Source organism: Musa acuminata, chromosome BXJ2-2 (genome assembly GCF_036884655.1).
Source record: "Musa acuminata AAA Group cultivar baxijiao chromosome BXJ2-2, Cavendish_Baxijiao_AAA, whole genome shotgun sequence".
Classification (NCBI taxonomy): Eukaryota; Viridiplantae; Streptophyta; class Magnoliopsida; order Zingiberales; family Musaceae; genus Musa; species Musa acuminata.
The window spans coordinates 30,868,418-30,974,801 of NC_088339.1; the positions used below are offsets into that span (position 1 = coordinate 30,868,418).

Below are 106,384 nucleotides of genomic sequence, written 5' to 3' on the forward strand. Positions count from 1 at the left end.
GAGCATCAACCAACACTGCCATATCAAGAAAAATCTGCACAACAATACAAATGCAAAATATATCCATGTCAGTGTTAAAAACTTCATGTAGTTTGCTTTTCAGGAAAAAGCTAAAGATATCAAAGCCAAATTCTCTATTCATAATCTTCTTCTGCTCTAATCACAGATCAATGATGCAATCATACTGCTTCTGTATGCAAATCAAATATATCTTGGTATAATCTATTTTATTTGAGGCAAGTCTTAGTATAATCTTATGAGGCTCAATAATGCACCTGAATGTACAAAGCAAAGTCAAATGACAATACTCGCCTAACATTTACTTTACAGAAATTGCAGACCTGATATTCACACTGGACCAATAAGAGCTGAACAAGAACAAGCCATATTTCTCAACAATTAAGTTTAGAGAAGATGGGTTAGAATAAGCACATTTAATATGCTTAGAGTTAAAAAGATAGCCATAAAGGTACAAAATAGAAAGACTTAACTGTGTTAGAATGTCAAGGACAGTTGAACAGGTACTTTAACAAACATAAAGAAAGTTCAGGAAGGATTAAATATAGTTTTAAACTTTCATACAACAAACTGCAAAGAATATATGACCCAAATTGGTGCTTCATTTATGTTATGCCTTTGGCATGCTCTCTCTATCTGCATCTGTGCATCATATAATTCACTCTATAAAATCAGACATAAACAAGATAACAAAATAGACCTTCCAGACAGTCTAGGATTTGCAAGGTGGTCTTATAATCTGCTGATCAGACAAAAATCGATTAAAGACTTCAAAATCATCAAAGCAGCTATACAAAAGTCATCTGAACAAGAGAGTAGCCTAGTTAAAATGAATTAGAATGACATCACAAAGATTCAACATCTCATAAATATTATGCTTGCTCAATATTTCAGAATAAATAAAAACTATATGTTCAAGCCACAAATAGTTATGAATAAACATACTTGCTTTGATAAAATTCAAAAGGTAAACCTACCTGTTGCAGTTCAAGCAGCTTCCTCTCCAGATCCTTTACAGTATTATGCCGCTCCTGGATTTCAGCAAGTGTGTCCATCACCTGCAATAGGCAGTGAAGGAATTTGTTCAGCATAGAATTAGATACATAGAATAATAACCAATGGAAACAGTGAAGTCATTGGTTCATTAAGCACATACGTAATTACAAAAAAAAAAAAACTCGCTGCTGGTTAAGGACCATAGACATCAACTCCAAAAAATGGAATAAGGAGAAACCTGGCCTCGTCCTTGCTCTTGAATTGCTTTCTGGAATATTTGCTCACTATTTCCTGTCTCTATTAAACGATCAATTGTCTGCCAAACAAAACAGTGAAAAGAGTCTTTATTCAAAAATTATGCGGTGCAAAAACAAATGGGTAATTACTAAATATGATCCTTACCTCTTCATCAGCTCGATTACCAGTAACTGAAGAACCAATAATAACAAGGTAAGCAAAATTATTACTGCATCATGAAGGGAAAAAGAAGACAATTCCAAACACTTCATGACATGTTTTTTTTTAAGATGACTATAATTGACCTGTAAAAATCCTTCTTTCCACAACCTCCCGGTACTCTTGATGGATTGTTTCCCTTAAAGTCTGCATGGGAAAAGCAAGTGAGATGCAAGAATTTGATAAAAGAGTATATGATGATAAAAATGACAAATTAAAAAATATTTCTTCAGTTTTATATAATATATAAACATGACGAATTAAAAGATAAATCACTTCAGCTAAGCAACCAAAAGGGACAGACCTGATGATGAGAAGATCACACACTGAGGTTTTAGTGGGATGAAATTTCCTATGCTTCTTTTAATTTGATGACATGGATTTTGAATATGGCACAGTGAGTTCAGATATGGACCGACATCAATGGCACTAAGCCTAAAATATGTCTCACCAACATGGCTTAGTTTGTGACACATGGAAAGATAATACTCAAGATTTACATGTATTCAGTACACGGCTAAACAGTAATTGATTCAGTGTCTACCCATACAGGTTCAGGATCAAATGTAATATCATAATATTTGGCTTGTAATGGTACTGAACTACCAACGTCCCTGACAAAAAATCATGCTTAACGGGATCACAAAAAAATCCTACTTTTCGACAATCATAAAATCCTTCCACTATATCAGCTTATATGCAATCCAAACTCCAGAAATGATTACATAACCAGTTCCAACAAAAACTGGACAAATCAACTATATAATGAAATTTGATTGCTTGTGCTCTTTATTTTTGGATTTCTACTTCCATTTTTATATAGTACCACGAAAATCTCAAGTTCCGAGAGAGGAAAATAGGTAGATCTCATTATACTATTTTGCAATTTAGAACTTAAAAAACTCAGAAAAAGTCTTAATAAACAAGAAATATAAAAACACTCAGAAAAAGTCTTAACATATAAGAATGATGTAGGAAGAATATTGATATATAAACATTCTTCCTATATAAATCATCAATCTTTTTGCTTCAGTTATATATTGATCATAAGAGTGTACAAAACTTGCATTAAACAAGCAGAATATTATATGACGAAGATGGAATTAAAAACTAACCTGAAATTCAGACATGCGTTCTTTCAACTTCTTTTTCAGTGCTCTGCAGTCACATTGTTTGAAGCACATGAGACACTCTCTCTTAAAAGTATCCCTCATAAAAGATTAAAAATTCAGGATGTGAGTTACACTGTGGTTGCAGTCCTGGAACGATCTACACTTGAACCCTTCCCACATCCTGGCTTCTGTCTACTCGCAAGGTTCTATGCAATATGTAACAAGATACAGTCAGTCCTTTTGTTACGGAAGGGAAGATTTAAAAAAATCCCAAAATTTTATGCAAAAAAATTGATACTTTCAGAAAAGAAGGGGGGATTCAAAATTTTTTATTCTACTGCTTCGCTGCAAAATATATAATTTAACTTAAAATACTTACTTTTCTAACAGAAAATTGTACATAAGAGCATAAACCAAAGACAGTTTAATGACTTATCAGAAGAGAAGAATTTTTGTCTTAGAAAAAATACATTTCCAAATATCCAAATCTTCACCAGTACAATTGAATCATAAAAGAAATTGCAAAGAATAACACATTGGACTAGCAAAAGAACCATAATTGTTGCCTAACAATTGTGATCAGAATATATGAAAGTAAATGAAGGAAAAAAGTGATATAAAGCCAATAAAAAAGAATAAAAGAAAGAAAATAACTTTAAAATAGAAAGATGTGCTTGGTAGGCTTTCCAGGATTTTTGAACGATAGAAGCATCTATTACTGAGCTGGAAAATAGATGCTCAACATCATCAGTATCCTTCAATGCTATAAGAAAGTTGTCTGTAACTGATTTATTAATTAATCAATTTGAGCATCAGGAATACAAAGTAGCAGTACATCTCGGTCCAGTTCTTCAAGATTTGACTTTGCTAAACGTGCAATTTTTCCCACTTCATCAATCTCTTTTTGCATGTGCTGCTTGATTGCTGCAACCAATGATATGCTTAGATGCAATGATTGTTAAATATATCAAAAGATTTAATAACAGAGGCATTCATATTCCAGATATAGGTCTCCAACAGTCAATGAATGAAAAATTAATTACCTTTCATATCAGATGCCTTCGTAACAGATTTGGATTTCTCATTTGCAGCCTGCAAGGGCAGATGACAAGCTAATGAAAGGAGATACAAGTAGTGATTGATTTAAGCAGATATGTCACTAGGCCTTAAATCCATAACTTGTACTGCAAAATTTAAAATGGAAAAGGAATCCATAGCAGCTCAGGTTTTATGAAGACAACCACCAATTAAGTTATCAAGGTGCAACAATTAAGTAAATAAGACTGCACCTTTCCCTCCTGGAAACATTTTACAGAATTGATAATGAAAATTACTAGAGTGCAGACTGGAGCCTCTGAAATATGGAACATTCATATTTTACAAAACATTTGCAACAAGTTTTGTTAAAGACAATTAAGTACTTGATCATTTAGATAGTTATGCAACCTACTAAAATTTTAAAAAAAGGATTGATGAAATTGGATGAACAAAATCTAATGTGGTTCCTTTTAACATCATATACATGATAGTCCTTCAATTCCCAGGAATATTGAGTCTTCAAGGGGTTTAAATGAAGATTATTATAATCGCAATACTTAAAGTCAATAAAAAGTATCAACATCTTTCCCTCTTCCACTCACTCTATATACATGAGAGTCCTTCAATTCCCAGGAATATTGAGTCTTCAAGGGGTTTAAATGAAGATTATTATGATCGCAATACTTAAAGTCAATAAAAAGTATCAACATCTTTCCCTCTTCCACTCACTCTGCTGATCCTCAATTACACACTTATTCTTCCCCTTAGCTATAATAGTATCACTATGTTTCCTAGTGCACACTCCATCCTTCATCCATTAGCGAGTTCAGAAAAATATAGCAATGAACTTCATCAAAGGAGACAAGCCACAAGAAAACCACAGAAAGTTTTGTTTTTATGGATAAATTTAAACTAAGTCAAAAATAGTAATCTTGAATTGGTTATTACATCTTTGATAGGTTGAAATTTAAAATGACACCAACAATCAGAAGCTTGATGAAACATAATTAAGTTGATAGTGATAATCAAGTATAAAATGATACTAATAGAACTAAGGATGGGCGGTAGGAATATCACCACCAAAAAACAACCAGGAACCATCAAATACAGCTTATGGTCAAAAAAGAAGAAAAGAAGCCAATGCTCTGTGCCAGTTTCTTATTAATATTTAAGCATACTTGTTGACTGAATATGGATATATATGTATATGAATTTATATTTGTCGCTGAGGTGGCTCCAGAATGCGGCAATTCTGAGTGATTTCTCTAAGAAAAGTGTATTATGAAACAATCTAAACACCTAGTTTTCTTTTTGAAATGCTAAACATGCATACATATACCTACATAGTCCCTCAAATATTTTTTGTTGTATATAAGTTTAGTTCTTTCCTTTTCTGTTTGTTTATATGTTAGCCCTCCCAACATATATATCAACATGACATGGAAAACCGAGTGATTGCTGTTGTGGTTTTATATTATGCTAGAAATCTAGAAGTAGATGGAAGTGATGACCACATATATAAATATATACACACCATACTAAGCCAGCAACTGCAGTACTAGCCATATAATGCTACAATGATGAATTTGATGGCTATATGCACTAAAGTGAATCTTGGTATCAATTCGTAGGCTCTATATGTAGTCAACACTAGATGAAAACAGAATGTTTCCTACATACCTATCTTATGAAACTAGGATAGCAAGTGGTGACAGCAGTAGATTCACAAACATAGAGGGACTTACCACAGGCAACAGATATTCCAATATTTGCATGCCAGAAACCAAAAGTTTTACTTAGGACTTAATAATAAAGAACCAAATATAATGCTCCGGTTTCTTCGATAATAAATGTGCCACAGGATATTTGCGATGTTGTGAAGAGTTTGATGGTGGTCTTCATCGATTTAGAAGGTTGCTAGAGGCCTGCCACTACTTCAAAGGGGAGGGTTGCCAAAAACTTTCTTTTCTCTTCCTATTCCCTTATTTCTTAATTTGCATTTATTTTGCCTTCTATTCCCTTTCTGTGAAAAGCCTATGTTAGCATGACTATTTATCATACCATGCCTGCCACAACCAACAAGAAGCTAGGAGCTTTCAGGTGTAAATTCATGCACTCAACAGAGTCAAGTATTTTTTTTTCTAATTTGATCATGTAGAATCTCTAGATCAGATTTTATATTTTGTATGGATCTTCAAAGTATTATTATTAACTTTTAGATATTGGGTTTGTGTGGGTTATCACTATAACATTATGTTATGGTGTGTATGGGTTAGTTTGATTGTCCTGTGGTGTATGGGTTATCACCATAACAGTTAAAACAAACGAGAGCTTATGTTACAATAAACAAAAGATTATATTACAACATATAGGTAGGTAAGTCCTCTTTCTACATGTTCCTTAAAAAGGAATAAACTATTTAAGTGGCTAATATCACTATGGATCAGCCAGATAGAGCTTTAAGGTTACTACAGGCTGAGGATTCTTGAGCAAGATGGAGATATATAGTCGAGAAAAATCAACTGTGTTGAGATGCATACCTGAAGATTTGCTGATAGCTTTGAGAGCTTCTCAATTAGTTTCTCGATTTCTTCGACCTAGCACAAAACACAACTGTCAATTTGAGGAATAGACCAACCATGATATTATGAACATCATAAGACTTAATGGATATAACAATTTGTACCTGCTTAAAAAATTTTTCCAATCCTTGTTCAGCGACATTCATTGTTTGCTGTAGTCCTAATTCGATGTCTCTGTCTCTCGAAGGCTCACCTCGGGAGAGCTCAAAGGATTCCTATCAAAATCATTTTAACAGAGAACATAGGTTCATATCTATATGCATCACTTAGGAAAAGAAAGAGGGGGGAAAGATTGCAGGAGACAAATAACTTCATATCTGCAGGAAAAGCTAACTTTCCAATGCAATAATTAAAGATGATATGACAAAGCACAACTGTAGATGTTTATTAACATGGTAATCTCTGAGCAAAACTTGTTGCATTCAAAATTGTGGGCTGCTGTCATCAAACTTGTTGCACATAAACATTTATGAAGTCAGAATATCTATGTTTGAAGAGGACTAGATGCATGACATTTTTATTAACAAATATTTAGACCATTAACAGAAATAAACTTAAAAACATTTGTTCATGTTCCACATTATAGACCAAATCTAAATATTTGGTAAAAAGTATTTTATGACACCAGTTGTTTCGAAGAGAAACACTATCTGTGATTCCTAGGATGACAGCTAACTATTAGCTATAGTCTTATGCAAATATGTGAAAGAGAAGAGTAATATGAATTTTTATAATGCTTCATGTGAGGTAATTATAATCAAGAAAACAAACAAAAGCCATTGATCAATCTGCAGCTGGTATGATTAATTAGTATCTGAGTAACAATGGCCGAATCAAGTCCTCCTAAATGGAAGGCGACAAAGGAACTTTCCTGCCATTTAAGTACTAGTAGTTTTATTTGAGTTGCAATCTTTTGCAATCCACTGACCTAATCCATGACAAACAAAGTATCTAAGACAGAAGATTCCCTACATTTGATTGCTACCCATGAAAAACCAGTCCAAATCCTCAGGAGATCATATCATAGGATTTGAATCAGCTATTCTCTAAAACACAGAACTACTGACATATTCTGTCCATTTCATTATCGTAAAATATTTTAATGAGAAATAGGTCCTTCAGACATGTTAATGACATTTACGGTTTTAGCAAAGTAGAAAAGGACTTACGGGTAAACGAATCAAGCAAAATAAAAGATAGATCAGATGCAAGAGCTGCACATATATTTACATTAATAATGTATTTTGCTCAACATGAGACCTTTTACCTTCCTTTTTCCCTTTTCCTTTTAAATTTGGACAGAACTTTTTACATGGGTATAAACTTCCATACACCTAGAATATAGGCACAAATTTAGACTAAACTTGTTGACATGCTCTTGCTACGCCTAGCAGAAAATCTTATTTTCTCTCTAAAGAAGCACCTCGATCCTACATACATCTATAGATCTCGATCTCATCCTACAACGACTCGGCCCTTCAACTCCCTTGTCGCCGTCATAGTTCGATCCTAACCCCATACCTACGTTAAACCCTGCTCCATGATCAAAACAGCACCAGGACAAAACCCAACTTTCCTCGGAGATCAATCAATACCACATTGTAAGATCTGAAAAGGCTGAAAAGACGGACAAAAAGAGAATAAAATTACTGAGAGGAGGTTATTCATGCTGGCAGAACCGAGGAACCGGTGTGCGGAGACAAGCTCGATCGGCGGCGAGGGGCCAAGATCTGGAGGAGGAGAGGAGATTGTTCGGTGGGATCTGCTAGAGGAGCCGAAGAGGCGGACGCGGGTTTGGCGAGCGAGGTGAAAGCCTTTCCCTTTCGGAGTCGACTTGGGGCGCGGCGCTGGATGGGACCCCTCCCCCGTAGTAAGACCACCGAGCCCAACGGGATTGAGCCGGAGCCAACGGCTCGCTCAACGCCGGTTCAAATGGCTTGGGAGCGTCAGGATTAACGGAGTTCAAACATGCGTGGCCCAATTGGGTCCGGTGGGGCCCGGTGAACATGGCCTCCAAGCTGGAGCCCAGCTCACGATGCTCTGTGGGATAATGCCATCACCAACTCCAGCTTGCATATTATTATTATTGTTATTATTATCCTACCGCTTATATATTATTGTTGGTTCATCCCATATAATAAAAATATCTGATAAACACACCGAATGGTAGGCATATATATATATATACATACATATATATATATAATGTGAAACCTCCAACAAAAAATCAACATGTGGACTCTAAATACTAAATTAAATTTAAAAATCAAAATAAATATTATTTTTCTTAAATTAAAAAAATAAGCTTATTTTTTTTAGTACTATCATGTTAGAAGAGGAAGGTCATTAAGTGTTCGAAACTTGGATGAGGAAAAAAATAATTAGAATGATAAGCATTCGTATCTTATGTTCTTTGTTTCACTTGGACCCAGATCCATGTATGAAGTATCTTGCTTCTCGTAAAATATTATATTGAATGTTTACAAGATAAAATACTTTCGATGATCAAGTTAGTATATGCACGTAGACATCTTATACTTGCAAGTATTTAATCAATAAGTTTCAAATAAAAATTAATTGAGAAGATCATTTTACACAACATCATTCTTGTAATTGTTAATATAATAAGGAATATTTTTTTATATAATATGTTAATGTGACATATTTAATAAGCTATTTATCATCTTTGATAATCGACATGACTATGTTCGAATAGCACTTATATGTCGAATCTCGATTGGTTGAAAATAATGATCATATTATTTACCTCTTTATACTTCATCGTAAAAGTCTTTTTTTATTTGGGCATTTACGTCATGTATAAATGGGATATGTTGGTCATATCAAATACCATGTCGAATATATTCTTTATCAAATTGCTTGCGTCTAATCTTGATTAATAAAAAATAATGAATATATCATCTTCCCTAAGTTTTTTTTTTATTTCTTTTGAATATGTTCTAAATTGAATATCGAAAGACGGATTGGTCCCTTAAGAATGTGTTTAAACCCTTTAATGTCGAAAGAAAACCATCTAAAAGAATACCAACATATTCACAAGATAGAAATGCCTCGATTAAATGAGGTAAGCTGATTAAAGATTAGCGAGATCAAGAAAGAAAAGACAAAAACTTTATTGAAAAGATCAACGATATTATTATTTCTTGGCCGCTACTCCAAGAAAATTTGACGGTAGTGACAAGTTCCCGTATGCTATCTAAAATGGAGCAGAGACGGCATCATCTCTTGGATCGAGATGGAGTGTTCTTCCTGGTGTTTTCACTGATGGAATTCTCCGGACACTCTCATCCCAAGAAATCTAATTCAACTTCAAAGAACATTTCTGATCTCAGGACTCTCTGTACTTCATCTGTTCTATAAATACAATCAATCAAATTTAATACTTCCAAATAATCCTTGTTCTACCTTTGAAGGTTTTATGCAATTTCAGATTAGTTCCAGCGAGTCTTCTACCGAATCTCTAAGCTTATAGCTTGTATTAGAGCATCAAAACACTTCACAGTTCCTCCTCAAACGCTTCCCAGAACAAATACAACTTCATTCATGTTCGTCTCACCAGTATGAAATCCGAGGAGCATTAGTGGTTGACTAGGAGTACTTTACTGGTTCGATGATCATGCCATAATCTTGAATATAAATCCATTAACCAAAGACAGATATACTCAAGACATATAATAAACAAGTTTCCTCAAGTCAGATCAAAGATGATGCCGGTGATGATTTGAACATGCTTATATAACTTGAGCATGGCAAGCATAAGATCTTAACATGACATTTTTCTTCAGCCTCTACCTCTACCACTGAGAGATACACTACCAATTGTGCTATAAAAGTTCGAAGGAGACACTCAAGAACAGTAATTAGCATGACAATGACACTAATTCTGCATCTTTAACTGGCAGTTTGATCATGAACAGAAGTAGTACACTGTCTAACTTCATCAATATTGCTGGGTGAAACATATTTCTTCATGTAAATATTGGGATCATCTGTTAGGTTCAGAGAAGAGTATGCTAAAAGGCATATCGAGAACTCAAAATAATATAGTAATGCACCTAATCATTGTTGACTTTTGAAATATATACATGTTTACATTACACACTTCTCCTTCTTCTTCATATGTAAAAGACATGCTGCCATTAATATATAAGCTGATCGGCTCCACCTTTATCAGCGTCGTCGTATAAAGAACTCAATGAAGTAGAGAAAGCCACTGCAAAGATCTAAATTTATTCGTCGCAGTCGGTGTATATATATCCTGGAATGTGTGATTCAAGAGAGCAAAACAAACCAGAAAAGGGAAGCATTTCTTCATGAGCATGTGTGTGCGTGTGTATATATATATATATATATATGCATACATACATAGAGAGAGAGAGAGAGAGAGAGAGAGAGAGAGAGAGAGAGAGCATCACCATTACCACTCACCTGTAGGTTTCTTCATATGATTTCCTTGGTGCTGGAAATTAAGGTGTGTGGAATGAAGCCTGGTCCGAGATCACATCCAAACCAAACAAGAAACCCCATAACATATGAAGAGGGAAAGCTTGTGGAAGGATCTTGGATCAAACTTCATTCCAAACACCCACTTCCTTCTTCTTCCTCTCGTAACATCTCTCATGATTTCTCGATCAAAACCACCAAGGGCCACTAGGGTTACTACATGTGCTCCCACTCTCTTCCCAAGACCAAAAACATGTGAAGATGAGCTAGTTTAAGTAGGAGTGGAAGAAGCAAAGGCACATGATGGACAAGTCATTTGAGGCTTAAAATAATAGGAAAAGAGAAGAGATCATGGCAAAATCTTGTCTTCTTCTGTTTGGTTTGCTCTTTATGGGAGTGAGGGAGCTAAGCTTTTCCAGGCTATCTCTGAGGAAAGAACACCTAAACTCTCCTGGGAATTGAGGAAGAGGGAGCATGGCAAGGTGGGGGGGATAAGAGAAGGCCTACCTTTTATGGATTTTAATACGGAAAAGTCTTTAGGTGAAGAAGCCACCGACGAGGAGTCAGGTGGTGGTCGGTCCATCATCTGTCTTGGAAGGAAAAAAGCAAGTGGGAAAGGAAAAGATTCACCGACCAGAATTAGCATGATCAAACACTACATGTGTGTTCCCAAAGCACTACATGACTCACAGTTCCACGACTCCCCCTTCATTTATTTGTGTGTCTCCTGATGTCTTACTTTGGGTCGTCAACGTACGAAGATGAACATCTTTTACATCAGAATCTGCTTTGCAGCCCAGCCGGGCATGTAAACCGTTGTTGAGAAAACCACTGCCACTCACATAAGAGCCGGGAACAAGCGTAGCAGCAGCTGCTGCTGGTGGAGATGATGAGGACCATGATGATGTTGGTGAAAAAGGCTGCATGGCTTCTTCCACCACTGTAACGATGCATGATAGATTAAGCTTCGCAGTTGATGCCGCATGTCATATATGCCACATCCTATGAGAATTTCCAGTACTCATCTTCTTCTATGGAATGCCTTTTAGCTTAGTCTTTTGGCCTTCATGATTCCGACGTCTAATCATGTAGCTGCTCGTTCCAGCAATGTGTCCTCAAGATGTCCACTCATGCTTCCCCTAATACAGATCGTAATAATCGAACCTACTACAACTCAACATCCTGCGCATCCGTCACGGTGGTCTTAAGCTCAGTAAAAACTGTGGTAGAGGCCTTTTCCCTTTGGCTAAAGTTGCTGCTTAGATCTTGGTGGCATCTCTTGGGTTATGTACTACTGACCTATGTACTTACTTCCCACGACATACCTTAGAGGATTGAAGACCCTTTACGCGCATCAAATCTAAACGCAAACTCAAAAACTTGCGATTGTGTGTAGCTTTAGATTATTGAGGCATCAACCGCGAATGATTGTTCCCAAACATCGTTCTCTCTCTACATGGGGTTGTCCCATCGTCCTCCGAGAGAGATCTCTCCGACTTTTGCCTACTTTGCTTTGTCCACCTCCCCACGTTGGAACGAGGGCCCTTCGCCATTTGAATTTTCCATTACTTTCTATTATTTTATCCGTGCAATGCTTCCTCGCGATTCAATTTACGGCACTGACAGTGATATGATTGGTGTTCTCTAATCTTTTTGACCAATCATTTTCCCTCTCCACTCTGCTAACGATGATATCTGTGCATTCATCCGAAGCATTCAAGCCATGCATGGCAATCTGTGCGCCACTCTGCTAACCTTCAAGCTCTTTCTAATGTAAGCAAACAAATCTCCAAAAGAAATATAGTTGAATTCTAATGTAAGTATGCATGGCTGCAAATGCTTTGTTGAAGTATCTTGTTCTTGATTTCTTATCTTTTCTTCTCATCAGTCGCATCAAACTAAGATGCCAGAATTAAGTAGTTCTGGTGGAATAAGACAACGCTAATCTCGATAAGGAGCACTTCGAATCAAGAAGATTAAGCTAAATATAATTCGGTAGCAGTCAATCATCATAATAGTCCAAGACTTCTGGAAACCCTAAAACTACAGGTATAGAAGTAGAACAAGTAAAGCGCCCACACATGATTTGGGAGAAGTGATGCAATATTAGAGCAGGCGCAGTCCGTAGTCATCGGTTGCACTGGTTCGGCGTGCCGCCACGGAGGAGGAGGAGGAGGTGGAGGGTAGGGCGAGCGTCTTGCCATCCTCGAGCTGTTTCACCCCGTAGACGAGTCTGAAATGGTCGGGGTGGCTAACATGATCCTTGTGGTGGATCTTGGCCTTCGAATCGGCAACTCTGTCGGAATTCTCCACCTCAATCGTCATGGTTCTCCCCGTCAGCATCTTCACAAAGATCTACATGCCGCCGCGGAGTCGAAGGACCAGAAAGAGCGTGGACTCCTTCTGGATCCTGTAGTCGGCGAGAGTGCGGCCGTCCTCGAGCTGCTTGCCGGAGAAGATGAGTCGCTGTTGGTCGGTAGGGATGCCTTCCACGTTTTGGATCTCGGCCTTGAGGTTATCGATGGTGTCAGAGCTTTCGACGTCAAGCGTGACGGTGTTGCCGGTGAGAGAGTCTTTGCAAAGATCTATGTATGTATGTATGTATATATGTATGTATGTATACATATATAAGGAGACATGATAAGATGTTATCAATTCAATACCTATTCAGACGCCTATCGACAGAAAACAATAGATCTAAAATAAAAACAAAGATGTAAACCTAGGAATGAAACAAAGAGATGAGGAGGAAAGAACAAAGAGATGATGATTGTAGTGAGAGACTCGACATAGGATGGATGCCTCGTCGGTGCACAAGACAAGTCGGAGTCCGACCATGAATAGACAAGTCGGTGCACAAGACTGGTCGGTGGGTGTTGGTTCTTCCACTTGAACTTCGTACCAAGAAAACTTGGGTTGCATCGAGTCTTTCAAGGCACTATCTATTTTAGGGTGTGAAGCATATTTCCATATCATATTAATAAATAAAATGATTTTACTATATATTTTTTTATAAAAGATGATGGGTGAAAGTTGATCTTGATCACACGATCTTATGATGAATAAATGAGTTTTTACTAGCCAAACTAGTTAACACATTCTATAATATATTTGATTAGATTACAAACCCTTAGTCTATTACTATAAACACCTTTATCTTGATATTTTAATATAAAATATATCAAATAAAATTTTAAACTATCAATATTTGGTAATAAGTCTTAGTGCATCATCACTATAAAATTTTCAAATGTTCAAATGTTATAGTTATCACATGATGACGTATGTTGACATAGGTGATTTTTATTTGATGTCCCGAGAGATGAAGGTCGAAAATGGTATCGACATTGACATGGTAGAATCATTCATCTAACATACCAAGTTGACAAGTCATTTGATAAGTGTTGATATATCATTTACATGTTAAGGGCTAATTATAAATTACCTCATATAGTTAGTTACCTTTAACATCTCGATCCCTATATTTTAAAAAATTACATTATTATCCCTATAGTTACAAAAGTAAAATATTTAACCTTGTTTCTCCTTACGTCGTCGACTCTATTGACAGAAGATATCGCACATGTTGTCATGTGTAGAAATGATGTTTAAAATATGTAACTTCACTACTTCACTACCTCACTTCTCCCTCTGACTTTGTCCCCCCCTTCAATTTCATTATCTTCTCTAACGACCTACCCAACAACGACATCAATGGTAATCCTTATCTCTTACACCGTCATATTTCTCTTGTTTTACCATCTTACTTATCACCCTTATCCAGGAGCTTCACAAAGGTTGAATTCAACACCTGGATCTCGAGACAATGTAGAAGATAAGAATTACCACCGTTGTTGTCGTTAGGTAGATCATCCAAGAGGATAACGTAATAAGAGAAATGAGACAATGCATGAGATGAGAATTACGACTGATGTTGTCATGGGTAGACCAAACAAAGACAAAAAAAGAAATGATACAATAAAATTATCTATTTTTAATGTCATTTCTACATATGACAACATGCACCTTCCATCAACAGAATCAATAACATGAAAAAAAATAAAAATTAAATATATTATTTTTATAACTATAAAGATCCAATATAACTTTTTAAAATATATGACAATATAAATTTTTTAAAATATAAATATCAAAATATAAAAGATAACTATCATAAGATCCTTTTAACCTATATATATATATATATATATATAGAGAGAGAGAGAGAGAGAGAGAGAGAGAGAGAGAGAGAGAGAGAGAAAGAGATAGGCTAAATTAACAGCAAAATGACAAACATTATATTTGAACTTTCTTTTAGAGAATTTGATGAAAGGCGAATGAGACAGAAATGAATTGCTCATCTTCTTTCTCAAACCATATCGAGAATTGAAGGAATCAGCCACACATCGCTTCTACAAGAAGAATGGAAAAAAATTTTGTATGATCTTTTACAAAATAATACAGGAAGCAACCTGAAAACAACTCAACCAAGGACATGAGGTTTTGGCTTCCTATATTTGCGCTGATAAGAACATCAATTCTCGTTATTTGATACTGCTGATGATCTTATGTAATATTGACACAAAGAATGACAAGAATACTATCCAGTCTCTTATGTACAATACACTTGAGAGCATTCTGTCGCGACATGGGAATGAAGAGTCAGCATCAAGGTAGGGACAAACATGTTTCTCCGTCTGCTCAAGTACGATGAAAATTCTGCTCAAGTACGATGAAAATTCATTTTACACGCTTTGTTCGCCTTGTTCGCCGGATAAAGCATCCTGTAAAAGAACATTCAGTCATCCGTTGAACGAGCACCAATAAGCATATCATTTACAGAATATGTTCTATAAATTATGGGATGCTGATTGATATTGATTCAAAGAATATTGGGAAAATAAACGGAATTTTCACACGAAAAATGCATCGAATTACTTGGTTTATCAAAGTATGTGTTGGTTTTTAATTTCCCAAACGGAGGGCATCCTAGAAATGACTATGGGTAAAACACCAGAAACTTCTGCCCTTCCCTGGTTCCTTCCACCAAGACTCACCAGACCCCCCCCTTTTGCCACTAAAATATGGAAGGAATTTTTCTATCAGCAACCTGTAGCGATCAGTTTCAGCATTCAACCTGAACCAGACAACCTGAACCAGAACACAATCTGACATTGTTGCTGACATGTTCTTTTGAACCTCATGTACATTTAATTAACTTTTTTTTTTTGTTCTCAACCTTGAGATTTACTAATAAATACCAATTGCCAAAGGAAAAGGGTGTCAAAAAGCCCATCCTGATTTAGGCCCTGTTTAGTGCTAGCTTGGCCTTGGGCAGAATTCTTGAAATGCAAAAATTATTTAATAACCATGTGGGTGGAAAAAATATGTTTGGAAACGATGGACCACATTGTAGCCCCAATTTACAACATGCAGCCTTGAAGAATGCCCATTGAATTTGAGTCTAATTACAAGTTCTATAAGTCCTCAAAATTTAGTACTTAAAGGAATACTTACATCTCCAGATAATTCCACAGGAAGCAAATTAATGGCATGAGGACTGAAATTGAAACTGTTTCACAGAGAACAAAAGAGAACTGATAAGTCATCAAATCATTTGAGATCATATAGAAAATCAACATAAAACCAGCCCTAAGAAGCAAGAAAAGGCAAACATATGCGTACTTCCAAATAGATAAATGATGTTGAAATGAATCTTTTTAACATAAAGTAATTATATGAAGAAAGAAAAGAAAATAAAGGTTTGGACAGAAGGGCATCCCATCGTAACTTACAAACTCATTGCAAATTTGACCACTAAATTATAAAAAAATATAACAAATTGATAATTGTTACATTAATGATTTATAATGATACAGTTAATTAGCAAATGTCCAAGTAAACAGCAAAGAATGTCAGATTATGGGCATATTAGAAGACAGTTGTAGGAAAGTTTCACCAAGTCACTAAAACTTGTTTTAAAGAACCATTCAAATAAAAAAAATAAATGTCATATCCGTTGAAGTCCATAAGTGAGAGAACAGCATGACATCACACTGTTTTATGTATCGAGAAAACATCAAATAACAAAAAGGCAAACAAGGACAGAAAAGCGGCAAAGTCAAAAGCTTGATTTACTTCATAGTCTACCTGATGCCAAGTATCATTACTAATCCATCTTTGACTGTACATATTGAAAAGGTTAGTTGTTTATTAAATGGTCCTGGTGAACCGCGTTAAATCTAACAAGAAAAATAGCCTCTTTGAAATGGTGAAAAATAAAAAAGTAACCACTCCAGAACAAGGATGGCGAGATCTTGATATGAAAGAATGAAGACACCTTTTTGGAATACATGATTGATTGGTATTGTTATGTTTTCACCATCTACAAGACCATATTCAGTTATAAGACTAGTCATACAAGGAAGATTAATGAGCCCCGACAAACTTGTCAGAAGAGATAATTACAGACATGTTGTAGGATACTATAAGCAAATTTAATTTTCTTTTATCTTGCCATCTCTTACTCCCAACAGAAAATAAAGGATAGGAATGATGTCTATTTATTCTGCAAGGTACAATTTAAGACATGATGCATTACATACTAAAGGCAAAATAAACATGACAACCAGGTTGTAGCATCACAATACTTCACTATTTTGCTTTAGAGCCATTACTAACACTTTTTTTACTGCCATTCCGTGTTGCTAAAATTAGGCAGCTTCATCTTTCATAAACTTATTCCAGTATTTGCAGATATCATGTATAACATTATAACTCACAGGTCTAAAACCCATACTCATCAGAAAAATGTCAAGCCTATTGAAGCACTGCTGTGGAAACTAATTCACTAAATATTCAGTTAAGAAAGGAACTGTGACGGACTGATGGTACCTTTAGTGTTCCTCTGAGTTTCATAAATTAACGAGACAAACAATAATGAAGGCTAATGTCCAACCTAGCATTGAGACCAAAAAGCAATAAAAAAAGAAAAAGCAAAAGACACAAAATGCAGATACCCTTGAGCTAGAACTAGCCGCCACACATATGGAATAAAGAATTCTTCAGGATGACTCTCCTGTTCATAAGTGAACTTCAACTGTGTAAACATCTGCCAAACCATGTTACTCAGTAAGCATAATAATCAAATTAATTTAAGAGTACTTATTCAAAGATTTTTCATTTAAAAATCTGAAAATATATATATTCTTTGCAAAATCATATTTGAACTTCACCTTCATCCCATCACCATGCCATGAACGAGAATTTATGATAATTACTTGAAGAACTTTGTCCACAGACCATTCACCATCCATATGCTGCATATCCATACGGCTGTTGAAAAAATCCAATACCTGCATGAAAAGGATGACTGCTAATTTTCTTCACATTCCACATTATCAATAACAACTGCAAGAAAAGAAATTCATAAACAAGACTGACAAAAATACATTTCATACTGTATATATATTTTCAAGGAGCTCATTAAACCGTGGATGATTCTTGAATGGTTGAAAAAGCTCTTGCCGATGCAAAATTGCATATACAACCTATTTTAAAAGCAGAAGAGTTAGTAATTTATCACATAGAATTCTAATTAATTTATCCAGAAGTTTAAAAAAGAGAGGAAAAGAGAGAAAAAGAGTTAGTTCACTTGGTACCTCAGGATTCCTAGGCAAGGCATATGTAAGAATAGCATTAAGGATTTCCAGTACTATTCTGAGGAAATCAGTATATATGTGAATCTCTGGTGACTGCAAGAAACATCAATGTTAAGCTGATAGGTGAAGAAGGTTGTGCCGATAGGTGTAAAAGATCGAAAACTACCATATCCTCTGTTAAGCTGACTCCTTCCATTTGGTCAGCAGATACTTTTATAACTTTGTCAGTTTTCAACTCGGCTAATTTAGTGTACCTGGAAACAGAATGATGAAGTACATAAGCTATGAAGAAATGGCGCTTTAAAATGCTTGATGCGTCCATGCCAGCACATGTTAAACGCTGACACTTGTTGTATTCTCCTCAACATGTGTTGGGTACTCATATGACATTGAAGAAGCACATAATATATGAAGGAACAGACTTTTCAAATGCTTGCGACTTGGTCATGTACGTGTTGGACCAACACTCCCTATATACTGGGTGCTTCAGTATCCTTGTAACTTCATATGCATTGAATACTTACATCTTTCTAAGGCTTCAAACTATGTCAAATATTATACCAAATGTATGTTGATTTGATTATTGACTTAATGAATTGTATACATTTTGAAGTTGTTCTTTTGAATCTTGCTTAGTACATAATACATATATAGTTGTAATGTATTTAATCGATTTCACATGATGATCATAAATAGATTAAATAACATATAGGAAATATACATGCATTAGTTATCGTGCCTATCTATCGTATCCTACATTTGTAATATTTATCTTGTCAATATGTCTGCATTGTGTTGTGTCCATGTCTCATGTCAGATTTCATGCTAAATGCTTTCCTTTGTAATAGGAACTATTGTTCTTAAAAAAAAGAGCCATACGAGATAATTATTAACTTCGGGTACTTTAACATTTTAAAAAAGATATAATGAAGTGGCATACTTGCGAGAGAGCATATCAAAAAGGCTAACCAGCCGCTGTGAAGCATAGGCACTTAGCCTGTGAACATGTGGAGCCATATTTGCTAGAATTGCCAGACAATTAGTATGAAGATAGATATCCTGTCAAAATTTCAAGGTTGCTTGTGTCAGAATCTTCACTTCAGGTATTTCCAACACAGACACTAGTTAGTTTATGGTGGCTATAATTGCAAGTTTGCAACTGTTAAAATTAAAATAAAATCAATACAGACATTTGGAATGAATTTTTATTGCTTAGAGATAAGATCATAAAGGCAGGTGTCTACTAGCATTCTCAACATGTATTTTATGATATGCCTAAGTACAAACAACCAAAGAGACTACCATGATAATCTATGTGAACTTGTACTGCCAAGCCAATTGTGATTGGACATGTGTACAAAAGAGCTTACTGAATTTTTTTTAAAAAAAACATAGATTAGATACATATAATTTACTAGAATTCGTACCAGACTACCTCAAAACACATGCATAAGCCTAAGAGAAATATGCTGCTGAAACAGCGGGAATTATTGTTCATAACCTAACCAAGAATGTTAGTTGATGATTGTTATAGTTCTGCATAACTTAGATTTATCTCTCATTATAAGTAGAAGGATTTAGCATGATTCCTGACCGAACTCCATAGAGATTTCAAATAATAGTGGTTGCAGCTGAGAGAATGTCAAGCAGTTACAGAACCTTATTAAGATTCATAAAAATCCATCACAGCAAGCACATCACTCAGATGAACTTAGAAGATTCATGTTTGGAATAACAAGAGATGACATTAATAAGGCATGTGTGTGGTTGTTTGTTTTGGTTTGTTTCATTTTTACTTGAAAAGATGGGAGCCTCACCAATCATGGTTCATGTTGAACCTTTAAATAGAGACAGCAGTATATGAAGTATGAAAACAAACTAGCTGCTAAAGCTAACAAAAAAAAAAGCACAAGTTGTTGATCTATCATGGTAAATCTAACCACCAAGAATACTGTAAATAAGAATGAAGTTGTGCTATTACTTTTCATGAAGATACAACTAGAAAACCAAGAACCTTGGAAGGGCACTTCAAGTAATGATCTTTGATTTGTTTGGCAAGAATAACCAAGAAACAATTCTACACATGAATACCATTCGAGAACATTTTCCTTACCCGAAGCTTGGAGAGGTTGTACTTCACAGTCCTAATTAGCACAATTACCATCAAAGAACCAAGAGAAGTGTGATGGAGAAGACGTTCTTCATACCATGGAACACTTGGAAGCATCTGCAGATGAAAATTGTGTAAGTAGCTATTTATGCAGGGAAAAGTGATGGGGAAAAGAGTAAACAGTTCTTACCAACTTATGTATGCTGGCATTGAAAGATGAATCCTGACTGAGAATGAGAAGGATGATAAGAAGCATATATATTTGATTTGATGTCCTCCTTGAAGCATTATAAAGTGTCTCAAGAATTGGCATCAACTGTCCAGCAAAAAGCGTGATTAAACGTCTTGCCATCAGCACATACTTACATAAAGTTCATGTGCTCATGCATATTCAGTAACGTGCTTAGCATTCATGTGACTGTAAGATGAATTACCATGCATTGCCTCACTCTAGTGCATTTATGTTTGTCCACAAACCAAACTAATAAGCATCAAGAAAACTAGGTAAAATTTTCCTTCAGAAGCAACTGAAAAAGGATGCAAAGTAACTTCTTTTTTTAGATTAATATTGTTACTAAGAGATCATAGCACAACTTGCACAACAAACTTAAAAGAGTAGTGATTTTATCAGTAAGTTGAGATCATACCAAAGTATCCAGATCAGTTCGCACCAAAACATACTCAAGAAAATCAGAGTTTCCAAGGACCAAGGAATAAAGTAACAGTACAGATGTCTCATCAGACAAGCACCTGTGACATGAAATGAAGGAGATTGATTGAAAAAGAAAGAGAATATTAAAGCAACATTATGTAGGGAAAAAAAGGAAGTTACAAAAGCAGAATGGTTTAAAGCTCAGTGAAGAAAAGAAAAAGGTGGCCTGATGCACAAGGCTCACACCAATGCAAGGTATCTGCAGGAATTTAATGTGTGCATTCTTGCAAAGCACGAGAGAATTGCTTTCTACAATCACAATATATAACCACTCAAAGATTTAAAGACTTCAAAAGAATACAAATAATGCAATGAATCTTACTAAGTAGGAAATTTTGCAAGGAAAGAACTTATAATAGTAAAGATGTGAAACAATTTTACAGATCTACATGCATATATCCGCACAAAAAAGTCCAAAAAGAACAGAGGGGTTATCAGAAGTTCAAAGTTTCAGAAGCAATTCACAAAACTTGTGATCCTTACAGTCTGCCAAGTTACCACAAAGTCGACAACAATCTTCGAAAATTTAAGATTGCAAAGTCAAAAAAATCACAGGTAAGTTAAACAAATATACATCAATTTTAGTTACATTCCAGCTAAAATAACAACAACAAACATTAAACTTGAATAATTACAGTTGATCAATGAGTCTTTTTCTGACTCCCAATATTCAAAGCCTACGAGCAGTTAAACAATCTTACATAATTCAAAAATCAGGTGAATTACCAAAAAAACATATGCAGGTAAGTTATTGACTAAGAAAACACAACAGTTGTCCTCTAAACATTCACAAGCCCACAAACCATAGAGTAAATGAGATGATATTCTCAAACTGAAAGCAGTATTCAAAGACCAATAACATTCAAATATAAATAAATTGAAAATTTGAAGTGATACATACAGTCCAAGGGAATCAAACAAGGATGCAAAAGGTAATCTAACAAGTGGTCCATTATGTGCGTTTCCCTCAATATCAACACGATCAACTGAAAGCACAAACAATTTTTTAGAATTTATTTAACGGTTGACAGTCAGGAAGTATGCAAGTGAAAATATGTCTCACATTGGATGTCTCTAGCATTTTCTAGTGCCTTGCAGTAAGGATTCTCATAGAAAGATGAACTCTCTCTCAAATAGGTAGTAGAATCAACATCCCCCATATTGTTGTCGGTCAAAGACTTCACCACAAGACACTTTCGATAATGAACAAGTACAAGTAAAACAAGTAGGCTTTTTTCTGCCAACGGACTTCTTGCACCTGCACTGCTTGAACTGAGCAGGTAGTTGAATGTGTAATATGGCAGTAGCACGAAATTAGCTGCAGACATTTAGATGCATATGATTAGACTGCTCTGTGAGAAGATTGTTGAAAAAGCAGCTAAAGCTCTAATAAGGAGGACATGTGATGCAAATCAAGCGTCAAACACTTTTTATAACGGGAGCCACAATCTCAAACAAATAAAATTCAGAATAGAACTCTCAGTCAATTGAACGGAGTTCTGAAATTATGGATACAAGTACGTATATCAGGTGTAATGTGTCCTCTGAAGGCAAAATGCAAATTCCATAAAGATTGCAGCCAGTAATATAGAAACCAATAAAACAAGAAAGAAAGTAGAATTTCAATATGACCAACAAACGATAAAGTTATAAACATCATACTTAAGTAGCAGAACTTCTAAATGTGATGAAACTTTTTGCTTTCCCTAAATAAATCCATGACAAATAAAGAAGAATAATACATTTATAGCCTTCCATTGGACATCTTTAGGCTTTCACTTTCATTCTGTAACATGCCAACTGAAACCAATTTAAAATTACAAGACTAGACACATTTTTTCCTCCTGCTTTGAGATCATTCTCACTTACTTTGGCCCATTTTGAGCTTTCAAGGTTGCTAATTGTACCCCAAGAGAGCATATCAAAACAATACTCTTGTGGTGGAGGGAGTATTGGCTTTAAAAATCCAGCTCTTATGGATTACAATTGATCAATTTGCATGTCTCAATCCTTTCACTCTTTGGAGGATCATTTGAAAGATCAAAGTGATTCTTTCCACCTAAAAGCAACCCAACATAGTCTGTGATTATCATATGCTGTATGAAATGCCTACTAACCCACTGAATGATTAGTCCAACTTCATGGTACCGTATCAACAACGAAAAACTTGACATCGAAGCCATCATAACCAAATCTACGAGGCAGTTCATCTTCAAGCTAATATTTCACCACCTCAAATCTTTGAAGAAGTCCAAGATAATAAGGATTTCAATGTTGGACATGTCAAACAGGTGTCACCACCATGTATTAAGCAGGAAAGATGGAAGCAAAGCACACTAGTATACTCTGTTACACGAACAAAGCCACTTGACGTCTACAAGATTTGATTAACTAGAAGCAATGTGATTAACTAACAGCACAGTGTTCATTTCATATCTAAAACTAGCTATAATCATTCCTTTGGGTAATTCAAGCAAATTCATATCGAAAACTAGCCATAATCATTCCTTAGTCTTGAATTGAATGCTCTGAAACTGAACTTAAATATAATCTGAACTTCCAATGGGAAAGAAAAATAGAAAATTTCTTCCTTAAAGATACAAACATAACTATGGAAAAGAATGACTATAAGATATCCATCAATAACTTGAAGTATTATTCTCAATTGTCGAATCTCCATATAAACCCGAAACCTTAATTTTGTATATAGAACAGAACCATGAACCAAGTCTATATTCACCTTTTAAAATAAAGGATAAAAGTATTAATTGGTACTGTTAGTAGTGTCTGTTCTGCAACAAAACTGGCCACAACATCTAGCAAACAGTATAAATAGACAAATTGAGAGCAAATATGTGGTGGTGCTCATGTATTTGATGAATATTAGAGAAGCCCTTTAGAATGATGCAAAGAAATGGAAAGAACAATATTACCAGCCACAGAACCAACTCTTTGCAGAACGCCTGACTGGTTCCCTTCAGGAGAGAAAGGATATGTTGAGCCATCAAAAGGAAAGCGCGGACGAGTTATAAAATTCAACAATAGCTTCCGAACTGTGGAAGCTACCACGGCACTTTCCTGATCAGAAAAGAAATCATTGGAGATATTCATAGATAGGTTTTTTCTTTGATTTGGAAAAACAAAAGGTGTCTATTTCCTGTTCGTACCTGAAGCATTGCTGCATCAATAAATGGATGAACATCTTTCGGCCCTGGTGATGGTCCAGAGCAGAGTTGAGTCGACATTGCCACCAACATCAAATTCAGCAGTTCATGATGGAGGAGGCATGATCGAGGACTTGCAATGGAGATATAAATTTATTTAGAACAAGCGGAGCAAATTATTTCTGACCAGGACTTTCATTTCGAGCAGTGTAACAAATATACCTTACATCTGAGGAACCAACAAAACTGAGCATGCCTCGTATGATGAAAACTTCAATGCTTTGATCTACAAGAGGCAAGACAAAATTCACATTCAAAGGCACAATTGCCCACAAAAATTGGTCAGCCATTTCTAGCAAATGACCCACTCATGCTAATATAAAATATAACAGTAGTAAAACCTCATATTAGCTTCAAGAGAAATGGAATTACCAATAGGAAAATATGATGATCTAAGATATATAACACAAACAGCAATTTAATTGTCATTGAAATCTTTTTGCATAAAAGTGGAGTCTCCAAATTTGTTAATAGTTACTAATAATTACTTGGCCACAAATAACTAAATGATAGCAGTTAATTCGTATAAATACTGACAGTATAATTGTAAATAGTTCCTGAAAAGTAAACCAATACCAGTAGGCAAATTACACTGCCTCTTCTCATCTTTATCAAGGTTGAGATGTAGCTCTTCAAAATTTGCACCTTTTACATTCTCAATTATGAACTTAAGAAATACAGATGATATGTATGCTGCATTGACAGACTTTCGATAAGCTGTAGCCGATCCTGAAGAAGTTGAGATCAAGTCTTGCAAACACCACGCCAAGTGAATCAAAATTTTTGCAAGATGGTTTGTGTGGTAGTTGTGTTGTGCTGCACATTCATCGAGAGCAAATAAAATAAGCATCTGAAAAGAAATTCATATGAGAAGGCATACTCTAATCAATTGTGACCAATCACAACATGCAAATATTCAATGCAACCCATATTCCACAACCAAGTGTTTCATCTTTTATAGCCTAATTAATCTTTGATGAATGCAACCTGAGAGTCCCCGGAACCAATAGGTGAATATGTATATGTATATATATATATATATATATATATATATATATATATATATATATATATATATATATATATATATATATATATATATATATATATATATATATATGTATGAAAGAAAATATAACCAAATGTATCATCAGTATAATTTGAAATGCTTTTCTAACCAGCTTAAAACTCTATCCTTCCCAATGGTGCCTGTTTGACAAGCCAAGACAGCTGTAGTTGAGAGATAGGCATTACTGAACTTAAAAAACCAATTAATAAATAGGAAACTGACATTCATAAGTAACAAAAATAAATAACAACAGAAATGCTCAAATAAGAACCACCCACAATTTTCTTGTCCATGGAGAAGAGCGTATATGAATAAGAAAACAGAAGTGTCTCTTATTATTTACCTGCAAGCCAACTATTTGCAAATCAATTTGCAGTGATAAGATTATATGCAAAATTGAACCCCTGCAATTAAATTTCTTTTCCAGTGACAGTACTTGCAAAATCATCCTTTTTCATGAAAAAACTCTTTCGGCCATGCTCCATGGAACCAAGACAAGATTTGTTGCCAGCAAAGAAAACAGGCTGTATTGCTACGTGGAACTTGAATCCATGAATCATCTTATAGATGATCATCTATATCATTTTTTTACTTTAAATGCTACATTGAGCATAATTTCCCCCTAACTGTTCCTCCTCTTGTTTGCTTGTTGATGTATTACTCAGTCAAACACCACGAATGATGGTGCAAAACAAATGGAAGGTGTCATGCAAGAAACACAGGCAGGAAAAGCAAAAGCATCATCAACTTGAAGATTTTGAATTCTTTCAAGCATTTATATGAACCGACGTTCGTAATTTTGTACCGTACTGGAGTATCGAGTTCAGCTCGATACGAGCGGTACGCTATGGCATACTGCTCGATATATATATATATATATATAGTTAAAAAAATAAAAAAAGAGGCGACGTAATGTCGTTTCTTCTCCCCGCGCAAGTTAAGAGAAGTCACCAACGACACCAAGGTCTCCCGACGAAGCCTCGGTGATGTCACCGAGGTTTCTTCTCGCCATGTCGAGGCTTCTTGTCCCCGCGCGGATTAGGATAAGTTGTCGATGACGCTGAGGCCTCGTTGCCTCAAACGAGGAGGCGACATCTCATATGCGACATTCGATGAGGGAGGGCGGCAACGAATCGGGACCGTCGAGGGAGAGCGACGTCGGATCTCCAGATTCTCCCTTTTCTTCCTCCTCTTCTTCTCCCTCTTCTTCCTTCTCCCTCGACTAATACCGTCCGGTAGCGGGCGACGACGGTCAAAATCGACCGTCACCGACCGATTTTGGATGGTAACGGGGCGGAAACAACCCCGGTCGATGGTATTACCCGGTAGCAGGCGATCCATGTGTCGATCTGCTGGCGGACCGGTATCATATCGAAATTAAAAACCCTGATCTGAACTACCCAAATAACCCAATGTATTCTTTATTGTTTTAAGAGACCCTTTTCAGTTTTTTGAGACACTTTTTTAATAAGAAACACAGTTGATGACCATTCCTTCAGTTCTTTGGATTGGAACCCCTAATCAACATTCTAGCCTTATCTTAGGAAATAGAGAAATATCGTACAGCAACTTATTGCTTTCAGTTCTATTGGTTGCAATTATCATCAACTAACAAAAAGCATGCCTTTTTATTTTCTAACAACACCTACTCAACCCATGATCTGACATCACACATCTCTCCTTCTTCGGCGCCGTTGATCCACTGTATACCAACAATAACAACAAAGCCTTAAGTCCCAACTATTTTGGATTGGTTGTATCATGTATGGATCTTGTACCACCATTGAGATCCGTAAAAACTCATATACTTATTTAAGTTCAAAGCAATTAAATCTTTATTTATAGTTTCTATTAAAGTTTTTTTAGGTCTTCCTCGACCTTTCATCGTACCACTAACATTAATCATTTTACCTCTTTCAACTACCGCATCCGAATGTTTCCTAGGTACATGCCCATATCATCTTAAACGATTTTCTCTCATTTTATCCTCTATTGAAATAATACCTAGTTGTTCACGAATAAAAGTATTTATTTTTCTATCTTTCCGAATAATTTCATACATCCATCTCATCATTCTTATCTCGGTAAAACAAACTTTTTGTATATGTTGCTTCTTAATTATTCAACACTCAGATTCATAAAACATTATTGGTCTCAAAACTATTTTATTTTTTTTTTTTAATCTCAAAAGTATCCGATGACCACACAAAACTCCTAACACCTCTCATCATTTTAACCATCCTGTTTTTATTCTATGAATAGTATATTCATCGATCTCTCCATCTTGCTGAATAATTGATCTAAGATACCTAAGGCTTTTACTTAAAAAGACTTCCTGTCCATCCAACTTAACTATATTCTCATATTTATTCCTAAAATCACTAAAACTATATTTTATATATTCAGTTTTAATCCTACTTAATCTAAACCTTTAGTTTCTAAGGCTTGCCTTCATAACTTAAATTTATAATTAATTTTACTCAGGGTCTCATTAATTAAAACAATATTATCTACAAATAACATACATCAGAGAGGTCTATCATGTAAGTGACTAGTAAATTCATCCATTATCAATGTGAAATAGTATGAACTTAATGCGGAACCTAGATATAATCCTATACTAATAAAAAAACTCACTAGACAGGCTCCCTATGGTTCTAGCACTAGTAGCTACATTATCATACATATCTCTAATAACATTAATATAATTAGTGGATATATCTTTCTTTCTAAAACCTACCATAATAAATCTCTAGGAACTCTATCATAAGCCTTCTCTAAGTTAATAAAAACCATATACAAATCTTTGTTTTTCTACCTATACTTTTCTATTAATTTTCTTAATAAATAAATAGCTTCTATGGTTGATCTTTCAGGCATAAAACCAAATTGATTTTTAAATATATTTGTTTCAAGTCTTATCCTACTTTCGATAACTCTTTCTCAAAATTTCATAATATATACCATAGTTTCCAATTTAACTAATCAAATCCCACATGACAAGCATGAGACTTATGATCTTATCTTTTGAAAATGCATGTTCAAACCATGTCTATTCAAAAGCTAATCAACTTCTATTGCATTGGTAAACTCCGAAATCAACAAGAAATTCATGCGATGAACTGTAGCGCCATGGTTTTTACAAAAGAAAGGTGACATAAAGGTTCAAGTGTCGCTTCTAAACTTATCAGTTGCTCTCTTGGCCATGAGCATCTAAATCTCACTTGACATACTGTCTTGTATATGAGTCCTCTTTAATTCTTCATAATATGAGTTAGTGTCAAACATCAAATTTGGCAATACTCATGCCAACACATACAGATCCTAGTTAAATACACTAGAATGAAAGTTGAAAGACTATATCTTAGTTTTAGATACCTCAGAACTTTTGGCCTCCTGAGCAAACAATTCTCAAACTACTAACCAAAAGGTCCATAGCAGACGATATATTTATTCTCCTGAGACTTGCATCATAATTATAATGCATTCAGAAGTAACATTTATGATATAGAACTCCAAAACTAATTAATTTAAAGCAACTGGATATCTCAGAAACAACAAAAAAAAGAGAGACTATAGAGGATTTTGAATGCATTGGCATATTCACATTCTTGACATGTCTCAAAACAAAGTAACTATAATTTGCACAGCCTTAGTTTCAAAAATAAAATTGCATGGTGTCTTGCATTTCTTAGTCCCAACAAGAGACATAATAAGTCATGCATAACTAACAATGCCCTTGTTCTTTAACCTCGAGCACCAACAGCAACAGAGGGCACCATTACGTGGCAGGTAATGTGATCTACCAACAAGATTATCACGCTAACCACATCTAGTGAAAGAAACTAATCATCATAATTATGCATGAGTTCATTCAGAAACAATTTTGCCACACTAGGACTTAAGGTGGACATCCACATTCCTGGCTTTCCAATTTTTCAACCATATACATAATTAGAGAATACATCTAGGCCCCAACAAAAGAAAATGAAATTACGCATAACTAACTTTGCCCATATGCTTGAACCTTGAGCACCAACCAGAAACAGAGGGCACCATTACATGGCAGGTGTCAGCATCTATCGACAAGATTATTATGCTAACCACATTTAGTGAACAAAATTATTCATCATTAACCGTCGTTGGGACTTCTATCAAATAATAGTATCAGTGATCGAAAATTATTCATCAAAGATTATTATGATAGCCTATCAACAAGATTATGAAACATGAGTTCATCTAGAAAACACAATTGTACCACAGAAGGACTTCTATCGAATAATAGTAATGTAGGTAGACGTCTTAATTCCCACCCTTCCAGATCTTCGACCTTATACATAATAAGAGATTAGTTCCAGTGGATCATTCAGCATCAAACCTCTCCATAAACCAAGAAAAGGAATTATTTCTATAAACAGAGAATGAAAATGGAAGGCGAGCCACTGACCAAACAACTGGCAAGCCTGCAAGACGCGATCTTGCGGCCACTGTAGCGTGAGGGGGAGCTCCAGCAGCTGGTTCCAGAAGTCGGAAGATAGCGGGTAGGGCTTCTCCCCGACGAACGCGGCCATCAGGTTCTCCGCCGCGTCCTGCGGCCTCGCGCCGCCCCTCGGCGTCGACGGCGCGGCGCCCATTTCGAAGGGAACCCGAAACGCTAGAACCCTAAAACTCCACCTCGCCCTCAGATCAAAAGGGAGAAGCGCAGATCCAACGATGGAATCCCACCTCGACGTCCCCGGGAGACGAGATCGCGTCGAAGCCGACCAAATGAGGCAAGAACTTGGGATTGAAGCAAAGGGGAAGAAGAGGCGAGTTATTAATCTCTCCCTTCCTTTTTCTTCCTTTCTACTCGTTTCGATTTTATGCCATTATTTTTCCCCTTTTCTTGAGCTAATTATTTGTGGGTGGTCGGTGAAGACTAATATAATGACTAAAATACCCTTTCCTACACGAACGATGCTTTCGAAATAACGGCAATCTAACTGTAACAGCGTTTTATTGTGATACGTATAACGGGAAATTTAGAAATCTTCTAAACCGTTACAATGTTTGTATATCTTTGGACAAATGTGTAAGCTTATTTTGTTGGTCTATATTTTATGTGCAATCCTTGATTTTAGGATTTCAAAACCTTTTTATCTTTTATTATCGTCCATTGCAAATCATAATAATACATAGCAATTGTGATAACGGTTTGGAAGTAACGCGTACATTTATTTGTGTAACTGGTATTTACGTTAAGGGCGAATTCGTCCTTTTACCGGGATAGCTGTTTCGCTGTTCCAGAGTGGAACCGGATCCGGTGCTAACGGTGAAGGAGAGGCGATCTCGGCCGTTCAGTTGAAGAAGTCAATAAGTGAACGGTCGAGATGGTTGAATTGACGTGGCTAACTCGTATGGTTGGTGGGTTGGCACTCCCGAGGTTACGAGTCGATCCGGTTGACTTATCAGCACGCAGTGCGTTGAATAAACTGCTCTCGCTTGAATTATGCTCTTCGGCCTAACCTTATATCCCATTAATTTCTATTTGGATTGTCGATGTGTAATCGAAGTGTATACATGAAATCTTGGTGGACTCGATTGATGGGTGGTGGTGGAGCGATCGGCATGAGATGCAAGGGGTCAACGGTGCAACGTTATCAAATTTCTTTTGACTTTTCTGGGACGTAAGTTGGTCGCATTAACGTTGGTTCCTTGGAAAGGAGAACATCCCGTTGACTTTCAATGTGAGACCTCATCCATCCTGCATCTGCTGCTCCCAACTCCAACCTTGTAATGATGGAGGACAACCTTTATGTCTCCAACAAGGAAAATGGCCTTCATGATTTTTCGTCCTTCTCTAGCATTTAGATATCCTTTTTATCTTTATGTTTGATGTGAATGTCATATGATTAAAAGTAAAAAAAATTTATAGAAATCAAAACTTAGAAGAAATTAGAGTGCAAAAATAAAATATTTAAAGGATAAATAAAGAATTAATTATAAATTTTCTCCTGTAATTAGTTATTTTTAGTATTTCGATTCTAATTTTTAAAAATTATATTGACATATTTATACTTATAAAAGTAAAATATTTAATCTTATTTCTTTTCACATTATTGATTCTACTTACGAAAATACTATACGTGTTTAGTGATAAATCAAAGTACGATATAGTCAACACATGCTCAGTGATAAACTTTGTGATATTTTTATCAATAAAATCGACGGTTTAAGGAAAAACGAAACTAAATATTTCACTTTAATCAGTATAGGAATCTCAATATTAAGATACTAAAGATAACTAATTTGTAAAGAATAATCTATAATTACCTCACATCTTTTTCTTTCTCTATCTTATGTTGAGTAGATTAATCGTTGTAGTCTTCATTTTCTCCTCCTCTCTTAATTTTTATTTGTATAAAACTTTTTGAGACGTTTAAGAAGGATCTATAATTTCTTTCCTTTCCGGTGGGGTTTAATTATAATCATCATTAAATAAATTATAAGAATATATTTAGAAATGCAAATATAATTATACCTTGTTTATGTCTTAAGCTTTCAGATTTAATGATATTAATCAAGAATATGGCTTATGCTTCAAACCCATTCCAAAGACTAGCCTACTAAAATAAGATAATAATATAATCCAATATAATTTAAAGGTCGTAACACATAATTAATATTTAGGAAGAAGATAAACATATTTGGATACCTAGAAGGAGAAAAATGTTCGTCTTTTGATGCATTAAGTCTAAAGTTAAATCACTATATATTGACAGCGATCATATTTAATTCTCATTGGTTGCTTAATCCAATTAATTAAAGCTTATCTTGTTGTCACCAATCTCATCCAAATGTTCATGTTTATCTAATGGAAAGAGATTTGAGGATAGAGTAGTCCCTATTAATTTCTATCATGACATCCAATGATGTGAACTCCATAGACTCCTAACTTGGATTACATAATAATTAAGGTTAGATTAAGGATATTTGGATCATTATCTCCTGAAATAAAGGTCTCATGGGACCAAATTATTCTTTGCTCTTGAAGTGACTAATATACCCCTCCATGATTAATACAGTCATATTTGATCAAACCTGATGAACTGCAAGCATTAGTATGTCATTTTACTCTTCATGACTAAAATACCTTTTATGACGATTAATTCTTCTTATGAATATAACATCTAAAATGAGATTAGAGTGATTTAAACACAATCTAATTGAATTCGAAGTCACCTCATTATACTAATAGTAAAATAAGAATGAAGATAAATGATGATGTAATAAATGACGCTTATCATGCGGCGCCTAAGAGACTTTGAATCCGTTATCGAAGACATATAATATTATCCTATCGATCGAGGAATAAATGAATTAATCTCTCATCTTTAAAAATATTTTTTAGATTCATCCTAAGAGGATAAAATCAAACACATATCAATTGGCATAAAAATATACTCATTTGGTAGACACCAAAGACAGGAACTCTATTCTGTGTGAAGAGAGCTCCAAGAGGAGAGGATGCCAATGGGAAGAAGCCAAGCCGGCCGGAGAAACATGAACAAGGCCACAGTTTAGTTAAAACCGTTAAAAGAACAAAGGCTAAATGGGATTCTTTGACTCAAAGGACAGACTAAAATTGTTGTTTGACTGTTACCACTGCTACCTCTTCCTCTCACGCACTCATCATCTCGATGCATGTTGGATGTGTGTCTCTCCAACAATCACACTGAAATATCCACACTTGTGTGATTGTGATGTGGCTTTGGGCCTTTTACAGCATATATTATATGGTGTCAGTGTCATATAATAGTCAACTAAACAACAAGAAACCATTTTGAAATTCTCGGCCACTGTGATCCACCAATCAATACTTCCAATATAGACTTCAAAGTTATTCTATCTCTTGTCCATCAATATCTAGTAAGATATCATTCGATAAATTTATTAATATTGATATGATAATTAAAGATATAAATTTTGGAATATTATTTGATAATTTTTTATTTCTAAGATTGTGCACTGAAAATGATTTGGTTTGAAGTGTAACCTAATTGGAATCATTGAACTAATTCAATGATTCATCAAATTAAAAAGTGATTTAATTTCGAAACACGAAATACTGACAATTCTGAGTAAGTTCAAAATCAATGGAGAAAACTAAATAAGTTATATAACGAAGTGATTAGGATTTATATTTCTTTTGTTTAGGAACCAAAAACCAATGATTCCGATTTCGTGATCAGATCCATGTAAGAATTCAAAACAATCTCATTCCATAATTTTTTTTAAAATTTAAAATATTAATATGATTATTGTGCACTATACTTGTTTATTAAGGATCGAGAAGCTTTATTTGATAATTTTTACTATGATTACGGAGTAACAGATAAAAAGGGATCATTTGGTCGGCCGACCATTAGTGTGGCCTGTAGGTTCACGAGAAATTATCCACTTTGGGCGGTGAGCATATTCGCACGGTTTTCTCATTTCAAAGCTCGTGAACTCTAAAAGGCACCTATGAGGATAAAAGAGACGTGGACTTATGAGCTCTTGGTTTCCATACTCTTCAACCAATATACAACTAAATGGCTTTATCAGTGCTCCCTCCCGTAGGGGAGCCAAGGACTCATAACCGAGGTGCATGTCTTGGGAGCGAGTTTGTTCGGCCGAGGTGTAGGCCTTAGACTCTCCTTTTAGCGACAATCTAATAAATGACCATTTGATCAACCGGTCATTGGTGCAGCCCATAGGCTCATAAGGAATTGTCCATTTTGGCCGATGGGTGTATCCACACGATTTTGCCATTTCAAAACTTGTGAGATCTAAAAGACGCCTTCAGAGGTAAGGGAGATACGGACTTATGAGCTCTTGGTTCTCATACTCCTCAATCAATATATGACTAAATGATTTTATTCATAACCGAGATGCACGACTCGGGAGCAAGTTTGCTCGACCGAGGTGTAGGCCTTAAGCCAATATAATATGGGACTATTTGGTGAGTCGACCATTGGTGCGGGCCATAGGCTCGTAAGGAATTATCCACTTTGGCCGGTGGATGTACTCGCACGGTTTTATCATTTCAAAGCCTGTGAGATCTAAAAGGCGAGACTAAGTCCTAAAACTTATGAGCCCTTAGATCTCATACTCATCGACCAATGTTCGACTAAATGATCTTATCATTGTACACACTTACTAAGATACATAGAGTACGCTCGATTTAGCTCGAATTAGAATCTAATTGAAATCGAATCAAGATGGAACTAACTCAATGATTCGATAAATTTCAAATTAAATTGGAATGTGGACTTTGACGATTCGATTTCAGTTCTTGAATTGAATCGATGGAGAAAAAAAATAAAGAACTAAAATACAAGTTATATGACGAAGTGATTATGATTTTTATTTTTACTTTTAATCAACCAAAACTGTACGATGAATCATGAAACTTTTGAAGACATCAATTAGGTGATAGTTTTGGATCGATGGGACGATCGAGAATGCAAGAAAATACGGTGACCCACTGCAGATCATGCGGGACAAAAGTCCCGAGTTAGGTTCTTTGGTGATGAAGTCTTGAGAACACATAATGCCTCCGTTGAAGCCCCCCATGGGTGGTGGTGAATCATCCACCGGAGCTCAGGGAGGCGAGGAAAGCGACCCCATACATGGCTGCCTCACTCTCACACCCGTCTCACAAGTGCAGGTACGAAATGAACCCCACGCCCCTCGCTCTCTCTCCTACTCATCTTCCCTACCACCTCCTCAACCTATGCTGCCCCGTCACCTTCGTCGCCAATTTCCTCAGAGGATTCTGATGACCCACGCAGCTGCATTATTAGGGCTAATGACACCTCGTCCTTCTAATGGCGATGGGGAGACGACCCCACCACGACTGCTGGTTTTTATGGTGCGACGGGACCAGTGCTCACTGACGAAACGGTCGCCATTCGTGAACAGGTACACGATTATTAGGTTGGTGAGGATGAGGATGCCGGTGGGGACTGCTCTCGAGCAGTCAGTGATGGAAGGACATGTGCTCTTCTTGCTCCAATGCGAATGCTTCGCCGTCGGCGCCATGTCGGCGAAGCCGTGCGCGCCGACGGGCGAACGTGGTGCGCGCACCAGCTGCTCGATGAATGGTCAAAGAAAGGCTTCCACGTGAGAGCTTAGCTGGTCACGCTGTCGATCGTTGATGGTGAGATGTTTACATTGATTCCCATCTTTTTCATTGCTTACGCTTATGAACAACTCTACAGAGATTAATGATAATAGTTACTGAAAGATGTTTTCTTTATGCCTTTCAAGATGAGCCCATTAAGGATCCCAAACCATTGGAAATCATGCATTTAGAATTATGCAGACTTAAAAGCACCCATAAAATTTCTCACCGTTCTACATTACACATCAGACTGGTAAAGATCTACAGCAACCGCAACACAGCCCAAGAGTTATAGGAATCAGTGATCCACCTGGTGTTCTTGAAGGGCCAGCCAAAAGCCGAATGAATCCTAAAGCCCTGTGTGAGGATTCCCTCACCTGATTCACTCAAACAAACCCAGGCACACCTTCTTAGGACAGTAATCTCACCCTAGTGGAGGAAATAAAGCACAAACCAGCAACACAAGGAAAGGAGACAGACATGGTTCCCATGTAGCCCCTAACCCACACTGATGCAAATACAGTTACCTATACACATCGAGACTTCAGAAACCAAAGCAACGAAAGAGATGTCTCTCTCGCACGTACCCGCACACACATCGACATCTTTATCTTTTTGTTCCTTTATTAACTTTTTTTTTTCTTTTTTGCCTTCCACTGCACCCATGGTGATGCTGCATAGAGAAGTATACGTCAAATTGACCGCGGGCAGGGCCGTGGGGTGGAGATACTGTAGGCTGCCTGGGTTTGGGCAGCTCTGAATATCTTATTTTTATGCATATTTTGGTTTTCTGGATTGGCATTGGATTGTGGGTTCATAGGCCTCAAAGAAAAGAGGAGAGGAGGAAGGCTCAATGCTTGCACTTTACTCTCCAATGGATGCTTAGTGTGCTGCACTCTGAGCTGGTGGTTTAGAAAACCGGAGACAGTGTCTGCATCCTTCTTTTATTCTCTGCTGGTCTCTTTCTTTGATTGTTAAACGCCCACATTGCTTTGTTTTCTCTTCAAAATCAGACTTTTCACTCCTCTGCCTTGGGTGTTCGTATCACAGTCATGCTATCTGGATTCCTGGGCTTCTTTGCTTTCCCAAGGTTTTAGATTCAGAACTCTTCTGAGGAAGGGCAAAAAAATGAATCTCTTTTCCCCCCCTCCTCTCCTTTCAGATTCCAGTAGCCGGTTGTGTTCTTGATCCGTTTTAAATGGTCGGAAGATCACGCCACTTCTTTCTGTTCTAAGCTTGACCTTTGGTTTCTGATTTTTCTTTCTGAAATAGATCAGAATACTTTTTTTCTGGGCCTCTTTTTCTTAGCCTTCTCCACTAGTATCAGAAGAGAGAATAAGAAACTAATTTCTTTTGGGCGTTTGTTTTCCTCATTTTTCTCTCGCAAGACCCAGATTCCTGCAGACCCTTGGTAGACTTTTGGGACCTTCCTCTTTGTGGCTGTATGAAGAAGTGCTGAAACAATGAGAGATGAGAATCCAAAGAAAAGCAAGGTTTTCCGGCGGAAAAAGATAATTTTTGGTTTCCATGCCTTCAGTCTTTAAGATCGCTGACTTACTCATGCTTTCTTTTCTTGTTTTTGTGGGAGAAGCTGTCATGGCCCAAGACGCTTGTTAAAAGATGGTTCAACATCAAGAGCAAAGGTCGGGAGCGTCATGCAGATGATGTTGCTGATAGAGGTTTGCCTGATTTCTTCTGCTCTCATCACAATTTGTTTAAAGAGGTCATTGTGGGCTAAGAAAATTCTAGTCTGTGGATCTTGGATCACTGCTTTTCTGTGATAAAGATCTCAACTTCCCCTTGATTGCTTCCCGAATGTGTTGCTACTTGATCGTCTTCTAATTGCTTCCTAGTCTAAGAATATAATACATATAACAATAATCGAATCCCAGCTTTCTTTCTTCTTGTTCTTGGTTACCGAACCTGGGTTATCTTCACAGGAGATAATAGGCAGTGGACGGCCAACTTTTCTGAGAGGGAGACATGTACTGTCAAGAGAAGCAGCACAGGTTACAGTCCGGAACCCCATCTGCTTCTCAGATTTGGACCACATCTAATGACAGTTGTCGTTCATTTTTATCTTTTCCAAAGTTCCTCCTTTCTCATTTAGTTTCGGGTGGCTCCTCAGATAGATTGTCCAGGAAGCACATAGATCAAATTCAGCAAAGAACGTTTGATCCTCATTCAGCTCAAGTTGCAGATGTTCAGGACTACAAGTAATTCAGATCTACTCACCCCTCTCTGAGTCTCTGCAACATGGTAGTTGATCTTTATTATGTTGTTCTCTTGGTCTCTAGGATATTTGTTGCAACTTGGAATGTAGGTGGGAAGTCCCCACCAAGAAATTTGATTCTCTTGGACTGGCTTCATTCTTCTTCTCCTTCAGATATATATGTTTTGGGGTTAGTTTTGGAACTCTGTTTTACTACTAATTAGTTTCGATCTTTTATCCATCTTTGGATGACTATAAATTTCTAACTGTCCGTGTTATTTTCAGCTTCCAAGAGATTGTTCCACTAAATGCTGGGAATGTTCTCGTCACAGAAGATAATGGTCCAGCAAAGAAATGGCTGTGGCTTATTAGGAAGACTTTGAACAGTCCTGACACCTGCGGGTCTGATAGCTATCACACGCCATCACCCGTTCCATATCCTATCTTGGAGTTGAATGCTGATTTTGAGAGGTTCTCAGTGAGGCAGAAAAATTCGTCATTTCTCCATCGACGTTCCTTTCAATATCCAAGTCATAGTTTAAAATTTGAAGGGGATACTATATTACCCCAACAAATGATCGAGCACCGATTCAGTGTCTGTGATAGGGTTAGCTTTGAGAGCAGACCAAGTGATTTTGATTCCAATTTTAGGTGTGAAGGTTCATCTGATGATGAGAACATTGGTGAGGAGTCACCTACTGACATGTTTAGTTCACCAAATTCGTATGGCTATGGTGCTCCTCCACATGTTGAAGAAAGGGATAGGCTATCTGTAAACTCTAGGTAATCTTTCCTTTGTTAAATTCTTATACACCTTTCCATTCTCTTCCTTAGATATCTCTAAATTGATGTCTGCCATTGCTTGATTAGCATATAAGTTAACCCTGTGATATTCTTAGGTATTGTATGGTTGCGAGCAAACAAATGGTTGGAATATTTCTTACAATTTGGGTGCGCAGTGACATTAGAGAAGATATTAAGAACTTGAAGATTTCTTGTGTAGGCAGGGGATTAATGGGTTATCTTGGAAACAAGGTAATCCCACATATGATTCTCCAATACGCGTACTATATCCTCTTTCTGTATTGATTCAAACATGAACAAGGATGTTTCTACTACGGCTCTTTGTTTTTCTCTATTGAAAACATGAGAATCATGCTAAATATCCCGGGTTTTGATTCTTCTTGTTTTTGTTAGAACACCATGACAAAAGAGAAGGTTTTGTTCTTGTCTACAGGGTTCCATATCGATCAGCATGTCCTTTCACAAAACAAGTTTCTGCTTCATCTGTAGTCATTTGACCTCAGGGCAGAAAGATGGGGATGAACTGCGTAGAAATTCAGATGTCATGGAGATTCTAAAAAAGACTAGATTCCCACATGTGCAGAGAAGTGATCATGACAAGTCTCCTGAAACAATTCTTGATCATGAGTAAGTCCATTTCCTATTAAGGAAATACATGGCAACACTTTCATCGAACTTATGCTCATTTTTCTCTCTTATTTCAGTCGCATAATATGGCTTGGGGATTTGAATTACCGCATTGCTCTTTCATATCGGTCAGTGAAGACTCTAGTTGAAATGCGCAACTGGAGAGCTTTGTTGGAAAAAGATCAGGTGGCTTACCGACAACTCTTTAAGTCCTATGTTAGTTATAATGTATGAACTCCTTATTGTTCTTTCCAATTCATTGATTTTTTGAGAATGTGTCATGTTGTGTTGATTATTTTATGGAAGATGCATGTGGATTCTTGTGGCTTACATAAAGTTTGATTCTTTTAAGTCCATTCCTATCTGTTATAAAAGTTTGGGCCACAAATTCATTTACTTGTTAAACAGCTCCAAATAGAACAACGATGTGGCCGTGTATTTGAAGGATGGAAAGAAGGAAGGATATATTTTCCTCCCACCTATAAATATTCGAATAATTCGGATCGATATGCGGGGGATGACAGAAACCCTAAGGAGAAGCGACGAACACCTGCATGGTAAAATAATTTTATGTTTAGGCATGCATTAGTCTGAATTTGAACCTCACAGGACTATATGCTGATTGAAGGTGTGACCGTATATTATGGCATGGAAGAGGCCTTAATCAATTGTCTTATGTTCGAGGAGAGTCGAGATTCTCTGACCATCGACCTGTATATAGCATTTTCACAGCAGAGGTTGAAATGATGAATCATAGCTACCTCAGGAAGAACATGGGTTATTTTGGCTCTCGTGTGGAGGCGGAAGAACTGTTACCACACTCTCATGGTTTTACAGAGTTAAACTACTGCTAGGTGTCCTGCCAAATCAAGGTACATTATCATTTTTTTATTATACAATAAGCAGAATAATTAATTTCTTAAGTGGTATCCAATAGGGAAAAGCATATATAACCAAATAGTTGAATATACTTGTGCGAGAGACAAATTTACGTACCTATTAAGAGGCTTAAGATTCTATATTATTTATTCTTCTTTTTAATTTTTTTCCTCTTTCACAATTGGTTAACTAGAATTTTTGTGATGTCTTACTATCTCACTCTTTCCTCTGGTTAATGTAGACATTCTGCTTCACTTCAAACTACAAAGACTATTCTCAACCTCTTTGGAAATCAGCATGTAGTTCTTCAAATCAAGCAAATAGGTATTGACTTAATCAAACTCGATCTGTACATTGTACAACATTTTCTTTATCTTCTCATCAGTTCTTTTTCTCCTATGCAATCAAGTTGAAATTTCCATGATGAACTTGGACTAATTTCATTCGTGACTTTCAGAGGCCAAAAAGAGAGCATTCATTTATTGGAAACTAGAGATGAAGGTAACTCCTCGTACCTGTGTCTTTCTCTGCATTATGTGCACCATCAAATGATTTACCCTTTGCATTTTGTGCTTGTATATTTGGTTCTAGCAGGAAAAGCAGATGGTCGTTTTGCTGCTGTCCAAAATCTAGTCAAGAAAGATGTTTGAGAGAACTAAACCAGAATAGGTCAGTTACAACATCTACAGAAAGCTTGCTTCACTCACTAAAACCTAAGCAATCCTACTAGCAGCCAGATGATAGTTCCCAGTTGAACAAGAATACTCTCAAAATAAAGATACATTGAACCAATAAGAAGATGAGACACTCCTATTGCACCATCCAACCAGTCTGAAGTAGCCAAGTGAGCATATAACTTTTTTTCTTCTTGAATTTAATTTTTATTTGTGACATCATTCTTCTCAAAATGAGTGCAGAAAATTTTGTAGAGCAAGAAGGGTGAAGTACAGTCAATAATAATGTGCATAATTCTTTTCTTTTTTGTATTGAGAAGAAGGATGAGTTCCTGGTTCATACTCATTGCAATTGCGCTGGTGATAGAAATATGTATCAGTCATAAATTGTTCGGAGAGCATGGTATACGTTTTATGAATCAAACACTTGACGCCATTCATTGTCTACTAATTCTTTTTGTATAAGGGAGGAACATTAAAATGAAGAAGCGAGACAGATTTGATCAGATTGAAGAAAACTAAGTATTTCCCATCATAAATCTTTTTAAAACATTTAGTTTATAAGGATATGAGCCATAAATCCTGTGCATGATCTTCCTGAGGTGGACAGGAGGCAGTAGAACAATCCAAATGTCTTATTATTGTATCCAATAATAATTCAGATCGCCTTAGGGAGGCATATCTGGATCACACAAATCATACATATCTGTGGTTTTAACGAACATGAAGAGAAGTCTTCCTGTCGACGAGCTCAGAATGTCATAGACGACACCCAAAGAGACGCCACCGCGAAGAGCAGAGAGTAGACGATCGATGATGGCACTTCGGTACGCGACCCACCCGATGTGTCCTGCGTGGGAAGAGTCTTCGATCCACCATCTGCGTTCATGTTGCAGTCGACGAACATGCTCAGAAAAGTCGCTGAATTCACATGAATGAGAGAAGAACAGAGTTGTACCTGCGCTGGGCACTGATGGCGTGGTCGGAGATCCGCTGGGCGCTCCGGCCGCTGCCAAGAGACAAAAGTTGCAGCTAAAACTCGCGAGACATTTCGACAAACAGTAGCAGTAGTTACTGAGTTCTGTATGATATGCTTACAGTTGCACTCGCTAACTGGTGGCGTCTTGACGTTGCAGGCGGTGGGGAGAGCCAGGGCCTGAGTCTGGTTGATGGTGATGCCGAGCGAGGAATCTCCGCCGTTGAGGACCATGCAGAGGCACTGCGGCTCCGAGCCGACGACGCTGGCCAGCTGCGAGCAGCAGGAGCTGGAGGGGGTCGTCTCGTTGCCAGTGATGTAGTCGAGGCAAGGGGACAGGCTCACCAGCGCGGACGTGCAACTGCTGGACTGAGCTGAAGCCCCGGCGCACAGCACGACCACGAGGACCAGCACAAGACCAATGCGGGAAGCTCTCCGAGCCATGATTCTCTTGTTGCTCTTGCTGTTGTTGTTGGTCGAGGTGAAGGGAGAAGAGCAGAGGGCATGGCGATCTTGTAGGGGAGGGAGAAGAGAGAACGCATGGGCTTGTGGGTGACCTGCTTCTCCTACTTCCTAACGAACCGAGGAAGAATGGGCTGGTCAATAGAGACTCGAGTATTGTTTAGGGCATCTGCTACCCAACTTATGTCGACGACTGTGTCGGCCATGCTACAAGTTGTCATCTCTTCTGCTTGGCCAGCCTATCGCTAAAGCCTCTACGTTGCAATGTGCATCCATATATTATTATGGATGCATATATTATTATATAAACATGTATCCATCAAACACCCATTTTTAATTAGAATGGCTACAAATAATGACTTTTTTTTTCCTTATTTTCTGTTAAAATAATAATTCAAATTATCTGAGAGGTGGTGGCAGAATCTTACAGGAATTAGGTCACCCAACAAATGATGGCTTATGCTACTTACATTACCCACTTCCATCTAATCCCACAACTAATTATACCTACTACCAAACACCTTAAGCTACATTTCAGCATGCCATCTTCCCTGTCACAGGACAAGCCAATTGTCCAGTCTTCTGTCTGCAGCATCCGTCAGTAGGAAGGTTTGGCCACCAACACGAGCCCAAGTCACCTATTTAAAGCCCTTCTTCACACACCTTCCTCCCAATCCACAAGCTCAACCTGCACTCAGCAACCTCCTCACATTCCGAGGCATCTCCGGCGATCGGCGAAGACGAGAGAGATGGCCAAGAAAGCGTTCCAGGTCGGCCTGGCGTTGGCCGTCGTGACCATCGTGCTCTCGGGCCTCGCTTCGGCGCAGTCCGGCTGCACCACCACGATCATCAGCCTCGCGCCGTGCCTGAACTACATTACCGGCAACTCGTCCACTCCCTCCTCCTCGTGCTGCTCCCAGCTGGCCAGCGTCGTCCAGTCCCAGCCGGCGTGCCTCTGCTCGGTGCTCAACGGCGGCGCCTCCTCGTTCGGGATCACCATAAACCAGACCCGAGCCTTGGCCATGCCCGCCGCCTGCAATGTCCAGACGCCGCCAGTTAGCAAGTGCAACTGTATGCGCGCCACTCTGATCCCATCCCATTCCATTCACGTAGTGAGTCTCGAGCCTTGTCACATGAGCTGATGATTTATTGATGGTTGTGGCAGCTGTGGCCGGTGGACCGGAAAAATCCCCGACAGCTTCACCGGCGTCTCCAGCAACACCGGTCCCGTCCACACCATCATCTCCGAAATCAGGTACAACAATACTGACTTCCTTAAGTGTCAAATCGATCCAGAGCAATTGAAATAGAGAAGATTAGTTGCAGAAGACAATTAGAATATTTATGGTTGCTTGTTCTTAACGGTGCAGAAGGTGGATCGAAGGCAACCCCGGCGACTACCTCAGATGGCAATTCTTACCAATCATCTCGTTCTCTGATGCTTTCAATCCTCTTCCTCGCCGGTTGCGTCTCCTTCACCGGCCTCTGAGTCCACCGCAACAAGAACTGGATCATCACTTCACTTCACTGCCGTTCATTTATTTATGAGCATCTGTCTGTGTCAACTCGAATTCGTTATCTTCTCATGTTTGCACTGTATTGAAGTGATTTGGAGTTTGTTGTACTTAAACTTAGCTGAGCTGATTAAAAGATTATTGGTTTGCTTATAATAATAATTGATCTCGAGTACTGTAACCTAATGATTTTTTTAAATAAATTTAATCGAGGTAGAATATTCTACGATATAAATGGAATACAAAAAAATATATATTATTTTGATTTTTTTTTTTTTTTTTTGAATTGATATCGATACGACTTAGTTATCGATCGAAATTACGCTACTACGTGTCGAGTCATGATTGAAATGAATATTTTTTCTATTAGTATCTATATATTCATAATCAAAATTTAGTATTCTACAATAATAAAAGAATAATTAAGATCGGTTACATTAATATTTTATCTTTGAGTTAAATCTGAGCTGGATTATGGCACCAAAGTTACCTACTTCCATCTAATGCCTTTACTAATTATATCAAACATCATAACGACCCAAGTATATAAATAATACTTAATACATAGCATCCTCCATTTCATAGAATAAGCCAATCACCAGTCTTTTCTTAGTAGGAAGGTTTGATTACCAACCATAGGCTCCACTCTGGGTCTCCCTATCACCACCGTCACCACCACCACCACCGACTATTGAAGTCCCTCACGCGTCCCTCCCAAAGCCCAATCCCAAGTTGCACTTCAGAACCACCTCCCGTTCCAAGGCATCTCCGGCTAACAGCTACGAGGCGCGAGATGGCCCAGAAAGCGTTCGAGGCGGGCGTCGCGTTGGCCGTCATGGCCATCATGCTCTCGGCCCTCGCTTCGGCGCAGTCCGGCTGCACCACCGCCATCATCAGCCTCGCGCCGTGCCTGAGCTACATCACCGGCAACACCTCCACGCTCTCATCCTCGTGCTGCTCACAGCTGGACAGGGTCGTCCAGTCCGAACCGGCGTGCCTCTGCTCGGTGCACAACGTCTGGGCCTCCTCGTTGGGGGTCACCATAAACCAGACCCGACCCTTGGCCATGCCGGCGGCTTGCAACGTCCGGACCCCACCGATTAGCGAGTGCAACTGTAAGCACTCTGATCCCTTCTCCTTCAAGTAGCAAGTCTCGATTCACGTTTCACGGACTGATGAGTTATTGATGATTGCTGCAGCTGTGGCCGGTGGGCCAGCAAAATCCCCGACGGCTTCACCGACGGCTCTAGCAACACCGGCCAATCTCGCAAGAGGGACCCCATCCACACCATCATCGCTTAGGGCAGGTCCAATCACACACAACTCCTGAGAAGATTAGTCGCAGCAAAAACAACCAAAATATGCATCATTGACTTCATCTTGTCTCTTAATGGTGCATGCAGAAGGTGGATCGATGGCAACCCGGGCCACGACCTCAGATGGCACTTCCTACAAATCACCTCCCTCTCTGATGCTCTCAATTCTCTGTCTCGCCGCCTGCGTCTCCTTCGCCAACCTCTGACTCGACTGGGAGAACTCGATGATGACTTCCTGCTGCCGTCGATCATTTGTTCGCATGCATCTGTTTGTGTCAACTCGGATTCTTTCTTTTCAGCTTCCTCGTTGCTGCTCTGCATTGAATGATTTGGAATTTGATGTACTTAATTATCCTCTGAGACGATTAAAAGATTGATTGATTTGCTCATAGCTTCCTTGAATCATTAGAAGTCAATTCCAATTAATGAATGGCAGGACTCTTTCTTTCGACCATAAGTATTCTTTGAATGATATCATCCAAGTTTTTCTAAGATTTTTTTTATTTGATCATCCAATCCAACTTGAAGGATATAAGCATGAATAATATTCAAAACATATTATCTTTCATAAATTGTAGAGCTATAATTACATATTATCTTGTAATTTCGAACACTGAAATGGTAAAATATATCAGATCTCACGAATAAAAAAATAATATAATATATTTTATTTTATAATATTTTTAATATTAAAAATTATACATTCAATTAGATAAATATTTAATATAATAAAATTAAATTAACATGACCTCACACGATCTTAGATCCAACGAAATCAGGTTCCGATATATGACCCGATTAAAATCACGTATAATAGCCTAATAACTTAATAGTTGTTGGGTAGATGTAATCATTGTTTGCTACACCAATTTCGTTATCGCTGTCTCCCTTTTCTTTCAATGATATGGCGAGCTCATAAGCTACATAGAGTCCACAAGCAAATAATATAGATATGTCCATCATAATCAACTCCTAACACCCGAGACTGCAACCTAACAACATCTCGATGCAGAATCTAAGAAGAGCAAGTTGGATTTATGCTACTTAGATTACCTACCTTCATCTAATGCCCTAACTAACTTGATCAAACACGTAACGACCCATCTATAATGATACTTCAACATGGCGTCTTTTATTGCATAGATTAAGCCAATTAGGTTCCAATCGACACCGGTCTTTTTCTTAGTAGGAAGGTTTGGCCAACGACACGAACCCAAATCACCTATTTGAAGCCCTTCACACCTTCCTCTCATTCCACAAGCTCAACCTGCACTCAGCAACCTCCTCACATTCCGAGGCATCTCCGGCGATCGGCGAAGACGAGCGAGATGGCCAAGAAAGCGTCCGAGGTCTGCCTGGCTTTGGCCGTCATGACCATCATGCTCCCCGGCCTCGCTTGGGCGCAGTCCGGCTGCACCACCGCTATCATCAGCCTCGTGCCGTGCCTGAGCTACATCACCGGCAACTCCTCCACGCCCTCCTCCTCGTGCTGCTCCCAGCTGGCCAGCGTCGTCAAGTCCCAGCCGGCGTGCCTCTGCTCGGTGCTCAACGGCGGCGCCTCCTCGTTCGGGATCACCGTAAACCAGACCCGAGCCTTGGCCATGCCCGCCGCCTGCAAGGTCCAGACGCCGCCGGTCAGCGAGTGCAACTGTAGGCGCCACTCTGATCCCATTCCCTTTCCCGTTCTCTATACTATCTTGTTGACTGGACTGATGAGCAATTAATGGTTGTGGCAGCCGTAGCCGGTGGACCGGCAAAGTCCCCGACATCTTCACCAGCAGCACCGGATACTCCGGCCAATCCCGCACCAGCGACGCCATCATCTCCGAGGGCAGGTACGTTTATTCTACGTTATATGAAGACATCACCGCTTGCAGAACAAGACAGAGAAATATGGTGACGTTGTCCTAATGGTGCAGAAGGTGGATCGAAGGCAACCCCAGCGACGGCTTCATATGGCACTTCTTACACACCAACTCGCTCTCTGATGCTCTCGATCCTCTTCCTCGCCGCCTCCGTCTTCTCTACCAGCCTCTGAGTCTACTGCCATTAATTTCTTGCACCTGTCTGCATCCTTCCTCATGTGTGCTCTGCTTTGTAGCTGTGATGTGGTGATTCGTTGTACCATTCTTAGATTATCCGAATAAAAGATTACCAGTTTGCATTATAAACCTGCTAAGATCACGAGAAGAATCTGACGTCGGAGTGACTAATGACAAGTTTTATTTTTATTTCACGCACACAAATGATAGTGAGCAGAAATCCAATCTTACCACAACAGTACTACAAATTGCATAATCTCCATCATTTTCCTTTGTGTTTCTTTAATATATTATACACAAAGCTCAGACTCCCAACTTAAACCTCAACCTACTCAATGCATTGTTTGGAAGCAAGCTTGACGAAGCCTTGGCATGAGAGCCAAGTCATTTGCAGCCCAATACCAACTTCATTGCCACTTCCCTCCGTATAAATACCCACGTATGGCCTCCTCTTTCTCCATCCTTCGTGTATTCGTCTTCAACACTCTGTAAACCTAATGGCTTTCCTCCCTTCTCCCCGAAACTACGGCTTCCCTTTCTTCTTTTCTCCACCACCTCCCAAGGTGTCTCCATTCAGGGCACCGCCACCATCTCCAAAGGTGTCTCCTTTTACGCCTCCGCCACCATCACCTTCGAAGCAAGCACCACCGCCACCACCTCGTCGTAGCCCTCCACCTCCGTCACCTTCAAAGCAAGCACCGCCGCCGCCACCACGCCGCAGCCCCCCGCCACCTTCACCCTCAAAGCAAGCACCCCCACCGCCACCCTCCCCTTCAAAGAAAGCTCCCCCACCGCCACCAAAGAAGATGGCCCCGCCTCCACCAAAACTGTCGCCGCCACCACCACCTCGAACCCCTGTCCACCCTCCACCAGCCCCAGTGGCACCACTGCCACCAGCACCACCCCACATCCCCCCACCGTCGCCTCCACCACCAAGCCCGCACCACACCGTAATCATCGTCGTGTTCGTTTCCCTTGGCGGCCTCTTCTTCCTCGCATTCCTCGCGGCGGCCCTCTGTTGCTGCCTCAAGAAGAAGAAAAAGAAGATGGCCGCCAAGGCGGAGGTCGTGGACGTCGAGGACCACGTGCACATCCATGAGACTGTCGTTCCAGGACCCCATGGCGAACAACTGGTGGCCCTGTCGATCGACGAAGACATCAAAGTCCACGAGGTGATCAAGAAGGGTGAATTGATCGGCGAGACCTCAATCAGGGAACCTGCACTGGAACGACCTCATTCAAACGACGAAGCCACTGCAGGTTCTTCCGGAACCATTCACCACAACCTCGTTGAACACAGAAATCAGTAGGCGACTGACGGTGAGAAGTGCGACTGATTCGCCAATAAGGATGCTCGTGTGGAGTGAAGCTGTTCGATGTGGTTACTGTTGTGTTCATTGTCATATGTTGTGTTTATTGTGATTCCTTTATGTCCATATCATCTGGCAAAGTATTCTAATATCATTTATTAGATCTGAGTTCATTTAGTAAGTGATGAACACAACCTTCGATAAACTATCAAGATTAATACAATACTATTTCAAGTTAGAAGATTAGTTTTTGAAGATTAATCGGAGGCTTTTTCCTTGTCAATATAACAACACAACACAACAAGCATAATGGACTTCTTCTTCGTCGGATGCACTGAGTCCAGCTTATGCAAACGACTGCTCTTCTGGCCTCCATGAAGTTACTCTTCTTCTACTGAGAAGCCACTACTTACTGCAACCTACTCTTACTGCAAATGGCAGGTGGATCAGTATAACATGTTTCCATCACAAAAAAGAGAAGAACAAATCCGATACACAAGACTCCGACCATATCGCAAAGTGGCAAACTTATTATTAGTCTACCTAAACTCTTCAAGTTTTACTAGACAGCAGTTGCAGAAGAGAAACACATCTTTCATAGAAAGAGAAGTAGATTGCACCTTTCATCCAGTTTTTGGCAATCTATTACCCCAAAAATTACCAACTATAGCATAAATAAAAGCATAAAACATAAGAATCCTGGATTGCCAATCCATACCATGGTTTACATAAGAACAACAATAAACAAGCAGCTCAAAGGGATTTCAGCACAGCAATACAAGCACCACTGTCCTGAAGAGTCGAACGCTTTTTCACATGCTAGCTAGCTACATAATAGATTCCCTGGTACGACCTTATTCTCGCACAAGAACAAAGAGTTCTCGCGGTTAGTCAGCCGTCCAGCTCTGCTCCACGATCTCACGAACTCTCCGGTTATATTCACGCTTGTTTTCGCTGAACAGCCGAGCTGCCTCAGAGTTTGCAGGCGAGTTTGGATTTGGATCACAGAGCAGTGACTGCACAGGAAGATTGTGAAAACGCTGGGAAAAAGGTGGTAGATCTAATTCTAAATGAAAAAAAGCAAATGTGATCATAAACCGCATAAAATTTCTCCCCTCTTCTTGGTCCGTCTTCCATTTATGACCAGAATCGAAATGCTAAGACTTTCTGCAGGATCTTTTAGTTTATAACACAACGTAATCTACTCCGAGGCACATTTTATAATAACCCAATTAATTATACTAAATGATTGTACACACTTATCCAAGTTCACAATCAACTAGAAAAACATGCTACAAAACTTTCCAAGGGCTCCCAGCAACAGTTTGATCGTTGATAAAGCTCTTATGCTGATCAATTTGATTGAGATGTACTACTTTCCAATCGTATCCGATTTGGATTTTATTGGTCAAAAGATGAAGAGGCTATGTATTTACCTTATATTCTATAGTTGCTTGAATCATAAGTTTATATTCCATTCTAACCCTTCAAGGACATAATTTTTTTCTAAGAGAATATGGTTCTACGGAGATATGAGACAGGCTAACTATGAGACAAAAACTGCAAAGAAGTTTCTCTTACTATTGTAAATCTTTTAGTATAAACTAAACAGAGTTTGTTGGTACCATTTGCAGGTAACAAAAACAAATTCTTAAACATGCCTAATAGGTCAGACAAAGACTCGAGTAATGAAAGTCACTGCTTTATCAGATACTAACAAGGAAAGATCAAGATCATATTTGCACGCTTGTGATCGATCATAAAATGTCAAACATCAAAGAGTATTACGGCAGATCATATAATGAAGCACAAGCTTCTCAAAGAACTAAAGAAGGCTACAAGAAAAACAGAGGGAACTAATAGTCAATCTGTACGGTTCATTTTGTAGGGTGTCATCACTGTCAACCAAAATCTGAATCAAATCATGGCCTAAAGTTATAGGCTTAGCTTTCTAATAAAACAATTAACGTGGTTGTAACTCTCCAGAAGAATTTCAGAAAATACAGTTGTGAGGTGACAGGTAACCTAGAGCAGTAATAGATGGCATATTAAATGAAGTTAAATCCCATATGGTACTAAAAGATATATATATATATATATATATATATATATATTATATGTATATATATATATATATTATATGTCGAGAAGGCTCCACAAAAGGCAAAACATTCTTTAATGAATAAAAGACTTTGGCATGATGTCTACAGATTTCTATGGTAAGGTTTCTTGTTAAAAAACAGAGTTACTTTGTGATCAAGATATGTACCAAATATACCACTCTTTCTGAACAGGCAAAGAGAATAAAACACTTGCCTGTATAGAAGTGAGTATTGCAGCAACATCATATATAGGACTCCACTGATTCTGTAAAATATCCAAGCAAATGCTTCCATCTGCATAGACTGACGGAAGCCACAGAGACAAGGTTTCGTGAGACATTTTCTCATATATTTTATGTCAAAGTGCTAACAGGTGAAGGAAAATCCACTTACAAAAGGATTTAAGAATTGATATGATCTGTAGTTGGAGCAAGCCAGAGATGTACATAGTAATAACAAATGATCAGTAGTTCATGATGGAAATGATACTTACTGTTTGGATGGAACATACGTGAGACAAATCGAACAGTAGGTGGCTTGTTAGGGTAGTCCTCAGTAAATTGCAAAGTTAGCTTGAACGTCCCTATAGTGTAACAGTAAGTAAATAATATTACAAGGAAGTAGAACAAAAGAGTATAGTCATAATCACACAGTCAGCACATCATCTTTCAACTAGTTTCTGGAAAAAAAGAGTTATTATAATAGAATTTAGACAAATGCAGACCTATGAACTGGATTTCACAAATAAAAAAGACCAGAGGTTCTTATTGATGGTTTGGAATAAAGTGTTATTATTCCAGATTCATTACCATAAGAAATTATACTTCACAGGATAGACTTTTATCATAATGGCACCACTATTTAAATTGCAAGTAGCGGAACAGATCATGGTAAAAAAGAAATTGATTAAAGCAAGGTTCGTAATTTCATACCGTACCGACGTATCGAGCTTTGCTCGGTACGGTATGGTACGAGCATACTGAGCGGTATACTAGGGTGTACCACTCAATACGTATATATATATATATATATAATATAAAAATTAATATATAAAAATATAAAAAATAAAAAAGGAGGCTTCCGCTGCCTCGGCGACATCGTTTCCTTTTCTTCTCCTCGTTGGTGTCAGACGAGGAGAAGAACACGGTCTTCTCATTTGCGGTGTTCGACGAATACATCGAAGGCCGCAGACGTCTCCGGCCTTCGGCGAAGAAGAAGCCGAGCCGCCGCCTCTTCGTTACCTCCTAGATCGGGATCGTTGAGGGGGGCGGCGTTGGATCGGGAAGCGCCGAGGTTCTCTCGATTCTCCCTCTTCTTCGAGTGCCTTCTCCCTTTTCTCCCTCGATGCTGCTTCTTCCCTCGTCGCAACCAGGTTGATACCACCCGGTACCGGGCGGCGACGGTTGAAATCAACCATTACCGCCCAATACAATCTCGTATCGTCCGATACGGGGCTAGATCAATGCTATTTCCCGGTAGCGAGTGATTCGCGTACCAGTCTGCTGGCGAACCGGTACGGGCGGTATCATTCAGTATTGTAATCCTTGGATTAAAGTTATCTGCAACGTGAAGCCCAATGGAGGCAGTTTCACAGGAAAATAACGTGGAAAAAGGATTTTCAATATATCTAGGATAAACAGAGGTAAAAGTTCCGTTTAATGATTACTGTTCACAGTTCAAATGAGTAGGTAACAAAACAGTAAAATAACTTATACACATTTCTACATTCATATAAAACATCACAATCTTGTAGCCTTTACTTAAGAAAATGCTATTTAGTCTCCATCAACTATATGAAAGACTACATTTTTCTATGTTCAGTAGCTGACTAACAAATATTTTTTTAATAAGTGAACTAAGAAATGTGATAAATCTTGTTCTTGCCACAGAATGTATGTCTGGCCCTATTGACAAGAAATTGGATTTTCATTGATGTCGAAACTAAAGTAGGTAGGCAATAATTCATGGTCCTAAATTCCTTAACTTTTCCTTAAATGTCTCAGACAATCTTCAGCCGTTTGGAACCTATCAACATTCATGAATGACTCTACACTGGAAATAAAGGCCAGTGGGTGGCATGCCATCCTACCAAATCATAGTAAGCAAACACCAAATGTATTTACTCTTAGTATGCTAATAACAAGGTCAAACCTTGAAATATAATTATTTTCACAGAAACAAAATTGTCATTTGAGGTCATGCATAAGGTCAAAGAAACTTGTAAACCACCATTAACAAATCTGCTCATTTAATTCATTCAGAAAATGAAAGCCTTTTCCTTCTCTAGATAACCTTGATCCTTAAGCATACCATAAATGGATTATGGAAGGATATATAGGTGTCACATGCCTACCTTCCGTTTTGTTCAAAGTTAAAAAGTTCTTTAAACCATGTATTGCATGAAATATTTAATTACAAAGCAAATTCCACATCCTGGTCTATTAGACTAGATTATATGATATGATAGTCGATAAGCTAGATGAACAGGGGATTATAATCATTAAGGATTGTGATGGAAAAGCAACTGAAAAGCACATGCACAAAAAAGACACAGAGATGTTGAATGTCTTTAAAGGGAGAATGAAAGGAAACAAGAAGACGAGAGAAAAAGCCCACAAAATGATTAAACTAGCAAGTAACATTATAATACCTTCCATAAATGAATACATATAAATCATTTTTCAGGAGTCAGAAGAGGATAATATAAGAGAAAATCATTTAAAATGATATGAGCATGTGCTTATGAGACCTTTGGATATGATAATCAGAAGAGACAAAATGATTAATGTTACTGGTACGAGGAGAGATAGAGAAAAACCTAAAAAGACTTTAATAGAAACTATAAATAAAAATTGAAGTACTCAAAGTTTAACTAAACATATGACTTTTTATAGATCTCAATGACAACAAAAGACTCATATAGTTGACCCCAAATAGCTGGTACTTGCGGTTTTGTTGTTGTTGTAGTATTTTTTTAGGGGTCAAGAGATAGCTCTTATTCTCTTTTACCTTTTTCTCTATTTCATATTTCCTCTTCCTGTTCTTAATACCTTTAAAATATTAAGCACACTGTAGTCAACAGGAATTCCAACTTTTGAGTTTTTCGTGTGTGCATTTTTTTTTTGACTCGGTTCCTTAGTAAAATGATTATAAGGATAAAGTTTGCTGGGTTTATCATAGGCATCTTGTCATCCATTGAAACCTTGCCATAAACATTCACAAAAAAATAATCTTTCATAGAACAAATTATTTTGAAGAACAAGATTTTGAAAGATATAAAGATCTTCCCCACAAATCAGCACTCTAAATCACAATCAGAAAAACATATAATGACATGTTTAAGACTGTTGTAGAGACCATGCTGAATGATGATAAAAAAATTCCACCAATCCCTTGTCAGCTCATTTTATTCAAATGATCATATCGATGATCAATGCCCAAAATATCCGTTTGCATTTTCCACTAGAATAATCATGCAAAACCTTCCATCTACTGCAAGACGTACTACTACCTACTGCCAGTTACACAGGATAAATAAAAAACAAAACATCCAATTTGTCAAGATATAAAACAAACAATTTCAAGCATTCCCAAATTACAAGACTAAATTAAATGCCCAAAGAATAAACATATAGAATGTGTATCTACCACAAAAAATAACAGCTACTAAAAACCACATTTTAAATGGGAAATCTCATTCCAGATCCAGAAGTCAGTTACAGTCAATGGATTTTCACGGAACTGAAGGTTAGATACTAAAACCAAATTCAGGCACCATCCATCAGAATAAAAGTTGTTTCTCTGAGGCTCTCCTTCAGATAGTTGAAGGAGATAAGACACAAGAAATGAGCAACAACGAAAAGATGAGAAGAGAAACCGATTTTTCCCCCTCGTTGTTTGGATATATGAGGGAAAAAAATATGAAGCAATCAAATGTTCTCTTCTTTACACTGGGCAGAAGAAAAGGTGAGATTTCTTTCTTTTTGCCATCAGCTTCTTTGCTAATTATACAGTGGAAAAGGAGAACTAATTTTCTCTTCTGCAGATTCTTTATGGTGCACATAGAACTAACTCCTCCTTGACTTTCCTTTCCATTCTCCTTCTTTTTTGTGGTTCGAGATCAAGGACCGCAGGATTTAAAAGATCCTTCACAACTATTGAACAATGAGAGAAAAATGAAGCAACTGGAATGTAAAGCTAAAAGTGAAAAGGGCAAGATAGGAGAAAGAGACTGAGTTGTGGACAGCAATATCAACAATTTCTAGTCTATGAAACTCGGTATCATATCCAAGTTAAACAGGAAAGAACCACATCAATTTCTTATAGCATTGTAACACATACAGAAATTAGTAATACGAGATGTCCATACAAACCCACTCTCTAAAACATCCAAAAACCACACCTCATGCAAAGCAAAACCCACATACTGAATCAAGCGCTACCGATAACAAGATCAACGATCTTTATGAGAAACCAAATATGATCTAGGTTCAGAGGAAATTATGCTGCGATGAAAAAAAACTGACCTCCATCCCACGGTGTGTCATCGGGGCTGCAACAAAATCCAGACCAAGAAAAAAGAAAACCCATTATCGAAAGATCTAATTTTTAACATAAAGATCCGATCTTTAACCAAAAGCAACACGAAATCGAACGGTTAAGAACGGTGCCTCACCCAAAGATCACGGCGTTCCACAGCATGATGTTGTTCTCGTGCGGCGCCCCGCTGATCCCCGCCGGCGGATCCTGCTGCAGCCTCTTGAAATCCCGCATCAACCGCTTCCTCGCCGGCGTCGACATCGATCTTCTCTACCCGAAAAGATGCAATCTTTCCTCGATTTCCTCCACTTATTTATGCTCTCTCCTCTTCCCTCTCTCTCTCTCTCTCTCCAAGTCGCTTCTTTCTTCCCAGTGGAAAAAAAGAAGGGAAGATTGCGGAATCGAAAGCTGGGCACCACTTGGAACGGAGAATATGAAGCCTCTTATATTCCAATAATGAAGAATATGTCATCGGCTGCCGTCTCTTTATCTCTTCTTTTTCCGGTGCTACAAAAAAAGTGCCCAAAATTACAACTGCTGATTGATGAGTTGCATTAAGCTTCTCATCGCCCACCGACTCATTGGATCTTCGTCAATTCATGGTCAAATTTGGACGGTTCTGAGTGGCGGACAAGAGCTGGACAGCGGCTCGGTGTATGCCATAACGCATAGGATCAGATTCCTCCTCTCTTTTGTTTGTATTACCATAAAGTGTTACAACTCAAAAAACAAAAAATTGTCCTTTTTGTTTGCAGGGATAAGACTGAACATAATAATTTGCAATGAACTCAGAAAAGATAATAATAGAGGCAAAATTGTTCTTTTTTTATTTCGATTTTTTAAAATCAATCGATTTTTTAGATTTGAAGTCAAATCTATCGATTTCGATTTTTTAAAATCAAAAGTTGGAACCATCGATCATCGGGCTAGTTCGATTCTGATTCTAGTACGATCGAATAATCATAAACAAGAAACTAAAAGAATAAACTTAGCTCGGACTGCTATCAGTAGTTGTTACCAAAAGAATAAACTTGGAATTTTGCTATTGCTGTGAGAGATTATTGACAGCCAGAAATCCATATGATACTTACTGCAACTACTCCAATTGCATCATCACCATGTTCGATGGGAATGTATTCTGGAGGGGAGCGGGAACTCCTCCAATTGTGTCAGCCTATCACTCAATTCTTTTCTGTTCACGCATGAATGAGACATCAGACTTGTCATTTAAATGCATCTTTCAACTTCAGATTGACAGGGTTGGAAGAAAAGATAATCCTGCTGCCGTAGATCTTCCTTCCCACAGTGACTAAGATAAAAAAGAGCCATTTATCACGGCTTCAATTTTCCTTTATATGATTGAATTCAGTGTGTAGATCTGTTCGACTAAATATATAGTTTGAGGAGCTCTACGGGAAGAAGAGTTTGCTGGATGAATTATCCACCTCAAATCGACACCATTTTGAGGCTAAAACAATTTAATCCAAGCAATGCATTTGTTCAGCAATACGGGCACTTTGGAATGCATCAATTTCCAGTACAGAGCATTGCAGTGCAGTAGAACAGTAAATAAGTACATCAATGCGCCCTCAATCTTGCCCAACAAAAGAAATCTCTGCCTTTAAGTTGCAGCCTCCCATTCTTCCTTCTAGTATGAAGTGGAGAGCATATGCATCTCTTCAATGCTGTTAAAAGCTAGCCTTACACCATGAACTATTTAGGAATAAAGGAGAAGGGTTGCTGCAACCAGCAATGGTGCATGTCATTCTGGTATCTTATTGTAGACAACCTACACTTCTCTTTCCCTCAAAAGAGACGAGGACAAAAGAAACATGATGCTGAGAGTTCAATGCCTTCTTGCATGCCATGGTTTGTATTCATTCCTACAAGAGAGATAGAGAGAGCAGTTCATTTCCTACATTGCATGGCATGTGCTCACTCCTACAGTCCTATTTGGTATGGCAACACTCAAGAATGTGACATGGTACCTAATTTTGAGGATATCCGAGTGGCACCAACCCAGAAAATGGCACTAGGATTCTGGCAACAGGACAAGATAAACTCAAACAAGATGCAGATGTCAACATACCTAGTAATGTTTTCTTTCACATCATCATCATTAGGGTATGTTGTCTGCTAGATAAAGCAGATCAGGGGAGTTATAATTATAAATCTTTGGAAAAACAACAAATGCTCAGTATACTCAGAAATTGAGTAGAAGAACACTGCTACCTATGATCATGGTTGTTTCATAGGGATGACATCAATGTTGGAAGAGGGTACAGACAAACAAAAAATAAAGAGTGTCTTAAGTTGCATTTGATGAATGGCTCTGATCCATTGAGGACAACAAAGCTGGTAATTACTCACAGGATGATTTAGGTAGTGTGTGAAGCTAAAGGAGTGAGACCAATATATTATCTTTTGGCAATTTACAGTGCTACTTTTTGTCTCAACCAATGCCATTAATATGCAATTGCTTGATGAGGAAGATGACACAGATGGCCATTTAATCATATCTGCACTCTCTTCTTTGTCCTTTTCTTTATGCTAACCCTTCTGCCAATTTCCTATCTTCACAGAGGAATTATATTGTCTGCACTCCAAACAGAGAAGTTCTGGTTGGGGTGTGCAAAAGTTGGTGCTGAATGGTTCTGAACATTGAGGAGGATTTGCAAGGAGGCATTTAGTAGTGAGATGCATACTTCATCGTTTTATCCTTTCAACAAGAAAAGATTAAGATATATTATACAATAGTTAGAAGAATGATTAGAAACGAAGGTAATTACTGGATAGCAAAAGCATCAATTCCATTCAGGTTTTTAGCATTTCTATTTACAAAGTCAATTTAAATGGATCGAACGGTCTGATTTGATTTCGATAACTATAAATAATTAAACTAATTTAGGTACTAATTCTTCATGTTTTTAATATATATATTTTTTTATTATATATTCTTCGCTTTTCATAACTATAAATAGTTAAACTAATTTAGGTACTAATTTACTTTTACAAATAAGAAAAGTAAAAAGAGGTTAGCTATAGTTTTATAATAAAATAATATCATGTATAATTTTATTATGAAAATTCACTCCGTTTTATTGCCCTTTTAATTGATGTCCATGTTTATGACATTAATTATGTGATATATTCTTTAACTAATTTTGCTAGATTAAGACTCATTTCACAGTTCTAGAGAGCTGAATTTTAAGATAGTTTTTATATAAATTTTAATCTTTTTTTTAAAACTTGTTCATGCCTCATAAATGAGACAGAAAATAAAAAGTATTTTTTTTTCTATATTTTGTTAAAAATTTATGGAATTGAAAACGAGATAATTTTTGAAATCTCATTAATTTTGATCATTACATGGTAACAAATCTTGATGACAAAATATTTACTCATTAATTATTAGAGATTTTGCTTATCGATATCCAAATAAAGGAATCGGCTTCTGCTCCGCTGGAGGACGGCCGCACTCTCGCCGACTACAGCATCCAGAAGGAGTGAGTCCACGCTCTTTCTGGCCCTCCCGACTCCGCGGCGGCATGCAGATCTTTGTGAAGATGCTGACGGGGAGAACCGTGACGATTGAGGTGGAGAGCTCCGACACGGTTGCCGATGCGAAGGCCAAGATCATCCACCACAAGGATCATGTTAGCCACCCCGACCATTTCAGACTCGTCTACGGGGTGAAACAGCTCGAGGATGGCAAGACGCTCGCGGACTATAGCGTTTTTCAAGGAGTCTACCCTCCACCTCCTCCTCCGACTTGGTGGCGGCACGCCGAACCAGTGCAACCGATGACTGCTCCTTGTGCTCGTTCGACATTAGTAGTTGCAGGGTTTCCAGCTTGATTATTGATAACTACTGAGTTGAATTAGCTTAGTTTCGTTGTAATCTTAGGAGATCGGAATTCTTGGCTCAAAGTTCTTTCGATCGAGATTATTATTGTGTTATTCCGCTGGAATTTAGTTTGGTCTTAAATTGTAACGATTAAAAAGCATGAATAAACCAATGTAAATTTAGTATGATAGAAGAATCGGATCCTACAATTCACAATTGAGTGTTTTGTGAGTCCATTAGGCACTGTTTTACCATATGCTACTAATTATAGATTAATTATGGTAGTTAGATCTCTTTCGTATTTCGATATTTAAACTTAAAAGTGAAATATCTAGTTCTATTTAACCTGATGTTGTCATTTTTATCGATCGAAACACAAAAATGATGAATAAAAAGATAATTTTGATAGCTCAATTATGTTTTCAATAGTGGTGAACGACACCGTTGTTGGGATCATAGATGACTATTGTGGGTGAGGAGGGAGAGCGATGACAATAAGTGAGACAAAGAGAAGGGAAAAAGAGGACGACGTAGATACCGACACTTTGCGACAATTACGTCGACATCGATGTAGATGTCGAGTGGTGCCACCCTTCCCCATATTATTGGCGATACCGATGCCGATGCAGAGGGATGCCGCTCTGCATCTATATTTGCATCAACGTCGATGCAGATATCAAGCGACGCTTTACATATGTGTCAGTGTCGATGTAGATGTCGAGCGACTCTTTCGTCATTCTGTATCTGTGTTAGTATCGATGTAGTTGTTAAGCAACGCAGACGCAAAGCGTTGACATTTACGTCGTTCTCTCCTTTTATCTCACATCTTGTTGTCTTTCTCCCTCTTTATCCACAATAGTCACCTGCAACCCCCCAACGATGTCGTCATTCGTCACCATCGAAAATATAATTGAGATATCGAAATTACCCTTTTTTTTCATCGTTTTCATACTTTAATTAGTAAAATCGATGATATTAAGATAAATGAAGTTATAATATGTAATTAACCCTATTAGTATTCTAAAATCGATGGGAATACACTAAGGACATGTTGATTAGTGTTAGTATTATAAAATTATAATCATTAATCATTTAAGGGTGAGATTAAGTTAAAATATTTGGCTAGTTGTTTAATAATAATTAATTGTGATGCTTAATTAAGTGTTTATTATGCCTATGATTATTAAAATACTTGCATTTTAATTAGATTACCTGACGGTGTAGATCATTTAAACAAAACTATATGAACCTAAAACTGATAGCAGGTTGAACAATAGCAATTAAAATGATCTTATGTAGGAATCCCGAAAAATTCCAAGTTACATCTTATATTTGCTAAACTAGAGATCGATAATAATGAGATTCTAAAGAGAGCCTAATAGAACAAAAGCTTTTAAGATTAAAAACTAGAAATGACCCCACATCCCCTTCATGTAAAATGACAATAGAAACTACCCCTTCATGTAAAATGACAATAGAGACACCAAGAAAGACATACTTTTCACCCATCAATTTTCTTCTTCCAAATAGAGATGCACATCTTCGATTCACAGCACGGTGATAATCAAGTGAAGAGTCTGCATAAGAGTTAGTCTAAGGACAAGTGCATGTACAAAAGTTCAGCCTGCTTTCCCAACACTAATATTATCTGTTGTCATTTATCATGATGATGACGATGATAAAAATAATGAAAAACGGATCAACACAATTGTCACTTTCCACCGCAACATTCGTCATGGATTCTTATCGTAGTTTACCGAAGATTATAGTGAATGACAGGCATAAAACAAGACAAATGGCTCCAGAAACTCCTGCAAACTCTTAACACTTGACGCTTGGTAAAGAGCAATTGCATGGAAAGCAGACCAATTTGAAAAAGAAAAAGGAAACATAATGATTGACAAATAAATAAATAAAGCTGTTGAACCGAAGAAATCTCGGGATAAACAACACTTGAAATAGGTTTCAGGTATATTAATAAGAAAGAAGCAACAAATAGTAACACCTAGCGAGGAGATGCTTTGTTGTGGATAATTCAATTGTGACAGCATAAATGATAAAACAAACAAATAATGTTCACTAAAGCATACTGCTAACTCTTCCAATCATACAATGGCTTATTAGATTTCATAAGATCAATCCTGCAGTAAAAAAATCTACCTCATGGGACATGCATCACCTGAATTGACTGCAACATGTCAGACAGGGCAATGACCAGGTCACCAGACTGGATCATTCCTCTTGCCTTGAGCAGAGAAAAAGTCCGGTTGAGGTTGCTCTCCATGTCATCAGAGAAACTCAGACGGAAGGGTATAAGACCCCATTGAAGGTTCAAGCGTCTCCTCACAGATGTCGAGGATGTAAATGCAAAGATCGGACAATCAGGGCGGCACCGTGAAAGGAGAGAAGCCATGTGACCTGTCTTTGTGTAGACAAAGACTGCATCTACTCCCAAGATGTTAGCTGCAAAGCATGAATAGTATCATGAGAAACAAGAAGGAAGCTCAAAGCACAGTTAGCAGGATCAGGAACAACAAACAAGTCTTAAATTTATTGGCACAGCATCAATAAGGATTTGAAGACTTAAATTTCCCAAACCAGAAGCTTAAACTTCAGCAAAATGTTCTTGAAACATTTAATTAACATAATATCAAAATACTAAAACTCCTAAAAATTCTGATATATAAATAGATAATTCAATATTTTTTTTTTAAGTTCAAGAACTGATGAATGGTTAACAACACCATTTCATGGTTAGAAGAGTTTGAGCTAAGGGATAACTCCGCAAGGACAAAATAATTTGTATTAGAAGTAATGTTTCAAGAATTTTGCCAAGGAATAACTGCAAGGACAAAGATTTCATTAGTAGTAATTATGTTTAAATTTGAACGAATGACTCCACAAGGACAAGCTTTTCATCAGTAACAATAGTTCAATCTCTTCTGCTTCAGCAAAAGATCAAGTAGAGATTCATACAAGCATGCATAGACAATTAAAAACCAAAAAGTTTTAAGAACCCACCCACTTTTTACTATGCTTTTATTCCATGAACATATCCCTGAGTTACACAGAGACAATGCCTATCATTTCAATAAGTGTCTTAGGTGATTCGTTCTAGGCGATTCTCAGAACGAAGCACCTTCAGAATGACCAACAAAATTCTAATAAAATTCAAATAGCTAAAATTCAACATGATGAGGCTTACCCATTTTGGCAGCAGAATTACAAATTTCCTCTGAGATTTTTTCAGAAAAAGACGATGTGATATCTGGAAGTTCCATTCCTTCATGGCGTTTCTCCTCTCTCCACCACCTTTCAATCCGTAGACTTACACTTCTAAGCACAATCAGAGCCTTTTCTGGGTATTGGCCCATAGCTGACTCACCGGAGAGCATTAAAGCATCTGCCCGTTGCCTAACTGCTTCAGAAACATCAGCAACTTCAGCTCTAGTCGGTGTAGGGTACTCAATCATAGAGTCAAGAAGCTGAGAAGCCACAATTACTGGCTTGTTTAGCTGTCTGCAAAGTTTAACAATCTTTTGTTGAGCTGACGGCACTTGCTCAAGTGGAATTTGTGCACCCAAGTCTCCCCTGGCAACCATTGCTCCATCTGATGCACGAATAATCTCTTCCAGATTTTTCAATGAATCTATACTCTCAATCTTTGCAACGACTGCAATTTCTCTGTAGAACATAATGTAGATCATTCATACAAGGTTCAATTTTGTTTTTCATTCGAAAATAAAAACAACAAACAGGGTCATGCAACTTTCTGCAGGTTTGCTTTATCATATGAGAACAGACAAACATAGAGTGCACGAAATCTGCAGGAAAAAGATCCTTCCAGAAACCATAGAAACTTTGGTGACAATGAATATCCAGAAAGAAAATTTAAATAAATAGGTGTATTCCATAGTTACTTCTTTTGGTCATGGTTTAATATCAAAAGCTACAAAAGCTAGAAAATGATGAAGACAAATAAAGAGCAATTTATGTTTTAATCACCAAGAATCAGGAAATGCAGGGGAAGATTTTATATTTTTCTAAACCATGGATTGAGGTACCAACCCCTACTGCTCCAGCCAAATTCAAACCATAGCAAACAGTCTTAATCCAAACCAAAGCAGACCATGGGTAAATTGAACAATATAGGTCGGTACTGGTCCATTATATCTCAACAAAAGTCCAAACTGTACTCCAGCCAACCAATTCCAAACCTAGCCCATAGCTCACAAGGGACTTCAGACTTCATCTAAACAAACGATCTAATAGAGATAGATACCTAGGACTTGATCTAGTGTGTTAATCCTAACCACTAACATGATGAGATTCTACCAACATATCTAATGTGTTAGTCATAACCAGTAATACGATGAGATTCTACCAACATCACGGCATAGGACCCCTCTTAGGAACACATTAATTTGTGACTTCTTGTTGATGCTCAAAGATCTTAAAAGGTAGGCTTTTGAGATGATGTATTGTACTTGAATCATTCGGCGGCCATGTCTTGCTTTAATTGGTTATGATATATTGCAATTGTCTGTTTGACTCATTAAGTTATCACTTATTATTTTTTCATTGAGATATCTAATGCTCATAATATATCTTATACTCCCAGATTATATGGATGGTCACAAGATATCTCAGGTGATAAACCATTATTCAGAACAATCCAAAACTAAAAATTTATATGCATGTTTATATGTTTTTCATTGTTCAACACACTTTGCCAACCAACATTATCGACCTAGAACATTGCACTCAGTATGGTACATCACACTCAATCCATGATCTGAACGATGCACTTAAATGATCAGATAAGATGTGATGGAGCTTTCCAAAATGTTTGAAGTCCCACAGTTAGATATAACTTGGATTGTCTTCTTACTGCATAAGGAGGGACTAGTCATAACTGCATAAGTTGGATTGTCTTCTTACTGGATAGTCATAACTTATCGCATAGTACATACATTTGCTAATCGGGCATTGTTGGAGGGCAGACTGGGTGCAAGTGGAGAGACTAGTAAACACTCAGATGCCACTCCATATCAAAAAAAATGAAGGGAGCAGGAATGAAAAAGCAACGATGGTAGCACAGGAAACGGTAACAAGGAATGGTAGCAGCAATTAAAGGAAAATAAAGAATCAGAAAGCTAAAGCAACTATAGAAGGGGAAGAGCATAAGAGTAACGCAGAGAAAGAGCGTGTGCATGCTGCCATGGGCAGCAAGAGAAAGAAGATGGAAGTGAGAGAGAGAGAGAGAGAAGAATAGAAAGAAGAGTATATCAAGATAGGCAAGGAACCAAAGAGACAAGAAAAAAAAAGAGAAAAATGAAGGGAACTGTATGGAGAAACCATGAATCTGAAACTGAATTAACACATTCGAGCAGGTAGTAAACGTTACTGGTGATAATGTTCCAATTATTTTCCAAGAATTCTAGTGCAAAAACATCTTGGGAAACCAATGATACCATGTAAAGTTCTTTTTCTTTTCTGTTTCTCTATACTTTGTGCTGGATAACAATCCACGAACTCAATGCAGGGAACACAATAGCTAACCAAATGGAAGTAGTTTATCCGAAGTACTTCCTGAATGATGTAGTACATGGAAATTTTTGCAAAGCATGACAAAGTCAATTAACAACATTAATAGCTTGTAAGCTGAAATTATGGAATGCAGAATTTAAAATATAACAAAATTTCATAACAAAGAGACACACATATGTACAGTTGGGAAGCTTTGACAACTGGGATAGAAATATTTCAAGTTATTCCAAAGCAAATTTGGAATTATGAGCAAATTGGAGATAGCAGACAGACAACATCAGATTAGAATTAATGATTGTACAGTTGCAAAACAGAGAACACTACTAAGTAACTTATAAATGGAAGTGCAAGTCTAAAATTAGATATGAAGGGCTGGCTAAATTAGCAGTGCTAATCATGAAATTAGAAGCTCTATTATTCTCCAATTCAGTGACTATGTTTATGTCATTCTCTCGGTAATTCCATTAAACAAAATGAACAGGAAAGAAAAACAGGAGGTCTTTTCTATTTACCTGTCACTACATCGTGCAGCTATGTAGCTTTTGAGATGATTAATGACTTCAGCAGATTTAACAAATGACACAGCAATAAAATCTACACCCTCAGCAATACCAAAGTCTATGTCAAGCCAATCCTGTAAAAACGAAAATCATAAGGTCATAAGATGATGAATACAAACATTCAATTAATCTTTTGCTTAAGCAACCAGATTGTTCAGAGAGAAGCTCATATATCTGCTTGCATAAACCTATACCAGAAGATGAATCTCTTCCATCATTAAACATTCCAGTGCAAGCCTGACAGGCAAATCTCAGCTAAATATCCTTTGTGCCTAAGCTAACATTATTGAATTAGAGATTGAACTGTTTATAGCTACCTTACAAGATCATATCCTATATTCTGTCCATGTTGACCAAGCACATAGCAAAAACTGAGGCATAAAAGAATAGCATTTAATTCAATATCAACAAGCAAAAACAAATAATACAGAGAACAAAACACATGATAAATAGACTCCGGTCTCCTTGATAATTGAGAGTCAAGAAATTGAAAAGAAATAAAGATTGATGCATGTAATCAGACTATTAGAGATAAAGATCCATGACATGAGCAATTTTCATTTCATACCCTCTTCTTTTTGTCCAAATTACAATTCCAACATTTCTTAATTAGAAATTCAATTTGTAGTTTTGTTTTTCTAAATACATCTTTGCCCCTCATGAAACACACCCCTTTTCAAAAAATGTCATAAAACAGGTGGTAGAACTTGCAAGTCTCCCACTAATATAGGGTCTAGGGAGGGTTATTGTACATAGTTTTACCCTTGCAAGCAAAAGAAGCTAATTCTGAGACTCAAATCCTGGTCACCTAGATCACAAAGGAGTAACCTACCATGAGAGCCCTTTCACTTTTGAAAATACCCTGTTTTCATAAGTATAATTATATCATGTGCCAATACGGATTTGAAATCAAATTTAGAAAGCAATGTGTATTTATTTACATGGTTTTCATAACAATGTACAACAAAATCGAAGTTCATTATGGTGCCAACATGAATTTCAATCATTGTGAGAAGCTTTAGAACCAGGCTTGATCATCCAATACTGAATATAGAACCAAGATTATGTGACTGCTAGCAAGCAAATGTGTATTTATGTATCCTGAGGCGTGTTAAAGAAGACCAATTAGCCTAGGTTGAGTTTTTTATTAGAAAAAATTGAGTCCTTTTTATCATCAGAGCCCTACTATGATATATTTTAGCCTAATTAAAGCCTTGTATATTGTGACATAACAGTGCAACTAAGGTTCAACTAAAACTACAGTTTAGTCATTATTATTCGGGTTAAGGTCTAATTTATGTGTCAATGAGTGCACGATCTTAGTCAGAAAGAATTTTAAAGTCTAGTGGCCACAAAACCTACACCAATTTTAGGCATGCAAAGTATCACAGCATTCTCCTAGAGTCAATAATTAAGTGAATTGCAGGTGGCAAACAGGCAATCATGCTGCTGATAAGATATTGCATACTAAGTCTAGGCTAGGCCATCAACCACCCATCTTAAAGATAGTCTAAAAAGTTTTCTGATCTCAAATGAATAAAAATAACAGAAAACGATATCTGCATCAAATATAAACAACAAACCAAATCAATCAGTACTCAAACATGATAGTGAAAAGAAACTTATAATGTAACAAAGATCTCCAAATTCAGTAACTGACAGAAGACACTTAACTACATGACTACAAGTACTTTTATTGGTTTGTTAAAGTTTTTGAAGGAACTATATGATAATAATAAAGATCACCAACCTTTGAAGAAATTGTAGGAAGCATAGCATTACGCTCACGCACTAGGCTACCATCACGCCAAAAAGTGAGATTAGCACGTGGCAACAGCAGCCCAGGATCAGTGCAGCGACACTTTACATCTGGGCCAATCTTCTCAATTACCTCAAACCTGACCATTCCTCCATCCACAAGAAGTTCATCACCTACTTTGACATCTGTAATATGTCCAACGAATATGAAATCATATTGAAAGTTAGACTAGTTTCTTCACTAGGGAAGAGAATTATTAATTCATTCTTCAACATAAAAATGGGATTTCCAGCCTTTAACCTTCAGCAAAGCCATCATAATTCACATGGATGGTACGTTCTGGAAGAGGTGAGTTAAAAGATCTTACACTAAATGTCCAAATTTCACCATCCTACAAAAAAGTAGTTTATTAGATAGTACATAGTAGACAGTCAAAAGTTTTAGGTGTTTAATAAATGAATCTGATAGAGCTGAGCATGCCTTAATTTAACAGTAGTAGCGACCTTTTTAAGCCTATAATGTAGAAATCAGTGGATTTAAGAACACATTTACAATTATCAGCAGTAAATGTAAGATGGTGCAATATGCCAATATCCATTAAGAAAGTTTCAAGAAAAAAGTAATCTCATAATAGCATATAGCTTCCAAAATTAGAAGTTAAAAATTTGTGGAAAACAAATTTCCAGCCAATATTTTCTGAAAAGTCAAAAAAAAAAAAAACTGAATGATCAAAGCGCAAGGGTTTGCTTCAAAAATTGATATTTAATTTTAGACAAGCATAAATCCATCTTTTACTTCACTTGAGATCATCACTAAATTTTCATTGACATTTATCATAATAGAAGAAGACAACATGGTCAATCAAATAATTTTATAACTATAAAAACAAGCTGTGATGGCATAACTATTTGGTTTGGCAAATTCACAAGCAGCTGCTGTCTTCCACAACTCCTCTCATCTTCTTCTCCAGCATCAGTGGGCAACCACTGTCACCAATGAGAGAGAACAGTTTCTCTTCCTATCTTTTTTCTCTCTTTCCCTTCTCCGCCTCCTCACCTTCCTCTTCTCTCTCATTTCACCCTCTTAATTTTTTATTATCCAGACAGACGAAGATCAAGAATCGATCAGCCAGGTAATTCAAACTGGAATTGACTGGATCTGGAAATAAAGACGCATTTAAAACAACCCAAATTCAGTTGTGATTTAATCAAGCTCGACTGGACTCAAGTCCAGAAAAAAGTTTGACCAAATTTCCAACTGGGATATGGCAGGTTTCTGGCTGACTTCAATCATTCTCAAACAAATCCTAATAGGCTACATCAGTTTTCTTCTGATAAAAAAGCAGTCTCATATGATTTTAAGCTTTGTCCAACTGATCCAAGATTGTTAAAAAAAAAAGAAGAAGAAGGTAATGTCCCAGTCTGATCTACCCAATAAACCCTGCCCTAACTTACTAAACCAATTGCTATTCTATAAATCATTTTACAAGGAGATGATACCAAAATTGATTAAAGGCTGTTGAACACACGAATTGGACAAATTAATTGCTTATAACTATTATCAGAAAAAAGAAAAAAGTGCAGGAAAGATGAGAAAAGCATAAAAAAAGGGGAAAAAAAGCTGCATCTTTGAATGATTATTGTGCTCTTTTATCAAAGATCAACAATGAGTTTGTCAATATAACAAATTTAATTTTTTTTAAGCATGCCATGTAACACTGCTCACACCTGTGGGCACCTATAATTTCCTTTTAGAATATAATATACATCCTTTGCTACCTCATATCTTTCAGTCGAATCTCCAAATAATTGCAAGGGACTTTACCAAAATATAGAGCAAGAAAAATATCATAAATCGTACTATCAGGGTATCAATTTATTTGCACCCCTTATCAAAGAAAAAGAAACTAGGTCTGTCGCATTACAATGAACGAAGCAGCTTTATTGTTGAGGGATCAGATAACCTCACCTCGGCCTTGGCTGAGGCAGCGCCACCAAGGTCACCCATGTGGATCTCACTACCCTCGGTATCCATCATCACCGCGACCGCAAACCCCTTCTCCTCGTTAAGCCGCCTGACCTGGCGGATAACCTGTCGATGCCACTCGTGCGTACCATGGCACATGTTCATCCTCGCGACGTTCATCCCAGCAACGGCGAGCGCCTCCAGCTGCTCGGCCCCGCACGTGGCCGGCCCAATCGTGCAGACCAGCTTCGTCCGCCTGGTGCTCCGGAAACCATTCTCCTTCAACTCCGCCTCAGTCACAGCGTCGACATCGATGGCCGCCGCCGCCGCCGCAGCGACGTTGCCGGAGCCGTTATCGGAGACAAGGAGGCCGAGATCCGGCGACGGAGGAGGGGCGGCGGAGGCGCCGCAAGCGTGGAAGCGGAGACGGTGGCGAAGGCGGGGTGAGGAATGGGGGAGGAGGCTGCGGGGCGGGATGCGAGCGATAGAAAGCGAAGGGGAGGATGCAGGGAGCTTGGAGACCGGACGGAGAGGCGTCGGGGGAGAGAGGAGGTAGACGGTTTGAACCATTTCTACGCCGATTGGAGAAGCCCTGAGGGTGGGGGAGAGGGGGCGGAGCGCTAAAGAAGAATCGTCCTTGAAAAGGCACAGGCGCTGTGGGGGGGACGGAGATTACAAAGCTCGCGAGGCTCTCACTTGGGATATATCGCCCGCTTATGTGAAGAAAATTTTATTTTATTTATTTATTCACAAAAAAAGGGTTTTTTGCCGGATGCATGAACGCTACATCCCGTTGACATAAACAAGCATAGCTATCAACGCTTAACAGCTTAATGGAAAACAATGGTCTTAGCATATGATAGATCTCATACATCCGATGATTATAATTATTATGTCTTAGCTAAGAAAAATATTCGATATAAATCATGTCAAATTATCAAACGTTAACATGAAACAGGTTGACTTTATTCTCATGCATAACATTCAAATGTATCTCTCTTTCCTCAACAGAAATTGAATGCTCAGAAAGAAATCTATTTTGTATGACATGGAACATGCAATGACTAATAAAACAACAGATCAATGCCCAGCTCTGCCCGCTTCACTCCTTTCCATCTGCTGCACGAAGAGATCCCAGCTGAACCGGTGCTTGAGTTCCCACCACTTTGGATGATCCATAAACAGATATATCTTGGCCCTGAGACTTCTCCTTCTCGATCTGTTCCTTGATCCAAAAGTATGTGATCCTCAGCCCGTCCTGTGCGAGTGGAAGAAGGAAAAGAGCATGAATCCTTTTGTCATAATTGTGTGGAAGAACAGATCAAATCACTCTTGTGGATACCTTAAGTTTCATTGTCGGAGCCCATCCGAGCTTCTCCTTGATCAAAGTGTTGTCGGAGTTCCGCCCGCGCACACCTTCCGGGCCAGGAATGTGGTGGATGGGAAGCTTCTTCTCCTCGAAGCTCAGCACTATCTCAGCCATCTCATTCATGCTCACCATTTCATCACTTCCGATGTTCACTGGCTCTCGGAAGTCCGACTTGGTCAGTCTAAAGCACCGAGTAACAGACATCACTCAGGAAGAACAGCCAAGCATGTTTGTTACGAGTGACTGACAGTATAGCTGTGTAGATCTACCTCAGAACACCTTCCACGCATTCATCGATGAAGGTGAAGGATCGGGTTTGCAGTCCATCACCCCACATCTCAAATCTATCTGCAGAGGTGAGAGTCTTCCTGCAGAATGCTGCAGGTGCCTTCTCCCTTCCACCTACAACTCAGAGAAGTACAAGGTGTCACCACAAACACTCGTCTTCGATGAGTAGAGACCACAGCCAGTGTATTACTACTACCTTTCCATGTCCCAAAGGGGCCATAGATGTTATGGAACCTTCCGATGCGGCACTCGATGCCGAAATCTTTGTTGTAGTGCTTGCACAACTCTTCGGTTGCCAGCTTCTCCAAGCCATAAGCATCTTGAGGCTGCAGGCAATGAAAGAGTTCAGATTCCAAGGTCGTAAGATCCAAGGTGTTTGATGTTTTGACAACTAACCTCAGCAGGCCATGCATCGGACTCCTTCAAGCTAACATTTGTCTCCAGTTGTTTGAATTCGGGGTAGATGCAGGCACTGGAAGCATAAAAGAACCTGCAAGGCATCATTCGCAGATCCATGTTAGAGAAGGCGGATGACACAAGACAAACTCGCGTGGGATGAAAGATGAGATGCAGAAGATTAACCACAAAACCTTTTGACGCCATTGATTCTTGCAGCTTCAAGCATGTTGAAGCTGATCATGGTGTTGTTGTACATGATCACGGAGTGGTTGGACTGGATGAAACCCATGCCTCCCATATCGGCAGCAAGATTGAAGACGTGATCTGCACCACTGGTGACCTTGAGGCAGTTGTCCATGACCCTGAGGTCGACGAGATGGAACTCGTGGCAGAACATGTCCTCGCTCATGTGCTCGTTCTTCTTCCAGTCGGAGGCGACGATGTAGTGGCCCTCGCTCTTGAGACGCCGGGCGATGTGGGAGGCGATGAAGCCTCCGGCGCCGGTGATGCAGATCCGGAGCGTCCCGGAAGGCCAGTAGGGCTCCCTCTCCAAGTCCTCGTACGTATGTGCTCCATAACCGGTTCCGTCATGCCCGGTGCTACCCATTCTGCAACAATTGGAAGCGTTAGCAGTAATCCGAGATGTTTCTTCCCAGGAATCTTCATGTAACATTTACTGGAACATTTATAACCCGAACTCAATCAAAGCAGAGTGTATTGCTTCAAAAAGATTTCCCCGTAAGGAGAGAAAGAAAACCAAGAACCAAAACGCAGCTGCATGAGAAGCTTCCTAAATCAACGCATGATTCATTTCTACAGCAAAAGAACGATTGCAGGAGTAAAGGAAAATTATGTAAAGCAGATTAACAAGGGAAAAAATTCAGATGATCCTGTAATTTGCACGTAACACAGAGAGATCAGATGAACACGAAGATAAAAGATGGACCTCGAAGAGGAAGAGGAAGAGGAAGTTCTTGACGGAGCAGCAGCAGTGGAAAGGTTGGGAGGAGATCTACGAAGCCTTTGGGATCATCCTTTATAACGTCAAAAAAAAAAAAAGGAAGATCGAAAATTAAGTAAAATATGTGGATGACGTCATACATTCTGGCTGGCACAGCCGACGAGGTTGAATATTTTCCTTCTGTCATATCCTTATTATATTATTACGAATTCGTTTAATAATTGGACGGATTTAATGCTTATAACAATGATACTCTCTTTTCCTACGCTAAATAGGAGTATTCTACTCCTAAAGCTACTTATATACGGCTCAGCCTCTGCCATCCGAGCGAGTAATAATAGCGCGTGTGCAATCGGCGTCGACCTGGTAGAAATTTCCTTCAGTCAACACCGCACGACGCATCTTCCCGTTGCGACATACCTAAAGTTCGACTGGGAAAGAAGAACGGGGACCACGTGGGACCCACCATAAAAAAAAAAGTTGGCGGACTCGAGGAAATTTTTTAGTTGATTGGGCACGATTTAATGCTGCGTACGACCGACACGCTACGTTCTTACGCGCGAGGGCGGCGTATTGTTTCTCCCGCCGCCCACTTGAACGGACAAGCGAGTGCCATCTGGACGAGTAATATTTGCGCGTGAACGATCGAGGTGCGACGGCTGGGGGTTTCCCTTAAATGAACCCCGGGACCCGCTTAATCTACCCTTCTCGCAACCCACCCTTTGCAGCGCAGATAGAACAGGTAGATAATCGGGTATCCGACAACATGGTAAGAGAAGCATTTTATTATTTAACAATTTCTTGCAATTAGAGACACACTTACCACGTGAAAGAACTGTCGCTTTGGTGAGCTGTACAGAAGAGTTGGTAAGAATTATTAGGGTTTAATAATACGAAAAAACAAAATTCATGGAAACTTATTGTGATTCTGATAGCCACACTGTTGAGAGTCACAAACTCATCGACTCCTTGGATTCTCCGTCGCATCATGGTTTAGTAGACACAGAAATGTTCTTACTAATTTACACTTGTGTGATCTTGATTAGTGTTTTGACAAAGCTAAGATGTAGAAGAAATTAGATGGTCATATTGGATCTTGTGAGAAGCATCTTTAATAGGAAGAAAATTATGATGATTTAGTATTCTACTTCTCGAGATCCAATCGAAGCAAAAGTTATAGAGTGAGAGACATGCACTTTCAACTCTCACTTTCCGAAGATTTGACTTGCATTCCCGAGATCCAATGAGAATAAGTCAAACGATGTGGAAAGACTGTAGAACTTGCACTTGAATCCTAAGATTTCAAGTCAGTCATTTGTCTAAGAAAAGTATTATGTCGATCTTTCACCACAAGTATGACAACATTGATTATGTCGATCTAAATAGACACAACTTACATAACATCACAATCGAATGATATAAATATTTCATGTGGAGTCCATAGACACCAAACATTGTCCTTTTAAATTACACAGCATCATGTTGTATCACATGATTTATATTCTGGAAATTTACCTGGGTGTCAGAATCATACGAGGCAGGCAGGCCTCATGATTGATCTGAGTGATGCTACAAATAATTGTACAAAGAGATCATTAAACTTTGTTAGTTGTTAAAGATAGATATATTATAAAAAGGAAATAATTCATTTGTCATTAAAACTTTGGTATAATATATGCATCCCTCCAAACACTAATATTGCTCTTCAAATAATATTAATTCAAAATAATTAGTTTAATCACATCTAGCTATTGTTTAAATGTGATCATTCAATTAAATATTATATTATCAAAACTAATCTAAATATTGACTTAAAGGTTGTTATTATTTAATTTTTGCATATTTTGCAAGGCGATAAAAGTATTTTGTTCATCGTTCACAACTAATTTATTTTTTTATATAGATATTTATTGAGCTATATGAGATCATAATTAGATTGATCCTTTGCAAACTAAATTATTTCTCGACTTAAATAATTCTAACTTTTATAACTCCATCTCTCAAGCTGTCAATCATATGCACTTATTCTCAAAGTTGTTCACGAGTCACTTTCTTTTTAATTAATCATGTGATAGTAAAAGACGATAAATAATTTATTATTATTTATTATTATTATTATTATTATTGAGACATGTGAGTAGATTTTGCTGTGGACTTTGGCACAATGTACTAGAAAAAATGATTCCACGAGTGTACCCAAACAGCAGTGTTGACCTTTTCCTTTTGTTTATGCATTGCTACTCCTAAAATTCAAATTTACTTTGAGCAATCACTCAAACTTATAGTTAAATGTATCGATCTCCTTATTTAATATTGAGCTCAGTCAAAGTTGCACATGGAGGAGGCATGCACTGTAAGATTAGTGTGCATCATCACCGTCAAGTTTTGGTCACTGTGAATTGACTTACGAGGTTGAGTTGTCTAATCTTATATAGCTTAATTTGATTATTGCTAGGCTTATAAGTAGATCAAATAGCATGTCTCCCAATTGCCCAATCATTATTGTTGTTGATAAACTATTGTGACAATAAATCAATTTAATAGAAACATATGTAAATATAAGTTATAGATAATTATAATAGATATGTTACATCATATGTAAAAATTAATAGTATTATACTCATTTGGTGAGATGTATGTCTCACCAAATGAGTATAATATATATATATATATATATATATATATAGGCTGGGCTTGAACCCGGCTCGTGCCAATGTGCGGCTGGCATCCGAGCTGGGCCGAAATGAACCCGCCGTGGTTCACTGAGCCCGCAATCGGTCGGGCTCGACCGCGCAGGGCCTTGTCATGAACCCGTCTACCCGAACCGTCGGACACAAATAGAATCTCAATGCTTCTCATAATTTCTCAGATCATCAACATTTATTGAAATAAAAAAAAGCAACAAGAAAAAGTAAAAGAAACCCTTCCACCCCACTGGCAGAAATATGAGGAATATGAACAAAGCTTAAGACACTAAAGTATAAAGGTGCTGTAAGCATAAAATCTATAATAAATATGAAAATAATCTTTTATATCATGATTGAAATCAAATAACATTAGATCTGATTTTACGATACATACCTTTTGATGTGATCTAAAAAAGAAATTTTAGTATGATCTACAAAAATACCGTTTTTACATCCAAGATTGCTGTCAATCTGTAAAGAGAACTAGATCTTTCTCTTTTCTTCCTATCTTTTCACAAGACCACTTAGGTCGAGAGAGATACGTAACATTGATCTTTTAGTCCCTAAGGAACCTATCTATTTATAGACGAGAGTAGAGGGTCTAATATAAATTATCATGAGAGTTCCTCGTATCAAGCGCATCCCCTAAGAAATCATACTTTAAATGAATTTTTTTTATTGATCAATATCTATTATTAAAATATAATTAATTTAATTATATATCTTATTTGATTATAAATGGTCACAAAATCTAACCGTTGCAAGAGCTATTAATAATTACTCGAGTTCATTAGCTTTTTGTTGAGTACACTCTTAGGTTGGATATCATGCAATTGATAGCTGATGACTGCATGCCGGTGGGGTTGAGAAGTACAATTGTTAGCTTTTGGTGAGCAGTAGTGGTAAGAGTCTTCGTTGGTTGAGATGTTTGTGCTTCATGCATTATCAGAGGTTTATTTTCAGCCTGTTACGTGCAGCCTAATAAATGCAGAACTGTTGTCTTCATCGTCGATCATAGATCAACTTCCCAAGAAGATTCTTCAGTCATTAATCAATTTAAAGTCCTATAAATCAATTTAATTGTCCCTATCATGACACTGCAAGAAAATGTGTGCAGGACTGGTGCCTGTGGATCGCGTTGCATGGGAGACAGCAAGTCAAACGATGCATGCAGGTGGGGTTTCCCTGTGTGATCACTGAGTCTCCGCAACGAAGCAAGAAGAACATCGCCCCTCTTTATCGAGACTTGATTGCAGAATTGGGATTGCTTTCATATATACGTTCAAAGAGATCTTTATTGGTCACACAATAATTGTCTGCCGCTTTATTCCAAATTCTCCATCAACCCATGGAACACTTGTTTGCTTACCAGCACTGTCTCTAATCTTAGATGATAGAGAAACCTCCTCCTCTCATCGAGAATTTGATGCTCCAACTATGACAATGGGCTTATTATTATCTCGTAATACATTAGCTTAAGTTAAAAAAAGAAGAAGGAAGAAAGCATTGGACTACTGCGAGAGACAGAGTTATTCTTCACTTCAAATAATTAAGAGGTTTACGAGTTCAATCTCCTATAAACAGATGGTTTTCTAGCTTTTTCTCTTTAATTCATCATACTTACGCAGGATGTGAGACGTAAGAAGCATGAGATCCAAGAGGAAGCTATACAAAATCCATGGAACTGATGAATTCTCACAACAGTAATAGCAGCAATGATGAAAAGTTAGGGTTGGAAATTCCAACTTTCCAAAAATTCACATTTTATTTTTGATAGTGAACATATTTCTCTAGTTTTCAATTTTCAGAGAGTTACTATAGGAAACATATTCCTCACTTGTTATATAGACATGTCCATGTTGCTATTAGAAGAATCTTGGCTGAAATCTTTTGTATGATGTGATAGATGTTTTGATCCTTGGGTGGAGGAAGGGCCAAAGTTCTCAATCTGGAGTCATACGCAACAGTAGAAATATCTACCGGTCCAATCATGTCTGTCTCGATCATGACGAGGGCCACATACCGAATGAAAGGAAGCTGCACCGGCCAGCGTTGGCCCCAATTTTTTGGTAGTGTGAGATTGCATGCAGATAAAACAAGATAGTATAGTTAAAAACAATTATTATTGTGCTGCAAGAAATTGTATTGCATGCAGACAAAACAATTATTGTGCTGCAAGAAATGAGATAGATTCAAGCTGAAGGGACAAACACAGGAAAATGGCTCAGTCACTGTCGAGGATTGCTCTTGCAATATGATGGATTTTAGTTTGATTGGACTTGGATTATTTCAAGAGACATTCTTGGATATGTCTCATTTGAAAGCTGTCCTTCCACTGTTGGCAGTGGCTAGGTGAGAGGGAGGAGGAGAGAGAACAGTCAGAGGAGGGGAAGAAGAAAAGATATGCTCGGGTTGCCTTGGATCAGAGATTTGGAGGAGGAGAAGAGAGAGGATTAAAAGGGAGAGGGCGAGGAGATGGAAGGAAGGTTGGGGTCTGAGAGGAAGAGGAAATAATGGATTATAGGATTGGGAGTGGGAGAGAGATTTACTCATGATTATGATGATTGTTAAGCTATGCTTCAGAACTTGTCATTTCAGTTTGATGAGCTTATTGATGCCTCCAAATAAGTATAGACACATCATCTCCGTTTTAGCAGCTTGCAGATATATGAATATGAAAGGAGAATCCAATACTCGATTGTCTTTTATATATCCAAATCATGAAACGCATATATGCTATCATATAAATAAGAATTAATAGAGAATCCTGTCCTTGAAGTAGTAGTACACAGCTTAGAACAGCTTGGACAATGCAACTACATATGGAGTCATGCATTACAATTACAAGCATGCGTTATATGGTAATCACAACTTATCATGTCATTGTCTTTCTTAGAGGAATGAAATCACCATGTCCTTTTCATTGTCTTCCACCCAAGTGATCTGATCATTTGTAGAAGATGGGCCAGTCTTGGATAGATATTTTACTTCCACCAGTTTCAGTTTCAGTTTCAGTTTCAGGTAGACTTCTTATTTCCTATTGCAGGCCAAATATAATGCTCTGTCTTTTTGTTTTCCTGGATATGTGATCGAGGATCATGATAAAGATAAATATAGAATGACAATCTTATATTGTCATTACGTTTTTGTCTTTATCATGATCGTTTATCAATCTGAAAGGGACAAATATACACTTTGAAAATATATCCTGCACTTATTTTTGGTAGCATTCAGTACTTCTGTTCACAAAATTCTGATATTTCTGATGAAGCCTTACAAAGCTAAGCTTGAAGATAGTTTTTGCCCCCAAAGAGCATCCATCCTCTTGTCCTAAGAGTTCTATAGGGGAATCATATTTAAATTTGATAAGATTATAATGGAAGTGAAATCCTTCATGTAATTCTTCGATTTAGTTGAGTCTACTATTATTAACCTGAGCTTAAGCATCAATTATTTAGATTGTCACACCTCACAAGAAGAATTTATTTGAGTTTCTGTTTAAAAGAGTTATAGTAGCTAAAAAGCAGCTATGTCAAATTCTTGGTAGTTGATCATCATCATCACCATCACCTCCACCAAGATTTGGACTACCACAAAAGGCCAAGAATCTAGTGGTGGTTGGCAAGATGACTTTCATACTTAGTTGAGTCTTCCAGATTTGCACAGTATTCAATCATAATGCTTCACTGTCCAGTACAGTAAACTATGATTACAAGCAACCTCAATCTCAGATGTGGAGAATATAGTAATGAATCATTGAAAATAATACTACTAATTATGATTTGTTTAGATCTATGAAAGTTGACCAGATTATAGATTTGGAAGGAAATCTAATCCTCTCCTGCTAGTGGCTCTATTAAGATCTAAATTCACTGTTTCATATCTTTCATGTGGTCCACCAATATGCATCACTAGTAACTCTTCCTTAGCAAGTGGACAACCACAGCAATTGTAGGAGGGGTCTACCTGTGTGACCTCAACCTCCACCGTTTGCATAAACTACATATATGAATGGGTCCGTAAGCATTATTGTACATACATTTAGATGTTATGAATCCACCACTTTGTCTTCTTGCAGAAATAAGATGGAACCTTCTCTTCAGCTTTGGCCAGAGTTCACAGGGGCTCTTTGAAGCTGATTCATGCACTTGCTTCTATGACATATGAATTCAGAAACAATTTCCATTTATCTTCAGCTTATAAGCATTTGTCAGTTGTGGGAAGAGTATCTTTTCACTGGGTGGAACTCCACCTGGTGTTCTTCCTACCTATCAATCTATGCAACATGCAAATATCTTAATTGGAAGTGCACATATACAACAATCTCTGATGAGAAAACAGCTGGAGTTCACTGGTTCATTTGCTGAAACTGGTCTACCATGTTTCATAACATAAGATGCATCATATGATTCTCCATAGCTTGTCAAAATTGGAAAAAGGCACCAGTGCATGGTTGGTGATTGGTGGAACCACCATCATTACAAGTCCTATTTGTTGGAGAGTGAGTGTAGTTTTGTGCTGCTATAAACATCTTTGCATCATAAAACATTTCTATGCAGCACCATATGATACAAAGAATCTCTTGGCATTTTGTTGAGCATTGGCCATTCAAAAGGACAAAGAACAGAGAAGACACAAATGAGACATCCTACTAACTCAACTGAATAAACTGTCTTAATGTATTAGATACCATCTTCAACTACTCAATGTTGACTCCAAAAAATACAACTCCTACATATGGGGGGAGAGAGAGAGAGAGTTGCTGGAGGAAAAAATCAAGTTGATTGTGTCATAGACAGAATACAATTAACTCAGTGTGAGAGTTGAAGTGTTTTAGGTAACAATCATATGCTTAGTATTCTCATGCAAATTCTGATATCTTGTAGCTAAGTGGAAGTATGACCATAGCAACCAAAGCCACAAAGAGCAGCTTCTTTCCACACCCACTTTGTTGTCATATAGGCAGTCAGCTGCTTCCATATTTAACAAAAAAATAGATGAATAATGTCATATATTTGTGGAGATTACAGATGGGATAATGTTGAAAACATGATTTGTCTACATTTAAACATATTTGACAATGTGAGCCTAAGAGATATTTCCATACCACAAAAAGGCAAGAACATGGTCAATGTTCAGACTAATGAGATCTTTATGCTTTTAATGCTAGTCAAATCATGTTTTCTCTATCATGTATTCATTTAGTGATTAAATAGGTTTTTCTCTCACACAATTAGTTCATGAACCATGGAATTGCAACTTTGCATGAGTATGTAGAACATGTGACCAGTAGCTACACAAGCATCTACTAAGAGACACAAAGAAACCACACAGCAACTCACTATCACCAGTACATGTCCCAGAGGACCAACATGCCATCATGTTCCCTAGACTAAGTTGGGACCTTGTCCTTTCCTCACTATCAGTCAATTCAATTTAAGTTGGCCATTATTAATATCAATCAGACAGAGTGAGAGATTCTTCAAGGCATGTGTGTGGATGGCTGATACACTGATATGCCACTCCCACCACACCTTACAAGGAGTTGGACAGTCAATTCCATCCTTTTATGATGTAAGATGATGGAATTGGTCCAATTCTCCTTCTTGTGATCATTACCCACTTAACAAGAATCAACCACACCCCAATGGAAAGGACATGCTAACAAATCAAAACCATGTAGCTTCCTCATAAGTGTCATAATCTTGGGAGTCAGCTGGAGAGCATCCATCAAGCAAAGTGCATCTCCTGCAGAAACATTATATATGATTGTTTGAATCTATAATGCAAATACAGATGAATCTTTCAAAGATTATAACTCATTCAGATCAAAATTGATCAAACCTGACTCCATAATAATCTTTACAAGAAAGCATAAGTACATGAAATAATTGATGTCTTTTGCTACTGATATCTGTCAGGACTCAAAAGCTCAAAAAATTATTTATGTGGTTGTTGTCAATGCAAAATCTAAAAGAAATAAATATAAATAGTCTTATCTTTATATAAGAACTTATTTTTTAGACTTAAACTTTGATCTTCCAAATCTAATTTTAATATCTCTCTCTCTCTCTCTTTTTTTTTTTTTTTTGTATAAGGTAAGTGACGAAGGTGATCGAATTCAAGATTTTACGAGTTAAGTTAGCTAACGAATTAGGTTTCCTCGTCAGTGATGTGCCGTCAAGCTGTGCTTACCATTAATAAGCTCTAAAAAACCCATGGGAAGGTGGAAGACTCCATAACCTGCAAGATTGCATCATCTCCAAGAATCTTCCCTCTCGTTTCATGCCCAGGTTTTGTTGCAGGTTTGTGTCAAATACCTACAGGGAGAGCGTCACGGATTCAATAATCACTTGCCCGGAAGCTTCGCATGAGACAGTTTTCTCATGCCATCTTTGTTCTCGTCTTCCTCCTTCCTACTCTACCGTAGCTTTCCTTCTTCTCCTCGTCTCCGTTCCTTTTCTTCTCATACTTCCTCTACTCCCTCTTCCATATCGGGTGAAGACTTCCATATTATTACGTAATATCAACCTAAAATTCCATACTTTTTATGTCAATCCTTTTATATTTTCCATCAAAGCTGGTCAAGAAACGTCTAATATGATTAATTAGCGCAGAGAGAGAGAGAGAGATGTTGGAATTATGTATATGATATCGCGTAAACCATCTTTCTTTTTCCGCGCGTGTGATTCGAGGCCATATCAGATCGTCGGGGCGGCTGAGATGAATCTAAAATATACTACAAAGCTAAACGGCAATGGAGGAAAAGGGTGCGACGGTGCCTTGGTTGGTACATATATACAACCTGTACTTAATTCTTCCCACCCCCCAACGGGGGCAGACAGGAGAGGAAACAGAGCGCGAGACTGCCGCTCTCTGAGCTGTGGTGTCTCTTGTTCTCTTTCTCCTTCCATGGACCACCACCGCCCAGCACCCAATCCCAATCCCAACTCCGCCAAGCGCCACTCCGAGGTCCTCCTCGGAAGGTACGAGCTGGGCCGCCTCCTCGGCCGCGGCACCTTCGCTAAGGTCTACCTGGCGCGCTCCCTCTCAGACGGTGGCGCCGTGGCCGTCAAGGTCCTCGACAAGCCCGAGCTGGTCGACTCCGGGTTGTCCCGCAGCTTCCTCACCGAGGTGGCCGCCATGCGCCGCCTCTCCCACCCCAACATCCTCAAGCTCTACGAGGTCATGGCCACCCGGTCCAAGATCTACCTCATCGTGGAGCACGCCCCCGGCGGTGACCTGCTCGCCCGCGTCGCCCGCCGAGGCCGCCTCCCCGAGTCCGTCGCCCGCCGCTACTTCCAGCAGCTCGTCTCCGCCCTGCACTACTGCCACGCCCGCGGCGTCGCCCACCGCGACGTCAAGCCCCAGAACCTCCTCCTCGACCGCGACGGCAACCTCAAGGTGTCCGACTTCGGCCTGGCCGCGCTGCCCGAGCAGCTCCGCGACGGTCGCCTCCACACCGCCTGTGGCACCCCGGCGTACACCGCCCCTGAGGTTATCCGCCGGAAGGGCTACGACGGCGCCAAGGCCGACGCCTGGTCCTGCGGCGTCATCCTCTTCGTCCTCCTCGCTGGCTCCCTGCCCTTCGACGACGCCAACCTCGTCCTCATGTACCGGAAGATCCACAAGCGCGAGTATGAGCTGCCGCCGTGGGTCTCCCCGTCGGCGCGTCGGCTGCTGCTCCGGCTGCTGGACCCCAACCCCGAGACCAGGATCACCATCGGCGCATTGATGGAGCACCCGTGGCTGAAGCGGTCCTTGAGCCTGGACTCGCAGCTCAGTAGCATGGCGCACCTTCCTCCGACCACAAGAAACGATCTCACTCCCATCCTGAACGCGTTCGAGCTCATATCCCTGTCGTCGGGTTTGAACCTCTCGGGGCTGTTCGACGACGGCGATAAGAAGAAGAAGAAGAAGGAGAAGAGGTTCACTTCGACGCAGTCCGTCGAGAAGATCATGGAGAGGATCGACGCGACCGGAGAGAAACTGGGCTACATGGTGGAGACAAGAAAGGGATCAGCAGTGGCGAGGTGGGGGTCGATCTTGTCGGTCGAGGTATTGGAGGTGGCCTCGCCGCTTCTGCTAGTGGAGCTAAAACTCGAAGACAGCGGCGATAGTGGCAGCAGCGAAGGTGAAGACTTTTGCTGGGAGGAGTTGAAGGCAGAGCTGGGAGACATAGTGTTTGCATGGTATGACGGTGGGGGGGATTCATGAGCCTCCTCAGCTTGTCTGTAATAATAATCTTCTTCTTCGTAAGTTCCAGGATCCATGGAGGAGGAGACCCTTGAAACAGTGGTCTCTGTTCTCTGTTTCCTTTCTTCACGGTGTCATCTGCTGGTGTGTTGCTCGCTGTGTGTGTGGTTTGGGTATCTCTTCCGTCATCGGATTCTGGTCTGATGTTGAGGGGATGGAGGATGCAGATCAGGTTAAGCACTCGTCCAAGCTTAGCATTCAGAAAAGCCTTAACGCAAATAGGCAGACCGAAGGGAAGTGGTTGGGCACCCTCACTACATTTCTTGTGCTTGATGTTGTGAGATTGTACAGATGCTGCTGTAACTCTGTTCTTGTTAGATTCTGAGCACTTGCCCCATTCCAGATATGTCCGTCCCGGTTCAAGGGAAGACTGCAGAGCGAGTGTACGGGAGACTTGTTGGAATTGGCTTCCCGATGACTAAGGATGGCAATTTGTTCTACCTTGTGGAGATCTAAAATCTACCACGAAGCTCTCAACTCATGTAACATCTTCTTGGTCTATTTCCAGGAAAGGGATTCAAATCTTTCGGAGACGATGGGGACTGGAAACTGCTCAAGGTGGATGTACCGCAGCCATTATTGAGCATGTAGGCGAAAGTGACCATGCACGCACTGGACCAGCCACAAACTCCTCTTCCATGTAAAGCTCTCAGGACTTCACAGTCAACACAAACGTATCAGACACATGCTTGGGTGGACTGCTCGCATGAACCTGTGGTCCTCAACAAAGGCAGTGACGAGTCATGGACAGAAGAATGCGTCGATTTCAGGTAACGCTCACCGGCAAGCGAAGCGTTGAACCGATGCAGGCCGCTGAATTTTGTGGTGCCTGCCGGCTTCTGCTTGCGATCGAGAGACGTCCGGGGATCCCCTGAGTGGTATCCGATGCTGCCTACTCTTCTCCTCTCCATTCTTGGGGTGGAGTCGGAGAAGGGGTATTCTTATTTTGCAGATGCGTATTAGGACCTGTAATTATTTTTGAATTATCAAGGAAAATAAATTACTTCAAGAAACGTATGACAAAAGAATTGAAGGAAATACAATCTTCCCAGAGTTTATCATTGAAATTTATGTCAAAAAGGTATGCAAGAGGTTTTATGGCTTCAATTCTAGGCTTTGAAATCTCAAAGAAATAAACTTCTTAGGATGCCACCACTGTTCTTGAATCTGCAAAAAGGGCTGAAATAAAATTCACTACAGGTAGGACAAAGAAACAGTGTTGTAAAACTTAAGTAGAGATATATAGATTTCAAAAAGGAAAATATAAAATAAGGGCGAGCAACTTCAACACAAAAATGTGAAAACCATGTCTTCTCAAAGACTTGCACATATTGTTTTACTGCTCCATGCAGATAGCCTCCTTTTAGATCAAGCTGCTAGTGGCAGTGAGCAACATGGATCATCAAAACTCTATAAAATTTATTGTGTGATAAGATTTAAAGGCAATAATTGAACTAGTTCTGTTTTACATATCAATCAAATCTAGTATTGTTGATGCCCAAGGCTTTTCTGTTAACATGCAGAACAAGCACAGGTACCTCTATGAAGATTGGCAATTTGCTTTCGGAGTATCGAGGGTATTGATGATAAACATCATCATGATAAAATTACAGAAATTCTTTTCAAAATATGGATGTGCTACGTACATCCATAAGAAACTAATCCATGCGATGCAAGTAATTTCATGCCATATGCACAAACGAAAATAATATCAAACAGGCATCAGAAACCAGACCTTGATGAAAGTCTAGAAATTTAGGTTAATACTTTTGTAGCTATTACTATTTGAGTAATGTAAAAGAGTTAAAAGTAGAGCTGCTCTGGATAAGAAAGTATTTGAATAAACATTGTCAAACATAACAACCAAGGAATCTCTTTGTGATCTTGAGCTAGGCTTAAATCATATCATCTGTATCTGTCTGCTTTGTGCTTTGTTTCATTTTGTACATTTTGTATCATCCATACGGTTATAATTATCTCAAAGCAATATTCTGTAGAGCTCTTGCTATATCATTCTTTAAAAAAGGAAATAGAGATCAACAAAAGCATGGAAAGCATGAAATGTAATTTGGAAACAGGACAGAAGGTTGTCACCACTCAGGGCGTCACGCTTTCGACGCTTCGCCGATGCCCCCTCGGGGGGTGGAGGCGAATGCGGAGGATTGCCCCCCGTGCCCAAATGTGCGGTTGGCCGAAGAGCAGGCCATCGGTGGTTGTCGAACACGACGCGTGGTGGATGCCTTGGGTTGCTAGAGTGATTAAGCCAAAGGCCAATTCATGCATTTTATCTTACCGTCACGAAGTCGATTCACAAAGACCATTTTCATCTGAAAAATGTTTTCCACCCAGTCTTCTGCTCATCATAATTTTATGCTCTCACTTGCAGAATAAAACCTTATCTATTTTCCTCCCAAATGAAACTCAAAACAATCATTTATAATCCACAGTGAGTTTCTTGCAGACATAATTTTCCACCCAGAAGAAACAGATTTAATAATCAGATGATGAGAAGCAAGCACTGTAGTGGTAACAGAGTGCATCATTGTTGAAGATTATGCGGTGTCCACAAGGTCATGACCGTAGAAGGACTAATATGCAAGATTATATGGTGTGCACAAGGTCTTGACTGTAGAAGACTAACATGCCGTGACATATCTTCTGACTCGTTCAAAGATAGTCTTTTCCTATTCGAGCTCTTTTACTATACCCCAATGCTAAGTCTCATGTACCAAATATTAAGACCCGGGCCTAATGAGCCGATTAGATCACTAACTTCGTTTGACCTAAGTCACTAATCAAAATATTTAAGTTAAAATTGATGGTAGTATACTCATCAGGTCCTTATAAATCAATCTTAGTCTTACATGCTTATGATATAGGACTAATACATATAGATTATTGTAAGATTAGACACCACGTAATCGTTAAGCAGTCACGGCTCTGACATATGCATAAATTCCAAAAAGCGCATTGCAATCTCCAAATATCTGAACCTCTTCGATGGATCCTAACAAATTAGCAGCCAGAAACAAAGATCAACCGATTACTGAAAAATGATGAGAACTAAATGAGATGTAGAAGAACAATGGCTCGTTCAGACTATCCATGTCAAACACAGCATTCATAGAAAATCACAAATAAGGTCCATACATAACCACTGAAAAGGAAATGAACAAGAGACATAATACAAAGATTGGCTCACCTTCAAACTCGACCTTTCTTCAATGAAGATTCTTTCCCACGGTACACAAGTTCAATAGTTTATTTTCTCTAGTTAAGCATTTACAAGGATTTCTACTACACTATCAGATCAGACAATATGAATCAAGAACTTGACTTGAAGAAAAAAAAAGTGCTAAGAGATCTCGATACCAGAAAGGTGAAGATGCAGGGCATAGTCAATATGATCCAATTTAGCAATAAGATCATGCATTCTCCGATGAATCCGTCACAACCTTGCATCAATAAATGCTTCCTGGGAATTTCATCTCAGCATAATAGAGGACAAATCCGTCTCCGATGGGGAGTGAGTAGGATCACGCCCGGCCATAAGCCTCCCCCATTGAGGATCCGGCAAACGAAAGCAAGCCTTCATCAGCCGCCTCCTGTTCATCGAGAAATTGGTCATCCGTGATGCGGAATGCCGCGTGAAGCCCGATGAGCACAGCAGCAATGATAAGCGAGACCAGTACATTCAATCCGACATGGGTGAACACCAGAGCAACCACGGTGATCAGGGAGAGAGCAGCCAGCACGAGGCGGTCGTCGAGGGTGCGGCCGACGAGCACGACCGGCTCGTCGCGGAAGAAGTAGAGGAAGAACCAGGCGAGGAAGACGGCGAGGAAGACGATCATCGATATGGGGTGCCAGAGGAGGCTGCAGAAGAGGACGACGAGGGCGGCGAGGGCGTAGTTGACGCGGAAGTAGGCGAGGTTGCGGCGGACGCGGGCCATGGCGTCGCGGTAACCGTAGGGACGGGAGAAGGCGGAGGGGTCAGCCAGCTCGCGCCACGGCCGCCGGGTGGCCACCAGGGCCCTACCGCGCTCCTTGGCGCGGGAGAACATCTCGACGGTGCGGGAGGCGGGTGCTCCGGGGGCCCGCGCGGGCGCTGCGGTGGGAATGGCACCGTACCCCGCCACAGAACGAGAAGCGGAGGACATCGATCGCGGGGGCGTGGTGGATGATCTCGATGGCGGAGTGGGAGGAGGAAACCCTAACGCTAGATCTGAAATGGAGGACCTGTTTGAACAGCGAAACCGTTTGCTGTAATGACTGATGGAATGGGAAAGTTGTGATCTTGCGGATGCCTTTTTATAGTTGCCAAGACATTTAAATATTTACTATTATAACGCATTAATAATAAACTTAGAGATTCTTGACCTCCATGCAACATTAAATAATAATATATATATATATATATCATATAATATAGTATAATATCGCAACAAAGACAGCGGCTTTGACTTTATTTCCCAAAATAACACCCTATTTTTCTTTTCTTTTCCTTCAAACTTTTTAAACTTTTCAATTTATTTGATTCTGATTTTTGACTTCGAAAAATCAGAATCGATGAAAGCGAAATCGACAATTCAAAAAAAAAAAAAAAGGTCTATGCAGATAAATTAAGGTTCTTATTTTTTATCAAACTATTTTCACATTAAGTTCCTTTTTATATAAAAATTATGATATCTCAACTTAATCTTATATTAAAAACTAATAAAAATATAAATTGATTTATAAGGATTGGATGAGTATATTACTATGACTTGAGTTTAGATTTTTTTTTATTTTTTTTTAAATAACAAAATTAATAGGTTCATCCATTCCAACCTGCTGTGTCTTCCCCGTCACACCATCCCATGCCGCGGACGTCGTGGGAAGACCACCACCACCCCGGCCCCCACCACCACCGCCACCGCCATCAGTTTCCCACGAATCCAGCCATGGTCGGTTCATCCATCCACGCGCCCCCCATCCATCCCCCCTTCTCCTCCCTTCTTACCCTGGTGGAATCGACTTCCTCGGAAATCTTATCTGCTCTTTTGATCAAGATCTCGTGCAATCTGCTTAAGCGAGCACCTATTTCCGGTGCCTTCGAGCTCAATTCGATCGTCAAAATCTGGTAACCATTTTTTCTCGGTTAAGTTTCTGGCCATCTGCTTCTTTATTTTATGTTGTGTGTGACCATTTTTTGTGATCCATCTTGTGGGAAAGCCAGAGAAAACTCGATCAAAATCCAATCTTTGGTTAAATTTCCTAGGATATACTTAGGTATCTCCGGTGGGTATAATCTCTCATGATGGAAATTTGGGATTTTTAGGGTGATTCAAGGTGTGGTTTCTCGAAATGGAGCGAGTGCAAGAAGCTAACAAGGCTGCTGTAGGGAGCTGCTACAGGGTCCTCAGCTTGCTCTCTCAGTCCCAAGATCAAGATCAATCAAGAAAGCTGGCGGCGCAGACAGGGGAAGCTGTTGCTGCATTCAAGAGAGTTGTGTCATTGCTCAGTGATAGTGCGAGGGAGGCAAGATTTAGGACTATGAACAAAGTCAAGTCTCCTTCCGATCATAAGATTGTCCCTTCTCTCACAAATTCTCAGCTACTCCCAAGAGATGCCTTACATGATAACGATCGCAATCCCAACAACCTACTCCAACTCTCTCAAAGGAGCTTCCTTGAGAACCAAAAAGCCGGACAGGATCCATCATCAGCTCACCGCCGATTCCTACCGCAGCAGCAGCAGAACAATCAAACGTATCGGCTTCAGCAGCAAATGAACATTCAGGCTGACATGTTGAGGAGGAGCAGTAATGGCATAAGTATCAAGTTTGACAACTCTGATTGCACTCCATCTGCATCTACAAGTATGAATGGAAAAATCACCAGCTTGGAAGGAAAAGTGTTCCATCTGATCGAGGGGCATGCATCATCCAACCCGGTTAACCCACATCCTCCTCCCAAGAAGACCAGTATAGTTAAAGGGGAGGACAACAATGGGAAATGTCCAAACAATGGCAGGTGCCACTGCTCAAGAAAAAGGTTAGGCTATGCAAGTTTTGTTTGTGTATTGCTGCAAACTTTGCTGTCAATTCCTATACATTGCTTCTTTTACAGGAAGCTGAGGATCAAGAGATCCATAAAGGTGCCTGCTGTCAGTGAAAAGCTTGCAGATATCCCTCCTGATGATTACTCATGGAGGAAGTATGGTCAAAAGCCCATCAAGGGTTCTCCTCATCCTAGGTGCATATTACCATTTCTCTTGTGCTTAGGATGTTAGTAACTCAAGTTTCTGTGCTCCTCGCTACCGTAGAAAAAAAAATTTATCTCATGAATTGAATAGCATTTTTATCTTGACATCAATAATGTTGTTAGAGTCATTTTAATTTTTGTTGTATAAATGCCTTTTAACTTGAGTTTCATATTTGCCATTTATATGCTTGTTTAGATGCAAGTCTTGGTTTCAGTTAAAGCACTCTAGTTTAGATGGTAGAGAGTACTACTGATTTATGTTAGCTGGTATATCTCATTTCTATCTAATTGTGATTCAACTCCTACCATTCATCCAAACTTGTCATTAAAGATCTAATACAACTAATAACTGAGTTCAGAATTCAACATCTCATGAATATTGTACCTTCTAAATTCATGATTAATACTCAATTCCTTTATTTTTTGTATTTTTGTTGAATGTTCTTACTGCATCAATCATTAAACCAACTAAGAAAGAGGTGATAAATCCCAAATGCAGGGGGTATTACAAGTGCAGCAGCATTAGAGGCTGCCCTGCAAAGAAGCATGTGGAGAGGTGCTTGGAAGACCCCTCCATGCTTATTGTCACCTACGAAGGCGAGCACAACCACACCAAGCTTCACACCCAATCTGCCCAAACATAGATACTAATCTCCTCCTCACAGCCAGTGCAGCCTACTGCTGCTTCTTGTACATATCAACAGTCAGCAGTTTTTGATGGGTGATCAATCATTATCTTCGATTCACCTTTTGGGATGAAAGAGAAGGTGGGCATGCTACACATCTGCAAGCCTTTTGATGACTGGAGCACTTTTTCTCACCGTAAAGACAGATTAACTTGTGAAGACAACATGTTCTACCAATGTTTGGTGTCATATAAGCAGAGTACTGTGGTTGTTAATGCTCACAAGTGTTTGTAAGAATGAGATGCCTTGGCAGTCATGGAACTTCCATGGAGCCTGCAAGGAGTCGCTTCAAGGACGCAATGTGCTGGGTCCAGTGCAGCTACTAATATGCTACAGAAAAGAAACAGACACTTTGTTGATGCAACAAGCTAAACTTCTACGAAATAATTGATGATATTATTTATTATGTGGGGGTGGGTGTGGGTGCATTGAACAAGAACATGTTTTTAGCTGATCCAGGATTATTGACTCTCGAGTGTTGCTTGTTCATGGCTGTGCCATTACAATCCACTGGTGTTCTCTGGATTCATAATGAGCCATTGCAGTATTGCATGATAACTTCTGAATGGGTTGAAACTGAGGCCTCTTACTAGCAACACAACCTCTGAGATAGGATCCTCAACTTCATGGAATAAAAGATGTGATATTGCTTATTTGCTTTAAACTCATAGTTCCTTACAAAGCACCAAATGTTAATCATGGGACCCAAACTTCACCTTGGTGAGCTGTCTGCAGTCCCAAAACTGATGATTTCAATTCTACCAGATTTAAAATCAAAACAGAACCAGTTCCAGATGGTTCCAATTTCGATTCAAGAACGGCCGATTTGATTTTTGCTTCCCACTTCGAATTCAAACTGCCTATTTTAATTTTTATTTTTTTTCAAAATACCCCTTCAGTTAGTCATTTATTAAGGACCAGATTCATCATTTGGAGAGAAATTTATTTAGATTTTTTTTTTGACTAGTTCAAAACTGAATTGGAACCATCGATTCGGATTCCAAATTTCAGGAACCAGAACTGAACCGTCAAAATCTGGTTTCAGTTTGGTTTGAAACCGTCAAACAATTGATCCAGTTTGGTTCCAATTCTTGTTCGATTTGTCTCCGGTTCAGTCTTGGTTCAAATCGGACCGTGATCAGGTCTAGCCATGTACTCTCAAGACTTTGATTTTTTTTTAGTTCAGAATATGTGTTACCAAAAAAAATTACTATACATCTCATAAAATATCAATTGGTAATGACTAAACATGGATATGTTGACTACCACACTTTCAGATCACTTAGCTAAATAGAACATACATTTCATAGTACTTTAAGAACTCTGGAAACTTAAAAAAGAGAGAGTTCTAAGTTGATCTTACGATGTCTCCATTTATATTGCTTTACTTGGATGTCTTCCTTTCAGATTTCCTTGAAGCATCTCATAGGAAATGTTTTTATGATGTAGCTAAGCTTCGCACCTGAAAAGAAAAAAAATGGAGAAAGTGAATCATATAGTAATTGCACTGTTTGTTGAAATTAATAACAATTTGTGAGTCTGATTAACACCATCAGGCTGCTATTGGCACCGTGATTGAAACCTTGAAGCATCTTCTTAGAATCCAAGCTCCTCTCTTTCTTTAAGTTTCTCACTGAGTTGCTCTATTGATGGCATTTTGCCATCAGCTTCTAAAGTAGCAGATAACCAGGCCTTCAATTCTTCCTGCAGATACCAAGGTTTATCAGAAAACAAGACTGACAATTGATGTTAAAAAATCCACAACCTAACAACACCAATATTTGGTGATTTGTGCCCAGATTAAGCCATGTCATTGCTCAATATGAAATCGATGAAATCTGAGAGAGTAGTGACAAAGTTATTCTCAGGATGATCTTAAGTCATTGTCCATATCACAAGATTCGATACAATGAATCATAGAGAAAAATAGCATATGGATATAACCTTGTTTTGTGTTTGTTTATTGACCACAGTCAACTGATGCTGTTGAATAAATGGTAGCATATGCAAAAAAACCTGTTGATATAGACCATGGTATGCAGTACCGAATGGTACCGCTCGGTACGGGCGGTACGTACCGGTCCGATAACATACCGGTATGTGGACCGTCCGGTACCGCTACAGTGCTACAGTATTACACCGTTGCAATGCTATAGTGCTACAGTAATGAAGAAAATATATAAAATTGTTCGGTACACCAGGGTATACCGCTCGGTATGCCCTAGTGTACTGCTCGGTACGCCGGTACCATACCATACCGAGCTAACCTCGAAACACCAGTACGATACGATATTGCATACATTGATATAGACCATGTTCCATTTAGTGACATGCGACCTTCATGTTGACGACTAGATTAATAAAGTGCACAACATACTGGACTCCACATCTTCCATGGCATGGTATGCAGTACCGAATGGTACCGCTCGATACGGGCGGTACGTACCAGTCCGACGGCATATCGGTACGCAGACCGCCCGGTACCGCTATAGTGCTACAGTATTACACTGTAGCAATGCTATATTGCTACAGTAATGAAGAAAATATATAAAATTATTCGGTACACCAGGATGTACTGCTCGGTATGCCAGTACTGTAGCGTACCGAGCCAACCTCGAAACATCGGTATGGTACGGTATTGCATACCTTGTTCCACGGTGTTTGTCAAATGCTAAGACCCACTAGAAAAATTGCTCATGAAGTGGCTGGCTTGTGAATTGAATTATGGGCTGATTTCTTGGTTAAGGGATCATCACGTAAAAGAATTAGTACCTAACATACTTATAAACTTTGAATATCTTGACATATGATGAGACTAATAGGTTTGCTAAGGTTTGTCTTTCATGTGCAGTGTGAAACATCCAAATTGTGATGATCCTCTTCCACCATCACCTCCTCATCCTGTTCTTCGTTCTCTGCAGCCTCCTATCAAAATTTCTCCTCCTTCCCTGGACAGATATGTTCCCATAGACCAATATTGATATTGGACTGAGACCTGAAACTTTGTGACTGATAAGGGACAATTTGGTCGGCCGGCCATTGGTTCTCATACTCCTCAACCAATGTGGGACTAAATTGTCTTATCAGTGCTCCCTCTGATAGGGGAGCCAAGGGCTCATAACCGAGTTGCTTTTCAGCACTATGCCACTCGTATCGTTCATGATCCTTATCATTTAGCACCAGATATCGATACAAATGAAGTCCTAACACAGTCGATAAGTAGTTACTCTAATATCATATTTTTCACAATGTCTGCATAGGCCAAGTTCAAAAAGTATTCAGAAGGTGCTATGTGTGAGTTGGTAGCAATTTGCACACATCACAAGCTTAAGCCCACATTTGGTGTGGGACTATCTTAAGGTATCAACATTGTGCTTAGAGGAACCGTTAATAAACACACACAAAAAAAGGTTTTAATAAGTAATTCTCATCACCAACATACAAACAATGATAGGTTGCATAAGGCAGGGTTAGAGGGCCAGCGTAACTGTTCATTTACAATAAAAAATCAACTAGAAATTTCTGCTATGAATTGATTAGGGAAGCAAGATATATGAGCTACTTCAATTAAGTTGAGTAACAGTATGCATTGTTGACCTCAGTTGATCCAAACAGCAAAAGGATGTTAAAGTTTCTAAAGGTAGGGTCCTGAACATGCCAAAAAAGAACACGATGCAAAATTGTGCCAAATCAACAATAAATTCATGGTAGAAGGAATAATGCAAGAAACAAGAGCCATCTGTACATGAATCTAGTTGGACGACAAGGAGGATTAAATAAGCAATAATTCAACTACCAAAACATGAGATTGCATTTGTTACCTCAACATAATCATGGTTCGACACAAAACAACATTCCACCGAACATTCTAGATGTCCTATGCTCACAGAAAGGCAGTTTTTACGACCAGCACCTGTAAAATTAAAATAAAATGTGAAATAAATACAAATACAAGTTGAAATTTTCAGCTATCAAGAATCTTGATCAAACTCTCTCATCTAATTATGTTATTTGCAATTTATCTTATTCCAGTCACTTTGAACAGTTCTTTTCCTGGAGATATGGAATAGGCAGGAAGAATCTTACTAATTATGCGAGCCACCTGGTACCCAGTTCCCCCTAGTCCTTTCTCCCACTTCCCAAGTCTTAGGCGTATGAAGAAACCCTCCAGGCTATAACTGAGATTTGCTGATTTCATCCATCTAATAAGATGCAAAAAACAATTAGATAGTGAACTAATATGTAAGTCAATCCATTTGCATCAAAATCCTCCAAGGACAACAGGGTTCTAAAAGGATACAATAACTTGCTACACGACGGCATATTCTAGTAATTCCTAGATGCACAGGTTCTGTTGTTCATTACAGTTGTCAGAAAACCATACCCAGATTCATTGGCTTATTTGCAACTAAGATCCTCCAAACTGCATGTCATATAGGCATCAAGCAGAAACCTACTCCAGCAAGGCAGCATCACATTTGCATTCTAATTTCCACAGACAATTATTAATCTTCCTTTTTTGTATATCACAAGTTCACTACCATTAAGTAGTGCGAAGTTCCTGAACAAATGCTCTTTAATGCAAAACCTTCATTCTTGCAGGAATAGGCACCAGAACAGATTCTTGGTAATGGTATCATAAGACCATATCACATACACTATTCCAGATTAAGAACACATATGGCCCTGAGAAAAGCTCAGACACAACACCATTTGATATAAGATCTAATTAGGAATTATAATATATCCTGTTGATCCGCATAAAGGCTGACCTGATCCAATCCGATTTCAACTCACATATTAGGGGAGTGGGACCACATAAACAAAGGAAGCACTGCCTCTCTTCAGTAATGCCTCTCTCTCTCCCACTGTCTCCCTTTTTCCCTCTCCATCTACCTCAACCTTAAGTCTCTCTCTCTCTCTCTCTCTCTCTCTGCTGATGTTGCTTCCTCACTCCTCCCTGTTGCCAACCTCCTTGGCACTAGTCAACTGGACTGGATCAGACAACAGATTGGAGATCAAGAATTCAGATATGATGACCAACTCAATCCTGATGGGACCTGGATCCCGAAGAAAGGTTCATCTTATGTCCTTCATCTCAAAAAGAGCTAGGGAATAAAAGGAGAAAAATAAAAAATTATGTCAGCATCAGAGGTCTCTCTCATTGTCCAACCCTCAAACAGGTTATTGCTCAGATGATACAAAATTATGGTACTTCCAAAATTGAAGTAAAACCATCAGCGGCTAATATTATATATTACATGCTTCATGTTAGCCACATGGTTTCATGTCCGTCTTTTCATGATAACAGGACATTAATTGATTTTATTAACATAATCGTTGTTAAGTGTTGAGATGTGCATGAGTTGAATCGACATTAATTGATTTTATTAACATGCCCGTCTTTTCACAAATGTTGAATCGACTTGAAAACATTATGAACTCGTGAAACAATCGAGGATTAAAATGAAGTCTCCATCATGAAAAGAAAAAATGGTCTAGATATGCAATTTTTACTACATATTTGTACTAAGCTTGAAGACATGGAATAAGTGTAGGAAACTATGGATTTCTATTAAGCCATGGATTATAGTTAAAGTTGGCCACTACCTAGCAATCGAAGGGCAAAGTTGGTTACTAGAGGCACCAATGGGTTATAGTTAGTGTTTTTCTCAGTGGAGCTCACTAAAGTGATGGATGGTTGATTGGATGATCTTGCTTTAATGTCAATATGTTATCATAAATTCCATGAGAAAAAAGCTTGACATACTTAAAAGAGAGCCTAAGATCATATTATTAGAAGCTTGACATTCACTAATTGAAAATCATCAAATAGGGGGTCTTCGAAGGATCCAGAGTATCATAGACAAAACTATAAACAGAGTGTTCGATGTAATGCTTGTGTATGTCCGTGTTTTTCAGTTTTGTTCATGTCATGTGCTATCCAGGTGGCACGTGGCTAGATGGGCATTTGGGGTAGTGTCTAGGGTTGGTTCGTTGTCTTGTTCTACAGCAATATCATGTGGGCACTTGTGGGGACTTTTGGCCACAGCAGAGCACCTTATACATTTTGTCGTGCAACCGTTCAGAGCTTACAAGTTTATGTTTATAATTTGCATTGTCTATTAAATGTTTGTTGAAATGATTACTTGTGGAATCCCGAGTTAAATGTTTTCTCTAACTCATCTTCTCTTTTGCAAGTCCTAAATGGACTTTAAGATATTTCAGGGAGGCTGACCATTGCAGACGGACACGCAAAGGTGTCGTACCATTTAGGCAAAACCAGTTAAGTCCATGACAAGAGGATGAATAATGGCTAGATCATGGATGATTCACTACAAAAACATTTTCATGTATTTTTTCTCTTTAAATTTTATTTTATGTCTTTATTTTATAATTGTATTTGTTTGATAATACATATTATCTTACCTAGATTTTTGCTCGTTAGCTCAATCATTCAATGTACCAAGTTGTGCTTGATAGTTACGTTTCATGTGGCTAAACAATTTACTGAAACCTGCTCATACTTCACTATGATTCTATCATCTCAACCTCTAAAAAATAATATAATTGCTCTCTGATTCATTTCCACAACAACTTAAAGGTATGACCCAAGTCAAAAAAAACTTAAGGTTATGATATATTGATCATAAAGACCATTTCGCTATAAAATGTCAATCGACCTCAACAGAAGTCTCACTTGATGTTCCTTGTTCCATTTGTGCACCTCAAACATGGGTTCATTTGGCTCCAAATAATTATAATACCATATTCTCTCTTTTGATATGTCCTATGTACATTAAACTAGTTTCACAGTTTAGTAACAATAGGCATAATATCCAAGCTAGCATATGTAGTCCGTTCTAATATGTTTTCTAGCAAACCATACATTCATCTCAACTACATCTTATGACCTTCAAATCTCAAGTGACCTATTTCATATCACCACAGTGAATAATTTCTGGGGTATAGCAGAGATAAGCGAGTGAAGATGGAAAAGAGAAATCGTTATTGTTCTCTACGCGAGTATCAAGTTACCCAACCTAGTCAACAGATTCAACTCATCAAGTTACACCCACGGAACATGCATAAGAGAACTAGACAAACAAGTATGACAGCATGATGCAGATTTTTGTTGATTGTGCAGCTTCAAATAATTTTTCGATCAAGTGTGAAGACTAGGAGCAAGGAATTCTTTTAGTTTTTTATTATTAGAGTATGTTTAAGAACTGTTTTCATGATCTAACTTGAATCAGACAGCTAACCAGATCAATTATTATTAGAGTATGTTTAAGAACTGTTTTCATGATCTAGCTTGAATCAGACAGCTGATCAGATCAATTATTATTAGAGTCTGTTTAAGAACTGTTTTCATGATCTAATTTGAATTAGACAGCTAATCAGATCAATAGTTGTGATTCTGTTACTCAAAGAGGGGACCGTTTAAGCCATAATTGCCATGATTAAGCATAATGTCATTAAATATGTGCTTAAAAACTTAAATGGTGTGACAGTTTGATCTCAGATGTGACAACTCATGGCTTGGTGCTTCATAATTAAATGCAATAAAAACCACTTGTTCCATTTAATAAGCTTTAGCATAAAAAATTGTCCTTTTGAACTTGTTAACATATGTGGTTTTGTTTGGTTCTTTTCAATGAAAATGTCTGACCTGTTAAGACTCTAATCAATCTCTTTATGGTTTCATTTTCTACATGGATATTTGATGCATCAAAAAGCTAATACAACTGACATGGACAGTATGTCCACACAATTGTTACCCAACCAAAGTTCGTTTGGATTTTGCAATCTACTGTTGGGTTGCATGAATTAATATGAATTGATATTACAGATTCAACAGTTGAATGCAAAACAAGTAGAAGTTTTTAATGAATTTTCCCCTGCTTTAAGAATATTCATGCAAGAAGATTATTTCTCAACGGAATTTAAAAAACACCAGAGAAAGTGTTCATAAATCAATAGTGTCACCTTATTACATCAGTGCGAGATAATCGAAGCCTCCTTATTGCTTTGAAAATTCCATTTTGTTCATTAGAGACATCTGTAGCAATGCTCTTATAGAATGGTGTAATTTGATTTTTCCTTGACTTGTTCTCTGAGGAACATGAAGCCTGTTGATCCATGTTCACCATATCCTCTGCCCGATAGCCCTTAAAAACTTTTGCAGTAGGGAACAAAACTCTGTCTGCACAAATGCTTCTATAATTAACAGTTTGAGCATCCATTCTTGAATCTTCTCTTTCTGGTAATTTACTTTTGTTAGCATGTTGCTTATTTTTGTCTCCAGACCACAAATTTACTCGGCTATCATGCTTTCCTTCTCTCACAATACAACTTTCATGTGCAACACTGAAAGAACTATTGCTGGTATTTTTTGTTTCCAAGGAAGCATGGGGGCATGAAATTGCCCAGTGATTAACCTGAAAGCACCGAATGCACAACCGGGAAGACATATGTTTGCCATCATACGAATCCAAAATGTCCTTTACATCCTGGAGGTCAAAATCTGCTAGCTCTGAACATTCTCTTAAGCTGTGACCATTTTTTCCACAAAATAAACAGGTTATGGGAGTACAAGACAAGTTACGGTTATGTGAAACTTTTGATGGATTCATGTCAAATCTTTTTGCAGAGCAAGAAGCCGCCATATCTGTGTTCTTAAAATTTTTAGATGGTATAATCGAGCTTACTCTAGGGTTTAGCATTTGATTGTCTAGCCTCTTTAAACCACAGGAAAAAGTAGGATTGACAGCATGCTTGCTTACTTCTCTAGCAGACTCCCTTTGATTTTTTAAGTAAGAGGAGACGCACTTATCAGGAAACTTTTCCTCCTTGTCGAAAGCACCATGATCATTTATGCTCAAATTGCATTTTTCTGATCTTAAAAGTGGTGAAGACTCTTTCCGCAGAAACCGAGTAATCCATAAGTTCTCAAGGTAATTGCTTTTCTCCCTGCACATCATACTTACTGGGCTCTTTGGATGAGAACTAAGCTTTCCATTTCCTTTCTCCTGAGCACATATTAAACCTTTCCTAGCTGAGGAACTTGAAGTGTTCATGCTATTGAAAGCACATGTCTGCCCCCTGTTTTTCTCAAACTCTTCATGGATTTGAGAGTTGGAGGAAGATACATTGATCATTATTGGGGGTGCATTTTCAACATGATAACTGGCCTGATTGTGCCTCTCATTCAAAGAAGAAACTTGACTGTGTGATTTGCCACTACCTCCACCACAGACAACACAAAGACCACTGGCAGACAATGGTTTGTTAGTTAAATGTTCTTTTAAGTCATTATATGTTTGCTTGCCTCTTGCAGGATCCATTAAGTTGAACTGCAAAAAGTTACCAAAAGCATGATTGGCATAATGTTTATAATGTTCCCCCATGGCTTTTACATCTTTGGAAGTACCGCCTTCTCTTTGATGATCATCACTTGTGGTATCTGGGGCTATCATATTTGGACAGTACAGCGCCTGGAAGAAAGTATTAAAACCCGGAGTTTTGCACATAACTCCCCCAATCTTCTCATGTGATATTCTAAGCGAACCAAAGCTTTCTTTCATGCTATGATAGGATTGTGGAAGAAGTGCCAAGGAAGTCCTGGTCTGATCGTATCTTGAGAAACTGCTCGTTATGGTTGATATCCAATTAATAAAGGAGCTATCATTTCTGATGAGAGATCCTGGGCAAGAGTGTTCATTGCCGTCTCTCTTAATTCTTTTACATCCTTCGGTGGTCTTAGAATCAAAACTGAATGCTCGTTTCCCTTTTGAAATTAATCTCTGACCGTTACTGCTTTCAACACTCTCATTGCTATCCTCTTTCTCTTTCATACTGCTATCATAATCTTCATCATCAAAGAGGATTTTTTCCTTACCTTTCTCCAATTTTCCAGGATTAACATCTGACTTAGACCTAAATTTATTAGTCTCATTTTTCATTTTAATATTTTGTTTTTCATCTTTACTTGCCTCTTGAAAAAGTGATGCTACAACCAAACCATCCTTGCTCTGACACCCTACACTTTTAGATTGTCTACCATAGGAATGTTGACTACCATGAAGCTGGAAGCAAACTAGATTGTCAGTTTTCCTGATATCATCTTCTTGGGTGTCACGGAAAACTAAATCAGGATGTTTGCATTCTGACGATTCTGATGATCTGTTACTTGATATTGACTTTCCACTTCTTGTTGACACTGAGTCATGAGAATCTGATACTCCTACCAAGCCAGATTTTTGAAATTTTGGTATATCAAGAAGCACATTCGAGGTTCCAGCAGTAATTCCAAAGCCAGCTTCAGTTTCTGCTAGATCAGGCCTGGGACCTTTTGGACAAGATGGTATAGAATCAGACTCACACTAGTATCTGGACATTCACAATGATGACGTTTATATTTCAGAGAGAAAATTTGATAAACATTGTGTTAGAACTACCTGGAGAGAAATTTTCATTCTGCAGATTATCTGCATCTGTGGCAGGACAAATGACATGCAAACACTCATTGCTCCGAGGGGAGCATGGATCCTCACCATTTTTAACCGACTGACTAATATTTATATCTGCATCATTCATACCTTTCTCTGGCTTCTTGTCTCCACAAGATCCTGCCAATAAAAAAATATTTCATAACTAGCAAAGTTTTCAAATTCCTATAGAGAAAAAATGTTAAGGAAGTCAAAGTTTAAAACCTCATGAAAACAAAAGTACATATGATCCTTACGAGAATCTTGCTCATGTAAACTTGACAGAGAGATAGGTTGCGGATCAACTGATCCCTTATGCGAGCCCAAGAAAGCAATTCCATCAGCATTATGATTTGACTGTACTGTGCTCAATTCTCCTGCAATCTGATCTCTGCTAGAGCTACTCTCCCCACGATTTGTACACAGTGAAGTAGAAATTCTCATGTTGAATGATTCTGCTTTCCACAAAAAGGAGGCTTTCTTTTCAGCTTTACTGGAGTCAGTGTACTTAAGACTTAAACCTTCTTGCGGAGTCCAAATTAACTCAGAGAGTGGAGAATTGGTGATAAGTACTATCTCTGCCATTGAAGCTGCATTTGCACCTGCACCTGAGTCTTTGTTTATAATGCTTTCGATACATGGTTCAGCCGAATCCAAACCGCCTTTTATGTCCGCCATGGTTTCCTCAGTCCATTCTGGATCAGCTGAAGCACAGACACTTAAAATCAGATTTCTCTGAAAACAAAAATAGAGATACAGGGCATGAATCTACTGTCCCCATCAAGTTTCTTTTATATTTTCCATTACATCAAATGACATACATGACGCTCACATAAACAATGCACTAACCAACTCGGATGTCTCAACAGAGGCTCCAATCAAGGCTTTAAATCTTGGTCCGATATTGATCTTGGCAAATAACTGGACCACTACAGTCAAATTATACAGGACGGATCATATACTGACCTTGAACAATATACTGCCTAGTATTACTAAAAATAAATAAAGAAATCACACCCTAAAGTTGGGCCAACCTAAATCACACCCATCAAATATGAAACCCAACACAAATCAACGCAATCTTCTTCGAACCTTGCGATGATTAATATCGTAGCAGCATCATACATATAAAGTTACATATAAAGTGCAGTAATGAAGAAAGACGAAGGAAAAGAGAAATTTCCATACTACTGGTGCTGCTGCTTCATATCCTGATTTGGCCGTGACGAAAGAGCAGATCTTGGTTGGGGTTTCTAATAACAGAAAGGACAGGAAGGATTGATATTAAAGTGGGAAACATAGAAAACGCAATCTAACAAAAAGAATGGAAAGAGACGATGAGAGGAGAGGAGAGAAGTCAGATTTTTGTGGGTGTGGTGGATTCTCCACTGTGAGTCTCCGTTCATGGTGGCAGATATCGGTGTGGCTAATACAATATTATTGGTTTATAGTACCGCCTACTTCTGGAGGACCGGGTTCTGCCACGCGGACGGAGAAGGGCCACTCGTTCTCCTTCGCTGGGGGCATCTTCTTCTTCCCGCTTTTATTATTATTATTATTATTATTATTATTATTATTATTATTATTATTATTATTATTTTCACTCCAATATTTCCCCTGGCAGATAAAAAAAAGAAAAAAAATACTTAACCATAATTACTAAAAATAATGGTATATATGATATATTTAATTTTTAAGAATTACTATGTCAATAGCTTTCATTATGGGATTGGATAGGATTGGATAGGATAGGATAGGATAGGATGATAAGATGGTGAACGCGTGACAACCATGAATTCGCTTTTCATTTGCCACAAGCAGAAGTAGGTAGCAACGAAGTCACAGTAATCGTTGGGTCCAACAGGACGATGAGAGAAAGATGGAGAAACTCTTCCTATGGACGAGCTTCTGGAAGTTCAAACTTGGAGAGCTTGCACTTGTATCTATTTTCCTCCCACCTTCCTTGTCAAATTCTTGGAGAACACACTGATCCTACTACTCTACATATCTGCATTCATCCTTCTATACATCGTCTCAGAACATTTGCAGTTGAAATGAAATGAGTTGCTTCCAGGTGATTGCCATGGTTTACTTAGAGGTTGTTCTTGGAACAGCGCCTGCGTCGAAGGCACCGGATGCGGGAGGAGGAAGAAGGAGGCTTGCAGTGAACGATGATGGAATCATGGACCAGCAATTAACCAAGGCATCCGACTCGCCGTCTGAAGGTTCAGGTTGCAGTAATGGCTCCAGCGGCAATGGTGTTCTTTGCCTGATCGGCCACCGAGCAAATCTTGTTGATGCGGTGATCGTCTGAAGACAAACATGTTAATTTGAAACTCTGTAAAGATAGATGTATAAAAGTTTTCTTACCAATCGTTTACCCAATCGACTGGCAGAGTGATAGCTCAATATTTTTATTTTCTCTTTTTATTTCCTTTATTTCTTTTTGTTTTTGTCTTCTGTCTTCTTCCCCTTCCTTTCACTCTCATAAATTTTCCTTTCTTTCCCTCTTTTCCCTTGTTCTTTTCCTCTTCCTCTTTTTCTTTCTATATTTCTCTCTCATTTTATTTCATTTTTGGACGTATCTCTTTACTTTTTCTCTTTCCTCCTTATTCCTTTCCTCATCCTCTTTGTCTTTCTACATTTCTCTTTCATTTTATTCTGCTTTTTTGCCTGTGAGACATTTGAGTTGGTTAATATATTGTTGCATTAGCGAGCTTCGAATCAGTATGCGAGTAGCATATTCGCCTTTGATATAATGATTTTTTTTTTTAATAAAACATGGTTATAAGGGTGAAAAAAAATAGGACTATTGCTAAAAAAGGATAACATGAAATATCAAATAAATATTGGCTGATTAGCTAATTTGTCTCAATTTTATGACTTCTCTGATTCTTAAACAAAATTTGATAAGACATAGTTTCACGTTTCATTTCTGATACTTATGGGTATAATTTTCAAATGTAATAGAACTTCTAACCCCCAAGTAATAATTGTGCAATAAAACGACTCATATCGACTATTATACTGTTATTCAGTGATCCAAGTATATAGCTCTCATGATTATTTTTCTTTTATTTTCTAAACATCATTGCTAAGGAAACACCCAAGAGAAGCATCAATGTCACCACCATAGACCTTTGCAGGCCTTAAATGTAGATGAAAGACTAGTTTATTCAATAGTTAATATAATCATGAACCGATGGAATTCAGTACATATGTTTATTCTAACCCCACAAAATCTCCGAGTTCACGACCCAACACCGACACTAATACTGCAAGCGAGCATTCAGTTCCTCATGTGGAGCTCAATCTTCTTCGGCAACAGATCTTTACGAGCACCAACAACGCGATCCACAATGTTTCCCTGCCTCAGGAAGATGAAGGTTGGCAGTGTCTCGATCGCACAGTCCAGGGCAACCCTCTGCCATTCGGTGACACAGGTTAGAGAATTAGAAACATAATTCTCAAACAACAGCGGCACGAGTTTAATCTGCATGTTGATAGTTTTTACCTTCAGCTCATTGACGTCCACCCTTAGGAAGATGGCATCGGTGAACTTATTAGCTAGCTCAGCGAAGAACGGGGCAATCATACGGCAAGGACCACACCATGAAGAAGTGAAATCTACGACCACCTGTAAACCAGACAAATCTTTAGAGCCAACAAGAGATGCAGCAGTTTGATAGATTTCGACTCTGTTTAGCTTTACATTTTTCAGAAAATAAATATGCATTTATGAAACAGGAACGGAAGAAAAGATGTAACTAAGTTGTAAACAATGGTATAAGAAAAAACATGGATGTTGAATAGAAAGATCTTCCTGATCTCTTGGAATCATCAGCTTCACCACCATAAGTTTGATAGACTTAGTTTGACAGAACTCGATATGCTCAATTAAGTGGAGTACACACAGAATATAAAAGTTCAAAGGAAGAAAGGGTTGTGCTTTAGGCATTAGCCTTTAAATTAGATATCATTGATTAGACACCATGATCAAAAAAATGGAACCTTCCGTCACAATAAATTTGCCCCTTGGCATCCAATTACCAGAGAATAGCATTTGATGACACCCTCCTATGTTTTCTGTAACTTAGACATTAGACATCCACCGTCACAATGACATCGTTTAATTCAGATATCATTGATATTAGACATTACGGTCAAAGAATGGAACATGGCATCAGAACAAATTTGTCCCTTGGCACCCAAATAGCATTTGATGGCACTCTCCTTTCTTTTTCTGTCATTAGCTTTTCTCTCTGTAAAATTCTTGCACAATAACAATGATCTTAGACCACTATAAATCAACAGATAGAACATAGAAAACAATATCAACTCATAAAATCCTATAAAGAATGACTCAAAACCCTGAGTCTAAAATTCTAAGCTCGGCATATAAAGCTCCTCCTGCCAATGCGGGGTTTTTAGTGCAAGAAAATAGTTTGTTTCCATGACGAGGTCGCAATGTGACATTAACACACAAAACCCTAGAAGCAAAACACAAAGGGGTCGAGCAAGTCGGAACCTTACCAGCTTCCCGGACTCGCTGGCGAGTTGGAGGTGCCGGTTCCACTGGGCGATGGTGTGGCACCCGATCACCGATCCTTTCTCTGCCATCTCGCTCGATTCCCTTCTCTTCTTGCACGAAATCGGAGGACGGGACTCGAATCAACCGGGACAAGGCACTGCTTGAGGCTCCCTCCCGGTACTCGCCATTTATAGAGGAGCGCTTCGATCAATTGTGGCGCTTCTTTCGCCGCTCACGTTTCCATCAGCATCAGAGTGGAAATCATAAAGACGCCACTAGGAATCATGAAACCTTTGTCCGCCTCACGTTCCCGTCCGCCGCGTTAAAGAAAGACGATGAACCAAAGCGACGCGTTGGTATCTTTATTTAATTAATATCAAAATAATATATATTCGTATTCGGACAAATTCTCAAAAAATTTATAATCTTTTATTTCTTTTCTTCTAAAATATATCCTTCTACTTTTTTTTATCTTAAAAAAATAATATTATGTTCATGATCTCGTCAATCAACGCCTTTGTCGTTTATGTCCCTTGTTCGCTATTGTTGTCACGTTGTTATCCTCATCTTTATTTATCGAGATGACACTAAAGCCTCGTCACGAGGTTCTCACTTTTTCTCTTTTATTTTCATGATAACTTACACTGTTTGTTATCGTTTCCTTCCTCACATTCATCTCGGATATCCCTTATCTTGCTACGAGGAGGGTATCTTGGGTCCCCTTCTCCATCTTTTGAAATTCCGAGCCCTAATGATCTTTTTCATCCAACAAAGGTTAAGGGGAAGGAGGCAATCACAACACAACTTTCTTCTCTCATTCCTTACATGGCTCACCACTATAAACATTGTTTGTGTCTCCTTCCCTAATGAAGCAATGATAAGAAACGAAAGCAGACAAGGGTGCACTCCTTCATCGTAGGAGGTCGTGAATACCCTTCTTGAAGATTATACAATATGAGACATTTGAGACGAAGGCAAAAAGGGAACCAATAACAATGACGTGAGTTGTTGCGAAGATAGAGAGCGAGGGTCTTGCGATCAAGCCTTAATAGCTCCTCGACAATGATGGACTAGGGTAAGGGCAAAAGCGACTATGACAGGAAAAGACGATGATCACTAGGGCAAAGATTAAAGATAATCTATCTTCTAAAAAATAACAAGCACTATGCTAGAATAAAGTAAAAGGAGATTCTTTTTGAAAAAAAAAAAAATAATTATATCAATTAACATATACGACACTAGATTCGGACCTAAGACCTATCATTAAGATAACATTACACTAATCAATCTAGATATCACAGCAAAGAGCATTGTTATTTTAAACAATGAAAAAGTGAAATGAACTGAACAGAGATAAAAAAGAGATGGATGATGGTAATCTACTCTTATCACCTTAAAATTAAGTGACTTCACATGTCATTCCAAAGTAGATGCAAAGTGCGTGCATCCGAAAGATTACATGCTATATATAACTCGGTCGACGTGTGCGCGCGAGGCACGTCCTTTGCAGTCGAAGCCTATATCATTCATTTCATTTCGTTTCGTTTCGTGGTTCACCGTTCCTCTCTCTCTCTCTCTCTCTCAAGTTGTGGGAGGGGAATACAATGCTTTTGGGAGGCCAAATCCCACTTGGGTTAGCGCACCCTTTTGATTGGCGGCTAAGAATTGTTCTCCTCGCACACGCTTTTGTTGATGCGCGGTGTATGCCAGCGGGACACAAAGGCGTGTGGGGTTGAGATTCGTGTT

At 38.5% G+C, this 106,384-nt stretch overlaps 16 protein-coding genes and 1 long non-coding RNA gene across 27 annotated transcripts in view; 8 read left to right on the forward strand and 9 right to left on the reverse strand.

The window, feature by feature from the left end:
* Positions 1-8,085, reverse strand: part of LOC103975293 (syntaxin-132) — a 10,035-nt gene extending 1,950 nt beyond the window's left edge. The window contains exons 1-12 of the mRNA XM_009390216.3: positions 7,853-8,085; positions 6,307-6,417; positions 6,161-6,217; positions 3,626-3,674; positions 3,418-3,506; positions 2,715-2,788; positions 2,586-2,628; positions 1,557-1,617; positions 1,417-1,442; positions 1,253-1,330; positions 996-1,076; positions 1-34 (exon numbers count right to left, since the gene is read on the reverse strand). The exon at positions 1-34 is cut by the window's left edge and continues 32 nt beyond it. Coding sequence (XP_009388491.1) covers positions 1-34; positions 996-1,076; positions 1,253-1,330; positions 1,417-1,442; positions 1,557-1,617; positions 2,586-2,628; positions 2,715-2,788; positions 3,418-3,506; positions 3,626-3,674; positions 6,161-6,217; positions 6,307-6,417; positions 7,853-7,870 — 721 coding nt within the window. The 5' untranslated portion in view covers positions 7,871-8,085. The remainder of the gene's footprint in view (positions 35-995; positions 1,077-1,252; positions 1,331-1,416; positions 1,443-1,556; positions 1,618-2,585; positions 2,629-2,714; positions 2,789-3,417; positions 3,507-3,625; positions 3,675-6,160; positions 6,218-6,306; positions 6,418-7,852) is intronic.
* A 6,967-nt stretch (positions 8,086-15,052) lies between these two features.
* Positions 15,053-30,297, reverse strand: LOC103975292 (uncharacterized). The gene is made up of 18 exons (XM_009390215.3): positions 29,890-30,297; positions 24,950-25,189; positions 24,536-24,599; positions 24,317-24,446; positions 24,083-24,227; positions 22,213-22,467; positions 22,051-22,135; positions 21,085-21,187; positions 20,628-20,753; positions 20,441-20,554; positions 19,268-19,386; positions 18,494-18,581; positions 18,328-18,420; positions 18,127-18,216; positions 17,902-18,021; positions 17,686-17,777; positions 16,184-16,238; positions 15,053-15,450 (listed from the first exon to the last, which is right to left on the reverse strand). The coding sequence occupies exons 1-18, from the start codon at positions 30,074-30,076 to the stop codon at positions 15,412-15,414; spliced, it is 2,145 nt and encodes a 714-aa protein (XP_009388490.2). The 5' UTR covers positions 30,077-30,297; the 3' UTR covers positions 15,053-15,411.
* A 6,017-nt stretch (positions 30,298-36,314) lies between these two features.
* Positions 36,315-41,131, forward strand: LOC135606017 (type IV inositol polyphosphate 5-phosphatase 7-like). Of its 4 annotated transcripts, none has more exons than XM_065096720.1 (14): positions 36,315-37,082; positions 37,181-37,268; positions 37,530-37,598; positions 37,718-37,805; positions 37,887-37,991; positions 38,087-38,584; positions 38,701-38,836; positions 39,039-39,232; positions 39,310-39,418; positions 39,641-39,789; positions 39,861-40,104; positions 40,353-40,435; positions 40,569-40,612; positions 40,703-41,131. In XM_065096720.1, exons 1-11 carry the CDS (start codon positions 37,053-37,055, stop codon positions 40,084-40,086), a joined length of 1,692 nt encoding a protein of 563 aa, XP_064952792.1. In that variant the 5' UTR covers positions 36,315-37,052; the 3' UTR covers positions 40,087-40,104; positions 40,353-40,435; positions 40,569-40,612; positions 40,703-41,131. The 4 variants fall into 4 exon arrangements, with proteins under 4 accessions (XP_064952792.1, XP_064952791.1, XP_064952789.1 ...); XM_065096719.1 differs by having other exon boundaries at positions 40,706-41,131; XM_065096717.1 differs by having other exon boundaries at positions 36,903-37,082; positions 39,310-39,460; positions 40,706-40,845.
* Positions 41,132-41,402: 271 nt separating this feature from the next.
* LOC135606018 (non-specific lipid transfer protein GPI-anchored 5-like) lies at positions 41,403-42,580 on the reverse strand. The gene is made up of 3 exons (XM_065096721.1): positions 41,884-42,580; positions 41,744-41,794; positions 41,403-41,664 (listed from the first exon to the last, which is right to left on the reverse strand). Exons 1-3 carry the CDS (start codon positions 42,203-42,205, stop codon positions 41,537-41,539), a joined length of 501 nt encoding a protein of 166 aa, XP_064952793.1. The 5' UTR covers positions 42,206-42,580; the 3' UTR covers positions 41,403-41,536.
* A 288-nt stretch (positions 42,581-42,868) lies between these two features.
* Positions 42,869-43,877, forward strand: LOC135606021 (non-specific lipid transfer protein GPI-anchored 5-like). The gene is made up of 3 exons (XM_065096723.1): positions 42,869-43,294; positions 43,389-43,478; positions 43,594-43,877. The coding sequence occupies exons 1-3, from the start codon at positions 42,973-42,975 to the stop codon at positions 43,710-43,712; spliced, it is 531 nt and encodes a 176-aa protein (XP_064952795.1). The 5' UTR covers positions 42,869-42,972; the 3' UTR covers positions 43,713-43,877.
* Positions 43,878-43,984: 107 nt separating this feature from the next.
* Positions 43,985-45,502, forward strand: LOC135606019 (non-specific lipid transfer protein GPI-anchored 5-like). Its single transcript, XM_065096722.1, has 3 exons — positions 43,985-44,852; positions 44,937-45,044; positions 45,141-45,502. Exons 1-3 carry the CDS (start codon positions 44,531-44,533, stop codon positions 45,257-45,259), a joined length of 549 nt encoding a protein of 182 aa, XP_064952794.1. The 5' UTR covers positions 43,985-44,530; the 3' UTR covers positions 45,260-45,502.
* A 794-nt stretch (positions 45,503-46,296) lies between these two features.
* LOC135605040 (non-specific lipid transfer protein GPI-anchored 5-like) lies at positions 46,297-47,232 on the forward strand. The gene is made up of 3 exons (XM_065094716.1): positions 46,297-46,703; positions 46,790-46,888; positions 46,973-47,232. The coding sequence occupies exons 1-3, from the start codon at positions 46,382-46,384 to the stop codon at positions 47,089-47,091; spliced, it is 540 nt and encodes a 179-aa protein (XP_064950788.1). The 5' UTR covers positions 46,297-46,381; the 3' UTR covers positions 47,092-47,232.
* Positions 47,233-47,532: 300 nt separating this feature from the next.
* On the forward strand, positions 47,533-48,540 carry LOC135606022 (protein TRACHEARY ELEMENT DIFFERENTIATION-RELATED 7-like). The gene has a single exon (XM_065096724.1). The coding sequence runs from the start codon at positions 47,593-47,595 to the stop codon at positions 48,403-48,405; it is 813 nt and encodes a 270-aa protein (XP_064952796.1). The 5' UTR covers positions 47,533-47,592; the 3' UTR covers positions 48,406-48,540.
* A 510-nt stretch (positions 48,541-49,050) lies between these two features.
* On the reverse strand, positions 49,051-55,521 carry LOC103975284 (ubiquitin-conjugating enzyme E2 2). Its single transcript, XM_009390205.2, has 5 exons — positions 55,183-55,521; positions 55,034-55,059; positions 51,001-51,090; positions 50,722-50,810; positions 49,051-49,421 (listed from the first exon to the last, which is right to left on the reverse strand). The coding sequence occupies exons 1-5, from the start codon at positions 55,305-55,307 to the stop codon at positions 49,293-49,295; spliced, it is 459 nt and encodes a 152-aa protein (XP_009388480.1). The 5' UTR covers positions 55,308-55,521; the 3' UTR covers positions 49,051-49,292.
* Positions 55,522-60,835: 5,314 nt separating this feature from the next.
* Positions 60,836-69,418, reverse strand: LOC103975283 (pyruvate kinase isozyme A, chloroplastic). Its single transcript, XM_009390204.3, has 6 exons — positions 68,730-69,418; positions 67,062-67,152; positions 66,753-66,946; positions 64,955-65,076; positions 62,098-62,576; positions 60,836-61,355 (listed from the first exon to the last, which is right to left on the reverse strand). The coding sequence occupies exons 1-6, from the start codon at positions 69,294-69,296 to the stop codon at positions 61,054-61,056; spliced, it is 1,755 nt and encodes a 584-aa protein (XP_009388479.2). The 5' UTR covers positions 69,297-69,418; the 3' UTR covers positions 60,836-61,053.
* Positions 69,419-69,639: 221 nt separating this feature from the next.
* On the reverse strand, positions 69,640-71,888 carry LOC103975282 (GDP-mannose 3,5-epimerase 1). Its single transcript, XM_009390203.3, has 7 exons — positions 71,729-71,888; positions 70,974-71,390; positions 70,780-70,873; positions 70,580-70,709; positions 70,365-70,497; positions 70,069-70,276; positions 69,640-69,984 (listed from the first exon to the last, which is right to left on the reverse strand). The coding sequence occupies exons 2-7, from the start codon at positions 71,387-71,389 to the stop codon at positions 69,829-69,831; spliced, it is 1,137 nt and encodes a 378-aa protein (XP_009388478.2). The 5' UTR covers position 71,390; positions 71,729-71,888; the 3' UTR covers positions 69,640-69,828.
* Positions 71,889-81,188: 9,300 nt separating this feature from the next.
* LOC135606024 (PRA1 family protein F2-like) lies at positions 81,189-86,982 on the reverse strand. Its single transcript, XM_065096727.1, has 2 exons — positions 86,059-86,982; positions 81,189-83,652 (listed from the first exon to the last, which is right to left on the reverse strand). The coding sequence occupies exon 1, from the start codon at positions 86,844-86,846 to the stop codon at positions 86,223-86,225; it is 624 nt and encodes a 207-aa protein (XP_064952799.1). The 5' UTR covers positions 86,847-86,982; the 3' UTR covers positions 81,189-83,652; positions 86,059-86,222.
* Positions 81,343-82,751, forward strand: LOC135606023 (CBL-interacting protein kinase 4-like). Its single transcript, XM_065096726.1, has one exon. The coding sequence runs from the start codon at positions 81,343-81,345 to the stop codon at positions 82,645-82,647; it is 1,305 nt and encodes a 434-aa protein (XP_064952798.1). The 3' UTR covers positions 82,648-82,751.
* A 596-nt stretch (positions 86,983-87,578) lies between the features above and the next one.
* Positions 87,579-90,023, forward strand: LOC103975279 (probable WRKY transcription factor 21). 2 transcript variants are annotated; one of them, XM_065096732.1, is made up of 4 exons: positions 87,587-87,808; positions 88,007-88,721; positions 88,797-88,922; positions 89,431-90,023. In XM_065096732.1, exons 2-4 carry the CDS (start codon positions 88,033-88,035, stop codon positions 89,573-89,575), a joined length of 960 nt encoding a protein of 319 aa, XP_064952804.1. In that variant the 5' UTR covers positions 87,587-87,808; positions 88,007-88,032; the 3' UTR covers positions 89,576-90,023. The 2 variants fall into 2 exon arrangements, with proteins under 2 accessions (XP_064952803.1, XP_064952804.1); XM_065096731.1 differs by having other exon boundaries at positions 87,579-87,808; positions 88,007-88,922.
* On the reverse strand, positions 88,213-101,522 carry LOC103975278 (uncharacterized). Of its 7 annotated transcripts, none has more exons than XR_010484650.1 (9): positions 101,296-101,522; positions 100,365-100,811; positions 100,078-100,248; positions 97,607-99,968; positions 93,704-93,819; positions 93,439-93,530; positions 91,168-91,321; positions 90,981-91,079; positions 88,213-88,540 (listed from the first exon to the last, which is right to left on the reverse strand). XR_010484650.1 is itself a non-coding variant. In XM_065096729.1 (9 exons), the coding sequence occupies exons 3-8, from the start codon at positions 100,783-100,785 to the stop codon at positions 91,214-91,216; spliced, it is 3,270 nt and encodes a 1,089-aa protein (XP_064952801.1). In that variant the 5' UTR covers positions 100,786-100,811; positions 100,957-101,036; positions 101,296-101,522; the 3' UTR covers positions 90,810-91,079; positions 91,168-91,213. The 7 variants fall into 7 exon arrangements, 3 of the variants coding, with proteins under 3 accessions (XP_064952801.1, XP_064952802.1, XP_064952800.1); XR_010484651.1 differs by lacking the exon at positions 88,213-88,540 and adding an exon at positions 89,325-89,947 and having other exon boundaries at positions 91,200-91,321; XR_010484649.1 differs by lacking the exon at positions 88,213-88,540 and adding an exon at positions 89,325-89,947.
* Positions 101,523-101,851: 329 nt separating this feature from the next.
* Positions 101,852-102,492, forward strand: LOC135606026 (uncharacterized). The gene is made up of 2 exons (XR_010484653.1): positions 101,852-102,046; positions 102,222-102,492. It is a non-coding gene; the product is annotated as an uncharacterized LOC135606026 (long non-coding RNA).
* A 771-nt stretch (positions 102,493-103,263) lies between these two features.
* Positions 103,264-104,932, reverse strand: LOC103975277 (thioredoxin H1). Its single transcript, XM_009390196.2, has 3 exons — positions 104,641-104,932; positions 103,622-103,744; positions 103,264-103,531 (listed from the first exon to the last, which is right to left on the reverse strand). The coding sequence occupies exons 1-3, from the start codon at positions 104,725-104,727 to the stop codon at positions 103,397-103,399; spliced, it is 345 nt and encodes a 114-aa protein (XP_009388471.2). The 5' UTR covers positions 104,728-104,932; the 3' UTR covers positions 103,264-103,396.
* Positions 104,933-106,384: the final 1,452 nt, after the last annotated feature.

Bases quoted from the DNA above. Each gene is read 5' to 3' on its own strand.
- LOC135606022 (XM_065096724.1), top strand. From the start codon at position 47,593: ATGGCTTTCCTCCCTTCTCCCCGAAACTACGGCTTCCCTTTCTTCTTT.
- LOC103975284 (XM_009390205.2), bottom strand. From the start codon at position 55,307: ATGTCGACGCCGGCGAGGAAGCGGTTGATGCGGGATTTCAAGAGGCTG. The intron at 55,060-55,182 runs GTGAGGCACCGT...ATTTTGTTGCAG, and splicing joins TGGAACGCCGTGATCTTTGG to CCCCGATGACACACCGTGGG. The intron at 49,422-50,721 runs GCAAGTGTTTTA...CTTCCTGTGCAG, and splicing joins CAATACTCACTTCTATACAG to TCACTGCTCTGTGATCCAAA.
- LOC103975277 (XM_009390196.2), bottom strand. From the start codon at position 104,727: ATGGCAGAGAAAGGATCGGTGATCGGGTGCCACACCATCGCCCAGTGG. The intron at 103,745-104,640 runs GTAAGGTTCCGA...TCTGGTTTACAG, and splicing joins CCAGCGAGTCCGGGAAGCTG to GTGGTCGTAGATTTCACTTC. The intron at 103,532-103,621 runs GTAAAAACTATC...ACCGAATGGCAG, and splicing joins TGGACGTCAATGAGCTGAAG to AGGGTTGCCCTGGACTGTGC.
- LOC103975279 (XM_065096731.1), top strand. From the start codon at position 88,033: ATGGAGCGAGTGCAAGAAGCTAACAAGGCTGCTGTAGGGAGCTGCTAC. The intron at 88,923-89,430 runs GTGCATATTACC...TCCCAAATGCAG, and splicing joins AAGGGTTCTCCTCATCCTAG to GGGGTATTACAAGTGCAGCA.
- LOC135606023 (XM_065096726.1), top strand. From the start codon at position 81,343: ATGGACCACCACCGCCCAGCACCCAATCCCAATCCCAACTCCGCCAAG.
- LOC103975278 (XM_065096730.1), bottom strand. From the start codon at position 100,785: ATGGCGGACATAAAAGGCGGTTTGGATTCGGCTGAACCATGTATCGAA. The intron at 99,969-100,077 runs GTAGTTCTAACA...CTTGTCCAAAAG, and splicing joins GAATGAAAATTTCTCTCCAG to GTCCCAGGCCTGATCTAGCA. The intron at 91,322-93,438 runs GTAACAAATGCA...TGGTATCTGCAG, and splicing joins CGAACCATGATTATGTTGAG to GAAGAATTGAAGGCCTGGTT.
- LOC103975292 (XM_009390215.3), bottom strand. From the start codon at position 30,076: ATGGGCGCCGCGCCGTCGACGCCGAGGGGCGGCGCGAGGCCGCAGGAC. The intron at 24,600-24,949 runs GTATTGGTTTAC...TGCCTCTTGTAG, and splicing joins GCAGTGTAATTTGCCTACTG to ATCAAAGCATTGAAGTTTTC. The intron at 18,217-18,327 runs GTACCAAGTGAA...CTTTTAAAATAG, and splicing joins CCTTGCCTAGGAATCCTGAG to GTTGTATATGCAATTTTGCA.
- LOC135606024 (XM_065096727.1), bottom strand. From the start codon at position 86,846: ATGTCCTCCGCTTCTCGTTCTGTGGCGGGGTACGGTGCCATTCCCACC.
- LOC135606017 (XM_065096717.1), top strand. From the start codon at position 37,053: ATGAGAGATGAGAATCCAAAGAAAAGCAAG. The intron at 37,599-37,717 runs GTTACAGTCCGG...GTGGCTCCTCAG, and splicing joins TGTCAAGAGAAGCAGCACAG to ATAGATTGTCCAGGAAGCAC. The intron at 38,585-38,700 runs GTAATCTTTCCT...TGATATTCTTAG, and splicing joins AGGCTATCTGTAAACTCTAG to GTATTGTATGGTTGCGAGCA.
- LOC103975282 (XM_009390203.3), bottom strand. From the start codon at position 71,389: ATGGGTAGCACCGGGCATGACGGAACCGGTTATGGAGCACATACGTAC. The intron at 70,874-70,973 runs GTTTTGTGGTTA...GATGCCTTGCAG, and splicing joins AGAATCAATGGCGTCAAAAG to GTTCTTTTATGCTTCCAGTG. The intron at 70,710-70,779 runs GTTAGTTGTCAA...CATTGCCTGCAG, and splicing joins CCGATGCATGGCCTGCTGAG to CCTCAAGATGCTTATGGCTT.
- LOC135605040 (XM_065094716.1), top strand. From the start codon at position 46,382: ATGGCCAAGAAAGCGTCCGAGGTCTGCCTGGCTTTGGCCGTCATGACC. The intron at 46,704-46,789 runs GTAGGCGCCACT...TGGTTGTGGCAG, and splicing joins GCCGGTCAGCGAGTGCAACT to CCGTAGCCGGTGGACCGGCA. The intron at 46,889-46,972 runs GTACGTTTATTC...CTAATGGTGCAG, and splicing joins GCCATCATCTCCGAGGGCAG to AAGGTGGATCGAAGGCAACC.
- LOC135606019 (XM_065096722.1), top strand. From the start codon at position 44,531: ATGGCCCAGAAAGCGTTCGAGGCGGGCGTCGCGTTGGCCGTCATGGCC. The intron at 44,853-44,936 runs GTAAGCACTCTG...TGATTGCTGCAG, and splicing joins ACCGATTAGCGAGTGCAACT to CTGTGGCCGGTGGGCCAGCA. The intron at 45,045-45,140 runs GTCCAATCACAC...TGGTGCATGCAG, and splicing joins ACCATCATCGCTTAGGGCAG to AAGGTGGATCGATGGCAACC.
- LOC103975283 (XM_009390204.3), bottom strand. From the start codon at position 69,296: ATGGTTCAAACCGTCTACCTCCTCTCTCCCCCGACGCCTCTCCGTCCG. The intron at 67,153-68,729 runs GTGAGGTTATCT...ACTTTTTTGTAG, and splicing joins CTGCCTCAGCCAAGGCCGAG to GATGGTGAAATTTGGACATT. The intron at 62,577-64,954 runs GTAAATAGAAAA...TATGTTCTACAG, and splicing joins GCTGCACGATGTAGTGACAG to AGAAATTGCAGTCGTTGCAA.
- LOC135606021 (XM_065096723.1), top strand. From the start codon at position 42,973: ATGGCCAAGAAAGCGTTCCAGGTCGGCCTGGCGTTGGCCGTCGTGACC. The intron at 43,295-43,388 runs GTATGCGCGCCA...TGGTTGTGGCAG, and splicing joins GCCAGTTAGCAAGTGCAACT to CTGTGGCCGGTGGACCGGAA. The intron at 43,479-43,593 runs GTACAACAATAC...TTAACGGTGCAG, and splicing joins ACCATCATCTCCGAAATCAG to AAGGTGGATCGAAGGCAACC.
- LOC135606018 (XM_065096721.1), bottom strand. From the start codon at position 42,205: ATGGCTCGGAGAGCTTCCCGCATTGGTCTTGTGCTGGTCCTCGTGGTC. The intron at 41,795-41,883 runs GTAAGCATATCA...GTCTCTTGGCAG, and splicing joins ACCAGTTAGCGAGTGCAACT to CGGCCGGAGCGCCCAGCGGA. The intron at 41,665-41,743 runs GTACAACTCTGT...ACATGAACGCAG, and splicing joins GCCATCAGTGCCCAGCGCAG to ATGGTGGATCGAAGACTCTT.